The 104,745-nt window shown below is 45.5% G+C and overlaps 3 protein-coding genes across 5 annotated transcripts; 2 read left to right on the top strand and 1 right to left on the bottom strand.

Annotated features, from left to right (window-relative positions):
* The first annotated feature begins 351 nt into the window (after positions 1-351).
* On the top strand, positions 352-40,579 carry LOC139048746 (guanine nucleotide-binding protein G(o) subunit alpha-like). Of its 3 annotated transcripts, none has more exons than XM_070523303.1 (10): positions 352-655; positions 5,341-5,574; positions 9,503-9,594; positions 12,749-12,841; positions 17,113-17,273; positions 18,176-18,304; positions 24,182-24,311; positions 27,391-27,462; positions 29,474-29,561; positions 31,887-40,579. In XM_070523303.1, the coding sequence occupies exons 2-10, from the start codon at positions 5,451-5,453 to the stop codon at positions 32,075-32,077; spliced, it is 1,080 nt and encodes a 359-aa protein (XP_070379404.1). In that variant the 5' UTR covers positions 352-655; positions 5,341-5,450; the 3' UTR covers positions 32,078-40,579. The 3 variants fall into 3 exon arrangements, with proteins under 3 accessions (XP_070379404.1, XP_070379405.1, XP_070379406.1); XM_070523304.1 differs by lacking the exon at positions 352-655 and adding an exon at positions 863-1,255; XM_070523305.1 differs by lacking the exon at positions 352-655 and adding an exon at positions 2,069-2,087.
* A 6,194-nt stretch (positions 40,580-46,773) lies between these two features.
* Syngr (synaptogyrin) lies at positions 46,774-63,531 on the bottom strand. The gene is made up of 4 exons (XM_070523306.1): positions 62,970-63,531; positions 58,106-58,325; positions 56,575-56,714; positions 46,774-54,643 (listed from the first exon to the last, which is right to left on the bottom strand). The coding sequence occupies exons 1-4, from the start codon at positions 63,066-63,068 to the stop codon at positions 54,419-54,421; spliced, it is 684 nt and encodes a 227-aa protein (XP_070379407.1). The 5' UTR covers positions 63,069-63,531; the 3' UTR covers positions 46,774-54,418.
* A 420-nt stretch (positions 63,532-63,951) lies between these two features.
* On the top strand, positions 63,952-95,223 carry LOC139048748 (E3 ubiquitin-protein ligase ZNF598-like). Its single transcript, XM_070523307.1, has 6 exons — positions 63,952-64,307; positions 75,378-75,635; positions 79,557-79,768; positions 84,609-84,826; positions 86,840-86,933; positions 92,683-95,223. The coding sequence occupies exons 1-6, from the start codon at positions 64,143-64,145 to the stop codon at positions 94,343-94,345; spliced, it is 2,610 nt and encodes an 869-aa protein (XP_070379408.1). The 5' UTR covers positions 63,952-64,142; the 3' UTR covers positions 94,346-95,223.
* Positions 95,224-104,745: the final 9,522 nt, after the last annotated feature.

Raw genomic sequence — 104,745 nt, forward strand, 5'->3', positions numbered from 1 at the left:
AGGCGACAACGAAAGGCAGACTGTGTCGCCATCTGGTTTACGGAAGCGCGGCACTCAAAGGTAAATAAATAGGTTAGTTAAATGAATGCATTGATACGCTTCGGAATTATCTCCGTATTAACGTCCGCGCAGTCTTACGAGTGTTGTTTGATAGTATTGTGAAACGTATACAGTGTATTTACTCCAAAAGCGCATGAAGTATTCTTTTATTTGTGGCTCTGTGGACTCATTTTATTCCATTATAGTATGTCTATTTGGTTCGTCCTAGTGCAAAGTAATAACAGCTGCGAGCGAAGTAAATTTGTGACCTGCCGGCTGATATAATTTTTTTTTTCATGCAGTGCTAAATTATGTCGATGCTGGCGACGTGCCACGGCAGTTTGTCGAAGCTTCGTCGGCGTCTCTCGTAAGGGTTTCTGGGAATGTCAACAAGCCTGTGCGTGCGTGCGTGAGTCATTGCGTGAGCACGTTTTTTGTTGTCAGCGCCGTATTTTTGTCACTCTTCCGCCTCGACGCTCTGGTGACCGACCTTGTTCTGTGCTGTGACCGAACGAGCCATATGGAGGTGCCGCTGAGACCGCGTTGACTGACGGCGCCCGGCGAGGCATCGTGACCGCGTCCGTGTCGACCCCTCTCAACGAAGAAAAAAAAGAGCGTAAGCGACCCATTAGCATCACACCGTCTATTTAAAAATGTCCGCCGCAGCGTGCTGTGCACGCGCGCTTTGTTGTCGCAAATGAGCTTGCTCGCTTTGTCGTCACGTGCGCAGCAACCTCATTTGACGAAGCCGCGCAGTCTTATCGGAAGGGATAGCTGGGCGGAGCATTCCTCGCGCGCACTGTCTTATCTGTGAGCATTGCCAAGCTAGGGTGCCAGGCTGCTTTGCACACTGCGCAGCGTTTCGTGTGCTACCCGCAGCCGATGAATGTGGTCGGCCGCGAATTCGACCCATAGCACTAAGTTAAATACTAGACCGTCTTCTGCGCCGCCGTCACTTGTGTGTTGTAAATTTCTGCAACCTGCGACTTTTGCTGGAACATTTGCTCGAATTTTGGTGGTTGCGCGTTAGTAGGGTGCATCACTGCCTCAGGGGCAGTTCCGATCCAGTGTTCGACCATCCGGGCTAGCGGAACATGCATGTAGAACAGACTGCCTACCCTTACGTACTGCCTGCGATGTCGAAAATATATCCCGAGGAAACGAGTTTTTATGCTACGCAGCGGTGAAATCGCCGCCTTCGCGTGCTCTGTAGTAGGTCGGGGTTGTTCGTCGCATCTTGCGCTCGTATAACTGCTGGCTTCACCTACCACCGTGATAGCGAAATCTCCGAGCGGGAAAAAAAGAAAAAAACTCTTCTGTTCGCAGCGTCCGCCGTGTTGAATATACCAAACACACGGGGTCGGTAGCTCCCACGGTCCGCCGTTCCGCTACGGTGCTACGCTACGCACCTGTAGCGCGTAACCGCGAGACCCGGATGTCCGCATGATCTCGGCACTATTCTTGACGCTCGCTGCATAACTCACCGGCCGCCAACGCTCCATTGGGAGCGCGCGTAGTTTGCGTGCCTGCTTCGTTCGTTTGCGTGCTCGTTTCTTTTTGTTGTGTGAAATCGCGTGCATCGACTGCTGAGGTGTGGCTCGGCGGCTCTGCACGGGCGTGTAGCAGGAGATTGGCCGCGCGCTCTTTTGAGCGATGCGAGAGATTGCGGCGTGAAAAAGTGGCGGGGTGGAGCTTGCAAGCGCTCGCTTGTCGGCTGCGATTGGCGCGTAGCTGCTTGTTTTTCTCGCGTCTGTCTTGCGCAAAGGCGCTCGGCTCGGGCGCGCGAGTAATAATATCGGTGCACAGCTACACTGGGCTGTCTCTGCACAGCTGTCTTGGGCGCGCACTCGAAACTAAATGTGCGGGGCTTTTGCGTGTAGTCCAGTTTGCCGTGTTGTATTCTTTTCAGCGTCACGGAGTCGTTCTGATAACTAGTCTGTGTGCCTGCACTGTTGTATACACTCACAAATTTAGCCAAGCGCATTCTACAGGTTTTCAAGAAACGCTGTGCAAGCCAAGCGGATGTTGCTTCTGCACATGCCTTATGCGTATGTCAACAAAAATTCACTAATAAACTTTTTTAAATTACGAACTTTAGCACACATGTTGTGTAGTTATGGAGCCAATATGTGCTTAAAGATGTGGCAGGGAATGCCGAACACAGCACTTTGAAGGAACGCTTACGCAAAATGCAGTGCCAGCACATGGGCCTTTGTTTTTCCACCAAGCTTTTCTGTGCACACTGGTGTGAAAAATTGTGTGCAATATTTATGTCGAATATTTTGAGGGCGTATGTATTAAAACTGGGGATAGCCAAAGCATTTCTATTGAATGTGCATTTCTTCAGCACTCATTTGCTTCAATTCCACAATCACATGCATCCAGGCTAACAATGTAAATCATGAATCATAGTATGTGTTTCATAAGGGCAAAGTTTTTGCAAACAATATTTGCCAAAGCGCATAAACCATCTTTAAAAGCATCATTTGTGTAGCTCGCAAAGTGTGCTTAGTGTGATTGGTGTAACGTTAGAAGCAAGAGCATGTTGCTGGGCTAGTTGGTTTGTACTTGCAGGATTTAAAAAGTGCACACACATGTCGCGTGACGAAAGAAGACAGACGCAGGGCCATGCACCTGTCCCATATCCATTTTCTTTCGCACCATCTCAAGCTGTGCACTTCTTGAAACTTGCAATTGAGAGAGAGAAAGACATCATACAGATAGGAAAACAAAATGTGACCTGAATCCAGACACCTAATAAGTGTATTCATTATAAGAACATTTTTGCTTGCACAAATGTGGCAAGTGTTGGCAACATGGCAAACGAAAGCGTTGGCATTAAGCCAACACTTGTGACAGTGGCTCAGCGTGCTAGAAAAGGGGATTTTTAACATTTCTCTCTTACATTTTACATTGTGAACATATTTTTTCACGTGGCTAGAGCTGGCAGTATTATACTTTACGTAATGAAAATTAAGAGTAGTAGTCCGTGCAGACAATGATGCACAGAAAAATGTCACACTTTCGGCAATGAATCAGCATGCTTGAGTCGCATCGAGTTTTCAGCCACTCTGTGGACAATCCTCAGGAATTGGCCAGTGATTGCTGTCATCGAATCTTCTGGAGCTCGTCGGCGTTGGCCTTGAGGTGTGCATGCCTCAGCGATGAACGGATGGACAAATCTTAAGAGTTTCCCTATTGAAATGGTGTGGTGGCAGATGCCACCAAGATCATCACTTTTACCTTTCTTCTGCGCCTAGTTTCATTCTTTAACACCCCCGGTTTGTGCTAACAACTCATTAATCCCGAAAGAAATTTATTGCCCTAAATTATATTCTTTATGTTCCTTACTCTTGCACCAGCAGTAATTTTTTTTTTTACCATTCTCCACCACAGGTTAGGTAAACTTTCCTTTACTGTCCCTAAAATCCCAGTGCCTAGCATAGGGTTTCTACATCCTCACTGATCTCTGGATGTATACTGTGATGTGCTAACAAAACACATTGTTTCGACATTATTTTCACATGCTATGCATGGCACTATTGTCATCATCGGCAAAGTTCCTCCTATAACACCTTCAGTGCTGTGATTGCTACTCTAGTTGTTCCAAACTGCTCCAAAAGGCAAACCTTGCTGCATCCTGCTGCATTTTCCTTAATGCGCATTAAAGCAGCACCAGAATTTGTTTTCTGCTACTTTCTAAGAGAAAACTACCCTATAGACTCGTGTAAGGGCCGCATGCATGTAAGGGCTGCACTCCCAACTTGGCAGCCCAAAATTTTGAGAAAAAACATTTCCAGCAGAGAAGCAATCGCGTTCAGTGCCCCGATGCTGCTCGCGCGCATTGGTGAATTTTGGTACGCTGCGTACTTCTGCATGTCGCTACTAGGTGGTGAGAGTTGTGAGTCAACCTCTGATGCAGTGGTCTCAAGGTTCTCAAGCATATTACAGTTAAACATTACAGTAGGAGGGAGCTTAGGACTTGCCCTTTAATACCATATAATTTTTTTTTATTGCGATATACATTGCACTGAAAATTAATTAATAAGGATATGAGAAGTCACTTATGCGCTTTCCCATACAATGTCAGAGGTGCCAATCTTGGTGGAATGTTTAGGTCTCAAATTCTTGCTGTTGGCAAAAAGGTGCTGGCAGTTCATTCAGAAAGCAAGAAAAAAAAAGTGCACCCTGCACCTCAGAAAAGTTAAAATGGATGAAAACGCAGTTTGCGCCTTCAGTGTTCGTATGCACACACCACCACTGACGAGGATAAGAGAGATAGATGGAGTTTGACAAATCATGTAATGTGTGGAGCAGGTAATGGACCCTTTGCATAACTGTAAAGCTAGCTTTTCAGCCAGGCAGTGTGCCCAGCTAACGACAGCATGGTCATTTCTGCAAACAGCGCATACAAGTGTGGTTTGGTTGTGCCGTGACGTGGAAAACGCAGATGTGGCTCTTGTGATGAAACCATGCACATTAAGTGAGACCCAGCATGGGTAGCTAGCACTTCATTTGTAAGATTACCGGTGCTACCATGAGCTGGGCTAATGCAAAGTGCAGTTGTGAAGTGGAAAAAAAAAGGTCTATTGGTGTTCTATCAGAGAAATGGAATGGTGTGCTAAGGCTGGCTAAAGGAAGAGAAAAACACTCGACGATGGTGGATCATTGGCTGGTGCAGTGAAATTAGGAAGTTAGCAGGTATAAGATAGAGTCAGTTGATGTGGAACAAGCGTACCTGTATATTACTGGGAGAAGCGTTTGACCTGCAGTGGACTGGACTTAGGTAGGTTGATGACGATATAGGCCAGGCACCTGGGCAGAATCACCGTTTCACCATACAAGACCTGAAACTAACAGACGTATGTTGCTGCCATTTAAGTAACTTATGCACATCCTACAGGGAGCCCCGATGACTACCTTCTGTACTTTCATAATTGTTGAAGGATTCTTGTAGCACATTGGATAAATTTATTTTTAATAATATTAGTCACAGGTGGCGCTTTGTTGCACATCTATTCAGGTAACATCAGGTAGCGTTTATGTTGTGGAAAAATTTGTTATGCGAATGGTGCGTTATTAGTACTAAGTGACACGTTTTAAAAAGTAGCTAATGAAAAAAACCTTGCTGGAACTTCTTTCTTTCTATCTTTTGTATTTAATCATGATGTGGAATGCAACACAAAGGCCTTTGTCATTTGTTTTGTCCTTAAGCTGCAAATTCTACATTGGCTTTTTCGTGGTGTGGTTTCATGTGCACAAGGCTGTTCTGGCAATCACATTGGCATGGACTCGTTGCAGGCAGCTGCTGTACCATCAGCGGCAACAGCGGTGCGCGCCGTCTCCCACCAGTCGCCGTGTCATCAATTCCCTGTGGTGGTGCACGTGGCGGCACCCAGTGGTGATGGAGCATGGGGGGATGCCTCAGTCTTGACGATGAGGAGAGGAAGGCGCGCCTGCGCAGTGCCCAGATCGACCGGCAGATCGCCGAGCTTGCACGCCAGGAGTGCAATGTCATCAAGATCCTGCTGCTCGGTGGGTGCACGGTCCTCCTTTCCTCTTCCTTTGCTCCTCAGTATTCACCGTGGTGGCTTAGTGGCTATGGCTGCTAGGCGACCACTAGACGAAATGTGGCCACCGTGGCCAGGATTTGATCCCACGACCTCGTGCACAGTGGCACGAGATCGTGGGATCAAATCCTGGCCAAGGCAACCACATTTCATTGCGGACAAAATTAAAAAACTCCCTTGTGCCATGCATTGGGTGCACATTGAAAAACCTCAGCCAGTCGAAATTAATCCACAGTCTCCCACTATGGCATGCCTCATAATCAGAGTGTGGTTTTGGCATGTAAAACCAAAATACAATGCTTTTTTTTCCTGCTCCAGATACAGATTGTTGTGTAAATGGCAGCGTGAGGTATACATGACATTTCCAGCTAATGTGCTGGCTCTCGTGCTCATACTTCACACAGTGGAGGAAGTGCATGAAACCACATATAGGTGCTACATTCCTAAAGACAAATACTTAGTCGACGTGGACTGTTTAAATACCATTGCAGAAACCTTGCAACGCTTGTTTTGTGCCAAGAAAAGACTTAGTTTACAAGAAAATTGCATCTGAAAGGTCTGAATACCTTTTTTGAAATTCAAATCACCCACCACCCAACCGAGGTAGTGGTGAAGTTGCATACGCTATCAGCACCCTTTGCTGCCGTTCGTGAGTAAAGTGGCACCCAACAGATGATGGTACTGAGCCAAGACAGAGCGGTGGATTCGTCGCTGCGGCTGCTTTTTGGTCAAGTGGCCTAGACCATTCGGGCATCCCGCAACATCACATGGAAGTTGAATTCTCTGTTACTTGCAATTTGTACGAGTTTCGCGAGCCAGCAAAACCAGCACAGCACTATGCGATAACGAAACTACTAATACGAGAAAGCGTGGACGGTGCGAAATCAAGCGAAAACGAAACCTTTTGACCACCCGTGTCATTGTCAAGGGTAATTTCAATGAGTTCCTTTTGTAAAGATGACATAGAACTGGACAAGTAAAATTTTATTTCTCCTTACAATACAAGGATGTGTTGTTTTGCAACAAGTGGTTGAGTACTAGCGACAGAATTTAACTGAGGAGTGCTTTCGTCATCGGGCAAGTACTTGAATATCCCAGGGTAGTCTCTAATCGCGTTCTGCATTTACCTTTATTTCTCGATTATGAAGGCTCTGTTCGTGATAATATTGATGCCTTATTGTTTCTCGAGCACTGATCGATCACTTTAGTTGGACTGGATATTAGCCTTTAGTGTCCATTTAAGTGCGTAATTCATAATCAATCGAAAGTATATGTCATGTACAGCATTGCCATATAAAAACACGATTCAGCATTCACAGGAACAGGACGATGTACAGTCGAATGCACCTATAACAATAACAGTTTAAAATATATTTTGGATATAACCTGAGCAGCCGATGCACCGTCAACATTTGTATGTGTTCTGTGGTAAAATAAACTGCTGACTACAATGCTTCCATGCCGTGTCATTCGTTGTGACACTGAAATCTGGCTCCTAGGTGTGTCCACCGAAAGGAAAATTAATGCAAGATTCTTGGGAGGGAGGGGTGAAAGGAGGGTTACACAAGCCCGTTTGTCACACTTGCCTTTGGGCCATGCATCCTGCTCGTCACACCTTTGTTGCATCGCATCAGTGGCCTCATGCATCCCTCTCCCATTTCCCTTCCGCCTTCTCGCCAACGTCGGAGGTGTGGAAGGGAGATGGAAGAGAGGGTACGAAGGCATGCCGTGTCGGGTATGCTGGACAAAGGTAAGTGTGGCAAAATGGCTCACATTTTTCTTCTTTCTTTATTTTCCTGGATTTCGCGTTCCTTTTCTCTTCGGCGCAGACACCTAGTAGCCAGGTTCAATTGTTGTAGTTAATAAAGCAGTATGGGAACATTGTAGTAAGCATCTTACTTTACCTTAGACCATGCACAAAAGCTCAGCATGGGGCAGCTGCTTATTGTTACATTTGAATGTTGTGAAATACAGTAATGTATAAATGGGTTTGACTCCGTTTCTTTCTGTCTCAATGAAATGTTTGAATGTTTGTCCCCTCTGCTTACTTTCTTTTGACCCTGTTATAACAATTATCAGTTGTATCAATGGGATTTTCTTGGCACTTGAACGTTATTGTAAGTGGGTTCAATTGTAATGGCGAAACTGTGTGCATGTTTGTTTCACCCTAATAATGACAGGTGGCACCACTGTTCCATTGCAGCAAAATCACCTGCTCAACTTTTCTCCTTTCTTTCTCTCTCCCTTTGGCATGGCATAGCTGCAGATGACAAGTATTTCCAGTTCATAGGCATGTAGTAAGCTAGGCAAGCACGAAATGCCATCTCTGTGCAAAATTTGAGCGCAGGTGACTCGGAAGAGTTGTGTTCACACAATATATATTCAGTGCATGTATGTGTTACTTTGATATGGCACAAGGAATGTTCCTAATGTGCACAATGTCGAAGGAAGTAAGAGAAAGCCCGGAAGATGGCAAGCATGGAATGCAAATGGTGAATTTTGACTAGACAGCTTGGAATGAGAAGACGAAGGACAGAGAAATCGGTGCGAAAAGACTAAAGTGGTGTCGTTGATCCTAGTTTGTTAAATTTTCGCCCCCTAAAAAAATGCATGCCCACACTAGCTGGAAAACTCGTGCTGTGACTTCTGGTGAGCGGCAGTGTTTTTCTCGTGTGGTGTGGTGCACTGTGCAACTAAGAGTTGATCATACATAACTGCAGGTTGGGTTTTAGCTCATCGAGGGGTGTCTCCATAGTTTGTGTTCGATGGAGTTCAATCATGAAAGCGGTTATATACAGAAAAACCTAGCTTGCATCTCACTTTGTGCTTGAAATCTCATTGTCAGTGCATCTACATGCTCAGCTAGTCGTCACGATACCATATTAGGGTGACCTCTTTCTTTTCATACATTGATCTTTGCACGAGATCACACTTATCGCTTAGCCCTGAGAGGGCAGTTTATGTTTTTCTATTGCAGATTTCATAAATTCAGAATAACTTGGATCCAGAAAAATTCAGCAAATTAGAATTAGAATAACAACAAAGATTTCGTATTGTCTATGTGATTTATTCTTTAATACGCGAATGTTCAGTAACAAGTATTTAAGTACATAGTAAAATTCCTGTGACTAGTTTGTATCTCCAAAATAGCTGGAACAACCAGCATATGCAGCCATAGTAAAAGTCACGTGTACATGTGAGCACACACATATAAGTTTGCCTGAAAGAGCAGGCGAATGACAAATACGATGCAGTAGTTGCTTGCTGGATCACTAAATTGGATGCAATCTGATCTCCCATGTCAAGAGAAAAGAAAGACATGCATGGCATTGTCGTCAATCTCTGAACACTTGCCCGTCAACAGAGGAATTGGAAGCCTGTGAGAGAACCATGCCGGCAAGCACCTCATGGAAATGACGGGAAATGTGATACAAATTGGTTTTTGCTGCCCCCATAACCAGAAACTGTGTGCAGGTGGGAGCATGCAGCCAGCATGGTGGTGGCCACCAGTTTGCGAAGTGATGATTGTTTCTCACGGGATCCAAGCGGCAAATGAACATAAATATATTTTTTTGCTGGTGCTTCGTTGCAAAAGGCACATCTTTCAAACATGCAGTCCTCATGATACATGTATTTATTTATTTATTTATTTATTTACAAATACTGCAACCTCAATTTGAAGTTTGAGTAGGGTTTACATTTGCTAGGTCTTTGGAAATTGGCAAACAAAAAATAAAAAAAAATGAAAGAAAACATGTATGCCTTGTTTGCAGCTTGTTTTCACTACTATACACGTGGGGTGGTGACCCCGAAAGGGTTAATGATGGCCCACACATCAAGTTTGTTGCGACAGCTGGAGTCTTGACAGTGGCTTTGTTTCCATGTCCCACCAGGTGCTGGGGAGAGCGGCAAGAGCACCATCGTGAAGCAGATGAAAATCATCCACAGCGAAGGCTTCTCTGATGAAGAGCTGCGCAGCTTCAGGGTAAGCGACGAGGTCTCTCGGACCACGTCTCCCATTGGTTCCATGACTGCGTGCTTGCTTGCGTAGCATGATGCCCTCGTGGCAGAAGTTTCCGATGAACAACATAATAAAAAATAATAGTAATACAGCAGAACCCCGATTATATGATTTTTGTGTGAGCTTGCAAAAACATTGTATAATATACATCCTATAGTCCAACTAACAAAAATTACGTCTATAACACATAACTTTGTGCGGCAGAGTTGCAAGGAGCTTCACTTTAAACTATAGGCCAATACTCTGCAGGACTTAGAAACGAAAACTGCCAGAAAAGCACATGCAAAAAAAAAAAACATACTGCAGTGCAGGTGCCAGCCACAGTTTATTGGAGGGATTCAGCATATGGTGTACCACGATCCTCCCTGCCAGCATGCTCAAACATTTTTGTCTTCTAACCTACAAACTTTTAAAAAGTTGGTCAGTTTTTTTATAGACTTTCTTTGAACCACTTAGCAAGAGCATTCTTTTGAGCGAGCAGCATCGGCTAGGAGGCTATCTACAGCATCACTTGCACAGATGAACTTCCAAATGTTGTCGATGCTACGTAGCGTATCCACGAGCGTAGGCACTGGCACGGCAGCATCCGTGATGTCATTCTGCTCCGAGGCAATGGCCAACAGTGTCAGCACGAGGCAGTGCTCCTCGCACGTCCTGTCTCGTGCAACAACCCATGCGAAACCGAGAACCCAGCGATAGGCGCATGAAAGGTCTTGTGGGCTTGCGTGTTAACACAAAGCTCCGGACTGTGTATGTGAACACACATTTATGATACGATCTATGTGCCTTCCGGTAGCCTATCGGTTCAATCTTCACACAAGTTTTTATATGTTACTTACCTGCTGGGGCAGTAGTCTCAGGTAATCACTTTCAAAGATCAGTTTCGCGTGACTCAGCACTGGAAGCATCGAAGCAGGCGGCTGATAGCAGTCTTGGCACTGTGCAAAGATGGCAAGCTTGACTCACACTCTGACCAATAATGCGGAGGCATTCAGTGCCAAGTCACGTGAAAGTGAAACCATCTTGGCAAAAGAAGTGTGGAAGCTTGTGGACAAGCAGTAAACACAAAAGACACTGAAAGAGAGGAAGCGCAATGAAAGGATGAAGGTTAGAAGTGGTTGAGCGAGGCAAAGAGGAGGAGGAAAAACAAATGCTAAGAGGGCAGCGTACACGAAGGAAGGAAAAAGGAGGCTAGGGAGAGAGCCCAGAAACCACTTGTAATTTTCTGCATACGAAGGGGACTGCGTCGTAAAGGAGCTATTGAAGGCTGGGGGGGGAGGCGGGCAGCACTTCTCACGTGCTTGCCGTTAGGTTCGCAGTTTCACGTGGGTCATCACGTGAGATGGGACGAGCATATCTCGCATCGTATAGTTGAGGTCTTTAATGTATTGTTTCCATGAGGGCGGGAGTTCGCTAGGACTGCACTAATTTATCGTAAAACCCAGGTCGTTGCAAAATCGAGCGATGCATAACTGGGGTTTTGTTGTAATTGACAAAAATGACCCAATGGACTGTATTGATACGCATTTGCAAAGAATCACTTTGTTGGACAGCAAGTCCACTGTGGCTTGATTGGCACCATTTAACATGCTAAGGGTAGAACTAGTGCCGCGGGAGACCTCATTTGTAAGGACTTCGAATGCTTTAAGCACCTTATATCAAAACGTGGCCTCAGCGACTGGGAGTCAAACTCACTACATTGGGCTCAGTCGATAGAGGGCTGCAGGAATTTTGCAAGTGTCCACTGTGTTGGAAGATCATCTCTTTCATGTCGTTGCAGTTGGTTGGGATTGACACTGACTGGCACAGCTGTGGCAGATTGGCAGCTACAGACAGTGATGCAACAGATGCTGATTTGACAAAATTTCAGGAGTCCTTGTGCTTACTCTTACTGGCACTGGTCTGTCAGTGCGATTGTGCAATTGCTTGGCGTCTTTGTGGTGGCATTCTGCTACAAAATGTGGTGCGTTGCCTCTCGGATCAATCTACCAAGGAATACCATGCACTGTTCAGTGAGACCCACATTTATATGCAGGTATATATTATACACATTAGTCGTGGCCCAAGTGTGCTCTCACTGAATGTCTTACAGTAGACACATGCTAACAGTAATCGATGATTTAATAAACAAGCATTTTTGTCGGCAAAGGAGAGCATTATGATATACTTAAACTGGTCATGAATTTACTTGTTCAAGTAGACTATGGGAAGCAATACTTCCTAAATGTTACCACATTATCCACACAGTGCCATCGCACCTTGGCTAACTCCAGTCTTTAGTCTTCTTAGTTTGTGCCAACGCTGCAAAGAACTGGCCACTTTTTGCCATCACCCCAGTACCATCAAAACAAGTAGCTTTTGGAGCTAAACTAAATGTTGCAGACTGCTGCAAACCATGTTCTTGTGCAGAAGGGGTAGGTGCTGTCACGAACAATTTGGTGGTGATGCAACATTGTAGCCTGTGGCAACCCTAAGAATGCAGTGTCAAATACACTACTGTGCGCCTGAAATTGAATGTGTACCATGTTTACTCAATTATAATGGACCTCCTAGGGTAACACAGCCAGTTTTATTCGCGGTCAGAAATGGAAAGTGAAACACCCTCGATCGCACTGCGCACTCCGATCATCGAGAGGAACAGCATAATTTGTTTTCCCTCAGAAAAATAAATAATTTAAACTCTGAAGTTGCTGTAGGAGAGATTTATACGCGTCCCAATGCTGACAAACTTCCTGTGCTTAGATTATGACAAAGCAGTGCCTTTGAGATTGGAAGATTGTGTTTGAGATTGGGAGGGTGGAATTTGGGTCTTCCCTATCGCATTCGTAGTCGATTCTGACGAGCACGTTATATTTCAATAAATTTTTCCAGAAAAAGATTCTGGCCGTTGTAATCGAGCGAATGTGGTGTATAGATGAGCCAGACAGCTGCATTAGCCCATTAGTGTGATGTCACGGCAGAAATGGACTTCTTTCAGTATCGGCATTTCTCGGGAGTTAGGTTGCCGAGATGTGGTTCTGTGGGCGAAATTTTTGTGGAAGTCTCGGCTTATACTGAGCACAGTGTGTGCTGGCAGTCACTCAGCTATATTTTGTCAAATGGTGCCTGTGCCATGCAGCCGACGGTGCTGGACAACCTGCTGGGCTCCATGAAGTACGTCCTGACAGGCATGGGCATCCTGCGCATCAACCTTGAGAATCCCAAGAACAAGGTGGGCACACAAGATGCTTCGGTTTAAGCCTAGCCTCTTGCATTTTTGCAGTGCCTGCTGAGTCATGCATGTGCACGGGAAGTCGAAGCCACTTTTAACAATATTCAACTGCCAAGAAAATGCCATTGTAGCCAATAATTGTTATGACCAGGTTGCATTAAAAAAAGCTGATGGGACAAACATTCAAACATTTTAATTAGGCAGAACTACAGTCGAACCCACTTATGGCATTACTGGTTTTAACAATACACGGATGTAACAATGAGGAACTGCTGCACTCTGAACTTTTGTATGTGTTCTGTAGTAAACTAAACTGCTTACTATAATGTTCCTGTGCTGCATTATTGGCTATAAAAATTAAATCTGGCTACTAGGTGTCTGCGCTGAAAAGTAACGAAACGCAGGGCAAGAAAAAAAAAAATGCCAGCTAGTTTGCCACAGCCCCTGCCTTTGTGCCATTCACCCTGCATGGCACACCTTTGTCACCCCTCTTTCGTCTCTCTTCCACCCCTCCGGTGTGAGGGGGCGTACGAGGCTGGCAATGTGATGCGATGAAGGCGTGCCGTGCAGGATAAGCGGTACAAAGGTGGATGTGGCGAAGTGGCTTACATTGTCCTTTCTTTTTTTTGTTTAAGCTAATAGCTTTCTTTGGCCCTTTTGACCATATTTACTGTAGGTCATTGGTAAGGCCGCAGCCGGATGTGGGCGAAGAAAAGCGCCAGCGAAAAAGGTGCATACTTTCAGACAACCAAGTTCAAAGAAGGGGGGGGAGGTCATTATGCATGAGCCCTCGCACAATGGAGTGGTGAGGAGGGATGGGAACGGAGGCAAGGGCACTGTCACTTCCGTAATTCGCTTGCTGATTTGCCGCAGGAAGGCAAGGGACAGTTCGCATGTTCTCGGGCTTGCGAGTTTTGGGGAGGAGCTGGAGGGAGGAGGAGAGAGGAGGCTTTCATTCGTTCATAACAGGACGTGCTGTAACGTCTGGTGACAAAAGAGGTAGCTTGCTTGCCCGAGCTGAATTACTCCAGGCACCAGATATATTAGGTCCTTGACACTGTGGCAGGAACATACTGAAGCAGCTAAGGCCTAACTGCTGTTAGCACTCTTTTAACCTATGCACGGGCTCGCTGAATCAACTCGACTGACCCTCCCGCCTACCTCCAATGTGTGGGATACTCTAATGGACCACACATCCTTTGGGAATGTCCCGCCATCCGGCCCCACTTGGCCCAATATCCCACGTGGCCCAGCCTGGCTCGATCAAGTGACATCTGCAGAAGACGAGCAGTATCTTTATCTGAGCCAGAAAGACGCCCTGCAACAAGGGTGTTGTGTCGCTAGCGACCAAGTTTTGTCATCATCATCGTTTGTCACATGTCCATCTCCATGGCTGTCAGGAAAGAACTCCTTGAGGCTGAAGGAAGATGGCAAGGGAAATGGTGTATGCTCTCGAGCAAGCGAGTACTAGCGGGGATGGGTGGCAAGAAGGGGAGGGGATAATCACCTCACTCTCTTGTCCATCCGTTTGTTCGTTTGGGCTATCACTTACATTGACAGTTGTCACCGATGGTTTGTGCATAATAATTTTTTATTTGTCAATGCAAAAAAGGTGTTTTATGCTTGCTGTACGGCACAAACACGATTGTAGTGAAGCTGCTCGTTGTTGTTTTTTCTGTGGATATTACTTATTTTTATTCTTTCGGTACACACACCTGGTAACCAAATTTTTATAACTGACAATGCGGCATGTGAGCATTGTAGTAAGCAGTTTATTTCACCACTGAATGCATACAAAAGTTGATTGTTCACCAGCCAGTGTATTGTTAAAACTGGTATATTACTATAAGTGAGTCCGACTGTATATGGCCTGATACCACCATCATCATCTGCTCATTTTATATCCACAATAGGATGAAAGCTTCTTCCTGGTGAACTCTAATTATACAGTCAAACCCCGTTACAACGAACACCACATTAACGAACATTTCAGATTAACGAACTTTTATGAAATCCCGTGCCGACTGCTTGTAGTTTCAATGTAAAAATATTTCACTACTACGAACTTCAGAATAACGAACATTTCAAAATAACGATCGTTATTTAATTTCCGTGTCATCTTAACAACACCTCAGTACTAAGAACTCATATCCCGAAATGCGAGGATTCTTAGATTTCAGTGTATCCGTCGCGGCAGTCGGAGCTCTAAGCTAGCAGACAACGCAGCGCGAAGAGCGGGCCGCCTTGCAACTTGCTTCCCGCAAAAACCTGAGATGGCGCGGAAGGAGAAAGATGCGGGCGGAGACTTTTTTTTTATGCGAAGCATATTACGAGAGCTCAACCCAGCTCCTCAGGCGCGGCGGTGTCGCCTTGAAACCACGTGACACCGTGACGTCACGACAGAGGAGAAGTGGCTTTGGCCCAACTCTTGCAAGACGGGCTGGGTGGGAATCGAACCAGGGTCTCCGGAGTGTGGGACGGAGACGCTACCACTGAGCCACGAGTACGATGCTTCAAAGCGGTACAAAAGCGCCTCTAGTGAATGCGGTGTTGCCTTAGAAACGAGCTGTTTCTAAGGCATGCGTCTCTTGCTCAGGCGCACATTTCGTTGCCGCGCCGAACGCTGCTTTGCTCGACGCTCACCGCGTCCAATGCGGGGCGCGTAGTCGCTGCCCTGTAGCCCATTGTCTTACACCCCTTGGCGGGTCGACGGGAACGCTGTCGCGTTCCACTCTTGAAGGCGAAGCAGTAATGCATGAGTTGTTTCTTCGTCTAGCCGAACCAAATATAGCCAAGCAACAGCAGTTCACCAGGCTAAACAGTGGTTCAACAACTAAAATAAAGGATAGTATGCTTCGCATCCTGGGCTTAACCTTACCTAAGCCACAGCCATTTTTTTCCTTCTCCGTTGTGGAGGCAACGACGCACCAGGTTTTGTGAGTGGAGAGGCGGGGAGCATGGGCTCGTAAAACCTGAGACGGTGCGGCAGAAGAAAAAAAAAAGTAGTAATTAACGCTGAAGTGGGCCTTTTTTTTTTTTCCTGTTGCGGAGGTGACGACGCATCACGTTTTTCTTGCTTGTTTTCTCAGTTGTTCGCGTGCTGTCACCCGTATCAGGCCTGTGCATCTTGTTTTTCTTCTGGTTATATTATTGTGTTAGAAGTGCGTGCCGGCGTTCGCGTTGCCATGAGCTCAACAACTCTAACCACGGCGAAGAAGCGAAAGCAGTTTTCTTTGAGCGAGAGAGTAGAGATTCTTCGCGAGATAGAAGACGGGAAGAAACAATCCGTCGTGGCTAAAGAACGTGGAGTGGCGCGGTCGACGATCGCCACGATTCTCAAAGATAAGGAGAAAATCTTTAAGCAGCAGCAAGAATCTTGCTGCACGTTACGGCAGCACCCGAAGACCGCGACGAGTCCGTGTCGGCCACAGATGCGTTGGACTGCTTGCGAAAACTCCGCATATTTATAGCCAAAAGCGGCACAGCGACCGAAGGCGTGCATAAGAATGCGGATGGTCTGGAATCGTTCGTGCTGCAGAGTCTGTGCTGCACCCGTCAGAAGACGATCACGGACTATTTCAAATAAATGTGCCTTGTCTGACGATCACGTGTGCATTGTGTGAGAAACGAGTTCAAGGAGGTACCGTTTCAAAGGTAGGACGCTTGCGTTACTGAAATGCTATTGTTATGGCAAATTTTTGGGCTTTCACTATAACGACCTTTCAGAATAACGAACATTTTCCCGCGGTCCCCTGAAGTTCGTTGTACCGAGATTTCACTGTAGTACCTTTGTCTTGTGCCAACTGTAACCCATCTTACGCCTGCAAATATCCTAAATTTCATCACATTATTTTCTCTGCTGTTGTTGACCGTGCTTCCCTTTTCTTGGCCCCAATCCTGTTACTCCACTTGACCATTGGTTATCTGCCCTATACATTAACATGGCCTGCCCCGCACCATTTCTCCCTCATGATGTCAACTAGAATGTTGGCAACCCTCGTTTGCCATCTAATAGTCATTTCCTCTTATCATTCCTCTAAAGTTGTTAAGGTATTTCAAGACGTCTTACTTTCTATTGATGAATACACTCCTTGCGCGAGTGTTTATGTTCTTTTCTCCTTATTGCAATGACAATTGTCTAAGGTATTTCGAGACGTCTTACTTTTTATTGATGAATACCTTCCTTACGTGAGTGTTTATGTATGTTTTTTTCTCCTTATTGCAATGGCAATCGTCTGAGCCTAACCTTAAGCTGGTCCATTGCGCTGAAGATGTATGCGCAGACGGTGCTGAGCTGTCAGTGCTGCTTTGATGAGAGCATGACCATGCTGCCATTTGTGGCGTCCGCCCTGAAGAACCTCTGGAACGACAAGGGTGTCCGGTTGGCTGTCGCACGGGGCTTCGAGTACGAGCTCAACGACTCTGCGCTGTAGTGAGTGATGCACCAATGTACTTCCTCTAAGACTTGGGGGCCCTGTTCCTACAAGCAGCTGTAGCCAGAACTGGTGGTTATAGTGCTACAAGTGCTGCTGCCCTGTGCAATGATAGTGTGCGGTGATAGTGACAGCCTGTTGTTGTGTACCTGTGCTCCCTCTCTCTCTCTTTCCCTCTCTCCCCAGCGTAGGGTAGCAAACCGGATCTTCCCCTCTGGTTAACCTTCCTTAGTTTCCCCTTTCTTTCATCTCTCTCTGTCGTTTAGAGCCCTGTGTGAACAGTAAGCAGTAAACAGAACTGGCTGAACTTCCAGCTGCAAATGGCCACCTTTTAATGGGGGCAAAATGCAAAAAAAAAAACAATTGTGTACTTAGATTTAGGTGCATGTTAAAGAACTACAGGCAATTAAAATTAATCTACAGCGCTAATTAATCAACCATGACGAATTAACCCTAATTTTGCACTATGTCCGGGGGAAAAGTCTGTTTGTTATGCTAGTAAATGTGGTACACTGTTTCTCTATGTGTTCATGCATATGTTTATATTTGACAGCCTGAGATAGCACACTGCATTATATTCGCAACCAGGCTCAGAATATAATGTGAGATTGTAATTATGATGTGCAAAACAACAAAAAGCTGAGGGAGTTTCCATTATGATTTTAAAAAGCAGGCAAAAAAAAAAGCTTTGTGTTGTCCTTTTCATGTCTCTTGGGGTAATGTTTTCTTACGCCTGCTTTTGAGAAGTCATCTTTGAGATGCTTTTGCAAGTCAGGAGGTGATGTGTGCGTGCCCACTAGGCTACAGAGGGCAAGGTGACATGATGGTGCTTCATTGCGACAAAGCTGCAAGCAGAACAACAATGTGGGGAAATGGATGACCGTGCCCACCTCTTTTGCAGCCTGTTTGAGAACATGGACCGCATCTGCTCGGAGAAGTACATGCCGACGCCACGGGACGTACTCAGGGCCCGAGTGCGCACCAACGGCATCATCGAGACCCACTTCAAGATCGACGACATTGTCTTCAGGTAGGGGTCACAGAACGTTGTTACGTGCAGAAAGACACGGGCAAAAGAGACTACTAGTATTTACACTATATTCACAAGAGCAGCACAGTCAGAGGCCAATATGGTGACCAGCTCATGCCAAGCCCCTAGATGCCCATCTTCATCTTCCTTTGCACCATGTCTCATAAGCGCGTCTGTTGTATTGCAATAATATCTCCACAATCGATTCTGCGTGGAGTCGATATGTCTTGGTTGCATGTATGTAGCAAGCAACACGTTTGTTTTGAATTGGCTGATTTGATGTGGAGCTTCAGCTGGTGTCGCCAATGTTTGCCACTACCAACCGTTTTGAATGTACTGCCTCGCAAAGGAGCTGTTTCAACATTACCCTGGTCTTGGCTTCTTGGCAATGAGCACCATACGTAATTTTGGTTGTAAAACACCTTGAAGTGCATCTGAAGTAGATGGAAGGGCTAGATAGTGTTAATTGGTATTGGGACTCGGTGATCTATCTTGGACTTATATGCTTTCCGTAATCTGACTTGCATGCAACATTGTGAATACGCTAAACCATTGTCTCTTTCATACTTGTAAGAGGTTTATACCTTCAGAAGAAAACAAAAGCTTGGCCATCATGTAATGTGACCAAGAATCAGTTGCCTAGGCAACGTCTAGCGGCATCGCACGCTTACTTTTTATAGCCTCCACTTGACTGCGCCTTGTCTGCTTGCACTTCCTCCTTCCACTGTGTCATCTACTGCAATGAAGGTTGTAGTGAATCCGATTCCGCCGCCGCCGCCGCCGTGAACGTCTGCACAACGAGCGGATGTTTATGTTCGCGGCGCCGGCCCCCTCGGCGTGGAAGTCACGTACAATAAAGTTTCAGTTTCACCGGCGCTCGGCTGCTCGCCGGTCGCTCTCAAAGTTCGTTCTCTTCTCTCTGCGCGCGTCTGTCTATAGCGGACGCATTTCGCGCCCCTATAGCTTGGTGACCCAGACATAGCAAGCTCACGCAATGGAAGACGAAATGAACACTACAGTGTTCAGCAACGACGCCCCGGCTCCTCAGCCCCAATCAACAGTGCCAGGCGACATCCCTGCCCCCAGCGCTGCCATGGACGCCATTTCCAATGCCCAGCTGCGGCTGCCGCCGTTTTGGCCAAAGAATCCCGCCGTGTGGTTCACGCAAGTAGAAGCCCTCTTCGATCTGCGGCGCATCACATCGCAACGTGTGATGTACCTGCATGTCGTCTCAGCACTTTCCTCCGAGGTAGCTGATGAGTTTGACGACGTCATGAGAGCCCCACATCCGGCCACGCCCTACGACCATTTCAAGGCCATAGTGCTCACACGCAAAACCGTGTCCGAGAGAAGCCGCTTGCAGCAACTCCTCAACGCGGAAGAACTCGGCGATCGCCGACCATCGCAGCTATTACATCGGATGCGACAGCTACTCGGCGACCGTACCCAAGACTCCGAGAGTCCACTATTGCGCGAGCTGTTTCTGCAACGCTTGCCTCAGACACTTGTCGTGGTTTTGGCAGCTGCGGATGATATGCCTCTTGACAAACTGGCAGAGCTCGCGGACCGCGTGAACGACTACTCCGGCGCAAGCTCCGCGGTGTCCTCGACCACTGTCACATCAGACCTCGAGGCCCGGCAATCTCGCCTCGAGGAGAAAATTGACAGGCTGATGGACACCATGGCAGCAATGCAGATGGACACGCCTCGTCGCTCTCCACTGGCGAAAGGTGGCTCACGTTCGCGTTCCCGTTCCCGCCCAAGACACACTTCTGACGGCTTCTGCTGGTACCACACCAGGTTTGGCGCCAGCGCTGCAAAATGTCGACAGCCTTGTCGCTGGCAGGGAAACATGGAAGTGAGTCACTAATGGCGGCGCGTGACTCAACCGCTACGGGAAGCCGCCTATTCTACATCACAGACAGGATCGCAGGCCATCGCTTTCTTGTGGACACTGGTGCAGAGGTAAGCGTCATTCCTGCCTCTCGCCAGGACCGACACCGTTGTCCGAGGACTGCGCCTTTGCAAGCTGTAAATACATCCTCAATCGCAACATATGGCCAACGCTCCCTCACCATTGACCTGGGCCTGCGTCGCATATTTCGGTGGATTTTCATCCTCGCCGACGTGCGCTTCGCCATATTAGGTGCGGACTTTCTTACCCATTTCGGTTTGAACGTGAATCTCCGCACCCGTCAACTTGTGGACTGTACGACCAGCCTCTCCGTGCAAGGTATCCTCGCACCGCTGTCCGCCTCTACGCAACCAGCTCCACATTCGCCATCATCAGAATTTGCCTTTATCGTCAGTGAATTTCCTGAACTTACCAAACCTACCAATTTGGAACTTCCAGTGCGGCACACTGTGACGCACCACATCGTCACCACGGGTCCTCCAGCGTTCTGCAAGCCACGACGTCTTGCTGGAGACCGCCTCGCCACAGCTCGCAGAGAATTTGATCACATGCTGCAGTTAGGCATAATCCGCCCATCGTCAAGCAGCTGGTCATCTGCCCTACACATGGTGCCCAAGCGTGACCCCGGAGATTGGCGCCCTTGTGGAGACTATCGAGCATTGAATGCCCGCACCGCTCCCGACCGGTACCCGCTCCCGCACATTCACGACTTTGCTACCACTCTTGCTGGAACAACCATATTTAGCAAGATTGACCTAGTCAAGGCATATCATCAAATTCCTGTGGAACCAGTGGACATACCGAAGACTGCCATCACAACACCTTTTGGCCTATTCGAGTACGTCCGCATGCCTTTCGGGTTACGTAATGCAGGCCAAACTTTCCAACGCTTCATCAACGAAGTCATACGTGGTCTGCACTTCGTCATCGCCTATCTTGATGATCTGCTGGTGTCAAGTTCTTCACCAGAGCAGCACGCTGACCATCTGCGGTTGCTGTTTTCGCGACTGCAGGAACATGGCTTAACTATCAACACAGCCAAATGTGTTTTTGGTGTTGACAACGTCGAATTTCTTGGACACCTTGTCACACCTGAAGGAATCAAGCCATTGGACAGAAAGGTTCAAGCTCTGCGGGATTTTCCGCGTCCAACGTCGCTTCGCAAGCTCCGCGAATTTCTCGGGCTTCTGAACTTCCATCGTCGGTTCCTGCCGAATATAGCGCGCATCATTCTACCTCTGACCGACATGCTGAAGGTTCCAAAGGCACCACCTGCGATCTTGGAGTGGACATCCGAAGCAGACGCCGCCTTCCAAGAAGCCAAGAATGCCCTGGCACAAGCCACCCTCCTAGTGCATCCCCTAACTGACGCGCCCATGCGGCTCATCACCGACGCCTCCTCCAGTGCCGTTGGTGCAGTTCTACAACAATTCCAGCACAATCTGTGGTGTCCACTCGGTTTCTTTTCGCAGAAGATGAAGCCGGCAGAGACTCGATACAGCACTTTCGACCGCGAACTCCTCGCTGTCTACCTTGGCATTCGCCACTTTCGCCACCTTCTCGAAGGTACCGTGTTCCACGTACTGACGGATCATAAGCCACTAACATTCGCTTTCCGTGGAAACCATAGCACACACACGTCCCGGCAAATTCGGCACCTGCATTTTATTTCTGAATTCACGACCGACCTGCGGTACATCGAGGGACCCGTGAATGCGGCTGCCGATGCCCTGTCACGTGTCGACGCGCTTTCCACTACTGCTGTGGACTTCGACATCATCGCAGAGGCACAACATTCTGACAACGAGCTGCGTGACCTGCGTGCAGGGTCCACATCTCTCTCGTTTGCTGAGGTGCCACTGCCGTTCTCCTCCGGTACGATCGTCTGCGACATGTCAACAGGCTATGCCCGTCCATTTGTGCCTTCCTCGCACCGTCGTCAAGTTTTTGGCAAGCTACACGATTCGAGCCATCCTGGTGTTTGCGCCACTCAGCGCCTCATCACCTCCCGTTATGTGTGGCCCGGCATCAACGCAGATGTCCGCCAATGGGCTCGAGAATGTCAACGCTGCCAACGTGCAAAAACGACCCGCCACACTAAGTCACCACTTCAACCCTTCCGTCCGCCTGACTCTCGCTTTGACCACGTTCACATCGACATTGTCGGTCCGCTGCCTTCATCGCGCGGTAAACGATACATCCTCACCTGCGTTGACCGCTACACGCGCTGGCCTGAAGCGTTTCCCGTACACGATATTACGGCGCCAACCGTGGCGTCCGTTTTCGTGGCCGGTTGGATATCTCGTTTCGGCTGCCCCAGCGTGGTAACAACCGACCGCGGACGACAGTTTGAAAGTGAGCTCTTCGGAGCGTTAACAAGCATCCTCGGTATCCGCCACATCCACACAACTGCATACCATCCGTCAGCAAATGGAATGGTGGAAAGGCTTCACCGCCAGTTGAAAGCCGCCCTCATCGCCCGCGACGCTCGAACTTCATGGGTCGACGACCTGCCGCTAGTTTTACTAGGTATTCGGTCGGCCATAAAAGAGGATCTCGGGTGTACTGCTGCCGAAATGGTCTACGGGACGACACTACGTCTACCCGGCGAATTCTTCGCACCACCTGCAGTCCCCAACCTCTCGCCTCCTGCCTACGTTGAGCAACTTCGGTCGCTCTTTGAGCGCTTGCGACCTACATCATCTCGACAGCGCTCCACTTACGACGTTTTCGTAAGCAAAGACCTAGCTGCCTCAACTCACGTTTTCGTGCGCCGCGAAGGCATCCGACCCGGCCTCACTACACCGTACGACGGCCCGTTCGAAGTGCTACAGCGCGGAGAAAAGACTTTTACTGTTTCTGTTAACGGCCGTGAAAACGTGATTTCAATCGACCGTGTGAAGCCTGCGTACATGGCGAACTTGTGCGTTCCTGTTGGACTCCCCACTCGTTCCCCGCCCGATTCTCCCCCATCCGAACCCTGCCCCGTGAGCAAGCACGTGTCCTGGGCATCAGCGCGACAGCAGCGACCTTTGTATCTACGGGAGGGAGCCCTGTAGTGGATCCGATTCCGCCGCCGCCGCCGCCGCCGTGAGCGTCTGCACAACGAGCGGATGTTTATGTTCGCAGCGCCGGCCCCCTCGGCGTGGAAGTCACGTACAATAAAGTTTCAGTTTCACCGGCGCTCGGCTGCTCGCCGGTCGCTCTCAAAGTTCGTTCTCTTCTCTCTGCGCGCGTCTGTCTATAGCGGACGCATTTCACGCCCCTATAAAGGTTCCTCACTTTTCGAATGAAAAAACGTCAAGATTCTTGGGAATTGTAGCGAATGCCTTCGAAATGTTCACTGTGGTCCAGTAATAAACTGAATTGTGCGTCGACCAATCTGCCAACACTGTAGAATGGCGCCGGTCGGTTAGGCAGAGCTAGAACGGTGCTCGCTCTACCTAAGTTCGAGTTGTTTCAGCGCTTGCTTGTCGCTGCAGCAATTCGTTACATATTTTATATGTGGTAGTTCCACGATGAATTAGGTACTTAAAATTACTGATAAGGTACTTCATGGTATATATGTACAGCCCAAATATGCAGTTTTCTAAAAGTAGAGTTCTTCATAACTTTTTTTTTACTTTGAAAGGCCGCTGCTAACAGAATTCTAGTATACTGGAACAGGGTAAGAAGTTCACACCTCTACAAATCTCACTTGACTGCTTGTCAAAACAGCACCTTTTGTAGCTTCAGTAAATAAAGCCTTAAAGGTCTCTCAGATTAGGGTACAGACATGAGAACCAAATTTTCCAGCACCATATGTGCATTTTAGGCAGGCGTTTTTTGTGTGCAGATATAACATACAGGTCCTTTGCAAGAGGTCACACCCTATTGAGATGTGTGGTTGTTCACCGCTATGCCACTTGAGACTGTACTGTACTGTAGCGCTGCATCTCTGTCTGGTTATCACCTTCCTGCAGGATGTTTGACGTGGGTGGCCAGCGGTCAGAACGGCGCAAGTGGATCCAGTGCTTTGACGACGTCAAGGCCGTCCTCTACGTCGTGGCCCTGAGCGGCTACGACATGACCCTCCAAGAGGACCCCACAGTGGTGAGTGGGCGATGCGAAGAATCTTTTAAGTTCCGTGCATTGGGCACTTACTCATGCAGTAGCGCAGTAGCTATGGCGATCCCTGCTGGAGCGGCTGCATTTTGATGGGGACAAAATGCAGAAACGGTTGTGTACATAGGTTTAGGTGCACCTTAAAGAATCCCAGGTGGTCAAAATCAATCTGGAGTCCCCCACTACAGTGTGCCCCATAATGAGATTGGAATTTTGGCACATAAAACTCCAGAATGTTTTTCTCACTCAGATAGCATTGGCTGGGCTTCTGCTTTACACTGACTTGGTTTATCTGCTCCTTGCTTCTCCTGTTCTGTTTCTGATAGCACTGCCACATCTCAGTGGGAAAACCTAGCAGCCTTTGAGAAATTCTAGACAAAATAGTTAAAGCCTAACTTTGTGCATAGACACTTCAGCACAGACGAGTTGAGCTGAGAAAGAACGTAAAGAAAGCAGCAACTACAGTAGGACCCCTGTAATACACTTTCCTCAGAACCACTGAAGAGAATGTACTACCAGGGAAATGTATTGCACGAATATGCTGTTAAATATTAAAACAGACACTGCATGGCTCGACTTCCAAAGGATTTACAGTCATAATGTGGTCTAGAAGGGGCAACCTAAACCTCCGATATATTGGTTGCGGCAGAGAGTGAGTGACTTACTCTAAAAGTGGCTGAACGTATCGAAATCTACAAGCGGCGGCTTTCTTGGCTCAGTGCCAAACATGTGGTCTTCTCACAGTGCCAGGATTGCTGTTGTTTATCCACGCATCCAGTGCGCAAAACTGATGGTGGTATCTCCAAAAGTGTTCGTCAGAGAATACGGTTGTCTAAAAAAGCTTGTCAATGTGTTGCTACGAGCACATGTGCTTGCATGTGACCCGGTCAGTCTGTGTTTTGACCATTGTTATGCTGTTGCCACAGATAGGCGATGCATGCATCGAAGTCGACCGTGTTGCAATGACCAAATTAGCGCAGATTTCTTGCAACAGTCGTTGTCTAACGCTTCGCTCACGTAATCACCGTCCTTGTTGGTGCTGACATCGAGGGCGGAGTTGGCACCACTTGAAATTGCTTGAAGTCGCCCGGCATTGTGTCGCTATTTTGTGCACAAATTAAAAAACGTTGCTTGCGTGGAACTCGTGCGACGAACAGCAGATGGTGCTGATGCAGCCTCTCAACACTTAGTGGCTTGGCTTGTCCTGCAGTTTGGGTGCATTCGCCAGCTACTGGATCGACTAGGCTTCACTAGCTTTGGTTTTGAGGAGGAGCCAGTGACATGTTTAGACTTGTCCAGTAGATACAGTAAAAGCTCGTTAATTCGAACCGCAAGGGGAAGCTGCTTCAGTTCGAATTAACGAAAGTTCGAACTAACGAAAGTGAAGGAGGGCAACAGTACACTGCGATTTGGAAGCAGTAGGGCATGTCAGAAATTTGGCGTGTTAAAAGTGATGGCGTGTGCCGCGGGCACACGCAATCTTCAAGTCGAAGCTCTGGGTCCGACTGTGCCACACCACCGATGTCCACCGAAACAAACGTTAGCCGAGACTTAACACCATCACAATGAATCGCGACGGCCGATACCTCCTAAGCTGAAAACAGAGGTGCACAACCGATGAAGACTGCCGAGACAAAGACGCTGAACATGTGAAGGTGGCGAAGGCCCTGATTCGTTGGTTCTTGATTACAAGCGCAGCTGCGACGTACTTGATTCGCTGTGTTTTGGAGCTTGCCGTGCCATCTCCGCACAACATTAGCAGCTGTACAAGATTTGCAAAGCCTCCGAGATTCGCAACGGGCAAGAAGTCTCGGCGGTTACGTAGAACGGAGAGGCGGCAGCCGCCGCTGCCTTCTGGCTGACCCCGCGTCGGTTAGATTTTTTTCCGATTTTGCCTCCTCTCGCCGTTCTCTCCGTTTCGGAGGCAATACAGCCTTGTGTGTAGGCAGTAGGCGCGTTTCTCTGGCCATGTGCCAGGCGAGCGTAGTTCGAATTATCCGTGAGGGAACCTTCTCGCGTTCGAATTAACGGACTTTTTTATACATAGACTTCTGTGGAGCTTGGCCGGACCAAATCGTACAGTTCGAATTATCCATAAGTTCGAATTATTGAAGTTCGAATTAACCCTTTGAGGGTTTTTGCCGTACATGTACGGCGGCGGTTTTCTGTCCCGCAAGGTCTTCGCCGTACGGGTACGGTTTCGACCCTCCGTTTGAAATTTCGCGCCATAATGAAGATGCACGCTTACTGGGAGGTGCTGCCACCTCTTAGGTCTTACAAGAAGCGTTTGAAATTTGTGCTGCCTTCTTGGGGAGATAAACAGAACTGACTTCAAGCTTCAGCGCGTCGCGCAGACTGCGGCCACACCCCTTTTGCGGTTTCGGTTTTGCCGCGTGATCGCAACGGAGGCGCGCGAAACGTCATTTTTCTCTTTGTCGGTACTCTCTTGCAAATGCTGTGGAAGTTGATTTCTATCTTGATTGGCACTGCTCTTAGCTTGTTTATAACCGCCGCTCGCGGGATATTCTCGCTCTCAGCGGTAACGCGGTTTCGGTTCCGCCGCAACGGAGGCGCGCGAAACGTGATTTTTATCTTTGTCGGCACGCTATCGCAGGGGCGGCGGAAGTTGATTTCTATCTTGATTGGCACGGCTCTTAGCTCGTTTATCACCACCGCTCATGAGGTATTCTCGCTCTCTGCGGCTGCGCAGAGACTCGTGTTTCAAGGAGTACCACACTCTAAAATACTATTGAACATATTGCAGTTCTGAGTGATGCCGACACCAAAATACTGTTCCCTAATTTTTTTTACTATTTATTCCCGACTTTATACATCTTGTACATTCAATATCTGCAATAAAATAATTTGACCCTCCAGGAAAGTTTTCTTCAAAATAATTCGACCCTCAAAGGGTTAACGAGCTTTCACTGTACATATTTTTTCCTGGCAAGGTACTTGTGTTGTGAGTGTTTGGGATTGTACCCATGGTGGGGATGCCTCACTGCTTGCTTTCCTTGTGAGTCAGTTGCGCACTAATAGTATGCGTTCTGCATGTGGCTTGTTACAGAACCGGCTGCACGAGAGCCTGAAGCTGTTCTCTTCCATCTGCAACAACATGTTCTTCACCGACACGTCCATGGTCAGTAACTTCCTTCCACTCTTGTGTCTGCCAACGATGCTGAAGTCGCCACCTACCACACACATCTAAAACTCACACATAAATATCTATATGTCACATATCTCGAACTGCTATAGGAATGTTCACTATAGACAGTAGACATCTTTTCTATAGAGGACAGTGAAAAATCTTATGATGAGATTTCCATTCTCATTAACACCATAACTGTAGACAACTTCCAGATTATATTAAGCCTGTTTTCTTTGCCAGCTAGAAAAGCAGTCACATCTCTAATGGCAAGTTTAATTGGTTCATTTATCGTAATGTATATTGTCGTGTAGTGGTGACGGTGTCCTGGCAAAAACACATAGAGGCAAAGTTCAATGGTAAACTGCAGTTGTTTATTGCTACGACTGTAACAGTTTATTGTTTACGCAAGTGGCAATATGCTGAAAGGTTTTTGTAGGACTTTGTAAGTGTAAGGATTTGGAACACCATACCAACTGAAGTGAAACATGTCATAATTTACAATTTTAACTGTAAACTTTTACTGCTTACTCATCAAGTCACAGAAAAATCTCGTTTGTGCTGTATTTTATTTCGATTTGCTCTCAGTGACTTTTTATTTGCTGTATTTCTTTCTCTTAGGTCATCTTGCAGTTGATCTTGGGCCGTATTCTGCAACGGTTCACTCTCACAAATGCCATTGGCTGGCGCTTTATTGTTGTCATCCCTGGTGGGCGTGACTACAAATTTTGTCGTCTTCACACAGGTCTAGAAATCGTCTACAATCATCTAGAAACTGAACTCGTCGTCTGCTACAAGCAGAATCACATAGAAGTGATTCACTCAAGGGTCGCGATCATGATCATGATCTCGAGGGTTGCTATGGCAACCGAGGCCACCAGCTAGTCATGCGCTAGCCAGCATGACGAGACAGGTGCCAATGGCCGCTCCTTTGGTGGGAAGCATTGGCGAAAGACGATGACGTGATGAGAGGCAACAGCGCAACACATTTGGCATGAGCGAAGGAGCGTTCTGAAGGTATTTTAGGCTCTTTGAATACACTGTGCGATGGATTTGCGGTGAACTACATTATCTCAGACCACAAGATTTAGTGGTGTTGACATTGTAACAAAAGTGCTGTGGGCACTGCATTTTTTTTTTTTTTTTTCGCCACGGGTTTTCAGCATTGTGTCTGGAATGAAGAAGTGGTTGCATTGTTGCAACCGTCAGTCCGTCGCATCGTTACCGCCATCGCTAGGGCCAATACGGATGAGGGAAAATAAAAAGTGTAGGTGAGATTTCCCTCCGTGGTGCAGGGGAAAGCTGCAGTCAAGAAACACTTCCTTGACCATGACAAGATTCTCGAAGTTGTGGAATCTGTGGACAGAACTCTCATCGCAGTAGTCCGCCCTAAAAAGCTCAGCACCTGCGAAACAAAATCCTATTAAAGCTGCAGCCTCCACCCAGAGAACTGCCTGGATTACGTAACGTATGGTGCTCCACCTAACGACAAAAATAATAATAATAATAATAATGCAGTGTGAAATTAAAACCACCAGCTGTCCATGTCGAAAGCTTGCAGCTATTACTGGAAATTAAACGTGCAAGTATATTATCCAAGCCAATATGTTTTATCCAACTAGTGACGTCCTTTAGTTACTGCATTGTCCGCAAAGTGCAAACAAAAACAATGATGTTATTTCCTGGCATATCGCCACTCGTTGATTGGCTCCACTCTTTCTCCGAGCGACATAACATCCAGAGTGAACCATTACAGAATATGGCCCCTGTACAATTGGTTTGGACAGATTTTATCAAATGTAATCCATAACACTTGAATTGATTTTATTTTGAATATAATTTGTCCTTGTATAAATCCTCATGAGCCACACCAATTCAGGTGTTTTGAGGTCTTTTTCTGTTTGTTTATTTGTGATTCCAAAGAGAATAACAAGCGACTAATGGCTGATGGGAGTTTCAGCGTGTCGTCGGATGCACCTGAACACCAACATGAACTTTATTGCAGATCTTGTTTCTGAACAAGCTGGACCTGTTCCGAGAAAAGATCCTCTACTCAGACCGGCATCTGCGCTATTACATGCCAGACTACAAAGGTAGGCAAGCTCATACTCTCATTCAATCATATTTTTTCCCCCTTGAGTGTGGTGAACTCCTTCTGGATGTTCTTCTAGTAAACCAAATAGTTTCCATAAGTACTGTATCTTTATATACAAGCCACACCCAGAATACACAGTCGAACCTAACTATACGAAATTCCGCAGGATTTGCGAAATAGTTGGTTATAGCCAATATTCGCAATACAAAATTGCATGGAAAATCACCCAACACTAGCGTGAATCAGTCGGCAGGTAGCCTAGAATTGATGAGACACTTACCTGTGCAAAAGCAGTTATTGAGACCTAAAAAACATTGGCAGGATGCTTGTTTTTTTTGCATTGATGGTGTGCTGTATGATGCCTTGCTGCACACTGTTACATACTTCAGCCCAGTTCCTTCCACTGTGCAGCAATAGCACTGCGCCAAAGTCAAGGCAGCCACAGCCTTGCCTGAAGTTGGCGGCAAGGTGTTTTCGAAGTCCACAGTTTCATCCTACGCGGCTTCATTCGCAAGCTGCTGGTGTGTCACTTCGGCAGCAATTTCCAAATTTGTTAGTCTGGCAACCACCTTTCATGCTTCATTGTCGCCAATAAAGTCAGCCACTGTCACCGTGTGTGACACGTTGCCCACTAACCATGAAAGAATTGCCCCACGTTTCTTTGAGCTCAAGCAGTTCTTCACGCTTGCTCCAGTGTGCTCTTCAGCCGCTTCGGCGCAGTCCCAGTCGAAATGTGGCTACCGCAGTCGGGGTCGAACCTGCAACCTTCAGCAATGCCGTAGGCACAAAGCTACCACAGCAGCCACAGAAGTATTGATTTGATGTGTGACCACTTCCGTAGTGTCGCCTAGACGTTAATGCAGCTTTGCGTCTGCGTGCCATGTGTCAGATGTCCGCCTGACAAATTTGCATAGATTTTTCAGAAATAGCAGAAACATACCGTACTGTACCTTAACCTTAAATTTATCCAGTTTGTCCACAACCTCTGTCATGTCTCGTAGTAGCATTTCCTCGCCTTCTCATGTTTCCCATTCCCTCTCATGCCCTCCCCCCAAATGTGGGGACTGCGAGCAAAGAGCTGCAAGGCTGTCATTCACTCGTTTGGTGGCTGCATCAGTTCTATCCATTCTCTGCCTCCTCTACCTGCCTCCTCTCCTCCCTACCTCCGCTCTACCATTCTATCTACTTCCCCTCTAGACTGTTGCATGTTAGTAGAAAGGTAAACACTGCAGTTTCTGCGGTGCTTTTGGGGAGGGGGCCCCACGGATAATTACAGCTGTCAAGAGGGTATTGTGGCGACACCCAGGGAGCCCCAGAGAGCATTGTGCACATGCGACGCAATGGGAAGGTCCAAACAAGTTACTTGGCATCGCCTTTCCTCCCTGGCTCCCTCCTGCCTTGTAAATATGTGTGCTCTGAACCACCTCCTGGTGTGGCATGCAAGACAGTAACAGCAGCAGCAGCAGTGGAAAGTCGAAAGAAGAGGCAGAGAAAGCTTCGCTTTAAAACACATTACCTTTGCACAAACCAGAAGTGAAACGTTAACAGTTTCTTTTACTCTGGAGGGAGACCAAAAACAAACAAATAATGACAGCTTTTGGTTTAGGCTTGAGAATCCTTTTTAAGAACTTCATCCATGCATTTTCTGTACTTGTGGTTCCAATGTGCTGCACATTCATGAACAAATATGGACCTGATGTCATTTTAGAGGTGGCAGAACCTTTGTTATGGATCTCAACATGGCTCGCCAGGACCAGGCACGTTAGCAATACACACTGCAGCATTCAAAACTAGTTGCCATCAAGTGGCTTGGCAGCGGTTGCAGACCTGCACAGGTCGCAGGTCGAAAGGAAAGGCTTCCTAGATAGCTGATTGCATTCGATCACACTGGTATATAAATTGAAGATGTGACATAATGACTGTGGATCACATAACCAACTCAATTCACTAAATGGAAGCCACACACATATTTATTTAAGCATTAGCTTTCTTTACTTTTGTGGGTTCTTGTATTTGTACCTCTCTCCTGTTACCTCTTTCCTTCCTTGTGAATAGAAAGGACTGTGTACCTTCGTGGTGCACATATCCATTACGACATTAACACACAACTCACAAACTCGCACAAACTCACCAACTCACACGCTCTCACAAACTCGTAATAAACACACAAGATGTCAGAACTTGCAGTATTGTGGATGTCTCCCAGGAAACTTGCAGAAATCTTGTGGTTGTGAGGCTCATACATCGAGTTCAGTAGGCACTGGTGCATCCAAGACCATTTACGCAATCCAAGTTGCATTCTTGAATGCACTTCTGTATGCAGGTGCCGACTATGACGTGGACAGCGGCGCACTTTTCATCCAGCACAAGTTCCAGAGCCGCAACCGGGACCCGAACAAGGTGGTGTATCCTCACTTCACCACGGCCACTGACACCAGCAACGTCCAGGTGGTGTTCCAGGTTGCCATGGACACTGTCCTGAGGGGAAACCTGCGTACTGCCACCCTCCTTTAGGTGATCGGCACGGTCACCCCATGGTCATTTCGTGGTCAGCCTGGCGATGATTGATGCTACCGGGCTTGCAAACAAAAGGCAGCACATCAGAGATCTCGAGAAAATGTGCACAGTTTCTCGTATGTTTTGCGGAATGTAGCAGGTGTCTGTACATGTGTACGCTTGATGACAGCTCTCCATTCATAGCATGTGAACATGAATGCATGCCGCAGTTAGTCGAGTTCATTGCGTTTCTCTCTGTACATTTGCCTATGATTTGCATCTGTGGACGCTGCAGACATCTGTGCCGCTCATGGTCCCACGTCGGGAGCAGTGGTCAGGTTCCGCGCTGACGGCGAAAGAGAGGGACCCCCCCCATCGCTGGAGCCTTTGTGCTGTAATGTTTTATTGACAGTGTTGCGTAGCACGCAAAAGGAAATAGGGAGTTTTAGCTTGCCTCTAAACGTATTTCCCTTTGCAGAATACTAGGTTATCGGGGACGTAAATGTGGGCAGTTGGTATGGTGTTGCCATCTGGTGACATGTAGTTTAACCTGACATGTAGTGTACTGATCAAGTACATTCTACTTAATTGCTGAGGCAAATTTTTTGGCTGCCACATGATCGTTAACGTGTGGTCTTCATTCATTTTTATTCGACAAGAACACCCACGTAAACGCAAGAACGTGTCTACTGTGTAGTGATTAGACAAAACATCACGAGATGTCGCCACCAGAGTTGTTTCTGCAGTTCACGTTCCCTGTAGCCTGGTATTACAAGAAGTTTAATGCGTTTATGGATGAACTAAAACTCTTTTACAGGCGGCATAGTCATTTGAAGATCTAGCCTGTTACTGCATGTGAGTGTCCACTATAGTAGGAAGATGGCTACTTTTTTTTAAAAGGCAATGGCTCTATTTTAAACTGCGAGTGATGTCAATCTGGTTGCCTTGTGCTCAGGGTATTATAGATCCCTGTTGAGAATCTCCCCCTCACTCGTGCTCTGTTCCTCTCCGATAATGATCACTTTTGCCACAGGGTTATTCACTTTGATGCAAGTTCACCATTATGTGCATTTTATATGCTGCACGAGAAAGAATGAATGAGTGGATGCTTCTTCTGGAACAATTTGCAGGTCACGTGCAATATGCGTCCACTCCACCTTTTGACGTGTTCATGCGTGAGCAGCATCTGTAATTGCCGCCCCTGCATTTCTTTCGATCGGTTTGATAGTGGATCTTTGGCCCTGGTGTAGTCCTGGCCTTGCCCATCTCTAACTTCAGATTTTTCAACCATGCGATGACATTGTGCAATATTATGTTCAAACTGCTCGCACCCCCTAAAACTGATGTCGGGACATGAGTTGCATCCAGGTAATTTTACTGCACGTGTCTTGGAAGCATATCTTTAGCTCGTCACGCTGCAGTGCTGTGAAGTACAGCTGCATATTTGACTTGTCGATATGGAGCATTCATTTGGCAGGTTTTGTTAATGCATTTGGCAACAACGGAAAGCGCTCTGATGTTTTTTTCTACATTTTCTGAGCGTCTTTTCGGTCAAAGGAGCTATGAGGTCTGGCTGGTACAGGGCGAAATGACTGTGCGGTCACCCCTCCTTCAGAGGCAAGCTCCGAGGTGCAGAAGTTGTCCATCTGCGTCGTTTACCGGTGTTCTTGTTCCTACAAAAATCTGACAATTATTCAGCTCGGTAATTATTCAGCTGAGGGTACTGTTTCCGAGTACTACCACATCTTTCTAAGCAATATGGTTTGAGGGCTGCAGTCGAATCAAAAGCAGAAAATTATGCTTCGTGTATTTTTGGAACAGTATATATAACAATATATTGGTTGTGGTTCCTATGTAACAGACATGTCCGTAAGGGGCAGCCTTTCTCCTGCCCACCCTGCTCATGATTAGTGTACCGGTCAGTGTGGTTGTTGGTGCAGCCGGTGCAAAGCCTACAAGGGATGCAAAGTGCCTTCTGGGGACAAGAGGTCCTTATACAGACTCGGATGTCATAGAATATGCCTTCTGTTTACCGGACGTGTGTGTTTTTATCTGCTGAACCGATTGGCATGCTCGCTACCAAAAGATGTAGCCCTATTCCTGACTCACCAATTGGCCACCAGTAACGACTTCATTTGAAAGTATTTTAGTGGTCATCTGAAATGAAATCAGCATGGATATTGCAGGATGAACATGCTGTGATACCAGCCATAATGGTGCCATGCACTTGCACTGGTGTCAGTCCACTTTTTGTTTCACTATACTGACGGGCTTGAATGAAAGCTCAGTACATAGCTGGAAGCGCGCAAGCAGTGGAGCTTCTGGGCAAGAAGAAGTGACTGCTATCTGTCGCAAACTATCCAAAACTCGCTGAGCTGTCAAGGAGTTCACTTGTGCACCTGGGTGTTAGCTGACTGTCACCACATAGTGAAAGAACAGTGTTGTAGTTGCGTCATCATCTTTGGTCGTCGTCTCGATTGTGAGCATGCCTCTCGCTTTTATCATTTTCGTGTCAGCTGTTTCGGAGATGCTGCATTCATCGTCACAAGGTTCACAGGGTAGCTCTGGTGCATGACACGAACAAAGACCGGTGGCGTGGCTGTGGAAACGCTAAGTTCTATATAGCTTTCTATGTAGCTTTCTATACCTTTCTATATAGCTTTTTTTTTTAATATGGCTTTGCATGAGCTCTGCTTCTCTACTGATCTCCATTTCAGAAGTAAGCTTGCAAATCAAGCTGAACCAGAGCAGTGTCCTTTATTTCTTCATGTACTGCGTACACTTATTGCTTCTCAATGCACTTGGCTTAAGTAACTTGTGTCCTTGCTCAGCATTTTCTGTCAAGACTGACACAGTTTTGCTTCAAGCTTTCTGACTGCTTTCTGCAACTCTCTTATGTTTTGGATTTATTTTCTGCGTTCATGTTTTTTTTTTGTACTTATCACGGTGTTTAGCTCAGCACTGAGCCCAGTGATATCACAATTGGCCTGTTCGCATCCTCTTCCCAACGGTGTTTCTTCTTAAAAAAACTGGCCAGTGCAAATCGTGGAAATCTCCATGTTTTCTATGTGGCAAAGTTGAGCCATTCGTCATTTTGCCAGCATGACAATATACAGGGTGTTCTTTTTTAAACGATACAGAATTTTATCAAATCGCCTGCGGCAGGTAGCTCAATTATATTTTTCAACAGATGAAGCGCCAATAGGAAGGAATACAGACAGGACAAGGCGCTACTTGCAACTGTTTATTGAGGTCAAAGGTGGCTGACTATGTAGCCATGAGGAGCATGACCATGAGGAGCGTTCCCCTCTCCTCATGGCTATATAATCAGCCACCTTTGACTTCAGTAAACAGCTGCAAGTAGCGCCTTGTCCTGTCTGTATTCCTTCCCGTGTGCCGTCACTATTGGTGCTTCATATGTTGAAAGCTATGCACCAACTAGCCCCACAACGTGTTTTACAGCACAATTATAATCCTTGAACTGGATTACTCAAAGAAACGGACACTACTTCCACGAGAAATCAAAATTTGTAATCGACTATTTAACAGAATTTCACGAATTAAGTTTTTTACAAGTTACTGCATGGCATATAATTAAATTTGCGAATAGTAGCCAGTGAGTTTGCATGGCATATCTACTTGGGATGAGATATAAGGATGGCAGCGGTTTCGAAATCCGCGTCGTCAGACTTACGGTAAAAATGCACCATCGACCCTCTTACTTTCTTTATGAAAACATTGTTTTATGCATAGAAGCACGAAAGTAAATGGACTGCCAGTGTATTTCATCGCCTGCTCTGGGAATGAAGATCCTGAAACCCGCGCCATCCTTAGAATTCGTTCCAAGTGGATATGCCTTGCGAACTCACCAGCTATGATTTATAAGTTGCAATATGTGCCGTAAGTTAAAGAAAAAAAATTAAGTAGCTAACTTTCTTATGATTTGTTCGTTATGCATTTTGATTTCAAGTGCGTGTAATGCCGGCCTCTTCAAGTACTCCAGCTCAAGGACTGCGCTATCTGCCAGAAGCTTTTCTTTTAAATTGCATATCGTCTGCAAGAACACACTTCGCACATTGTTGTTACCTGTAGACTTGTTCATAGTAAGCCCTCAGTCACTATTTGATTCTTTGCTTTACATTGCCACATCTGGTTTCACTCATGTTTATATCTTTATTGCATTTGTCATTCTCAAACCTGCTCGAAGTCCTCCAGAGCATCCGTCCATTAGCGCATTTTCTTTCCCCTCGCATTCTCTTAATTTATTGGTCATATGCAGAATCACTTGTATACAAAACGCCGTGATTTTTTTTTTTTTTGCACGAAACATGGTCTTGCTGTATGGTTGTGAAGCATATACTTGCATATTTATTGTCTACATTTTTCTTTTGTGCTTGGTGTTTGCTTTCAGTTTGGAAGCCTCAGAGAATTTTTTTTTTGTCCCCATATTATTATAGATACAATTAGTCACTTCATTTTTTTCGAGCGAAAGTTGGTAGCTTGAGATTTCACTGAGCTGGGGAATTTCGGTGTACCATGAAGAAGGTATATACGATGCAAAAGAGGAAATGGCGCCAAAGATTGAAAACAAAAATCACTCGGAATCTACCTTCTAGGGCTGTTTCATTTTGAGCTGATGACAGTGTGTTCGGTAAGGGTGGTGAAGGCTTAGAATTATCCATTCTTTTAAATCGCATTTAATTTCTTCATTTCACCTTCCGGCTTCTAATTAGGTGCAACTGCGGAAGCAAGTTGCCATGGAATTGTGTCTGACATTTTTTTTTTTTTTCGGGGCTTTGGTTGGGGATGTTTTGCACTTCTGTTTCCATAACTGCAATAATGTGATTTACTTGTACGGTTATGCTCGTAAAGCGACACCCAAAGGAACATATTAAGCTGAGTTAGATCAATAGGTTATTAATCTCGAAGTCTATCGTTGTTTTCCGAGTGCCAATATACAACTTTTTTGCGTAGAAAATTGGCACCGACGGTCCCTCCACTCCTCCTCAATTTAAACAGCCTGTACCGTATTGTGTCAATCGGCAAGTGCTGATATCTCATCTGAGGTACCAATAGTCCAGAATAGGTGGCGCCACTTCACATTTTCTATTTTTGTCATTTTTTTGCTTACACAAGCTTTGACCTCGCTAGGAACAATGAATTTGCTGTTACCGAAGCCTGATCTTTCAACCTAGCTCCACTTGATATTTTCCTTTAGTGTCCCTTGAAGCTATTTCTTAACTACGCTTCTGTTAGGAGATGGTTTTAATTGCTTGGTGGCCACTGTGAACGGACTTTCCTGTTTGTACTCTTTTTTTAATTTTTATTGTTGTTGTCACTGCCATGTGTGCCTTAGGTATTGTTAAACTCTGTTGTGGGTGGTATCTCTGTTGATGTAGTGGTAGTTTTCGGGCTTTGGGTGGTACTGCTAGGTGATCTCGAGGTTGTGCTATTTGCACTGTCTCCTGTTGACATTGAACCAGTGCACATTTGAGAAAGATGTGCGGTTGTCTGTTTGGGCAGAAACCTGTCTCTGGCAAGGCAGAAGAGCTGTTCGCAAGACGTGTGTGCAGTCGGCCAAGCAAGTTCGTGGGGCACAGGTTCCATGACAAATGCGAATTCCTGCTCTGTCAAGACGTGGCGCGTCTAATTTAATGGATGACTGCGTGGGTTGCAAAAGTTACTATAGATCGAAACTTTGAAGTCGAGACTGCATGTGCAGGCTTCGCGGGAATTCACCATTCTTGCAAATCTGTGCCTCGTACATTTTTGTGGCTTACTATACGTGCTTGTCACGTAGACGGGCTTGCACTTTGACAAGTTTTTAATTGGACGTTCACTCTGAAGTTGAGTTTTGGTTGGAAGTGTGAGTTTGCTAGACCTTGATTTTCAACAATGCTCACTGCTGTCAAGTAGCTGGCATTCTTTTGTTTTGCCCGCCTTTGAACTTTTGAAGTCTGTGTGTAGCACTTGGTGGTGCGTCTGTTGCATTCCGGTTCACTTGTTGTTTCCAGTGTGTCACTGTTTGCTGCATGCAGCTGGTAATGAGGATGCCCAGACCATTCAAGGCATCCAAAGAAGTACAGGTTAATGTTGCTCTTTGCCTGCAGAGGCAACAGCAGTGGCAAAAAAGACATTCTGTGATGCAAGTTTTTTAATTTCACATGTAGTCAATGTGTGCCGCATGCCCTGCCACTCCATGTAGCGTCGCGCCAGAACGTAACTCGCAGGTCAAATGAAGAACATCTCTTGTGCCAGAGTACTTGAAAGTTAAATGTGTGGTTGACCTGTAGTCGGGTGCATTCTGGCCCAGAAAGTGAGCTTCTTTGAATTAACCCTTTGGGGGTAAAATATCTTTCTCAAAAAACATGCCTCCCTGGTCAATCTGTCTTAAATTGCTTGAAGACCGATTGAAAACTCGTGAATGCAGTAATAACTTAATGCAAACAATATTTTGTATCAGAAATGTTTAACGCATGCGAACAGTATAGGCACAAACATGCTGTACACCAGGAGGTCAAGACAAACGTCTACAGCAACTGTACGAAAACCACGAGTGCGTGTGTGGTAGTATACGGCAATACACAAGCCACAACCGAAGGCAAAGAAAAATGAAACGTCACTATCGTGGAACTTTCGCCGTACAGAGCTACATCTCGGCTACCAGAAACACAATAGCGGCAGCTGTAAAAGACTGTAGCATCGCCTCCAGGCATGTCTTGTAGGTGGCTGACGAGTGCACCACCACGATGGTGAGTGCCCAGAGGTAAACAAGTCCAGTTGTGCACCCCGGTGAGAAGGAACGCGATCTTAAATGACTTTGGGCGACTCCATAGAGATGGCAGCAGCCTTCAACAACCAGTAGTCAAATATGCATGAAATGTCAAACAAATAATTGGTACACATATACGGAAGAAACCCTCAAAGGGTTAATCACCCCAACGCCACACACTGTGGCCAATGTGGAGAAGGAAGTTTGTCTTCTAGTTAACTTTCTCGTGTTTGCGTTTTCTTCTGGCGTGACGATGCTTGGCACACAAGGGAAGCTTTTGGAATGCTCGTCACTGTGCTGAGCTTCGTGCCAGTGTGGCTTCATTGAGAACCTCGGGGGAATCAGACCGAGCTCCTTTCAGAAGGCGGCGACACCCCTCAGCTGCTAAGAAACACATTTTCGCCATGCTAGGTATTCCGTAAGTCACTCGGTGATTGTCAGGAGCTTTGTTCTCACGAATAAGTCAAAGCCTCAAGCTCGTGCTTTACTCACTTTTCAACAGTATTCAGCTATAGTATTCATAAATCCTGCAAGCACATTGTTGGATAGACCCTTTTTGTAATTGCGAAGCTAGATTTTCTGCATGGCAGTTTGTCCAGCTGATGGAGGCACAGTCATTTTTGCAAACAGCGTGTACAAGCACAGCTTGCTTGTGTCACGAGATGGAAAATGTACAGGTGGCTCCTGTGATGGAAGCATGCGCAAGAGACAAGCCTCTGCATGTGTCACTAGCATTTTATCTTCATTTGAATAATGACTGGCGCCTCCATTTGTTGGTCAAGTGTGCAGTGCAGGGAAGTGCACTTACAAATCTGGAAAAGGGCACAAGCAAACAAAAGTGCACGGAACCCCGGGCTCGCGCCATAAGCAACCAAAGGTGCATTTCCTAACGGGTGAACTTAGAAGTTGCGAAAAAAACGTGCACAGGGCTCACTGAGAACCATCGCAGTGGTCTCAGTGGCTGTGGGGTTGGCAGCCATTGGCAGCTGCATACCAAAGGGGTGGAATTGAAAGCGCACCGTCATTAAGATGCATGTTAAAGAAACCCAGGCGGCCAAAAGTAATTTGGAGCTTTCCATCATGGCACGTTTGATGGCCCCTAGTTTGCTTTGGGGCGTTCAGCCCCTGTGATATGATGAATTTTCGTCTCTCTTTTGTTGTTAGTTATGCTAAACGCTGGCACCAAGCTCAGCACTTTTCTCGGTGTGCTTCAAGACGGTTCCACTCTCGGGCACCCAGGTCTGAAGACCTCATTTCGCGTGGCTGTGATGCAGCGTATTTTGCTGGGGATTGGTTTATGCGTGTGTGTGAATTGTTAAGGCTCATTGTTAGCAGGCTGCAAATGACGCCTGTACCAACAGGGTTGGTGCAGCCCTGTTTCATGTTTGTGCTGATTCGACGGTTGGCACGAGGGTGAAAGAATGCATTTACGCAGCCTCGTTGGTTTGTACTCAAACAATGTTTGTGGCGTTGTGAGACTGTCGACGTCTGTACATGTGAAGGCATGTGTGTGCCAGTATTTCTTTTTTTTTTTTCGTGTCGCCATCAAATGTAAGTATTTGATAATGAACCAGAGCTGAAGCAGTGTTTTTCATGCTTAGCAGCTTGGGACCAATTTACACAGATGTATACATGCCTCAAGTGCCATTCTTTTTACAAGTGTCCGCATTTATTTTGTGCAGCCTGAAGTTTTTCTTTTTGCTTGTAAGGAGCTGGTGGAGCTTAAATATTGATCTCTTTTATATGGATTTTATGTCTGTGTGTTGTTCTTTTCTCATTATCACACACATATGCCACAATTCATATTGTTGCAATACAGCAGACACTTAGAGAGACCAGCACAAGATCACGAGACCAACACAAGGAAAGATGAAGACAGGCATCTGTGCTTGGAACAAGCTGGTTTCCATCGTGGTCTCTGGCTGAGCCGCTCTTGTAAATACTACATCAATATGATACTGATGCTGCCTGCAGTCAATGTCGAGCAGCCAGATCTGTTTCTGTAGCGTGTGTCCGCATGGCCTCGCCTGCGTGAGTGCAGCTGTTCCCGACTGTGTACCTTGGGCATTGTAGGGGTTGGAGGACGGACTTCGGGATGAAAACCAAACTTGGGAGGGTTTATTTTACATTATATACAGGGAGGTGAGAGTCGAGTATAGTCGTACAGTCATTACGGGCCGGCAGCAACTCAGACGCTGCGGCCCGCGGCAAGAAGTTCGAGAGAGGTGAATCAGGGAATCAGGGAATGCTCTGGTCTCTCTGGAATGCTTCTTTTAAACCCTTCGAGGACTGGAAGTCGCGTCATGTTTGGCCAATGGGAGAGTCCGCTCAGATGACGCCATTTTCAGCCAATGGTAGGCGCCCGTGCGATGGTGTCATACCCGGCGAAGAGAGTCGGCGCTTGGTCCTCCTCTCTTGATCACTTGATCCGTCTGCGATCTTGCCTCGCAGACTGGCAATGCGCTTCTTCTAAGGTGGAGAAGGGGGGGGGGCGCTCATGCTTCATTGTCCTAGGACCCACCTGCTCCCGGTGCTACGGCCGCGCAGCGGTAGCAAATGTCTTCTTCAAAGGCGAAGGGAGATGATTGGGCTCCATTGTCCGAGGCCCCCTTCTAATCCCGGCGGTGTACGAACTTGTTTGCAACAAGGTGTCTACCAACCAGGAAAACCGGGAAAACCGGGAATTCTCAGGGATTTTTAGTAGTCTGGAAAAAGTCAGGGAAAACTCAGGGAATTTGGGCCTCCATCAGGGAAAATTAGCGGCAATTTTACTGAAAGGGTCGAAAGTCGCAGTAATGCTGGCTCGAGTAACAGACAGGAATCGTAACGAATCGTCTTTGACGCCCTGCCGTAGGCTGGAGGAGTTGCTAGTGTACAGTCAAGGACTGACTTTCCGGATTCCCGATAATTTGGACGGCTTCGCGGCACCGCCACGTACCCCACGGAGTCAACGTATCAGAACGTGTGAAATTTCCGACGCAAGAACTCTTCGCCGTCCGATTTTCCGGACGTTTTGCCGTGACGGCAAGTCCGAAACGGCAATAATCAAAGGAACCACAGCTGCCGTTTTGATTGCTTCGCCACCTCGAACCGGCACTCTCGCACGCAGATCCGCTGGCAGCCGTTGCCACCACTGCGGCAACGCTAGGCCTAGCTGCTTCGACGTTCGCTATGAAACTTCTTGTCGTTGGGTGCCGAGTTTTTTATTGAAAGAATTAGCTGCTGCCAGCAATGGCATGGACTCCGCCTTTGTGATCCTCGCGATTGACATAGAAAATGCCGGTTCCTGAAAGTCAGCTTCGCCTCTGAAAGAAATGTTACTTGGTGAAGCATACACGAAAGTATTGCAGTGAAGCATAACAAACGTGGGAAGGGGCTATTGCCATGGAAAACAGTATGTATTCCTTAATTATACACGCGTGCACCCGGTATTTCCTGTCACATTACGAGCACCGATATGTCTAATATGTGTAGCGACAGGCCTTCAGAGCGTTTTCGAATGTGCCTGTGGCGGTTTGAGTCCCTAAGGGCAGTAAATGACACGCATTTATTTTTTTTGCAACTGGCCGAATTTTCGGACGTTTTCGCGGCCCCTAGGGAGTTCGAAAAATCGGTCGTGGACTGTGCAACTGACCAAGATGCTTCAAATGGTCCTTGGGGCGAACGAGTGGCGGAAGGAGGACAAGAACAGAAATGAACTACGCATTGAGGAATAAACGGGAAAGGAAGCTTGCTGCCGCCGTTTTGAAGGAGCTTGAGCTCAAAAAAATGGCTGTGGCTTAGGTAAGGTTAAGCCCAGGATGCGAAGCATACTAGCCTTTATTTTAGTTGTTGAACCACTGTTTAGCCTGGTGAACTGCTGTTGCTTGGCTATATTTGGTTCGGCTAGACGAAGAAACAACTCATGCATTACTTCTTCGCCTTCAAGAGTGGAACGCGACAGCGTTCCCGTCGACCCGCCAAGGGGTGTAAGACAATGGGCTACAGGGCAGCGACTACGCGCCCCGCATTGGACGCGGTGAGCGTCGAGCAAAGCAGCGTTCGGCGCGGCAACGAAATGTGCGCCTGAGCAAGAGACGCACGCCTTAGAAACAGCGCGTTTCTAAGGCAACACCGCATTCACTAGAGGCGCTTTTGTACCGCTTTGAAGCGTTGTACTCGTGGCTCAGTGGTAGCGTCTCCGTCCCACACTCCGGGGACCCTGGTTCGATTCCCACCCAGCCCGTCTTGCAAGAGTTGAGCCAAAGCCACTTCTCCTCTGTCGTGACGTCACGGTGTCACGTGATTTCATGGTCACCGCCGCGCCTGAGGAGCTGGGTTGAGCCCTCGTAATATGCTTCGCATAAAATAAAGTTTTGGCTGATGCCGAGATGCAGGTGTCCCTCATCCAAACCAAAATAAACTCTTTAAAGCAGTGAAACACAACACTCGGGCGTCTTGCGCGGGCTGAGAGTATTTCAGAACAGTTGAGGTTGACTTACGAGTGTTGAGAGAGAATCTCAATTGTGACAGAATTCGGGCCTCATACCACTGAGATTGCAATCGGTTGATAGGAATAGCTCATATTCGAAAATATTTGCTTCTATATGCATCTCCTTTTTATTCGTATTTGAGAATGTCCGACTCCATTGCAATGTTTTTCGAAGACACTTTATTTGCTGTGCATTTTACTAACCACTGCCTTCTATTCTCTTCTTGAATAACATAAACACTACTTTTTAGTATTCAAATTGGATTAAGTCGCTTCTTTAATTTTTTTCATGTGCCTACTAGGGAGTGACAGCCTCAGGCGACATGTTTTCAGCCCGTCTTGACATAAAACATAGTTCTGCATCACTCAGGGAAATTTGCAATGGCACTCAGGGAAAACCTGGAAAACTCAGGGAATTTGGAAATGTCAACTTGGTAGACACCCTGTTGCAAGTGTCCTGCCTCAGGAATGTGGCACCCCTGCTTCTGCATTCCTCAATTAGCTGTGCTGCGATTCGAAGTGGTTTGGGGAACTCGAAGTAGCCTCAGGAAACGGCGCCATATCTAACAGCATAGCCTCACATTTCTTTCGGGGAATTCAGTGTGATCTATTGCGTGCATCACATCCATCTGTGCTCTACTGCATTTACAGCCCGTCTGTCACGGGTGTCCATTGCATTGAACTAAAGTGCCCCATTTTCAACCCACAGCTACCATTCGGCTATGTCTCCGTAGTGCACATTATAAATGCAAGACAATTTTTCATTTTCGAGGATGTCGGGGGCCCCTTCACATGATATTTCCATTCATGTTGTGTTCATGCAAACACGGTAATCCACTAGGGATGCTCTCCTGGTTTTCAGGTATTGTGAATGCAGAAACATTACTGTTGTCCCTGTTCCGTGCTCAGACATAAACATGAACATATGCCAATATGTGGGTGTCACACAAGTCTTGCCCTATCGTTATTTTTGAAACAAATGCATGAATTACTTCGGGATGATCACATTTGTTGTGTTTTGGCGGGAAGCACATTCAAATGGGCAACATGCAGCCAGCATAACACATACAGGTAAGCTCCAGTCAGAAAGATAGAGAATGATATGGATTTTTACAGCAATTACATACGCTAACAACTAGTATGTGCGCATGCACTAACTGTGTGCAATTGCACACCCAAAGCATGCCTAAGTTTACTGAAGCATACCAGGTATTTGAAGCACACACATGGAAGGCATAAATATAGGGCATGTGCCTTGCACAGTAGATTAGAACAATGCCACATGCAGGAGGAGGAAAGTAACATTTTTTAATTTGTACGGAGTAAATAGTACTTGCACAATTAGTAAAAAATAATGGATGAGTATACAATGGCTAGCATGCAATAAACCCTCCAGTAATTCTTCGTAAATTTGCCAATTTTGTGAAGTCGAGGCAGCGGGAGAGAGCCTCTGCAGTGGGGAGGGTAGCTCCTCTCATCCTCGCACCATCACTTTGCAGCAATTCATTTGTTATTCTCTCAACTATTATTAAACTCATTTTAAACATTTTTGCAGCAGAATGCTTCCGGGATGTTATTTCACAACTTCCAGTGTATAACCAGAATTTTGGATGAGACGTGGCGAGAGGCCATTTAACAGCAATAACTAGAGTGTGACGTCTTAACAGTGACAGTTATACCATAGTAGGGATAGCAAACATACCAATAATTGTTAAAGGCGCGGCAGTGTCAGCCAGGATGCTCAACCGAAACTGTGCTGAAAAAAAAAAAGAAAGAAAGAAAATGTTACTTTAGCACAAAACTAAACCAGTACAATTTTTTTCTTCCTAATATAAAGAAAAAAGTAGCGGCGTCGATTTGAGTTGGCCACTTTTTCTGGAATTTTTCATATTTGCATTGTGTGTACTTGTAGTTCAATCATGGTACGTCATTCGTAAAGGCTAAACCCCATGAGAGCCATCTTGCACCCGATGGCTATGAGCGACGGCTTCGAACAACAAAACAGGCCGTCGCTTGAACAGATCGCTCGGTCTTGTCACTGAATTGCTCGGTTCTGGAAATTTATAATTTGTCGCTCGTCACCCAGAAGCACTATAAGTGGCTAGCCGATAGCACGAACCCAGAACTGGATGTACATCACTCAAATACTATCGATTGTCGCATGGAACGAGCAAACAATTGAATTTTTATACGTGCAAGAATAAGAACCTACTGCAACACCTTCTCAATAACTCACCTACGGGGCAGAAACCTGGAGGCTTATGAAAAGGGTTCTACTTAAATTGAGGACGACGCAACGAGCTATAGAAAGAAAAATGATGGGTGTAATGTTAAGGGATAAGAAAAGAGCAGATTGGGTGAGGGAACAAACACGAGTTAATGACATCTTAGTTGAAATCAAGAAAAATAAATGGGCATGTGCAGGACATGTAATGAGGAGGGAAGATAACCGATGGTCAGTAAGCGTTACGAACTGGATTCCAAGGGAAGGGAAGCGTAGCAGGGGGCGGCAGAAAGTTAGGTGGGCGGATGAGATTAAGAAGTTCACAGGGACGACATGGCCACAATTAGTACATGACCGGGGTTATTGGAGAAGTATGGGAGAGGCCTTTGCCCTGCAGTGGGTGTAACTAGGCTGATGATGATGATGATGATGCAATACCTTCAGAGATATTTTTTGCTGCTTTTTAGAGTAAAATACATAAACTTAAATTAACAAAGCATGCGTCGCGCTAGTATCGACACGTGTTTGCTGCCCTCATACCGGCAACGTCGGGAAGACGTCACTCATAATTGCCGCTCACATGGGGTTGTAGGCGACGAGTGAATGCAACAGCCACCTCCATTGCGTCGCTTGTCGCTGTCGCACGCAAGATCGCTTGCATTCCAGAAGTTACAGCCCCATTAGTGTGGTTTTCAATGTGTCACAACTGGGAGGCTACCGATACAATCACGAGTGTTTTAAATTGGCCACCATGAAATAGTTATCCACTCGTGGGAGGCCAGTGGATAACTAACAGTGGAGAAATATTGAAATGAAGAATAGCTTCCTACCTGGGCAGTGAAGTTTTTTATTGCGCTAGTAGGTTAAGTAGGTGCGATAAAAAAATAGCTTTTGATGCACTGCTTCCGAGGTCTGCTTCCACAATGCGTATTCTTTTTCAGCTACTTGCAGCTTGAAGAGTGACATGCGTACATTTCTTGTCTTTCCAAGCGGTTCGGGAGAACTGCATGAATAAATTTATATAGTTTTCCTGTAGTTATTTTTAGCTAATGCAAATACAGACCAGTAGACTCATTTTTTTTCACTCCGGAACTGAACCAAAACAATACAAAAAAAGAAGTACTGGTCTGACATTCTGCTGTCAGCGGTGTGCCAGATCTGTAATGATGGACTGATAGCTGCACTTAATCGGTGGAACTGGTATATGGATTTCAACAGTGTTGACCCAAATTACAGACCAAACAAACGCTGGTGTGACAGCATCCTTTATTTCTTCCCAACTAGTTACATTAACATGTTGTTTCCTCCAACTACATAATAGTTATATCACACGCGTGCACATGCACAAACATCATCTAGAGCATTTTTTTTTATTTCGCAACCGTGACACCATGAACGAAAATTGCAAACCCTTGCGAAACCTCACATGAAACAACGAAATGCACTCGTGTCACAAACACACTGCTGATGAAACAAACACGCAAACAAGGCGCACGTGACCATCGGAGAAATCAAATGTGAGCTTTTACAACCAAGGCATCCTAACTGTTTGCAGCTTGCTAGCCCACGAGTCGCCGTGCATTCATGGTGGCAGCTACGCAATGGGAAATAAATGTGAGCCGCCAAAATAACAGCTGCCGCGCATTTCATAAATAACTCACACACGCTTAGCTTTCCTAAAAGCTTGAAGGTACGCTAGGTGCCGAAGTGCTGATCAGAAGGCGTGTAATGCATTTTTGAGTGAGACAGAATGTGTGGAACGGCCTCTGTGTGTCGTTCACAAAACTCTGGAGACCCACATTTTCAGTCTGGCTCAAAAAACGTGTGGCATGCAAAGAAGCTTTTGGTTGAGGTGAAGAATAATGCAGTACTTCATCACGCTTATGTAGCAGAAGGCAACACAATGTGTAGGCATTAAGAACGCTTGAGCTAGTCACCGTGAACAAGAAGCCATTTTACATTTCTACTGGAACAACAAAAAAAAGGTGAAGATTGACTCTTTGACAGACGGCATCTCTAATTAGTCTTTGTAATGAAAAAAAACAAACAAAGAAAGATGTCCATAGGCCTAGCTTGTGTGAGAAATGTATGTAATGCACAAATTGCCTGCCCCGCTGCAACTCGTCAGTAAGGTTCTGGAAGCTGCTTTGTGCTGCAATGAACACATAGAATGGCACCAGCCTGCTTGCAAATGTCCTCTGCACTGTAAACAAGGCATATGCGATACAGATGTCACAAGCATATATGTACAGGCACGCGAGAGACACTGTAATATTTACAACATAGACCAGAGAATAGGTGTGTTTACATTGAGAATATGGTACACGACGCCTTCTCTTGGGTGTGTATAACGTCTGCTCAAACGGGCTGTCTCAGTTAAGGCCAACATGAAAAAGTTTGCAGACAGATGGTGCTGACGGGTGTTTCCGTATGGCTGCGCTGTTTGCTCACTTCTGTCTGGTTACGTCCTACTCTATAAATTTCGCGATTCCCATGTGCTGCTGTAATCTACTGCTCGTCTGCTTTGCAGTCGAATAGGTGACTATATTACAAAATATACTAATATGCCTGGAGATCATACTTCAAAAGTCGCCAATTCTAAGCAGTCGACACTCACGCTCGGGCAGTTTTAGATGAACTCACTTATTATGATCGCTGCCGACTTTCAGGACCGTTAGCACCCTAAAAATCAGGCGGATCCATTATACAAAAAGCAAAAAGAAAAAAAAAAGATCCATCTGTGGAATAATCTGTTGTACATTGTGTTCAGTTCCTCAGCAGACATGTGCCTTTTGTTCTTGCGCCAGATGACCACATACCTATCGGGGCATGTTACACTGGGCAAGCTAGCAGATTTTCAGTAGCCACCTTCAAGATTGTGATAGATTATGGCTGCGAAAATTTGGCGCGACATCACCACTGTAAACCAGTAGAATGTCAGCAGTGAGCGCAGCTGAAATGTCTGCACCTACTACATTGCCTGCATGGCATTTTGCTCACAAAAGCAGCTAGCGAGGGAAGCTTAACACATGCGTGAGGGGGCAATGATGGCTCTTCATAAACTGCAAATTTGACAGCTTGGCATCAGCACTTTCCTTCGGATTTGCTGCAGACGCTGGAGCGAGCATCCATCATGCTGTCTGGGTGTCCTCAGGGCAGTGGTGACAGTGCTTAAAAACTTTGATAATAGCTTTTATCTTGTATGGTAATATTCTGGGCATCAGAATCGGCGGGAAAGCAAGCGAAAATGCATAAATGCTGATTACTGGCATCATTCTAAAGGAGCGTCATCTATGGCAGTTACAGCTTTCAGGATGCAAGTGCAAGGGAAACAGTGTGATGGTGGCAGTCTCCTTAAAAAACATTAACGAGCATGATTCAGTGAAATGAAATTGCACTTAAAAAGATTGCACATGAAATTGCACACGTAAGTACAAGTCGTAAATCAAACCGTCAAAGCCTGCAGCGACTGCCACTTGTGACATCTGTCTATGTCTTGCTTTCTCAGGATTGCAGTTCCTGCTGTGACACCTTCTGTAACACGGCCACTTTCAATCGTTCGCAAGGCTGATCAGTACTGCATTTCTCGAGTAAGATTAAAGTGTAGAGAGCGCTGCTGAGTACTGCGAGACTGAAGTCAAGCGTGCTTGCAAGAAACACGTAGCAATGTCCAGCCTGCATTGAGTTTGATTTGCATTGACTTTAGCGTACTTGAATATTACTTGCAATAGGTGCAAAAATGTGTCTGAACAAATCAACATCTTGCAAGTTCACCTCCACGTTGTGGCATAAATGAGAGACAACAAAGTAAGCAACATTAGGTTCTGCCAGTCTGCCCAAGGGCCGCATTTGGTACTGCTACACAAAGTCCCAGATGTTTCGCACGACATGGAAGGGAAGCTTGTCAGAAGGTTGCGGTCCGTTCCTCACTACAGAAAATCATGTCGTAAATTTGGATAGCTTTTGCTGTAGGCAAGATGGTAAATGTGGCGGTGTCAGCTGACAGGATAAAAAATAACATCTTTTAAAACATACACATAGGCCACATTTTCTAATGATGCAGCCATATTTCAATGCCATGCTGTTCCAACAGAATTTGTCTCAGACTGTAAAGAAACAAATGGAGATCCCTTGTCCATTTAAAACCTAGCCAAAACAGTTTTAAACAGGCAAATGTGTTATGTTGGTACATGAATGCATTGTTAATACAGAGACATGAAAGCTGGGCAGATCGCGAGTTAGCCACTGAGGAGTGGAAAAATGCGTTCCCAATCCAACGTATGCCCAAAGACAGCACACGACAGCCGACCAAACGTTTCCTTCCGAGGCACGGTTATTGCGGGTGTCTATTGTGTGTGTGTGTGCACGCCTCGCACAAAAATACATTTTCGTTATTGCAGTCTTTTTTTTTTTCTTACTGAGTGACGGAAGTAATCGCAAGTTGCGGAGAGAGAGAAAGCGGTGATATATGGGCACGGACTTTTTTGACGAGTGTTTAAGACACAGCAGGGTTTGTAACGACGACTAGAAGCACAGAGAAAGTGCACACGGTTGTTCATCATTCCAATGCTGGCACCTTTTGACGTCGAGTCTAGTTGTGCGGGCGTGACTTTTGAATGACGGGAGAGAAGCAAGGACAACATTTTGACAAGATTATAGGAACAGTGTGGAATGTCAACGGCGTGTTCAGCACCGTCCGTTTTCTTCTGCCACCAAGCATAGCTCTCTGGGCAGAGACTAGATATGCCGAGGTTGCGCCAGTTTGTCCACTGTGCGCCCATTATCATCGCGGCAGCACTGCACGGACAAAAAGAATCTCATGGTTACACTGACAGTGGCTTTGCAGTGTTTGACAGCAATAGTTTACAGAGAGGACAGTTCATGGTGTTGGCCAGCTTCAGTATCACAACTGAAATGCAAATGAACATCACTGAAACGCTTCTCCAAGGGAGATGATCACAATGCATGCACTTGGAAGTGTAAAAGCGCCATCAAAGATTTGCAACAAGTCTTCAACAAGGCGTCGTGCCGACACAACCTCTCAAAATAGGACAAAAACGTTACAGAAAATAATTTACTTTGACTAGAGTCATAGTCCATCCTACTTGCATATGCCATGTGGAACCAATGACGAACACAAAAGTGTGTTTTGGCAGATGCTTGTGGCCAAGTCAATGACCTGGGGGTCGGGGACAAAACTTTCTGGACTGCATGCAATGTGAAAACGCGAAGGGTTTCATCGAATTCAGTGCATCACCAGGAATCAAGTGACGCACTAGCATTCTTGGGCAAACAGATTCAATGGTCCCTTCTCGGTTGAAAGCTGCACGCATGGGCCACAGTGAAATTCAGCATTTTCTCTGTGGGCACAGTCCACAAACTTTTGTCCCTAACCGTACATATTGCCCTCCACAATCTAGAGCAACACGTAATGCCAGATGAGATCAAACAGAAAATAATTCGGTAATTAAAACGACAGCTAACATTCAGTTCCACCTGCAATTCAGTGGCACCAATGTGCACCCCTTGATGGACGAGGTAGCAAGTAAAGGTTGCGTCACCGTTACGCTGGAGGCTGCAAGGTAGTGCCTCCAAGACTTGGACAGTGAAGCAGGTTCATGCTTATGAAGGATGGCAGAAGTTCTGCAATTAGAGGCTCTGCCACAACCCCGCATGTTCATGACGGCACCTAATGGTGGCACGCCAGAAATTTCTAGAATGCAAACTTTGCAACAGCAGTGAACGCACTGCACAACAGTACGTGCGTCACGCTCTGTTTCCTGCAGCACAGAAATGTGGGCCTTTGAATTGTGCAATGGGTGGTGCGCATTTATTACTTCACCCACAAGGTCGCACTTTTGTTTTAAAGATGCTACGATCATCATCACTGGCACCGCTCTCCATGGTGTTACAAAACATTGTAATGCTCTGGTTCTTATTAAGAAGGAAACGAGAACTCCTGCCATTATTAAGAACGGATGTTCCTGATAATGGCAGTTCGGCTTCACACAGGTGCTCTGAGAGCTGGTACACTCGTTACACTCTTTAAAATTGTACACCTTCTTGCATGTGATTCTGGTCATGCACCAATGGTTTTTGTCAATCTGGTGTGCGTTTCCTGAAGTAGCCACACTCTCGGCAGGAATTCTGTGAAACAGACTAGCATGGCTCTCCTGGCAGAAAAGTATTGGGCTGGCAGCGTCGGGGAGAAATGCACACGAGGTTGACACCAAAAGACGAAGTTGCACCTCAAAGGGCGCGGAATTTTCAAAAGTGTACGCTCTTAAAAAGGCTTGCACCCTTTGGGGCTTATGTTGTCCCACAACAATAATTGTCATCTGCTGTGCTTGCGTTTCCTTTCTTGAAAACTTAATACTCTCTACTTTCTTTTCAATGATCAGCAGAATGCCGTGTCACACTGGTAACACACAAGCCATTCGTGACTAGGAAGTACCAGGCTCGCAGTGTTAAAGAAAGAAAATGTGGGCAAGACAGATGACAATTATTGTTGTGGGACAAGAAAAGCCCCAAAGTGTGTACATTTTTTTACGAGTGTAGGAAATGGGTGTAATATGGGGTTTAATTCTCCAGAGTCTGGAAATGTGGTCATTTCGATCAAGGTTGTGATTATCCACAAGTCCAGTGCTTGCCCTTGTAGCTCAAAAAACTAGAGTTGGAATTGTGAAGATACTGGCACATAATGCAGCTTCAGTGTCTCGGAACGCGCTTGCTGTCTTCTATAACATTTGTTCTCGCAGGTGTGTTCCATGCCACTTCTTATGTCGAGCGCCTTTTGAGCGTGCATTAAGCATTTGTCAAGCCCATGCTCGATATTTGGTTTCCTTCCTCTGTGCGGGAGATGTTTGTTAGTATTCTTACACTCCAACATATGTAGGCTATCAACAGCATCAACACTGTGTCAACTGTCGACATGCGAGTCAGTTCCTGGATAGACGATCTGTAAGAGAGAGTAGACTCTTCTTGCGGCAAAAAGTGATGGAGTGTCTACTCGACTAGGCTGCCTTGGGGACACACACACTGTCTTCAACACAATCCAGAGTACACTTGAAATCTAAACAGCCATTCAGTGTGGCCTTGTAGAGAAACATGGCACTTGCACGTAAAGTACACAGGCAATCATAAAAGATCTGAAATTTCATCCACACACAGTTTCCACTAGCTGTATGTTGCAAGGATAGGTTTTCGAGCAAACATCAGCCCTTTAACAAAAACGCTAGAAGAATGCCACGCGTATACAGCCTCTGGGGATATACCATTGCTCTCAATGCATAAGCCAGATGACCTGCGCACTTTTCGTCGCCTTTTTTACTTTTTTTTTCCACCAGGTATTCTATTGTGTTCAATCCTATTCTTGAAAGGAAACGTGTTGGCAAAGAGAGAGAATGCCTGATGTGGATCCTAAAAAAAAAAATGCAAATGTCTCTTAGTTTTAGTACACAAGCATTGCTGCATCTCACTTTCCAGGGTTTATACCACAATATCCCGAGTCATCTCCAATCCCCAAATTGTGCCCACTTCCCTTGTGTAGCAAAATATCACTTTGACAAAACGCACCGAGAGATTAATCAGCTGCCAGGCAAAAGCACCACAATCACGCAGTGCTGCACACTCTTGCAAGGAGCAATTTGTAGGTGACTGTAAGCAAGATGTTTCTTGTTGTGACTGTAAATGTGACTTGTGGCTGCAAAAACAGTGACTGTAAGCAACATGTCTGGCCTGTCTGTTCTCGAAGGTATGTGTTCACTAGTGATGTGCAGCAAGCACATTCCTCTCTCTGGCAAGCACTTACAAATGTGTTGCTTACTAATTGCTGTTGGCAATTCAAGCTTGTCTTGTGAACATGGAGAAATCATTCACCCCATTTTTCCCTGACAAGTTACGTCCGCTCGTGGAGTGGGCGGTGACACGGAATATTATGGTAGTACCAGTGGATGTAAGTCGAACACATGATATCCTGACTGCGCAAGCTTTTTCAAAAGATGTACCGATACTTTAGGTTAAGTACAAGCCAAGCAACTGAGCCACTACTGACCTCATTGTCACCGTACTACTAAGTAGGGTTTGCCTAGAGTAATAAACCTAATTTTATTCCCCGCTCTTGCTCCCAGCTACAGGCAAGCCAGAGCAAATGCCATGCTTTCCTCTGGCCGAATACACAAACAGTAACCGTACACTCATAGCAGAGTCTCCTACTGTGCGCGGCTGTGAGGCCCCTTATGTGAGATCCTGACATGCAGTCAAACTAAGAGAAAGACGACTGTGGCGTCACCTAGTAACAACACAAGAAAGTTAATTAAGCCTTTCTCTTCTTTTTTTCTCTCTGTAAGCAGCGAAGTATCACACACTTTCTTAGGCTTTGTTGTCCAGCCAACATTGCAATTATTTTACTTCGACACATGTTACATATACAGCGGGCGGACCTTCAATTTGCACAACCAGAAAGCACTGCAACAGCAAAATTTACGCTGTCAGTGAGTGCCAAACAAAAACTGCTCATGAGAACACCAAACATCTAGTTCCAGCCAGACCTTGTCTCTTTGGAGCTGTCATCACACAAGTACTTTCACGCTAGGAACAAACACCCTGGTAACACTCTGCATAGGTTTGAGAGAACTTCATGGCGCACCACTCAGCTCGAAAATTTTGCCTTGATAGCGTATCGTGGCGAAGATATGAAACGGGGAGCCTCCCAGCTGTACACACAGTACGAGGCCCTGCTCTTGCGTGCATGGCCGACACACAGACAGAAGACACGTAGATCACCAGTTTTCCCTCCCCTTGGCTGGAGACATGCATACAGGTTGAAGAGGGAGAGGAGGGCCCAAAAGAGAGGGAGCTAGAGGGATCACAGACGGGGGACATGGGGGCAGGCTAGTAGGCCGGTGCCTGGAAGTTTCCACCACCCATGCCTCCGGGGTCAGCCTTGGTGGAGAAGGGGGGCTCCTGGTAGGCATCGCCCATGTCCCCGGGGTAGCCGCCAGTGAAGGGTGTGCCCCCGCCACCACCCATGCCGGTTGGGTCAGCCTCGTAGCTTGGCATGAACGGTGCGTCGGCGCCTTGTCGGTAGCGTTGGTAAGCAAGGAACACGCAGCCCACCTGCAGTGTAACATTGGTTTGTGCTGGAGTGCTCTTCCAAAAGAACAAGCCCTGCTTTGGCTGGCTTGTGCCCCTGTCAGATGGGCAAATTCAGCACCATTTTGAGGGCTTGCAGTTCGCCATTAGTGACATTCGCAGCCTGTCACGCAGGAAGGCTTAGTGAAGAACACACTCACCGGCGAGTGTGTTTCGCGAACTCACTTCACTGTGTTGAAGTGAGAAGCCTCAATGGGAGTGTCTCAAGAATCCATAAAGTAATACCCAGTGCAGGGTTGGCACTACTTCTGAAGCCGATTTGTTGCGATTTCAAGTGATCTAAGCATCCCTGCTTATGGAGAATGCTATTCTTTCTCTTCCAATGAAGAGCATCTTGTTTCAGACACCAACGCGTCGCCATTCTCAGCACTTTGGAACATGCAGCATGCCGTTTGGGTGTCGAGTGTGATGCCATCTTGTCTTTCCTGGTGACAATTGATCCTGCTAATGTGGTTTTGCAAAGATTACTTAAAATAACAAATGTGTAATTTGCTTGCTTATTTACTGGTTGACACTGCCATCAAATTCAAATCACACTTTCCTTTGTCATCTGGCAGCATGCTGCCAAGTGCCACTTGCTGCAGCAAAGTGCAGTAAGTAGTAAGTGCACTGCGAAAGGTGCAGCGGTTTAAAACAAGAGGCTGATAAGGTAATTGTTTTATTTAAACATTATCTACTGCAGGAATATACATCTTTATTTTGTCTTTTTTAATAACAAAGCGAAAAGGGGTAGCTATCACCAGTGAATGGTGATAACTCCTCGATTTATTTTTATTTCAACAAAAAATATTACACATGCAAGCACTTGCGTGTATCGTCTTCTGCTCTAAAACAGTGCCTCCTTTATTTCCCAAGTGTGCATAAAAAATTGCTCACATTAAATTAGCAATCTGCTAATAGTACAGCAGTTGCTCTGGATGTACTACCTTCAATTTCATTTTACGAAGCATTCGGCACCAGCCATCACAGCAGCATGGGGGTAGTACACAAATTAAGTTTCAACTTCCCCACCGATATTCAGCAAATCTTGCGGCCGTGTGACACATGCCAGCACAGGAACGATCTGACAGAATGAAATCTGACATGCTGTAGTGTAGATGCATAATGGAAGGCGCAGATGCAAGCAGCAGTACTTACTAATGGGGACATACTGTGGCAGCGGGTTAAACCAAAGCACGCAAAACATTTACTGCAATTACCAAATGTGTATCCACTTAACTGCCAGTGTAAACATGCCAGCAGTAACTAAGATAATCACAAACACATTTTTTCCATCTTTTCTTCAAAGTGTTGCAGAACATGGTGATGTTTCTTGTGCACTGTGCTTGATCGCTGCGTTGCCAGATGTTGCCACCAGCAGTACTGGTCTACGCCTTGGTCGTGTCATCGGCTGTTATGGTGCATGTCCATGATGACACGTCTTTGCTAAGTTTAAACTCTCTATTGATTTCTGTACGAAATGGAGTTGCACATAGAAAATGTTCTTTGCCAGCAATCAATGTTCAACGATCAATCTTCAACACCTCATAGAAGCTTCACCTACTCCCTCGAGTTATGTTGAATTTTCTAACTCGCTGTCTTCACTACCGTTGTTTCTGCAGCACAGTTTTGCATTACTCGTACAGGAGGAACCATATAGCCAGCAACTGCATGCCAGTCAAGTGGTACATGACTGGAAACTATGAGCTGCACTGATGAACAACAGACCACTTGACAATCGGCCTAACCACAGGTCCGTGCCTCTGCCATGAAATGGTGCTGAAAGTGCTCAGGGCTCTGTCGGAGCACTCTGCACAGTGCGCTCCTCCTGCTCGCCTGTGTTGGGTTGCCTTGGCAACCACTGCGCGACGAAGTTTGGTGCAGACAAGTAGTACTAAGCCACAGCCCACACTCACCCACGTGAAGATGGAGAAAAAGCTGAAGGCGATGGCCGCTCGAATGTTGTTGAGGCCGTAGCCATCGCTTGGCATGTCCGACTTGCGCCAGGCGTCACACAGGTAGCAGAAGCACACGACCCACATGAATGCCCACAGGCCTGCACGCAACAAACCAGAGTGCACGTTGACTCCCTCGTATAGCAGAGGAGCAGTGGACTGCTAGATATACCAGGGCGCAGCAGGAGATTAGTGTGGTCTAGCTGTAGCTAGCATACAGTGCTGCATGTGTCTACCAGTATGCAGTAAACTCTTGTTATAACAAAATTTTTTTACTCAAAGTTTTTTTATGGTTTCAACTGCAACACATGCACTTTAGACCTGATTATTCATTCATTCATTCATTCATTCATTCATTTACACATGCTGTCAATCGCTCTTGGGATTATAACAGGAAGGGCGCAAGTGCTGCAATGGTATATGTGAACAACAAAGCAAATATTAATAAAGCCGATCATTACAAGAGCATTATTGCAAAAGCATTCAGCAGGCTAAAACAACAGAAATAAACACACCTGGAGTGAAGACTGGTGAAGTAAATAAACTGGAGTGAAACTAGTGAAAAAAACTGGACTGACAGCGAGTGTGTTCTAGAATGCGAAATGGGAAATCTACATGAGACCAATCAGTGGACTGATGGCAACATTTTTCTTTCCTTTCTATCAAGCACAGGGGTTGGTGAAATTTCAGCATTGAAATTTTACCGCTATCAAGCGTTATTTCAATATGCATTTTGAAAGCCTCGGCGTTGTCGGAGCTTACCTCCTGCAATACTATGACTCCTTGTAGGGACTCCTCACTTTTAACAAAAAACTGCTTTTTATTAGGACATAGTTTGTCACCTGTTCTGATTACTTGGTTACAAACTTGGTTATAATGAGGGTCTAGTGTGATTTCTTTTTTTTCAGTGCATCAACAGATGCAGGGCACTTCCGTTTTGGTAAAAAGTGTGCTTATAACATCAGATTCAATAAATGTGAAGTTGCAGCATTTTTTCAAGCCACTGCGACATCATGGGTTGCACTAGACTGCATTACAGAATGTGGAAGAGGTTGGCAGCCAGGGACCATGACCTACATAAGCAACTTGCTGTAACCACTGGTTAGAAGACCCATTGCCACTGATTACGAGCGATCAGATACTAGCTTAGTCTTTCACTTTAGTCATCCATAAATTAGTTATTGTGAACTGGCACAAGCCCATCAAGGTTTTGGTATGTGCTGTGATTACTACACCTGCGTTTTGGTAAGTGCACGCCATCTTGTATCGCATACATTTTCATCATGACCAAATCACTGCAGGTCATCTATGGTGCAGGTGGCAACAAAAAGAGGCAGCAAGCTTGCGTACATATTTGTGGATAAAAAGCATGGCATCTGGTATTCTGTGACGATGCCGGTCTCAGATTTGAATGCCCAATGCCAGAAGTGATTTGATGGTCAAAAAGAAAAGCGAGTAAAAAGCACACACACGCAGACAGCTGTGGACATACCAGAGAATGCCATGTCGGCGACGACGGCCCGGCGACGGATCTTGATGCTGGAGAAGCTCTCAAACATGGCCTCAATGGCAAGGAAACCACAGGCGCCCAGGAAGGCGAGCACTCCGACGGCCACGCCGAAGTTGCAAGCGTTGGAGTCACTGTTGTACTGGCACCGCTCGTCCACCCAGCCACCAGACGAGATGCACCCGAACACCACAATGGCGAATAGCTGCAGAGAAAGATCGTTCAGAGGCAAGGGAAAGCAATAAGTAACAGAACACGGAACTGGCACAGTCATATAACCAATGTTCTGCACAGTTTGCATTAGTATGAATAAAACCTCAATACAGCAAATTATCCGACATAAAGAATACAGTATACATAACAAATATGTGTTTATAATTAAGTCATTTTCATGCTGGATACGACTTTGTTATAACAATGCTCAGCTGCACTGCTTTCTGCTTTGTTCAAACATGGCAGAGGTTCACAGAAAGGCAGGGACTCGAACAGATGTTGTCCCTGTCGAAATGTTGGCTCCCGCTTGAGTCATCCCTTGTTTGACTGCAGTTAATCACTCCTGCTTTGCAGTATACTAAATGATTGATACTGGAATCTGACAAACTGCAGCAGAAGTGTGAATTAACGGACTGAGAAGACAACTACTAGTTTAAGAGTAGTTTGCATTTGCAAGTTGTCCTTTGTGTCTGTGCATATTTTGAGGCAACGAGTTGTCGCAACTGAAGGTAACATATTGTTCTTAACAGCATCACATACATTTCACGTACAATTAAAAGTAATTCCATCCACAGCACCCATGACGAGATATGTTGTGGAGCTGCAGCCTGGGACCTCTGTAGAAATTGATAGCTCTAAAGCCCAACAGATTAAGAGAGTGCTGCTTCAAAAACTCTGAAAAGTGTCAGAGCATGAGATGTCGCACAAAGGCTCTGCAAAAGATATCGCCTTCCTGTACGTGTAGATTTAGGCGTACATGAGCTCCAGGTGGCGAAAGGTAATCCAGAGCTCCCCATTATGGCATCTTTCGTAGGCTGACTGCGAGTTGCTCTGGGGAGTAGAAACTTGATAATAGAACCTTGTAGTGCCTAACATATAATTTCTGCTATGCCGAGTTTTATACCACAAACTTCTGATTTAGGTATGCTAAACTTGACACATACCCTTTAGCATGTTTGATAAGTTGGAGCAAGGTCCCCATCCCTTCAACTCAACCAGTTGTGAAGAATTTAGCAAGCCACTTATTAATTTCTACACCAATTAAATTTTTGCTCGACAATGCATTTTTTTTTACATATGTACTCTCCATGGATAGAAATAAAAATGAACAAGTAGTTGTACTTTTCACTGATGTGGAACTGTATGTGGCATTACAATGCTAACATAGTTGAGATTTGGTCACCGATACATTGGTTTGAAACCTGTGACAAAGAGTGTATGTGGCAGTATTTTTGGGCAACCAAAAGCCCTTTCGAACAGTGCTCATCCTAGCTAGCCTAAACACTTTCCTCTCCACGTGGTCAGTTTCTAGGCATTAGAGCAATCACCACCAGCACCATGAGCTGGTCCAATGCTGGACAAACCACCCTCCCAAGGATTTTCGAGTATCCCTATCCTATTACAACAACACCCATTTTGTATATGCAAATTTTCTAACCTTGTCAATCCATCTGACTTTATTATATGTTTAAAAGAATTCAATTTCACTTGATATCTGTTACTAATGGTAATAGACTAACAACAAAGAAGCTAACAAGGATGTTGGTCCCCCCACATTTATAGCCATTAGAGAGACCCCTTGACCAACCCACAGTCAATTCAGAGGTTTCCTTGTGCAAGTTTCTACTGTTTTTATACTAAACCATACTGATAAAGAGTAGGGCGATTTAGGGTTACAACAACTAAACGGCATTGATACCTCATCTGCCAGAGCAATGTGTCAGATTTTTCAATTCTCGTGCACATTTTGATTTTGGCGTTGATGAAACCTCAAGATGTCATCGTCTGCTGGCCCTGACAAAACTACTCCAAAACTCCTAAAGAACACTAAAATCATTTCTGCTTCTTTTTTAATCTTGCTGTTTTCGCAATCATTAACCTCAGGTAACCTACCGATCGAATGGAAAGTGGGCAAGGTTGCTCCGGTCTACAAATCAGGTAGTAGGAACTCGCCACTAAACCACTGCCCAATTTCCACAACAAGCGTCCCTTGCAAAATCATGGAACATGTTATTTTCTCACAAGTAATGAACTTTCTCAACTCAAACGATTTTTTTTTTCATTAATCACAGCATGGTTTCCGCAAGGGATTTTCTTGTGAAACTCAGTTGGCCATCTTTCTTCATGATCTGCATTCAAACTTCGATACTAACACACATACTGACGCAATTTTCCTCGATTTCGCAAAAGCCTTTCACACAGTAGCTCATCAATGCCGGCTTCTAAAACTTTCACAGTTGAATATTCGCCCTAATGTTCTAAGATGGATAAAAGGATTTCTTACTAATCGCTCACAGTTTGTATAAATCAATAATAGTGCTTCTAACCAGCTTCCTGTAACATCAGGCATTCCACAGGGCTCTGTGCTAGGACCCCCTCCTGTTCTTAATATATACCACTTAATGTCTCTAGTCACATTTCCATATTTGCTGACGATTGTGTTGTCTACCACGCCATAACTAACATCAGTGACCAAGTATTGCTTCAGAACAACCTAAACAATATTCAAAATTGTGATGTGATGACTGGCTAATGCTACTAAGTCCTTCTGTATGCAAAGCAAAATCCTCTTGTATTCTCTTATGTAATAGAAAACAAGCCTATTTAACCAGGCATTACTTTCTCACGACCTTGACTGGTGTTCGCATGTGAATAATGTTGTAACATCTGCTAACAAAAACCTAGGTTTTTTTGTAAACGCCACTTACGAAAAGCTTCTCCCCACATAAAACTACTAGCATACAAATTGTTCATCAGACGTAAACTTGAATACGCTTCTGCTATCTGGTACTCGCATGAAATTTACCTTATCAACACCCTTGAAGCCATACAGAATCGCACAGTTAGGTTCATTCACTCAGCATATTCTTACATCAGCGCATCATCCTTGAAAGCAGACTCCAATTTACCAACTCTTTCGTATCGCTGTCGCATCGCCAGATTATTATTACACAAATTTTTTTATAGTCTGCTCGCCTTAGCACCATACATTTCACCGCTGGCACGAACATCATGTCGTACTGGTCATTCATTAAGTGTTGCTCGCCCCAAAATGAACACTGTCACTTTCTTGTCCTCGTTTTTCCCCCGTATAGTCGTAGACTGGGACGGCCTTCCTTATGACATCGTTGCCATCACCAGTTCATCTGCATTCGTGGAAGCAATTCTCTCACCCTAAATAATATTGTTCTAACTATTTTTGTAATCCTATCCCTTGTGTAATACCCCCGTGTGGGGTCTTTAAGGAAATAAAGAAAAAATATGGGCGATGTTGTAGGTATAACATCAGCATTAAAAATACATAGATTGTACGTAGGCGATCACTAAATCGCATATTTTTATTGTTACCTAAAAACATGCAGATCTCAAATATGCACTTAACTGCATGAACAAGAATACACCTATATATAATTATATTTCTTTCATCTTATTTTTTTGTATGCATGTGTGTACGTAATGCATACGTGCCACATATTGTGTATGTTGTGTAAGTGTATATATATATAGGGAGTGCACTGGCTATAAAAAATTAGTTATCCTTTCCATTTTGGAGAAAAAAGTACACATTATGTTCTTATGTGTGCTGCTTATCATAATAGCCACTTCTGAAACGCATGCTTCGATCTATCTGCGTTTCCAGAAAGCTTAAATACAGCTGATTCATTTTATATGTAATTGTTATAATTTTTATATCTGTTGGTTAAATCATGCATACAGTACACAACACACAACTGTATAGTGGTGCAGAAGTTTAATTCATTGCGCAACATTCACGAGTAGGAATGTGCATGTTCACGGCATGTCCTTGTACTTCTCAGTCGTGAGCGAATTTTCATGGTATATCGATTCCAACAATTCTAGCAAACCCAAAAAACAGGCATATTTAAGCGTTATAATTACGAATACATATTGCGATCTCAACGCTCAATGAAGTGCAAATAAAACGCGTCGTTTATATATAAACAGTCGCTCCCACCCTATCTCTCGAAAGGCCTTTTGGCGTCTGGCCGTTCGCAAGTACCCTGCGAAAGAGCCGGCACAGATGCACGCACGTGCAACGCAGCTGTGCGTAAGAGTAATCGCCTTCATTCGCACGCCAGTTTTAATTTATTGCCCCGCCCCACGTTTTTCGAAGTGCAGTATAATGATACTCGCTGCACGCGAGCAGCTCGACATCGCGCGCTAAGGCCGCTGCGCCTGCATGCATGCCCACAGCAGGGCGCCTGGGTTGGGCTTCGCCGCGCGGCGTTCCCTTCTCCCCGCGCGCGTCGGCGTTCTTCGGAAAGCGAAAGCGCGGTCATGCTCGATCGCGCGTCCCCGCATGCCGGCGACTCGTCGGGCCGGAAAAAAACGCGCCGGATACGCACGGCGCGCAAAGGGCGCGCGCGAGGGCGTTTTTAGCAGCCGCGCAACATCGGCCGCCGGCCCGGCAGGACACGGTCCGCCATTCCCGGCGAATCGAGCAGGGAACGTCCGCGGCGAAAAATCAATATAGCCTCCCCCGCCGAACCACCGCACACAGATGCACGCCGCGCCACTCTCGATTGCGGCACCTCGACAAAGAAACAGGCTGCGCGGGCGATCGCTCTCGCCCGCGGTCAGAATGTTTGCGAGATTGAGGGACCGGGCGACTCACCCAGCACAATATCCTAAGCATGACTTGCGGTTTTAGCGCGAAAGTGATCGGGTCGAATCCTCCGCCGGCCTTGCCAGCGCCGTACGCTCCTCCGTTCATCTTGGGTCGGTCGTTCGGTCGCCGGCGCTATCGGCGATCGGCGTCCACTTGACACACACACAAACTTTCCTATACGGCTTCGGCGGGAGAAACCGGCGTGAATTCACTCGTCGACGACTACGGCGGTGTATCTCATGCGACTGCGAGGGCTCGCGTTCGTTGGATTGGCTTTTAGCGAAACTAGCGTCTTCGGCGCCAGCGCGCGCTGCGCTGAGGAGAAGTTCACTTGAAGGAGGCGAACGCCGCCGCTCATGCCAGCCGATCCATCGCTGGGAACTTTGTTCGCCTCGCCGACGCCCCACGGTGGGAGGAACTGGGGCTGGGCCGCTAGGAACCTCGTCTCCGCGAACACTGAATGAGGGCACGCCACAGATTCTTATTTTGATCGGTTCACTTTTTTTCTCTTTCAATTATTATTATTTTTTTCATTCCTGCGCGGATAGGTTCGCATCACCGTGCGAATGGAGAGCAGTAGAACAGTGGGACGCGCCGTCAGCGCCGCTTAATACTAACTAAAGTTTAATGTTTTATCTTGTGCTGTACACCCTAAATAAAATCGCGAACATCAATAGTTCATTTACATTACTTTTTGCATTAATTAAAGAGCCGATAAGTGTTGTTTCTTGGTTTTGATGCACCTGTCGCTGTTTCAGACGGTACCGAAACCGAAATCACTCGCTGTGTTATTACTTAATTACATCGTATAAGAACTGCTGATTATTTGTAGTAGAACACCAAGCACGTAATTACCAGTAAAAACAAATACCTGCTGTGCTGCCAACTGGGACAAATTGCGACTGATCAATGGACTGCTCCTTGTGTGCGAAACTGCCCTAAATTGACCTTCCGCTTAGATTTGCGCCGGCCTCGGCCGTGCCGTCACTTCCGCTCATCAAGTTGTATATCTCATCTCCATTATCGGCCGTATCTGTGCTGTTGGCTGGCGCCGAGTGTCCGTGGGCCCGCCGTTCAAGCACCGAGCGAAGGAAAAGCCTCCGCATTCGTGTTCCACCTGCTCCGCAAGGAAGGTGGCGCAGGTTTTGTGCCTCTCCGCGTTCAGCCTCCGATTCCAAGATGGACGTCAAGGAAGACGACAACGTCTGCATCGTCTGCTGGCGTGAGATCCACGTTTACGCGATCGGCCTGTGCGACCACCCCGTCTGTCACGAGTGTTCCACTCGCATGCGTGTGCTGTGCCGCAAGAGCGAGTGTCCCATCTGTCGCCGTAACCTTCCCAAGGTGAGAATGCTTAGCTAATTTTTTCTCTCCTGTCTTCAGCAGCGGGAAACGGCTCCCGAGATAATCACACCGCCGACGCACAACGAGGCGGCTCAATTCCGCGGTCTTAATAATAACCGCCGGCATGTTTTCCAGGTCTGTGTGAAGTTGAAACCGCCACATGACGTACTAGTCATTTTTCTTTTAGCTTGCCCCCTCTGTGCACCGCATCACACTGCTTGTAACTGGGACAGATCGGTAGGCATCGCTTTTGCCCATTGTGGCCTTAACCGGTGTGGCCAGGGAGATAGGGGAACGGTCTGCGCTGCTGTCGTCGTGTCGAGGAAGAAAACGAAAGAATGCGTGCCGACTCTACGCTGCGAGCGGTAGTCGCGGCCGTTCGAGAATTACAACGTTCCTTTTATTCTCAATCCGACCTCCGAGTGCGACTCGTGACAGTTCCTGCCACCAGAAATCACAGCTTGCAGCCGGTCACACGTCATATGACAACGGTCCGACCTCGCACTTTCGTTCAAACGAAACTGCCTAGACGGCATGGCACGTCTCCGGCTGTTATCGCCTCGCTCGATGTAAACGAAGGTCACGTTAATTGCGCCCTTCGCTCTTCATTAAAAAAATAATAATAAAAAATCGCTCTGGCAAAAGCGGCACAGCTTTCTTCCACCAGTTCAATTCGGTAACCGCCGGCGCCTACCCGACGGTATTGTTTCGTAACTAAAAAAGCATGGCTGAGATAGGCATACGCCCTTTGTTTTTGATAGTCTTGAGTGCTGGTGTTGGCACGTCTGCTTCGGTGTATGCGGTCTAAACGGTCGTCTTCGAATGAATGAATGAACTAGAGAAACCACCGAGTATTTCGGTGTCTCTCGAAATCACGAATAGGTGGGCGCCCGTCTTGCAACTTTGATTAACCGCCACCGTGCAGCCGATGTTGACTGTATCGCCGTTCTTTCTCGAATGTACTCGCACCTGTTGCAGCGACCATATTCATCCGCCTGCTGCCCGTTCCGAAGCAGTGTCGACTTCTCTTTGCCAAGGACGCGCGATTGTTAGGGCCTACACTATGGCGAGCAGCCTTGATGTCTTTGACCTTGATCTTGTTTCGTTATGGATTAGTCTGAGCATTCATATTGCACAGTAACAATGCGAATATGAAGGGGCGCATGGCGCTTTATGTTATGATGGGAACTGCCTTGGCTGCCATATGTGAAGAAATGGCAAAACCCTTAGCCTCCCTGTCATGAATCGGGGAGTTTACTGTACAGAATGTGTGGCTCAGCTACTTTAGTGTGACTGACCAAACGGCCACAGTTCATGAACCCGGCGAAGAAAGAAAACTGGATTTTGTCACTGCCCTGTGGCCAACCTGCAATTGACTGCTTAACTTGTCACCACGGCAGCTTGCGCTATTTAGTACCTTTTGTGAGCAACTTCACGTGCACTTTGTTGGTTCACATTTTCTTTAGGTTTAGTTTGTTGATACAGAAAATATCAGCATCACTGTCGTGCGTGATCCCCATTATACTTTGTGGGGGGTGTTTTCCGGCCAGTTGCACTGATGTGCACTTCAGAAGCGTGAAGATCTTCAGTTGGTTGTGCATCTTTCACTAAAACACCAAAGAAATGCAAATTTCTGGCAGAACAGACGAGTAGACGCTGCCTGTTTGTTCCTTCTGTCATACGGAATTAAATTAAGTCTAGCACTATGGCAGTGTTGCAAAACTAGTGCACACTGAAATTGCAGTATCTCTGAGCATGTACTTTGCTGATGTCTGCACATAGGGGTTAAGTTTTAGCACGCAGTTTTTACATAAGCTGCTAAGTCGCACGAACAAAAACCATGCGCAATGCAGGTGTATCGCACATGACACACTTCGCATGTGGTAGAATTTCGTCTTCCTTGTGAATATAGTAAGATTTTGACCATCGAAATTTGAGTGGTTCAATCACGACTGTGAAGGGGCTTGGAATAGAATACCATTTATTAAAGGGTAGGGTGTGTCTGGCACGAAAGGGCATGGCATCATCAACGTTTTCCAATGAAGCTTTTGATATCATCTTGTGTGCACGAAGCCATCAGTGATCTCCTGTGGCCACACCTTCACAACCTACCTCTACTTATTTTCCTTCTTTCTGTGCTTGAAGCTGCGCTGCTGTGCCAAGTGGAGCAATTCCTGCATGGCTTCCCTTGTCACTACACGGAGCTCTGGTAATAGGGTGGCCTCCTAAGTTAATTCACTTTGGCATACCATATTAGTCAGTGTTTATTTTTTATTTCCACCACCATATGGCGTCACTGCCTTAATCCATTGGGAGATTTCTGCTCATGGTCCTGTCGCAAGCACTGCTTTGCTGTGACGGTCTAAAGAGATACAGGCAACAGCCACAGTGTAATGGTGTGTCACAATATGTATGATAAGTTCTAGGTACTACAAGATATCTAAAGGGAAAGGATAGGCAGTCTTTTTATTTTTTTAATTCATTTTTTAATTCATAATGTCATTCTTCATCGGAGAAAACAAAACAAAAAAATGTCGCACGGAGTGAGGTCAGGTGAGTAAGTAGCGTGGGCGCCTGGCCTCGCTCCGTGTGACTTATTTTTGTTTCCGCGGATGCAGAATTACTTGAAAGGGCTGTAATTTCACGATGTAGAAGAGGTGAGGGGAAAAACCAGAGAGTAGCTATTAGGCCATCGAAACAGACGAGTTTGAAAAATGTTTCGAAGAATGTAATTGCAGATTTGGACAAATGTATTAAGTGTTGTGGAGAGTAACTACAAGGTGATAAGGTTGTTTTGTAAAAAAATGAATAAATACATAGCTTTTTAAAAATAATACCGGTTCCTTTGGGTACCCCCTCGTATTAAAAGGGCAAAAATGCATAACAGAAAAAAAAGAACCTGTCTAAGAAGACGTGAATCAAGCAAATAAGAAAATCAGACTTGGTCAGCCCACTTGAGGGGTTGGCCTGTGACCGAAAATGTGGGTCAAATGACCTGCTCATTGGTACTGTTTGTACAGTAAATTTGACAAAAAGAAAGAAAGAAAATATACATTTGACAAAAAGGAAGAAAGAAAATATACATAAGAGCGCGCACACACACACACACACACACACACACACACACACACACACACACACACACACACACACACACACACACACACACACATATATATATATATATATATATATGAAACCAAACACAAAAAAATATTGAGCACTGTAAGAGCGCCACAGGTAAACAGGTTAAAAACGGTGGTTCAATTGATACAAACATGAGAAAATCATTCATTCCACATTCCGATAAAGAAATACAAAAGAAACAATTCTAGATGAAGTATATTGAAAAATGTGGAGAATAACAGCAGATATATTAAACCACACGAACAAGAAACGCTAAGCACCACATGTGAGCCGATTAAAGATGGCGTCTCAATTTTAATAAAAGACCCTCGACAGTCGTGCAATTGTATGTGTAAACTCGATTAAATAGGATTGAATCCCGCCTACGCCAATCGCATTTCGATGAGGTGAAATGCGAAAGCACCCGCGTACTTAGATTTAGGTGCACATTAAAGAGCCCCAGGTGGTCGAAATTTCTGGAGTTCTTCACTACGGCGTGCCTCATAATCAGAAAGTGGTTTTGGCACGTAAAAACTCCATAATTTAATCTAATCGATTAAATATCAATATTTAGCTTGATGTTCATAAGTGCAGTCTGGCAACCAGGCAGGCTATGTTAAAAAAAATGTCACAGGGCCACCTTAGTGTATACTAGTTGAGATTGGCTGGCTCGTTATGAATTTCATTTATCCTTGGTTCATTTATTCCAAAGCACTCTCATTCAAGCTTGCAGTTTATACAAATTACACAGTTATGCAAAGAAAATACCTCATCCACTGCCCCTACAAAGTTAAAGACAAAGACAAATTTGCTGCATTGAGGAAATACCCATTAGGCCAGAAAGCAGCTCTCTTAAAAAGTGGAAAGTTACACATTTGATGTTTTTTGTTATTTTTTTTCTGAAATCAGTTGCTTTTGAGTCACTGCCGCTTGATCGTTATTTCAAATGCAACCAATTAGGTAAAGATCTGTTCTGCACTTGCTGAAGGAGGGCGTTTCTGCACTCGCTGTGAATTCAAGTATGGAGTAAGTGCTACCTTCTATGTTCTGGTCTTTTTACTTAAATCTCAATGGCCCCAAGTTCAAGTTTGGTTTGAGTGTACATCACAGAGAGGATACACTGAGATGGTTACGTTCGGAAGTCCCAAGGTAGTGAAACTCTTAGAGAGACCCCTTCAAATGAAACTCGTTTATACAAGTGTGCCCCCCCCCCCCCCGCAAGGGCACCTGCGTCAGCAGGCGTTTGGTGTGTTGCTTCACATGTACCCAAACACACGAGGGTTGGACCCTCTTGCATCTAGCCATGAGCGGCTTTGCGGTGTCCGGCGAGAAGAGAATTCTGGGGCTTGAGCCATTGCTTAGTGTTAGGGCCTTCATGGCTCCATCGACGGAGGCAACGCAACCCTATGGCCTTGGCTTCGGCACTTCCAGCCTGACCTATCCGGGAGAAATCAGTAGTTGCGTTTTCCTATCCTCTCCACCTATTTCTATTTCCTATTCCCCACCTGTGGCAAGTTGCTTTTCATCCACTTTTATTTCCATTAATTTGTCGTTTCTTTATTTCATTTATTAAGCACAAGTAATTTCCCCTATGTTGTCCTTGGTGTCAGTGTTTGTTGGCTTTTTATGATATGACTAAGAAAAATCGGGCCCCTTGGTTAACCTCTTTTCTTCTCGTTCATTACATAACAAGGGTCTCGAATCCGGCAACATTGATGCCTTCCAGTAGCATGTGTGGGTTTATTGACCGGTTGCCTTCACCCAAAAAGGTCTCGTTCTCGTGACGCCTGCGGCAGAAGGGATGTTCCACATCCTCCGCCAAGGTCTGTGAGTGGCGGAGCTGGCTAACACTCCCAGGGTTCTACTAGGCGACATAAATACCCAAGGAAGTGGATGGGGAACCGGCGCTGCAGTAGCTCAATTGGTAGAGCATCGAACTTGAAATGCGAAGGTTCTGGGATCGTTCCCCACCTGTGGCAAGTTGTTTTTTTTTATCCACTTTCATTTCCATTAATGTATCGTTTCTTTAATTAAATTATTAAGCACAAGTAATTTCCCTTATGTTGTCCTCGGTGTCAGTGTTTGTTGGCTTCTTATAATATTGTTAGTACAGAGTAGCCAAGGCACACTAAAGAACATGCAGCCAAAGAGGACACCATGAAAAGCTCTGAGAACAAAATACAAAGACCACAGTCGCCACGCTCACTCACGAGCACTCCACACTCATTTCATAGGCGTGAAGTAGAGCGCCTTGTGTTTCTCGTTTCTGTTGTTGTCCAGAATGTGGTGTTGTTTACCTCTTTGAGTGAGGACGGCTGTGAGAGGGCATAAGTACGAATGGGAGTGTGACCTGGCGAGTTTGAATGGATGTTAGTAAGGACGCAAGTGAGTCCTAGTTAACAGGAGGCTTTAGCTTGGGGGCTCCTGTTTAAGTACATGAGAAAGGAGAAATTGTTTTTCTTGACAACCACTGCACCAAAATTGATGAGGCTTGTTGCACTTCAAAAAGAAAAGTTAAATCCTAGGGACTGTTGTTAGCAAATTTCTGATTTAGGCTGTAAATTTGTTATTAAGAATTGTGAAATATGACAAATTTTCAGAAAACGAAACTATCAAGTTTACAACTTTTTAACATGCCAATGAAAAATGTTATCACAATTCTGTAAATTGCATCTAGTAGTACATCTAAAGTGGACGAAACTGATATACATGTCCCTCAATAGACCACTAATGTGCGATTAGAACATTTGCAAAACAGTTAACAACATAACAAATTCACGTAAGATATAAATTGAAATAAAATTTTTACAGAACTGCAATATCGTTTCTTGGTGCAGAACTACAAATTTGTAAACTTCGTGTTTACATATTTTTCTAACTTACCAATTCTTGAAATTTCCCCCTTTTTTTTAAAATTCAGGCCTTAACTCAGCACAGTGCTTCCAGCTGTCACTAGAATTTAACTTTCACTCTCAAATGCAATAAGTTTAATAAATATCGGCCCAGTGGTTGTCTTGGTAAAGCATCTCTGCATTTTACATGTATTTGAATAAGCGGCATCGAAGTTGGGTCCGAGCTAAAGCCTCCCCTTAAACCGAGTACGAGGGAAAGTCAATTACGGCGCTTTTGAATGGATGTGAGTGCGTGCCGGTGAGTGGAACTGCATGCAAATACCAGCGAGAGCGGGTGCTGGTAAGTGTGAAGGGAAGTGGCTATGAATGCGAGTGAGTGTGAGTAGAAATGTGAGGGAGTACCGACAAGTGTGAGTGAGCACACGTCCTGTGAATGTATTGGTGAGTGAGCATTTGCGTATTCTGTCAACCTATGAGAAATGCACCAGCAGCAGCGCAGGTCTATATAACATTCACGACCATGAACTTGCAACAAAACAAGCAACATGTAAAATAATTGTAAAGAAAGAAACAATATATATTGAAAAACAAAACTAGTACACACCACTTAGTTACCAGTTGTAGTATGCACGAGTAAATTGCCAGTTGCAGTTCTAATTTATGTAACTGAGCTTAAAGTGAAGTAAAGAGGGTATAAGAGTTCTATGATACCTTATAGGGTGCTTGCGAATATATCAGAAACTTTTGAATAACAAGTTGAATATTGCACTATTCAGTTCGGTCGTCGAAATGAGTAGTCATTATTCGTAATCGTGTATATTTTTCTGATAGTTATAAGATTTATTGAAATTGTCAACTGTGCTCAATCAGACATAAAATTGGAGCAAAAGTAAGATAAGCTTAATCCCGGGGGCCATAGGCATGAAGCACTAGTGGTGGAGCAATCTATGCCACTCAGGGAGCCAAACCTTACCGGCTAAACCTCAGTCATTCACACCCTTCACTCTGAAGAGTCCTGCACATACAAACTAAATACATATTTATTCCTAATGCTCCATTTGGGCTTCATAAGCAAGGTTTCATAATGTGCAGTGTAATAACAGAAACTGGCTAACATTACTAATACTAGGATGCAAACATTGTTTTGTAATAATGGGGAGAACAGCTATTGATTATTTGAAGAGTATTTTTTTGATTTGGTATCAAAAATTACTATTTGAATCACCCTCAATTCTGTACACTGCAGTATCTGATATGCATCAGGCTGTATCACAGAGTGCTGTGCTAGCTCTTTCCTGCTCAGTGCCTGTTGCATACCAGGGATTGCTTTTTAGCTGATGGAACACATGAGAGCAAAACAAAAAGTTTGTAGGTTTAGCTAACATGCACAGACATATATCTGCCATTCTTTCTGTTCTAATACTATGCATAAACAAGCATGGTGCACAGTCCCCTAACCAGTCCCCTGCTTCATGCTGTAGAGGCTTGTTGCTGGAGCATCTTACTTGCCTGCTTGAACATCTTGAAGCGCTCCTCAGCAGGCTTGTGGCTTTGCGGACAGCAATGCGTGGTGCGTATATTGTGTGGCGACAATCACACATTCAAAACCTTGCACACAAGAAGGTAAAGAAGGTATTGCTTGTGGAAGCTGGACTGTCCATACAGTGGCTATATGGCAGCGCCTACGTAGAAAAATTGCTGAACACCGTTCCAATTACTAGTAGCACCCTGCTTGCAGGAAAAGTGGCACTTGTCATATTTATTATTGAGAGAACTGACGGGTGTATGCCCCTGGTTGCAACTCATATTGAGCACGATAGTAGCACGTATGGGAAATGAATACTAAATTCTAAAAGGAATTCTTGCAGGACTTATCTCACTGTAAATGTTGACGTTAATGTGATTAGTGTTGAAGCAATGTAGCGACGTGCTGTATTGGTGCGGCTATAGCGCATCACGTTTGAAGCATGTATACAGCCAGACGGAGCCTTCTTCTTCCTCTTCGAGTTCCTGCTGCTCCTTGTAGCAGTGGCCAGTTGTGCACTTAGTACAGCTGTGCACAATCTTGTAAATTACTTGGTGCAGCAGATGAATCGCATTAATGTTAAGTCATCATGTTCTCCTGAGCTCACACTGCTGCTTGTGAATGTAAGCAGCAGTGACCAAAGTTGGTGGGAAGTGGTTAGGCAGAGACAAACACACAGACTTCTGCAAACTGGATGAAGTTCCCTAAAAAAGGCTAATTGCATTAAAAAATATATGTGATGTTGTGTTGGTGGGCAGTTCTTATAACCATATTATAAGTGCCCACAATATATTACATTAATGGCAGCTGTAAGAACAGCTGAAAATTCAGGCGGGAGCCCACCTCTTTGTATTCTCAGAGCAGCCACTCTCCCTGCCAGCGGAGGCGATGTCATAGCTCCCGCTTACATGTCGCAGGGCCCACCTGGGGGCAGGGCCCGGCCCATTTTCACATATGGAGGGCTAATGGCACATTTGGAATAAAGAATTGTGGCAGAACCCATCTCTAGGTGACTGTCGGCGGTAATGCATTAGCATTGGAGTAATGTAGTGTCGCAACATAGTGTCACCTTTGAATCAAGTGGTATGTATGAGGCGTGTACTGTCACCTAGTGGCACCGCCACGAAGTCTGCACTTGGCCTTTGAAATGCATGGCGTGTTGGTGCATGCAAACACGTCATGTGGCAACTGGGTTCCTCCCTCACACTTCTTTCTGGACAAGCTGATCTGATGGCACTGCTGAGAAGTCCGTGCGAGGGCTCCAAGACGAGAAGTGTGGCACAGCAGTGCCTAAAAATGCTGAGAATTGTTCGACATTGCCTCTAGTCCCATCTCTAGCTCACAATGACCTCACAAGTTTAGAGTTCAACTAGACGAGTGGGCATTGCTGGGAAGCGTTTATATAGGCATGCAAAGCAGTGTAGCCTAGCACGTTATGAGAGTTCTATCTACACAAAAACAGCCTGAATACGGAAACGCAAAGCTTTTTGTAATTCTCAACTTCAGCTTAATTCTCAGCTTTCTTTCTCAACTTTTCGTAGAAAACTCTGAGATTTACTGCATTTAGAATTGTGATTTTGTCAGGTTTTTTCTGACTGTGCACATAAGCTTAAAGCTGCTCTGAGAGCCCTCATATGTGTGTGTAGTGCATGTCAATTTTTGTTTATGCATTGCTTTCTTTTTAATACTTACTCGAGTAGTGTATTTTGGACAGTCATTAGAAAGGCCATCTTTTCAAATTTTCAATATTTGAAAGAAATATATAAGATCTAAAAATGATAATAGGTTGTGGGCGCAACTTCCATTTGGTGGAATGCTCTTCCTCTTTAGTTTCTTAGTATTTCTACATTTCATTTGAAAAACACAGTTACATGCCGACTGCAACAAAACTTTGGACTGAATAAAGAGCCTAGTTTAAGATAATACAGACACTGAGCAGCCTCCTTACAAAATTTGGCACTTGAAATAAGAGCGGAAGCATCACGAAATGCTTGCAAAAGACCAGCCATTTTTGATACTGAATTTGAAAAAAACATTGCCATTAGAGCCCACCAGAAGTGACACATGACCAAGTTCGCGGTCTCTCGGCATGACCGAGAATCTCGGAGGCCGTGCGGCTGCGTACCCGTAGATACTGTGGGCACCGCAGTTTGCCACGCGAGCCCTCTCACCACCAAGACGCTCGTAACTACTGCATGCTCTAATTGTGCTCTGTAGTTTTCCAGGCGTGGTGACTTGAGCCATTCCTGGCACCCGCGGCAAGCTGAAAATGTCTCAAAAACACAGATGCGAGGTGCTCTGATTTACGTCATAGTGACACCACCAGATGCACACATCGTCAGCTTAGATTGCTAACAAAGCAAACTGTACATTTACCAGCTCTCCAGCTTTGCCCAGATTGGTTCGGGGGTATATACTGCTCATTTAACACAAATTTAGCCAAATTGAAATTTTGTTCCAGTTGGCCTTTAATTTTCCTTTGCTTCAAACTATGAACATAGAGCTTGGACAAAACAAATGAACGTAGCACCATGATAATTTCTTTCTTTTTGTGCAAATTCTGTATTCGTGCTTTGTCGTGTTCTATATTCAGGCTACCATCGTGCATCGTTAGCTAGCTAACAGTGGTTTCGAATACCATTTTCAAGACCTTCCGCGGCACCCACAAGCACACTGCACCATCTATATATATATATTTTTTCTGGGTGGTGGCGATCATTAAACAGGCTTGGAAGGTGCAGGAGTTGGCCAACACTGCAAGTGCTTGACGCACTCCAAAACATTGCAAATTTCACGATTGTGCTGTGTCTGTGGTTGGTTTTTAGATGACTCGAGCAGCAGCAAGTCAGAGAATCCTGCCTTTTCATCGGAACTTAATTGAGGGGAGCTACAATGGGGGATGCATTGCTGGTTTGTGTTCCTCCACCATACCAGGCCATTCAGCACCTGCCAGCTAAAGTAAATGCATACCAAAATTCCAGAAAATGCAGCGTTGGCAAAACCCTCCAAAAACAATTTACTGCAAGATTTGCAACATTTCCTCGTGTTTTACTTCAAAGAGCTGTTCTGCCACATGATGCATGCAACTATAGGGCTTCCAGATAATTGGTTCTAGTAGGAGTGCTGCTTGAGACAAAATTTTGATTTCTTCACAGGTAGCGACTGTTAGATGGCGAAAAATTTTGCATATTTCATAATCTTTATAGGAATATTTCTTTTTAGGTGCACGGATATCGTTGCAAGTTTTGTTCAGTACTATTCTACAATTCTGTTTTTGGCAATTAAAATTATGTGTTGCCACAAAGAACTGGTTAATAATGCCTGAAAAGCACATTTATTAAACTTTCTGTTCTTGTATTTGCATAAAATGTTAATTGTAATAGTTCTTTCAGAAAAACAATCTAGTGTAACCTATAAAAAACGGCCATGTTACCCTCCTCCTTCCCCCATTTCCAAAGAATTAAGAAGAGCACTGTGAAAGTGCTTGTGCTTTCGTGACGAGAGTCAGTGAATGAATTCACATGACCATCCCAGTCTGCTCATTGTACGCCGCCCTTCTATATGCAGGTGATCTTTGTGAAGGAGTGCCGCCCCTACGAAGAGCTGAACAAGCGGCTGTACCAGGTGGACGTGCGGCCGCATATATGCTTCGAGGATGAGTCGGTGCGGCAGGCCTACCGCGAGCTACTCGACAACCGCTGCAAGTACTGCCCGCTGGCACAGGGCAAGCCGGCGCCAATCTTCAGCAACTTTGGCATGCTGCGGAACCATGTGCGCAAGGAGCACAACCGCACCTATTGCGACCTCTGCGTCGAGCACCTCAAGGTAGCTGGCCGCCACTGGCTCTCCTGCCTGCTTTATCACTTTTTTATTATTTGCCTTCCGAGTTTTTTTATTGAACATTGTTTGCCTTTCGGTTTTGTTGTATTAGTGCAAAGCCTTTTAAGTGCACCCTGTAGCAGAAGTGTAAGGACTGGGGATCTCGCAATAAATCTGATATTCTTCTCCACTTACGAATGCAACTTGAAATCGAGGACTGCACTCCATTTGGCATTGTGACTTTTCCAGTGCACTCTGCGTTTTCAGCTTGTGTGTCTGAATTACAAATAAGCTCAGTTTTTTTTTTTTTTTTTTCCGATGAGCCTGTGCTTTGTATACTTTTGCTCAGTGCTGTACAGAAGGAATAGAGCTCTCAGGACCCAACAATATTGTTGAAGGGTTTGAACAATACGTTCCATGGGGCATATGCATCAATAGACAGCATGCAGACAGCGCAGGAGCATTAATACTAATGATGCAAATAATACAAAAGCAGAATAAGCTGAGAAAAAATAAAATAAATGCAGAATCCTGAGTAAACACAAAAGCATGAATGCAAAACAAGAAAATGCGGCACCTATGAACTAGTAGCTCTAATTGCAAACATTTGTAAGTCTTCTGGAACATACAACAGTCGAACACTTGTACAGTGAAATGACCTGTATAAAGAAAGGTTGACTATTTCCTCGCTAAATTCCTATCTTTTAAATTTATTGAGAACACCTCTACAACGAAGGCTGCTAAAACCAATTGGCCTGTACAGGGAAGTAATTTAGGCGTCCCCGACGGCTCATTTTTTGCTTTCAAAAACCATATAGTGATGCCGCCCACTGCCTTCTGCAAATGTCACCAAGGTACGGCCATCACTAGTGACACGCTTGACGAAAGTGTCGATATCGGAAGTAGTCCTGCTGCCACTCGGGAATCGCTGAACTGGTACACTACTTGGAACACATCATTGGGTGCGACGGCTGACGAATACATCACATTTGATGACGATGTGGTCATGTAATTTTAACTGATCACAAGCGACGTTTTCAAAGTCATCAATCAAAGGCAGAAAGGATGCAAGTGTCAATGAAGGCAACAGTGAGAGAAAATGGTGCAAACGAACCAAGAATTTTGACGGCGAAGGACTGGATCTCTGCATTCCGCGATCTGCAGCTTTACTTTGCTTAGTTGCTGTGTTTCGCCGCGGAGTGTACTGTGAACCTCGGTGCGATAACGGTGGCTGCAGTTGCGCATTTTGTCGGGCAAGGTGCGCATAGCAAATTAGCGACCTGTTTTACTAAGTCTCTTTGGAATTCATGTTAAATCAAGGTTTTCTATTGTTGAACGTGCTTAGGATCCTCTGTTGTGGGTGGCACGCAGTGCGCGCTTTACAATGAAGTTACTTGTATAATCAGACGTTTGACTCTGTAAGAATGTGCTGATGGGCGATATTGTTTAAATCATTCCCAGTTATAATGCAGAAAAATTCAAAGGCTTGATTGTAATAATTAGCGTGTATTTCAGGAAGAAGGTACCAACGGCGTAACGTGGAGATAGTTGTGTCAGAGGGAGAAGTCGGACATTAGTTAAATGTAATTGGTTGGTGTTAAGTAAATGCATTAGAGAGGCAGTATTGTATTGAACAAGGTCACGGTGTTAGTTCTTCATTCAGTTGACATTGTTCATTTACTGTCCACTGGGACAGCACTCTTTCAAGGTCCCGATTTCCCTGCATTGTGACCTTTGAGGTGGGTGTTCCAAGTGTAATTAAGGATTTGTTAGTTGTTGGTCCATTAGCTTGCTTTCAGTTTGTATAAAATATTCATGAAGGTAGCTTCCAATAAAGTCAGGGCAACAGTTCAGTCAACTTACAGAACAGGCTAGCTTGAAGAAGTGGTTTGGAACAATGGACCGCTTTTCATGTCATCAATTAGGCAATGACAAAATCTGTGGAATATAACCAGCCCCTTTATGGCCTCTGTAGGTCACTGGGAATCATTTTAATTCAGTAGAGGTACCAGCACTCATGGAAGTGTGGTCAAGGAGCGTAGAAAACACAACTGGATATCATAGAAAATGCTTAGAGAGATTCAACAGCTACCATATTCCTTCAGAAAAAGAGCACAGAAATACTGGTTAAGATATTTGTCAGGCAAGAAGACGCAGTATCTCCATTGTCACTGTGTGCTTGCAAGAAGTATACTTAATATTCGAGATTGGGAACGATGAGGTGTTAGGATGGATAGGAGGAATGTCTCGGCAACCTAGTGATGCCCTGTCTAGTCTGAGAGTACGTTTGATAGTTCATATGCAGAAGACGAAGGTAATGTTTAATAGCCTGGCAAGAGAATGGGAATTTGTGACTCACAGACAGCCTATTAAAACTTTGCAGAAGAGCCGTCTATACCTAGTCATCCAGGTTAGAAGACGGAGATCTCGAGAATAAAAATTGGTTCTTGCACAGCATGCACCCTCAGGGTTGTTAGCAGCAGCTATTTATTTATTTATTTATTGACACTGCAGTTCTGTTTCCAGGACCTTAGCAGGGTGCATAACAAAGTGAAATTGAAAAATCTAAGTACAAAATACAGCAGTACATAACATAGGTCACTCGCTATGTGCAAAGGCAAGCAGTTACTGAACCACACACATTAAATCACTCGCTACAAGAACATAGATGTGCCATATAGCTTACCTGTATCCTTGAAAAAAAAACTATGCAGCCAGTGCATTCTGCCACAACCAGCTTAGGGGCTGGAACTTAGAACACAAAGAAACTTCAGGAGCTAACGATTGCACAATGAGTGATGGAATAGAAAGTGATAGGTGTTAATGACAGGTAGAAGGCTATGTAAATCAGAAAGAAAGCACACGTGATGTTCTAGTTAAGAATGTTTCCTGGGTTTTTAGTCCCAGAGGTAGTATAGACCCAGCGGTCTGCAGCTTGACCTGGTAGATCGGCGAAGAGGGCCTAAGCATTGACAAAGCGGTGGAGAACGAAAAATTCACTGATGATTACGATACTCCCTAATGCGAAATTTGAGCGCAGCTCTATATGTGTTTTCATTTCGTGATTTATTGGATGGCGCAGACAGTCTGTCTCGTGCAGCACGCTGCAAATGGAGGGAAGTGCACCCTCCTCTCCACTTTCCTCCTTGCGCCTTTCATCCCCTGCTGCGCTCTGCGTTCACTTTCATCTTTCACTGCACTCGTTCGCTCGGTTACACTGACGCTCGCTGCTGGAACTGGCACCTGAGAGCTGTACTCTAAAAACAAAAACATTTAATTATCTCTGTAAATAGCTGTCAGCTTAACGAGCAGCTCGTGAGCAAAAGGCAGAGGTGATTCCACCGGCAAGGCAGACTCCTTGTTATAGCTTTCCAGGAACACTCTTGCTCCGTAGAGGGAGCATATCGTCAGTTGCATGTGCTGTCGGTGCTCGGTTGTCGCATCTTGGCACGTCGCCATTAGCCCTTCATGCTGTTGTCTTCGTGCAGTGAAGTTTGCTTGCTCTCCCTGCATAGCACATGGTAAGAAAAGGGGAGAAGGTTTCACAGTAAGGCACAAACACTCTTGCAGACACCTACGGAAGCAGTCATGCTTGTTTGTGCTTGCCACTAGGAAACAGGTCTTTTGGCATTTTGAAGCAGCCGACCTGTTTATGTTTTCAGAGCAATAATTTGAAGTAGTAGTTGTTGTTCGTGTCTGCGTGACATGAATGTCTGTTAGTCCTGGAGGTGAGCCATAACAGGAAGTAGAGGTGTAGATGGAGAAGTCATGTAATGCACAGGACAGATAACTGGTGGTCTGTTGGACTGACATAATGGATGCTCAAGAAAGAGAAATGCTTTCAGCGCATAGCGGTGGCAGGGCAGTGTATGGTGCAGTTAGGTTGAGAAATTTGCCTATGAACTCTTTGCCCATCTTGTCTCGCAGATCTTTCCGTGCGAGCGGACAGCATACACACGGAGGGACATGGCACGGCACCAAAGCCAGGGGGACCTAGATGACACCTCGCACAAGGGCCACCCTCTATGCAAGTTCTGCGACGTGCGCTATTTCGACAACGACGAGCTGTACCGGCACCTGCGCCGGGACCACTACTACTGCCACTTCTGTGGTGACGACTACCGGCTCCAGTACTACCGGTGGGTGCTGCTGCCCATCTTTCCGCTCTAAAACATCTAAAACAGGGCATGCAGGCTGCGTATGCACTCAGCCTACTGAGAGTCATGCAAAGTCATGGTCGCACTAGGAAAGGAGACTCGCGCCAACCTGCCGACTGCGGTCCAGGCGTTAGCAGACTGTGCTGGACAGTTGCTACTCCGCAGCAATTTTCCTTTGCTCCCTATTTGCCTTTTCCTTTATTTATTTAATTATTTAAATAAACAGCCAATTACAGCGAAATCTCAATATAATGAACTTGAGAAGGACCATGGAAAAGTGTTCATTATTCTAAAAGGTTATCCTAGTGAAAAACCACAGAATTAACTATTGCATCAATCAACTCGTCAGTTGTCACCATATGAGCTATCCCACTGTTGGCTCTCGGCTTAAGCTATTGCTTCCATCGCCACGCACCACCGAAGCACCATGCAGTAAGAGTGGTGTGCGCAAAAGAGACCCTGACGCCGAGAAAACTACCAACAAAAAGGAAGCACCATGTCGCCTCCAAAGCAAAATGTTTCTTTTCATTTGTTTGTTTTTCACATTCCTTGTCATGGACACCGCAACTGTCTTTGTTCGAGCTGAGCACCTGAACTCTTCTAAAGTGCAAGCGCGTGTAAACGACAAAGTCCGGAAAGTGTGACCTTGTGGCATACCCACGAGCACGAAAGTTACGCTGCTCCACACGTGTAGCTGATATGGGTGCAGGAAAAAGCGTGAAGGAAAGAAGGGGAACACGCAGAAAGGGGAGCGAAAATAGGAAGAGACCCACCTTCGTGGCTAGGCTACACTTGTTTGGGCCGAGCATGCGTTTATAATACCCGATTCGTCGACACCTCTACAATAGGTAAAAGATAAGGTCCCCTCCTACCCATCTACATTTTTCCCCTCTGGTGCAGTCTTAGGTTTTTGGAGCCCATATGCTGTGGTGTCTGCTTTCTGCACCTTGTCTTCTGCTAGCATGCTGTTCCAGCTGCTGTAAAGGATATGTGGAAATCTTAGAATCCCCAAATTTCATAACATTAATACATAGTACTGAGGCATTAGCATGACACAGAAACTGAATAATGATCGTTATTCTGAAAGGTTTGGTATTTTGAAGTTCGTAGTACTGAGGTATGCTTACATTGAAGCTATAAGCAGTCAGCAGGGGATTTCTGGAAATTTTGTTAATGTGGTGTTTGTAGTAATGAAATATCACTGTGGGGGTTGACCTGCCCTTCCCCCCTCCCCCCCCCCCACTTTCCCTGCCCATGCACGAGCATGTTTGCATTACCACGAGGCGCTCACTTCCCGCCCTCTCTTTCTCCTAGCTCTCGCGGGAAGATAGTGCTCATCAATCCATCATCCTTGGCTCCAGGGCGTCTACCAACCGGGAAAACTTGGGGAACTTGTGCTTACCGTATTTACTCGCATAATGATCGCACTTTTTTGTAAAAAAAATTGAAGCAAATTCAGGGGTGCGATCATTACGCGAGTTAAATCTCCCGCGAAACGAACACATTTTTTTTTTCATCCCGCACTTGCTGCGGGATGACAACAGGTCAACAAACAGACGGCCGCCGCTGTAACAGTGCAGGACACCAAAACAAAAATTGGCAGCTGGTAGGGCAAGCCAAATGCGCCGAATGAGAATTTTTTTGCTTCTCGTTAGTGCATTACATGCATTGAAACAGTTTCTTCTGTACCAGTAACGAATAATATCGTTAATATCGGCAAGATTGCAGCAATAACGTAGCCATGTCTACTTTGATGGGACAGAAACGGAGATGGGTGCACTTAGCTGCGAGTGACATAGAAATGCACATAGTGGGCATGCTGCGGAAACTGCGGCATTCGTATTCACTGCTATCCTAATATGGCACGTTTCCGCTAAGGTTGGGCGAATATCTTAGCTGTGTTACAAGTGTCGGCATATGAATAAGGTACACTCCTAACGTATCAGTGTAAATGTGGCTACTGTCGTTGCCGCTCGCGATTTGTTGCATGCCCACGAGTACAGACGAGAAGAATCGAAAGGTGCTTTTGTTGTTGTTGTTGTTGACCACAGCCATTATAAAGCCTACAAATAATAAAGCAAAGGCAAGTTTGGTTGTAGCTATTCTTTTCTCATGGAGGTGCGGAAAGTGATGAAAGGAATGAAATGGGGCATCTGCTTCAGAATGTTTGGTGCATGCAGACTGCTTGGTATGTTTTGAAGAGTCGTTCGCATAGCATTCGACAGATGGTAAGCGCGATCATCATTGGCTAGATTCGGCACACGACATATTGCTGCGGCAAGTTCGTGGTGCAATCACTACACAGGAAAGAGGGAAAAAATCAAATTTTGACGACAAAACTTGGGGGTGCGATCATTACACAAGTGCGATCATTATGCAAGTAAGTACGGTATATCAGGGAAAATGAGCAGCAATTTTGTTTAGAGGGAATGAATGTTGTGGCAATGCTGGCTCGAGTAACAGAGAGGAATCGCAATGAATCATCTTTGACGCCGTGTTGTCGGCTAGAGGAGTTGCCAGTGTACAGTAAACAATGTATATTCCGGACGGCCGATTTTTGGGACATGCACGATAAATTGGTCCGTTTCGCGGCACCACCACGTGCCCCTAGAGTCACTACTAAAAACGTGTGAAATTTCGGATGTAAGAACCCTTTGCCGTTCATTTATCCGAACATTCTTCCGTGACCGCAGGTCCGAAACGGCATTAATCAAAGCCACCGCCATTTTGATTATCTCGTCCCCTCAAACCGGCGCTCTCGCACACAGATTCGCTGGCAGCCGTAGCCACCACCGTGGTAACGCTAGGCCTACCTACTTCGACATACGCTATTGCTAGCAATTCGCTGTTGTTAGCAGAGGCACCAACTCAGCCTTTGTAATCGTTGCCAATGTCTTCGAAGCTCAGAAACCATGACGCTTTGAATTATGCCATTTTTCCAAAAGTAAGCTTCGCTTCAATACAGCAAGGGTACGCGGTGATTCGTACGCAAAGTATTGTGGTGAAGCTTAACAAGTGCGGGAAGGGGCAATTGTCACGGCACCCAGTATTTTTTCATTAATTATATACGCGTGCACCCACCATCTCCTGTCCCATTACGAGCACCCATATGCATAATAAGCATGCTGGCAGGCCTTCAGAGCTTTTTTGGATGTGCCTGTGGCGATTTGAACCTTTGAGGGCAGTAAAAGACATGCATTCATTTTTTTTCGAACTGCCCGATTTTTTCAAACGTTTTCGCGGCCCTTAGGAAGTCCGAAAAATCGGACGTTGACTGTACAACTGACCTAGAGGATGCTTCGAATGGTCCGTGGGGCGAACGCGCACCGTAAGGAGGACGAGAACAGAAAGGACCGACGCATTGAGGAATGAACGAGAAAGGAAGTGTGCTGCCGCTTCTTTGAAGGAGCTTGAGCTCAAAAACCAAAGTGTTAGCTGACGCCGAGATGCCGGTGTCCCTCATTTAAACCAAAATAGACTCTTTAAAGCAGTGAAACGCAACACTGAGGCATTGTGCGCAGGCTGAGAGTATATCAGGAAAGTTGAGGTTGACTTTCCAGCTGCTGAGAGAGAATCTCACTTGCGATAAAATTTGGGCCTCATACCAGTGAGCTTGCTATCAGTTGATAGAAATAGCTCATATTAAAAAATGTTTGCTTCTGTATGCATCTCTTTTTATTCGTATTTGAAAATGTACAGCTCGATTTGCAATGGGCTTTACCATTTTTTTCGAAGATATTTGATTCGCTGTGCATTTTACTAACCTCTGTTTTCTGTTTTCTTTTTGAATAAAATAAACACTACTCCTTACTTGTTCAAACTGGACTAAGTCGTTTTTTGTTAAATTTTTAACGTACTTACTAGAGAGTGACAGCATGGGGCGACATTTTTTCAGCCTGTCTTGACACAAAACAAAGATCTATGTCACTCAAGGAATTTTGTAAGTACACTCAGGGAAAACATGAAAAGCTCAGGGAATTTGTAAACGTCAGCTTGGTAGACACCCGATGGCTCACTCTCACATGTTTTCACTTGCACCCAAAGCATATAGCGCGTGAGGTGTGATAGGATCTTATCGCACTTGGACATTATACAGAACATGCTGCTCTGTTTTGGTGGTCGCTCTCTCTTGTGCAGTGCATTATTTTAGAAGTGCGTTCGCTAGCAGCTGCATGCAATTACCATCTGCACCTGCAGAAGTTTCCATTTGTCTCAGTATTCCTTTGTGGTGGGGATGAAATTTCGTTGTAATGAAATCGTATGCAACCCCATCATTACATTGAGGTTCAATGTACATGATGTTTTATGAACAAAAAGTTATAAAAAAATGAACTACTTTGTTACATCAATAATGTTGTTATATTGAAGTTCGTTATATCGAGGTTATATCTATACTACTCGATACTATAGTACTGTTGACTTCTGTTAATTTGACCCTGACAGGACCGATGACAGTTCATCACAATGCATTGGTGGGCTAGTTGGTGCGACTCCATAATTACTTTGTTTAGCGCAAAACAATGTAATTAGTGACTGTCGAGAGATAGCATGTTTTATGTATTTACGCTGATGTCACATCCGTTACAGGAAGTTGATCGTGGATCCTGCCATAAAACACTTCCATGTTAAAAATCTTATAGCAGGATAATTCGGGAGACGATGCCCTTTGATAAGGAGGCCATTCCATGTTTAGTTAGCAAATGTTTCAGGGCCCCTTTAATGGCACAAATGTTGTCCCTGTGGCACAAGTGCAACTTACTGATTCCTCCCTCGGTGCTCTGTTCGTGGTATGCCTGAGCGACCTTTTTCTCGTGGTTTTCAGCAACTACGAATACCTGCGGGCGCACTTCCGAGAAGAGCACTTCCTGTGCGAGGAGGGGGACTGCCGCAACGAGACGTTCACGGCCGCCTTCCGCAGCGAGATCGACCTCAAGGCTCACCGCGCCCAGCAGCACAACCGTTCGCTCACCAAGGCCCAGGCCAAGCAGGCACGCACCCTTGACCTCGAGTTTGCTGTCACACCGAGGGCCAACTCCCACTGTGAGTCCTGCTTGCTTTCTTTTTCTTTTGAACTTATAGGGTGCGTTGTATTTTCTAGACCACAGTCTGTAAAAAAAAATTTCCATCAGTGCTCCATCAAGTGTAGATCTGCTTCACTTTTAAAGTGAAACACCCGATGGCCTCAAGGGGCCACTGCCAATGGCTCAGTGATTCATGAGGCTCGCGGACCAAGCAGGAGGTGAACGGCAGCTACTCAGATAACGTGTTTACAGGGTACATGTGTTGCCAAAAGGGCACGTTTGGCAGGCAGTTTTTAATAAAGTCAGATAACATACACCCTTACAAATCAGAGGCGAATAATGAGACACCATAGGCCATTTTATCGAGGATGCTGCCATTTTGGGATCACAGCACTGTCTATCGTCCAGCGCCATGCTGGTATGTGGGATTTCTCTGGTGGGTGTATAGCGAATGTGCTGTTGACAAGGGGTTTTCGCATTTTTCTGAGAGGTCCCGTGTTCTTGCGATTGGGAAACTCCTTAGCATGTCATTACTAAACTTCGAGCTTCAAAATAGTCGCAATATTGAATGGCAACAGGCCTAGAGGCATTGCTACAGCACTGCCTGCCATCAAAATAGGAGGCGAGTCAAGACTGAACATTGATACATGCAATGTGCTAATGTATATCTAGCCTTGAACTCTATTAAATTATCACTCAGGTGACAACAATCAAAGGTGTTTCTGTGTGCCATGCGGTGTGCTGCACCAGCATACATCCAAACCCAGGTAACTGGCTGAACTCCGAGGAAACACCTTTTGCTAGCTTTAGTGCTCCTAAAATTCCTAAGCATTGTGTACCTAGCACCTGTGGATCAAGCTTTACAAGATAAAGAACTTTAAGATAACTCGACCTTCGGGGCCGTGAACATGGAGTACTCGATAAAACAACATGGTGGCAGTGGCTGCGAATATGGCACGATCAACCAGATGCACGCGACACGTTGAAAGAGTACGCACACTCTTAGGTCTCGAGTGGTGTTTGTGCAAGGGCACCTCACCAACTTGAGAGAGCTGAAAAACAAACTACTTTCTGCAATGGCAACTTTTATCTTCTTGGAACTTCTTTGGAACTTCAATGATACTTCTTTAATGAGGATGAGAGCTGCACAGCATGCTGGCTCTAGGCTACGTTTCCCCCCACCAATAAAATTGTCTATAGAGAAAAATTATTTTATTAAATCTCCTTTCTACAATACCGAAAATCCACTTTTACTGCAAGAACACACTGCCTGAAAAGATGCAAGAACGAAAAGCAGGTCGCAGTTCCCGCACCAGCTTGCTGTCGTGTGATGAATTTCGACCGCGTCTGCTCAGGCATAGTTAAATCATTATTGGTTTGGCAGGACTATAGATTGTGTTCTAAAAGAGTCGAAGGCTTAGCTTGGGAAGTTCTCGGCAACTTTTACCAAACCACAACGGCCCGAATGAGAAAAGATACTTTGAAGATTCGTGGCATACTGCGCCTGGAGTTTCGGCACAAAATTCTGAAAGTGAAACTTTGACCTTCTTTCTCTTCTAATGACCAATCTATTACCGCAAAATGAACAAAAGTAGAGTTCTGAAAGAATACTTTATTGTGTGGCTGTTTGCCTCATCTCAAGAAGGCGGTCATCAAGTATGCACATACATTGGCTTGCCAGAGAGATATCCGACACCTACCATATGAAACTAAGAGACCATTGCATAAACTGTCCTTCTATTACACTACTGCATATAGGCTTTCATTATCTAGCTGCCAAGAGATGGTCAGCTCTCTTTTGCACATGTGCCGCTACTGTTTGACTCATATGTGTATGTATATATGCCTTTCATTTTTTTTTTTCAAATAATTTTAGTTCAGTCAGCACTTTTGTCATCTTCTTTTTCTTGTCTGTATTTAACTCTGTTGCTCTGAGTACTACTACCATGATGAACATTTTATCAATCTAAACGGATTCAATGTTTCTCTTTTGTGTTTCTTTAACATGACCCTGTTATGGCCTGGCGTGCAGCATCCAGCGGCTACTACGATGACTCTGGGAGCCACGGACGACGCCCACTGCGACAACCACGGTCAGGGAGAGGCCCACCACCAGACACGAGCAGGTATGCTTTGGTATCCTGGTGCGCTGGCGTGTATTTTCGGCGAGCTCTGGGACTCTGGTCAATGTACAGCCAGGCACTGAAACTTGGTTGGGCCAACGATTCCTGTGGGAGTCTTAGTTTTCTGCAGCAAATATTCAACATCCAGAAAAATAACCAACAAAGCTATCTTCACAAATGTGAATGTTGGCAATGCTAAATTACGTAATTTGTTGACTTTGTACTGGCAGGTAAAAGTGACTGTCCCTGGCATTTCACAAATGTTTGAGTCGCACTGAGCCGAGTTTAGGCCTCTGTGCTGGGTCTTTGGAGCCCACTGCCTAATGCATGGCACCTGCCTTGGATGGCTACAAAAATAGTCTTCACGAAAGTCATTGTTTGGTCCAAAAGGCAAAGCATTGCTTGCGGTAGCAAATCATTAGACAGCTATGCAAAGTAAGGTTAGTTGTTTTATCAGCTGCATAAGCTACTGTAAACATTTGCTCACTAGCTGAATTAACAAGCACGTCACGCGCTCACCCTCCTCGCCTTCGGCCCGAGGGAGCATGCGAAGACACACACCGTATTGCCATCCTTCTCGGATTACCCTTGCAACCTTTCGCTTGCACCTACGGCATATGATGTGCCGCCACAACCTTATAGGACTTAAACTTTATACGGAACATCAGGGCGGCGGCGATGCTTGTGGAAATTTGCCTTGAGTGTCCATATAGTTGCTATCAGAATAATAATCTTAGTCTATACTTCACTGCATTATGTTTATGAATTGGGAATGCCTGAAGAACCACATTCTGATTACAACACGTCTAGTTTTGGCAGTTCAGGAGGAAAAGCAACTTTCAGTTCATTGCCAATAACTCTAGCAGGAATTTCATACCGTCTTTCTTATAGATGCACATAATATAAAATTTTCGCTTCATTAAAAAAAAAAGTACGGACAAGAAATCGTTAAACTACGCTGGGATAATCAATGCCAGTCGTTCCTCAAGATTCAATCGTTTTGTAGACACAGTATTGACGTTTTTGCTGGTCCCTGCAAGGACACATGATTATCATAATTTTTGCAAATTCCCAACACTTTGCAAGCAATTGTTCCAGTAATTTTGCACAGCATGTCACCCTTCCATTCAATAGCATTGTATCCTTTTCTGTTATATAAAACATGCTGCCTATCTATTAATCTGCTCTCAATTGGGGAGAGAAAAAAATTAGCTTGTGTGAATATTCAATATCTTCTAATACAGTAAAACCTAATTGATATGTTCTTCTTTGTTACGCTTTCCCGGCTATGCACTCTGAAATGCCAGTCTCGTTTGGCTTCCTAGTTGATGTGACACTGATGGACTCGCCATGGACTCCTCTGGCAGAGTGTGTCACCTGCAGCCTAGTAGCGGCTCTATGCGTGTCGTGTGCGCATTCGGTTACGTGGTGCTCCATGGCTAGTTCGCCCGTTAAACCAGAAACTCGGGGCGGCTACCAATGGGAAAAACCAGGAATTCTCTGGGAATTTGCGCTTCAATCAGGGAAAATTGGCTGTCATTTTATTGAAAGGGAATGAAAGTCGCCCTACTGCTGGTGCTGGCTCGAGTAAAAGAGATGAATCGTAACGAATCGTCTTTGATGCTGCTTCGTCGGCTGGAGGAATTGCCAATGTACAGTCGTCGACTGATTTTCCGGACGCCCGGTTTTTGGGAAATGCCCGATAATACGGATGGCTTCGATGCACTGCCACGTGCCCCATGGAGTCAATATATAAGAACGTCTGTATCAGATGCAAGGAACCCTTCGCTGTCCAATTTTCTTGACTTTTTGTTGTGACCACAGGTCCGAAACGGCATTACTCAAAGCTAACACCGCCGTTTTGATTATCTTGCTGCCTCAAACCAGCTCTCCCGCACGCAGACCCGCTGGAAGCCATAGCCACCTCTGCGGCAACACGAGATTTAGCTGCTTCGGCATTCGCTATTAAGGTTCTTATCTTTAGGCACCGTGTTTTTCATTGAAAGAATTCGCCGCTGTCAGTAATGGCACTGACTACGCTTATAATCCTCATGATTGGCTTAGAAAGCATGGCGCATTGCATAATGCCAGTTCCCGAAAGGCAGCTTGGCCTCATCACAGCAATGTGAAGCTTAACAAGCGTGGAAAGGGGCAATTGTCATGGGACACAGTATGTATTCCATAATTATACATGCGTGCAACTGCTGTCCCCTGTCACAGTACAAGCACCAACATGCCAAATAAGTGTACTGGCAGGCCTTCAGAGCTTTTTCTGGCTTGCCTGTGACCATATGAGCCTTTAAGGGCAGTAAAAGACATGCATTCATTTTTTTGGACTGCCCAATTTGATTCGTTGGACGCATTCGTCGCCCCTAGGAAGTCCAAAAAATCGGATGTTGACTGTACAACTGATCAAGAGTATGCTTCAAATGGTCCATAGGGCAAATGCACGGCGAAATGAGGACAAGAGCAGAAATGACCATCGCATTGAGGAATGATCGGGAAAGGAACTGTGCCACCTCTTCATTATAGGGCCCCTCGCCAGGCCCCATAGAAAATTTCGGTTATACGCTGGAAGTTGTTATGTGTCCTCTAGGGCGCATTCTGCTGCAAAAATTTTTCCAAACAGCTTGTTAATAGCCGAGATAGAAATATTTCAGTGCTGCAAACCCATGATTTCGGAAGGCGAGCTCCACTGCCTAGCGAGAGACTCTCTCCACTCGCCCCGTCTAGCCTCCGCAAGCGAAACTCCTTCCCTGCATTCTCCCATACCAGACCTCGAGGACTGTGTGTCACAAACGTCACGAGTCCCGCCTTCATTTTTTTTTTTTTTTCAGCACTGCGCATTTCCACTGATGCCATTGTGCGTGAGCTGTTGTGATGTCTCGTTTCGTGCAGTGCACGATTTGCGCGCTGTGCACAAGGACACGTGGTTAGTGGTATAATTCAGTGCTGCACGAATACTGAGGCAAAATAAGTGGGTCGTAGAGCATGATCACGCGATGGAACACGGAAGAAAATGACAGTTTCGGTACCTGCGCATGTGACTGCATGACCGTGGGAACAAGCAGACAAAGCGGAAGTACATCTCTTGCTTCGGTGCGAAGTAAAACAAAAAAAGACATGCAGACATTCCGTTTGTGTGTTTTATTATTTCTCTAAACTTCAATTTGTCAATACAAGTAACAGATCACACAAATAACAGACGTCTTGAATAATTTTCGAAGTCACGTGTCACCGCGAGCAACGTCGCACTGCAGACACGACTACGTAGATGCAGGGACCCGAGTACGTCTCAGTCCGGCTTGGAGCATGGTCACCACGAGGGAAAGAGACAGCAGCATTCGGATTTAAATTTCAGACCTTTTCATGGCGCATAGCGACGTAATTCTTTGCAAACGCGATCATTTGCGCACATTGTATGCTCTGCGCTTGTCAGCTCAAAATGGCCAGGCCTGGTGAGGGGCCCTTTAAGGAGCTTGAGCTCAAAAAGCAAAGTGTTGGCTTATGCATAGATGCGCAGTTGGCCCTCATCCAAACCAAAATTAAATCTTGAAAGTAATGAAACACAAAACGTAGGCATTGTGCGCGGGCTGGGAGTATGTGACGGCAGTTGTGGTTGACTTTCCAGCTGCTGAGAAAATCTAACTTGTGACAACGGGCCTAATACTAATGATCTTGCTATCACTTGGTAGAAATAGATCATTTTCAAAATTATTTGCTTCTGTATGCATCTCTTTTTATTTGTATTTGAAAATGTTCTACTCAATTTACAGTGGGCTGTATCTTTTTTTTATTTGCTGTGCATTTTACTATCCCCTCCCTTCAATTTTTTTCTTTTGAACAAAATAAACACTACTCCTTCCTATTCAAACTGGATTAAGTTGTTTCTTTAGCTTTCAAATTCCTTACTTGAGTGACGGCATCGGGCGACGTGGTGTCAGCCTGTCTTGACATAAAATAAAATTTTTTGTCGCTAAGGGGAAACCTGGAAAACTCAGGGAGTTTGAAAATGTCAACTTGGCAGACACCCTGGAAACTGCAACAGCACACCACCAGCATTGTCCATTGCTGGCATGTGTGTTGCCCGCCGCATGTCTTTGCTTGACTTTGCTTGTCTTGAAGTTTGTTTCAATAGTTTCAAGTTTGACAATTTTCAGTAAGGTGTTGCATTTCTATTCAACTTCAGATAAAGTTTTACGGGAGACTAGCTTCTTGTCTCATCTGTAGTGCTGCTACAATTGTTGTTGCGTTTTCTTGAACCATAGTTTATTTTTGCTGTGGTCATCTGAAGCAAGTACTAAAGGGGTTTTACTGTGTTTGATTGAATAATATGCTGTTTAATATTCACTTCAGTTTGAATTTCGCTATTTGTAATTTTCTGAGGATGCAAAAGTGACGAACATAAGTTTGACAACTTGTAAAGTCATGACTTTCGCTTGTGGTGAGTCAGTTGCATTGCCGTTGATGCGGATCATAGCCAGCGCAAGCCTAACAGTGAAAATTTCTTTACAATCGCCTACTGACTTTTTTTCGAACCTGCCAAATAATTCACCCAGAGCCACACAACACTGCCTTCTCTGTTGAACCAATGTACAAAGGAACCTCGTTAATTTGAACTTCCAGGAAAACGGAAAATTATTCTGAGAAACAGACCGAACAAAAGATAGCCCCTTTAAATATCATGCTTTAAAAAATATCATGTGCAATACAGTCGCTGACTGATAGTTCAGAATGGACGGGGACTGCTTAAATGTCAGAATAAACGGAGTCCCAAATATCAAATTTGCGAGAAAAAAAATGTCTATTCTACAAGCAGCCAGAAACGATGTCCAGTGCATTGCCGCATGCCTGCACGTATGCCTGCATGCAAACCGTTCAGTCTATATTTTGACCATTGTCATAGCGATCGGTACAAATAAATAGGGTGCGGTCTCCAAATAGCACCAAATCTCCATCCCTGGCATCTTAAACAGTGGCTGACCGTGCTCTCGTAGCGACATGATCCTGTGTTTTTTCACAACAGTCATTGTGTGGCAGTTCCCTCACTTAATTGCTGCCCTCTTCAACGAAGACATCAAAGGCGGAGTTGGGGGCCATTTGAAGCTGCTTGATTGATAATAAAAATTTGTGATAGCAGTCGAACAAGTTGCCTAAGACCGTGTCACAATTTAACACTTAAAGGAACAAACCTAGACTCGCAGAACTCGCACAACAGACTGTTGTAAGTGCAGTCCTTCTCTAGTTAGCGGCTCAAATTGGCTTGTGCGGCACTTTGGATGGAATCGGTCGGCTCCGACTCGATGGACTTGGTGGCTAGGCAGACCCTTACTTTCGGTTTCGAAGAGGTGCCAGCTACATATCAAAATATCGTATTTCTGCTCAACTGCGTTGACTCGGTGACTGAATTGGCCTGTGCATTTTCTTGACGCCTTTTATTAGGCCAACCTCGGTTCTTTTCACCAGTGTTGATAGTCACTGCTTTCTCAGGCATGGTCATGGACATGCAGAAAAGCTGCAACATACGTGATGTCCCTCTGACACAACACCGCTGCAGTTTGGTCATGAAAGTTACAAGTTGAAGTTTTGCTGTTCATTTTTTTTGCTAACAACCAACCTCTTTTTCTTTTTTTGCGAGAGAAGTGCGTATAGAATCCTTAAATAGTGCTTTACCACTATGGAGAGCGACTTACTGAGGTTCTTTGAGTCCTTCTAAAAATTCTTCCACTCAGCTACCTTTTTCTTTCTGCAGGGATGAACAGATGGCACGGAATCTGCAGGGTGTGCAGTCGCGATCACAGGGGCCACAGAACCTGAACATGACGTGGGAATTGCAGCCACCAGTCGATTATCGCTGCGAGAAGGAGTTCCCGCAGCTGGGCAGTGACGGGGCCGCACCAGCATCATCTACATCTACATCGTCTGGGCACAAGGCGCCCGTTGACCCGTTTCCGATGGCAGCTTCGTCATACCCACCCAGGAAACCGGACAAGGTCAACGTCAACAGTGTCGACGAGTTTCCTTCGCTCAACCCGTCATCCTCTTCCGCGACGCAGCAGGTGCCAGCTATGCCGCAAACAACAGCCATGGTGTCGCTTCGCAAGGCAGCCAAGGCACAAGCCAAAGGCCAGGCCAACGGAATACCGCCGGGTCGAGGGTCGGTCACAAAACAGCAGCCGCAGCAGCAGCAACAACAACAGAAGCAGCAGCAGAAGGATGCAAACAACAATGGTACTGGAGGGAAATCCGTAGCGAACTGGTTGGCACAGGCATCAGGAGACCGTGGCTCGGTGAAACCACCGCTGCCGATGGCTTCGGTGGTGGTGACGGCGCGACCTGCACCTGAGCCAGCCAGGGCAAACAAGCCGGCCTCCAAGGCCTCATCAAAAATGGCGCTCGAGGAGGACTTTCCGACGCTGGCAACGCGCAGCATTGCCCGGATTTCAATCTCGTCCTCACCAACACCTCCACCGCAATCAGAACCGCCTTGGAACACGGGGAAGTTGGCAAAAACAAAGAAAAAGAAAAAGGGGGAGGAGACTAAACAAACAGAGTCATCGCAGCCCCCACCGGCAGCTGAAATCAACAACAACAGCACGGACAGCACTGCCAAGGCATCGTTGACAGTCACACGCAAACAGCCATCTGAGACGTGTACTGAATCAACAGCGCCATCCACCGCTGCTCCCACAAACAACCTACTCCAACTCATTGCAGCAGCAAGGAAAGGGACCACTATCCAGGCACCTCCCACGCCTACCCCCGAACTGGTGTCTGACGGCGACACTTCAGACTCCGACGAACGGCCGCCGAGGCTGACGGTTTCGGATTTTCCCTGCCTCAATGGACGACCAACGGCTACCGCGGCACCTCCGCCGGGATTTGGCAAACCCAAGCCCCCGCCCGGGTTTGCGCGACCCAGCGCGTGCGACGCACCGATGGGGACACTGTCCTCCCTCGTAACCACGACTACAACTCCTGCATCACCCGCCGTGCCGCCGCAGTACATGCCGCCAGCAGGCTTTCAGCAGCGGAATCTCAGTTTGATCCAGGACGTGCAGCAGATCCTGGCCAAGCGTTCTGAGGATGGCCTCTTTGCCAAGTTCAAGTCGCTGTCAGGCTCGTTTCGCCAGGGGGTGCTGACCGCCGACGAGTACTTTGCCCGCTGCATCGAGCTGTTTGGCTCCGAGAAGGAGTTCATTGCCGTCTTTCCTGAGCTGTTGTTCCTGCTGCCGGACATTCGGAAGCAGCAGGAGCTCATGGCCACGTTCAACGCACACCGGAGGGCGCAGGCGGCGGCGTCTGGCGCACTGCCCAAAGGGTCACCTGTGCAACTGCTTGTGTGCGCAACCTGCCAGCAGGTGCTGTCTGCCGAGGACTTCCGGAGTCACCGCACCGTGCACGACCCCTCGTGACTGGAACTTTGCGCATACATCCAAGTGCCTTCTTCCCTTCAGCATCTCGGTACAACTTGGTAATGCCAACAAATTACTGGATTACTTGTGATGCCATTGGCAATTGCACTGAAGCTCGTCATAAGGAGAGTGGCCATCATTCCCACCACCGCCATCGGCTGTTCAGTCGGGCGCACATTTGGGCTTCTGAACATCTGGTGTCAGGATGCCAAGTGAAGTTTCCCCAACTCGAAGCGCCGATAGTGAGTGCTTGGGACTGATGTGAACTGGTATTTCCTACAAAGAACTTGTTTTTATTACTAAAAGCAGGTGGCTTCGCTGCCTTGTTTGTACTGTCCCCTCCTCTTCCCACTGTTTCACTCATCGCAAATGTAAAGGTCATTAACTAACCTCATTGCTTTGCTCGATAGTGGTGCCATCTTTGATCGCTTCCATCATTTTTATTTTAGGCTTGTGTAATGTCCAGTCTAAAGATGGCCAGTCTTGTCTTGTTCTGAACTCACCGAATGCACGATGGAATGGTGAAGTACTCGGGTATAAAGTGCTGTGGAAATTGACTCAACCTTGCTATATTTTTTTTTCCCCACTTACGTCGGCGCAAGACGTGAATGCCAATGTTGCTAGTCTGATGCGTAGTGTCAAAAGGCATTGATGCACTGGTTCCAGTCTGCCGAAAGACAAAGGAAGTGTAAACGCTGAACAAACAGCGTGTTTGCGGGCCTTTTTTCTTTCTTGCTTAATGCAATTTCCCGCAATTGCTTTGGACTAAGTCATCTGTAGCGATCTTTCAAACCATTGTTGTTCATGTTCATTTGCGTGGGTCGTTGATTGTTACTTAACAAGTCCCGTTTCTGTTATTAAACCTTTGCTTTTAGACACTTTTTTTTTCTTCTTTCTTTGTAACTGTGATCATGTGTGCCTTTCACCGTAACGCCGGATTATTTAATGTCTAAACAATTTTGGATCAATAACAGTGCACACACTTCCTCCTACGCATACTTTCCTTTGTACTTTTGTAGAAGCAATAGTAATACACGATTTTAGTTGGAGAGATGTCTAGCAGAATTTTGAAGGAGGGTGATTGGCACCATCATTAAGTTGGATCTTAGTTGTTTCTGCACTAGTTTATTTTGTCTAGCTTACCGGTCCTTGCAGATAGCACATCTTGGCTAATATAATTTATGGGCAGATGGATTTTCAAAGCATTCTGTTCTTTCCGTTTTGCCTATCAGTTTTCCTTCAAATTTGCTTCGTGCTGTAGGCGCCTTTGTTCACATTCATAATGAACTGTTGCCTGTTCATTGGGTTTGCACATGGGGCATATTCCGTAAACACAAGTGAAATTAATCATTTTTAAGCGAACTTTAACTGTTTTCTTTTTTTTTTATCCTTGAACGCAATGGCTCATTTGCCACCAGCTCAATGAAGACCAACATTGATAATTATTTTTGCAAGTTCACTGTTGCTATTTCTATTTCTTTTTCTTTTCTTTTGAATGTTTTTTCTGCCGAATCAATTTAGGCTTGCATTACTGGGCGGATATGTCAATCCTCGTGTGTTCTGCTTGCAGCTGTCCTTGTCATGCTATTGGGATCGAATGAAATTTTCTTTTTGTATTAATGAATTTGAACGGTTAACCCCCCTCCATTCGCCCCCCCCCCTTTTTTTTGTTTATATATGGTTTCCTTGAAGGTATGCTTTGCATATTTGACGTGCCGAGGGGGACTATTGATCAGTGTGTGTCGTAAAAGCTGCACTGCCCACTTTTCGAATCTACTCATTTCAATACTGTTCAGAGCTCCCATAGCTCTCGCATCAGAAAGTATGCCTTGATGCAGCGTTTTATTTTTATCCTTTCATAACTTCCTAACTGCTTCATTTGAACCAAGTTCCTTTGTCTTTCATGCCTGCAGACTACCGTCTCAGGTCGTCGCACTTTCAAGTCGAGAAGTACTCTCGTCTTCCCCTAGAGAGTCGTTCCACGCTAACATTGACAACCTTAAAAAGAATGCGTGGCCACATTTTCTTTTTTCCTTTGTCCTGCTTTAGCTTTTCGGTGGACTGTCCGACAGACCCTGTGAGGCTGGCATGTAGCACTGTGTTCACAGCTATGCAGAACTTAGAAACATTCTTCTTGCTTGTCTGTCTGCTGTGCCTCTTGTTTTAATTCTGCTGGTGGCAGAGTGATTGCCACTTAACATTTACTGTGCTTATGCTTCTTTGCTTGTACAGATGGTGAGAGAGGTGCTTTTTCGAGGAGTAAATTATTTGTTTCGTTTGGAAGTGAAATGTTTTTATTGTGCCTTCTTGTGCAGTACACATTACACAGCCTTTACGTTGGTAGTAGTAGTTTTGGGCGTCAGGGCATTCCCGACTTAGTAAGGTACTTTGATACTTCAAGGTCGCAAAGAAAATGGCGGATTTCTAGCACAGCAAAAGAAAGGGTAGGGCGCATTTGAACAGACCAGGGGCCACCACCCCCCCCCCTCCCCTTTTTTTTTGTACGCTGTCTGCAAATATGCAGAGATGAGTTGAGTATTTAACGGGCACCGCTGAGTTGCGAGCAGCAGCTTGCAAACATCTTAGAAAAGTATATACAGTAGAACCTTGTTCATACGTTATGGAAAACCTCGCACCGAAACTAACCGGGAAAACATACAATTCAAGGTCACTAAAAAATTTTACAAACTGAACTGTAGTTGACCTCTACGTAATGAAAAGCGCTGTGTGAAGTATCGCAGCACGAGTCACCGACGTGCGTCGATCTGGTGGGAACTGAGACACGCATGGTTGTTTTACTATTGTGTAGTGTTTTAAAGGGACTAATTAATTTAATTATAAGAATTTACGTGCCAAAACCACAATCTGATTATGAGGCACGCCGTAGTGAGTTACTCCGGAAATTTGGACCACCTTGGGTTCTTTTAACGTGCACCTAAATCTAAGTACACGGGTGTTTCCACGTTTCACCCCCATCGAAATGCGGCCGCCATGGCCGGGATTCGATCCCATGACCTCATGCTTAGCAGCCCAACACCATGGCCACTAAGCAACCACAGCAGGTCTTTAAAGGCACTGATAACCAATGTTCAGGATACAATTTTTTTTAGTGTAGTGGAAAGCTTACCATTCAGAGTGTCTAATCAAGAAGTGCTAATGCGGAAAATGTCGTAGAACATTTTTAAGCAGAATCTTTAGATCTGTAGTGAGGATGTAGCGTTCACTGGAAATATGCTAAAAACGGTGATAGGTAAGTGTTACAGCGATTATACGTCGGCGTTAGTGGGAGGCAGATGACAAGTGTGGCTGTAGCTGTAGCAAAGTATGATTTTGTTTATCAAGTCGATGTTCTTGCGTTTCAGGTTTTCCAAATTGTTAAATTACTTCTGTGCTAATAGCTACGTGTTTTCGTGATGTCCTGTCCAACTACTTTGGTATTTAACCAGTCAAAATGAAATCAGTCATATCGAAAACGAAACAATGCCTTTACACATGGTACGGAGTTCAGCATGTTGCAGTAGCCACGCATGCCTTTTGGTTTCCGAATTGTAGAATAATGCGCGAGTGTAATAATATACCAACTGCAATATTAAGCAAGAATTCTGCTGTACTTAACAACCGTCGACTTGCACACAGCGATCGCATAGAATACATCCAAAGTATCCATATTTCACCGCGAGGTCTCGCCACTTACCGGTTTTTAAAAATTTCTTTGAACTTCTACTTAAATTGCAAACGGCATGCTGGATTCCATCACTATAAATCATGGTCATTCCATTTCCATCAACGTCTCGCAGCACATTCTGGCAGTTGGCAGTCCCATTAAGGTGGCAACAGGAAACCAAAACAAAATCGAGTTGTTGGGCGGCGCCAGATGTCTCGGGAGCAAAACGTGACCCTCGCATCACGCCACCTGCAGCAGGGAAGGGCGGTGGGACTGGGTTATCCCCTACTTAAAGTGTGCAGCGCAATTCCAACAGCACTATACGCCCCCCACACACTGTAAAAGGGCTAGATGAAGATGCTTATCGCAATAGGTTTGGCAGCATTAGTTGTGAATACAGCATGCAATGACCCGGGAGGAGATCTGCTGGCAGCAGAATAAGAAACTTGAGTGCACGCCAGTGCTTTCACATGAGACGGGCGGGCAAACATTGCGGGTACGCTGGTACGGCGAGTGGCTGCTGTTTTCAGTCGCATGCACCTCGCGCATTTTCCTGTTTACGCAAGATCTAGTGGCCAGAAAATGTATCATATGATCACACTGAATGTTGTACTGAATGTTGCCAGAATGTTCTGAACGTTAATGAATGTTACTGAATGTCCAGAAAACACAAAACATCGTGTTTTCCGGGAATGTATGAACTGGTAAAAAATGAGTGCAGCTCTGCTGGGTCATTTTTTTTTGTTTTCAATCAAGAATGTTGGCGCCTGGAGATCTTACTTACTGGAATTTTATCAACGAGATTCTACTGTAAGTAATCTGTCTTCTATCAGTAGTCAAATTGGTTTGGCTCAGATTTAATTTACGATTTTATAATGCAGACAGTAATTACCTTGCCTAGGAGAAAGTTAAGAGGTATGAATGATTGACAATGTATTAGCCCTCTTTCTCATCTCGCTGAGTATAATGGAGAACGTCGAAGCCAATAACCAGGCACTGAGAAATTGGGGTGTTGGGGGGAGAACAGGCGCAGTCTTGAGCCAGACAGCAGCATGGATCATAGATCAAACGTGGGTAAACAGTATTACTTGATTAATAAAGGGAAAATGAGACATCCACCCAGTCGTAGCAATTGCTAGAAAGGAAACCCATGTGGGTTCCTCGAAAGAAAGCTTTGCAGTTGAAGAAAAATTCGTCCTGGTTCGGGACGAGAACCCGGACCCACTGCCTTTCTGGGCCAGCCGCTCTACCATCCGAGCTAACCAGGCGGCTAGCAGATGGCTGGGCGAAGTCGAACTTATCAACCAGTTTGAAGTTTATTAACATTTTCTTGCATACATGATAACAGCATTAGTGATGTTATGACATTCAGTGGTCCCGTAGTTATCAAACTGTCAGGGGGACCACCTAATACTATACATATCAAGTATAGATAGCAGCATAGTTCTGTCGAAACCCTTGCAGGTGTCTGCAGAACTATGGCATTATTGTTGAGATTAAAGAGACTCTAAATGAATTAAGTTCAGCTATATAGAAAGGTTAGGCATCTGCAATAATGAATTCGTCATTGTAGCGAGGATAGAGTTTTGTAAGCAACAAACTGGCAAAAATGAAAAATTGGAGCAATCCCACCTCTTGTGGCCTGTGGTACCTGTCTACTGACATCAGCACTGGCTGATTCAGAGAGGGCAGTCACATGGAGATTATGTTGACTTGTCTGTTTTGCCGTTGTTGCTTCAAATTGATAGAGCAGCAGAGGGACCTTCGGAGCCAATTTCATACACAACATAGTGACATATTGGCACACAGAAAATGACGATAGACTTCTAGGCGAATAATCTATCCATCTAGCTCGACTTGATGTTTTTCTTTAGTGTCCCTCTAGGAGTGGAGTTTTGCGGGGTTAGTGGTTGGTTGATTGATCGGGCTTGGCATCCGAAAGCAATGTGCAGGCCATGAGGGATTTTGCGGTGATAGGCTCTGGATTAATCTTGACCTCTTGGGGTTATGTAACGCGCGCACTCGAAGCATGATATACAAACGTTTTTGCATTCCGGCCACTTTGTGATGCAGCTACTATGTCTGGGAATGAGACTTGCAACCTATGGGCACGGTGGCAACACAACTGCCTTAGCCGCTGAGTCACCGCAGCAAGAGAGAGAGGAGAGGAAGGGAGGTTAATACCCTTTACCTCCCAGATTCTTTTGTAAAAAATGCACACAAACATTACTATCTTTTTTTTAATTATAGCAAATTATTGCTTATTATACCCTGATTTTATAAAGATATGCATGTGATTTAATTATATCCTGTATTCATCCGAAAGATGTATATAAAAGAGATCTGCTCTGAAAGAGACTTTTCCCACGGCACATGTGAAAAGTTCGAGCATAATTATCTGAGAAGACACTAACAAAAGGAATCAAACACACCCAGGAATGTGTTCGAGTGCCAAAACTCCCATCTAAATACATGGAAGCGCAGAACTTGTTTTTTCGACGACCAATGCACTGAATTGGATAAGGTTTGTTGCAGCAAAAAAAAAAATAAGTCAACATCTAGTGACTGATGGAAGCAAATATTTTGTTGAGGTTGCTGATTTTTTAAATAAAAATTCGAAATATCAAAATATTAAAAGACAGAACTATCAAACTTACAACTAAGTAGCTCTACAATGAAAAATTATATAATTCTATAAACTCCCCCAAATAATGCACCTAAAGCAGACAAATTTGATGTATTGTCCATTGCGCTGAAATAACCTACAATGTGGGTAAGTTTTTTACGGAACACTTGTAAACAATTGTCACAAATTCACCCAAGTTGTAAATTCATTAGTGAAATATGCCTTCCCTAGATGCTCTAACCGATGCAGTTTATAACGCGATATTTGTTTTTGGTGCAGAATTACGAGCTTGTAAACTTCGTGCTTCTGTTTTTTTGCTTTAGTGATTTTCGGCAATTTTAATAAAATAAATCTAAATTCTGTTTCTACAGTCAGTAGAATTTAACATTTCTCTCCCTATGGCAACAAATTTCATTCATATTGGTCCAGGACTTGCCACATAAAAGCATTTTTGCCTTTTACATGTATTATAATAGGTGGCATTTAAGAGTTGGCCCTGAGTTAAAGGTTCATCTTGATCGCAAACTTTGCTCATCTCCGGCAAGCAAATTAGAATAAGCTGTCACGTGGACGAGTACAACTTGCATTTGTGATATTGGCACAAACAGCTAAAGCTTGGTAGTTAAGGGCTAACCAAGTTGCACCTGGTTCGCTACCCTACATGGGGGAGGGGGAAGTGGGCTAGAAAAGGAATAACAAGTGATGCACACATCAAGTGTTCGCCGTGCAGTAAAAGGCAACTCCCAGAGCCCGGTCGTCTTCAAAAAGTACAGCAGTGCTTTTATGGCCCTCTGTGAGGATTCCATGGTCCCAACTTCGCCTGCTTGCTCATCACAGCGCATTAGAACAGCGGACTCCAACGGACCATGCCAACTCGCTACTGCACACTCTTGACCTGTCATTGCCCCACCAAAAGAAGCGAAGCCAGGTAGGTCATATGCATATAGAATAGACACTTAACTGTGTTAAAGCATCCCCCCCCCCCCCCCACCAGGCCACATGGCAAATTTCGGTTATGCGTTGGAAGTTGTTGCGTGCCCTCTAGGGAGCGTTCTGCCACAATAATTTTTGAAATTGGATCATTAATAGCCAAGACAGATAATATTTCAGTGCCGCACGAATCCATGATTTCAAGAGGCAAGTGCCACTGTCAAGAAACACTCTCTCCACTTGCCTCGTCTAGCCTCCGCAAGTGAAATTTCTTCCCTGCGTTCACCGATATGGGAGCTCGAGGATCGCGTGATGCAATATGTCACGAGCCCCGCTTTCATACCTTATTGTGATAACAATTATATGCACACCCTAGGCGCATTTTTGCTGTTGCCATCAGCATCGCCGTGATGTTCCGTATAAAGTCGAAGGGCGATAACGCCTTCACCTCACATCGCATGCTGTATGTGCGAGTGAAAGCATGTGAGGGAAGCCAATGATCGCGGCTCAATGCACACGAAGGAGAAAGCGGAGAGCTGACGTGCCGGTTTTCATCGCGTGAAAGGACGGGGGGTGATGGGAGGAGAGGCTGGCGTTGTGCTCCGGCTGCAACAGTGCATTTCATGACTGGGTGCAATGGAAGTTGACGACTGATGCTCGGTCTTCCGCTCCATATATGGAGGCAAATGGGGAGGCTGCACGAGAAGGAGGGGAGGCTGCACGAGAAGGAGGGGAGGCGGCCTCGACTCTGCAAACAAGTGCATACATTGCACTAAAGCCCCTTTTTACTTTGTACGGTCACAGCTGGTCGCGCGCACTGTATCTTGAAAGGGATCTGCAGACTCTTCATACCTTTGTGTGCGCTGTGTCCTATCCGCTCTTGCGTTGAAGCGATAGACTGTACGAAGGTCACTTCGCTTGGTGCTGCTGCCGCACTTGCTCACATTAATTAGCGTCCAGCATTTTGACAGCGAGTGTCCTCGCTCGTTGAGTGTGATGTGTTCACGTTTCCTTGTGTGTGCTGACACCACGCTTGTTAATTCAGTTAGTAAGCGAATGTTTCCTAGTTTATACGGCCGATAAAACTACTATGCTTACTTCGTATCGCTGTTCACTAATCGATGCTTGGCCTTTCGGGCAAAACTGCTACTTTTTTTTATTAAGCATGAAATGTCTCTAGCTCCCATTGTCGACGACCTTCACGTGATCTTGAGCCAAAAGCCAGAGCCGTTATCCAGGCATCGTTGAGAGAACAAAACTAGATCATACGGGCAGCCATGCAGTCAACCCTTTGTACAGGACAGCGTTACATACGCTAGTTACTGCCCAAACAAGTTACAAAAAATATTGCTTCCGAGTTCTTCCTGTTTGTTTACAATATCACTCAAGCTGTAACTTCTAGTATGCTGAAGTTTTATTTGTCATTTCCAACAGCGACATTCAAAAGGCAGATACAAGGCACCATACACTTCATTTTCATCTTTTGGCGCTGAGACAGGGTTGCCTGTGCTCTTTTGAACGCCAGCGGTCCGTGAGTTCCACAGTGTGGGCTTTGCATTGCCTCGAGAGATGGTGCCACGCTGTGTATCGCCTCCTTCAGGCACTTTTATTCTTATAGCTGGGCAGTGCACTTTGTCTCTCTGGCGTCTTTTGCTGCCTGTTGTGCCGCCTTCAGCCGGTTTTCTCCTTCTAGCTGGGCAGCGTCCATATGGACCACTGCACAGTATTGTGTGCTGCGGTGTGGTGTGGTGGGGTGTGCTGTTGTGAACCTGCACTGCATCCATTTTAAGGTAGTGGCTAGTATCGTCTCCAACCAATGTGCCTTGCCGGTAACCATTTCATGCTTATATCTGCTCTCAATTATGGGAGATCCAGCAATCTTTTTCCTCGCCTTTTTGCTGCGCGGCAAGCACTTCCACTCACGGGTGGCTCACAGTGACGAGCGCGAGTTGTTGCATTTGTCTCGTTTTGCACTATGCACGAGCACATCTGACCAGCATCATAACTCAGTGCTACATGAATGCTGATGCAGACACGAGCGGATCACAGAGCATGATCGCGCGCTAGAACATGGCAGAAAATGAGAGTTTCGTTGTGTGCGCGTGCGACTGTACGACGTGGGAACAAGCAGACAAAACGGAAGTACATCTCTCGTGCTACGGTACGAAGTAAAACAAAAACATGCAGACATTAGGTTTGTTTGATTTATTATTTCTCTAAACTTTAATTTGTCTACTGAAGCAACATATTATGCTGATAACAGATGTTGCCTTGAATAATCCTCCAATTCACCTGCCACTGTGAGCAATGTCACAGCACGGCCACGTACGTAGGCACACTTGTGCAATATGCGTTGACGCTCCGGCTGGGAGCACGGCGTCCACGAGGAGAAGAGCAAATGGCGTTCAGTTTGAAATTTCAGCTCTTTATGTGGCACATAGTGATGTAATACTTCGCAGACACGATTTTAGTGCACAATGTATGCACGGCGCTTAATTGTCAGCTCAAAATGGCCAGACCTTGTCAGAGACCCTTTAAGAGCTACACAATGGGTGCTTAGGGAAGGGAACTGTGGTAAAGGATAATCATACCCAAAACATGCATATGTAATCAGTGTGCGGCACTGAAATAGCAGATGGCCTTAGAACGTATTTCCTTAATAGAACTCTTCTGGCTGGCCGTCACAGTTTCGAAACGTACCAGTCGTGAGTTTCTACATCGGGATGGGACACATTAGCAACGCCAAGCCCAGTGTAAGATGGACCGGTCTGGCCATAACTTATCAGAACATTGCCATTGTTTGGTGGGGAAAAAAAAAACTCTGCATGACAGATTTTCAGTAAGAGCAATGCACTACACGAATATCTTGACTGCGTGACCTTCAAAGGCACACAGCCTTTCATCTTTGCAACATAAACTGCCTTATGGCAGAAAGAGAGAGCAGCTTTATTTCTGAGGAACTCTTAGTTCGAGTCGTCGCTGCCACAGTCTAGCTGGGCTTTGGCTGAGCTGCGGAGTCCAGGGCCCGCATTTTGTCACATTCCATTGCATTATTCATTCAGCACCATGTGGTATGCCATGTGACTGATACTAGTGATAATGGCTGCATGAGGCAGTGTGCAAGTTGCTTCCCAGCCAATGACAAAGGTTGAAATGAGTGGAAAATGAAATGGGATGCTA

The sequence above is a fragment of the Dermacentor albipictus genome, chromosome 8 (assembly GCF_038994185.2).
Source record: "Dermacentor albipictus isolate Rhodes 1998 colony chromosome 8, USDA_Dalb.pri_finalv2, whole genome shotgun sequence".
In the NCBI taxonomy this organism is placed as follows: domain Eukaryota; kingdom Metazoa; phylum Arthropoda; class Arachnida; order Ixodida; family Ixodidae; genus Dermacentor; species Dermacentor albipictus.

Coding starts and splice junctions, on each gene's coding strand:
- LOC139048746 (XM_070523303.1), top strand. CDS start 5,451: ATGGGGGGATGCCTCAGTCTTGACGATGAGGAGAGGAAGGCGCGCCTG. Junction 17,274..18,175: donor CTCAACGACTCTGCGCTGTA/GTGAGTGATGCA, acceptor CCTCTTTTGCAG/CCTGTTTGAGAACATGGACC. Junction 24,312..27,390: donor TCCAAGAGGACCCCACAGTG/GTGAGTGGGCGA, acceptor GGCTTGTTACAG/AACCGGCTGCACGAGAGCCT.
- Syngr (XM_070523306.1), bottom strand. CDS start 63,068: ATGAACGGAGGAGCGTACGGCGCTGGCAAGGCCGGCGGAGGATTCGAC. Junction 58,326..62,969: donor TGCTTAGGATATTGTGCTGG/GTGAGTCGCCCG, acceptor CTTTCTCTGCAG/CTATTCGCCATTGTGGTGTT. Junction 54,644..56,574: donor TTTTCTCCATCTTCACGTGG/GTGAGTGTGGGC, acceptor GTTACACTGCAG/GTGGGCTGCGTGTTCCTTGC.
- LOC139048748 (XM_070523307.1), top strand. CDS start 64,143: ATGGACGTCAAGGAAGACGACAACGTCTGCATCGTCTGCTGGCGTGAG. Junction 64,308..75,377: donor GTCGCCGTAACCTTCCCAAG/GTGAGAATGCTT, acceptor TTCTATATGCAG/GTGATCTTTGTGAAGGAGTG. Junction 75,636..79,556: donor TCTGCGTCGAGCACCTCAAG/GTAGCTGGCCGC, acceptor CTTGTCTCGCAG/ATCTTTCCGTGCGAGCGGAC.